Source organism: Lolium perenne, chromosome 6 (genome assembly GCF_019359855.2).
Source record: "Lolium perenne isolate Kyuss_39 chromosome 6, Kyuss_2.0, whole genome shotgun sequence".
NCBI lineage: Eukaryota > Viridiplantae > Streptophyta > Magnoliopsida > Poales > Poaceae > Lolium > Lolium perenne.
The window spans coordinates 67,850,848-67,995,026 of NC_067249.2; the positions used below are offsets into that span (position 1 = coordinate 67,850,848).

General features: G+C 44.3%; 3 protein-coding genes and 1 non-coding gene across 4 annotated transcripts; 2 read left to right on the top strand and 2 right to left on the bottom strand.

Moving 5' to 3' along the window:
• Positions 1-64,439: 64,439 nt before the first annotated feature.
• On the bottom strand, positions 64,440-64,528 carry TRNAM-CAU (transfer RNA methionine (anticodon CAU)). The gene is given in 2 exon segments: positions 64,440-64,475; positions 64,491-64,528. It is a non-coding gene; the product is annotated as a tRNA-Met (tRNA).
• Positions 64,529-70,752: 6,224 nt separating this feature from the next.
• Positions 70,753-71,401, bottom strand: LOC127307585 (histone H3.2). Its single transcript, XM_051338317.2, has one exon. The coding sequence runs from the start codon at positions 71,308-71,310 to the stop codon at positions 70,900-70,902; it is 411 nt and encodes a 136-aa protein (XP_051194277.1). The 5' UTR covers positions 71,311-71,401; the 3' UTR covers positions 70,753-70,899.
• Positions 71,402-72,346: 945 nt separating this feature from the next.
• Positions 72,347-75,036, top strand: LOC139832419 (uncharacterized). The gene is made up of 2 exons (XM_071822176.1): positions 72,347-73,882; positions 74,251-75,036. Exons 1-2 carry the CDS (start codon positions 72,347-72,349, stop codon positions 75,034-75,036), a joined length of 2,322 nt encoding a protein of 773 aa, XP_071678277.1.
• A 147-nt stretch (positions 75,037-75,183) lies between these two features.
• Positions 75,184-85,649, top strand: LOC139832420 (uncharacterized). The gene is made up of 3 exons (XM_071822177.1): positions 75,184-78,166; positions 84,476-84,814; positions 85,066-85,649. Exons 1-3 carry the CDS (start codon positions 75,184-75,186, stop codon positions 85,647-85,649), a joined length of 3,906 nt encoding a protein of 1,301 aa, XP_071678278.1.
• Positions 85,650-144,179: the final 58,530 nt, after the last annotated feature.

The following is a 144,179-nucleotide window of genomic DNA, read 5'->3' on the forward strand; positions in this document are numbered from 1 at the left end:
CTGGCGCGGGGGGGGGGGGGGGGGGGAGGGAATTCGGCGATGACCACTCTCCCTCCGCCGCGGCCTCCTCGGCCTCCTTCGGACACCATGGCTGCCACATGTGGTGGATCTGCTTGATTGCTCGCCGGTGGTTGGTCTAGAGGCGGTGGATTGCTCGTCAGCGGGGAGTGGAAGCGGCGGCTACGCGGATGGGGTTTGACCCGCATCGAGGTCTCCAACCAGGATATACAGCGGCATAGTGACGTTTTGACTTGCGGCTCAAAAAACTTATCCAGGCCAGACCACCAATACGGTGTATGGCCTGGCCAAAAAAACAGCGAAACCCCGCATATCATCCCAAACTTCTATATGCGGTGTCTGGTAGAGTTGCTCTAAGAATATGTAATGGCGCATATGGTGAAGGAAGTCCAATTCAAAGATCACGTGGCCATCTATGCTGAAAAAATTATAATCTGTTGTATCTTCCAATCGTAGATACCTCTGTAAACATATTACGATGCTCCACACGATTATTCTTATCATTAAAAACATTGTCATTTCTATTTCTATATAGTCAAAGCAACCAAATAACAGTAATCGTTTTTACTCAAATAAGTAGCTTAAATCTAGTTTCCACACCATTGAGCCAACTAGCGAAAATATTCGCAATGTTACGTGATGGGTATAAGGTATAACCTATATCGATGACTGGCCATATAGATCTAGCAAAAAAATCGGAAGAATAAGTGATTTATAGTATCATCATGACGAAAAAAAAGCATGTTTTATTTCCCTGTCAATTCCACTTTGCAGGGCTATCTTTGGTGAGAATTACCCCACGACAAAGATACCACGCAAAAAACCTTTGTTTTAAGTCGGATCTTCATTTTTCAAATTTTCTTAATGCTATCAAACTAACATCTCGAGTTGAATTAAAGTTCAGACTGAGAATTTACCACTCTCAAGGAGATTCCACCGAAATACATCAGAGCTCTGCGTCAAATGGACAACATTCAAACGCTGAAGCAAAGCATTCCAAGATGCTTGCGTAGGGCTAGTGAGATCTCTTCTGAACGACACATTTAGTGGAGAATTTTCTAACACCGCAACGAGCGTGTCGCTTTTGCGTCGTATAATATTGTATAATGCTAGATATTATTCTCGGAGTGTGGTAGTACCTAGCCATTTATCTTCCATTTATCTTCCGAGAACCTAATTTCAGATCCATCCATGATGGAGAATGCCCCGTATGAAAAGAAGAATATCTTCGTCACCATAAGACTAGCCCAGAAGTGTGAATCACCCGGGTTCCAGTAAACCTAGGACACCGCACTAGCGTCAACGTATTTTTTTTCAGGAGAGTTTGACATACCCCATCTTCAGAAACAGCTTGAAGATACATTTTCCAAGGAGAGCTCTATTTTTTACCTCAAGGTCATGAATCCTTAGCCCACATTGGTCCTTAGGCCGGCAAACCACATTACACTTAGCCATTCGATATATTTTTTCACTATCTCTTTGCCAAAATAATCTTCATCGGAAGTAATCCAATTGTTTTAAGATCCCTTTCAAAGTTGAAAGAATGATATCATATACATTACCATGTTGGTTAATACTGAGTTAATGATAACCAATTGTCCGATAATAAATCGGATGACCCAAATACCGAATAGGGAACTGGCCTTGTACGTAGCCAAATAATTCAGCATATAGATTGGCATCGTCTTTGGCCTTCTCAAAACAAAACAACTCACTCTTATGAAAGTTTATCTTTAGATGTGATAGTTGCTCAAACGTTGATAGAATTAACTTTAGTTTTCTTGCTTTTTCAATGTCATGTACTTTTTTAAAAAAATGGTAGGGGAAACCCCTATGATGATTTTGCTTTGTATAATAAGAACCTAAATTCACGTTCATGAGGACTTGAACCTGGGTGGATGAGTTGTATATCCACTCCCCTAACCAATTGAGGGGCTAGGCTCACTTATTTTTCGATGTCATGTTTCATAAATAGGATTGTATCATCAGCTTATTGAAGGATAGATAACCCACCATTGACTAGATGAGGGACTACTTATTCAATTTGGCCATCAGACTTTGCACGTTTAATCATGACAGTGAGCATATCAGCTACTATATTAAATAGCATTGTCAATAATGGATCGCGTTATCTTAGCCCCTTCTTAATCTGGAAGTATTTGCCAGTTTCATAATGTACTTTAATGGCTACACTACCTTCCAACACAAAGCTATGGATTAAAACACGCCACTGTTCAAAAAAAGTCTTTCATTCTGAGAGTATGTTGGAGGAAAGACAACTTAACTTCGTTGTAGGCTTTCTCAAAATAAAATTTTAAAATAACCACATTCAACTTTTTCCTATGTAGTGTCTGTGAACCGTTTCATGAAGGATAACCACCCTATCCAGAATATTACAGCCTTGCATAAAAGTAGTTTGAGATGGACGAACCACATGGTCAGGCACCGAGTTCATCCTAATAGTAGCAACCTTGGTGAAAATTTTAAAACTAACAAAGAAGACAGATAGGCCTATTGTTGAATCCTTTCTGCTTCATTAACCTTAGACACTAAAGTTATTTCACAAAAATTTAGGCGGAACAATTCTAGTTGTCCTCTATGCAGGAAGCTGAACAATTTTAGAAGATTCGATTTAATTACATCCTAGAAGTTCTAACATAACTCAATTGAGAGTCCACCGGGACTATGTGCTTTGTTATGTTCCATTTGGAAAACCACCTTTCTTACTTCATACTATGAATAAGGCGCAGTAAGTAGGTTATTTTCCTCCTCCGAAACCTGGGGGTGCCATCTGTTCAAGATTCATCCAAAGAGAAGTTCCCTTCTCCCGGTGCATCGAACAAAATCTTATAATAATTAGTAATATACGATTTAAGTTGCTTGTGGCCCTCAATCATACTCTCTTTTTGAATTAGAGATTGAATGAGTTTCTTCCTACATGTGCCATTGGCAACTCTATGGAAGTATCTCGTATTTGAATCCCCATCAAGAATAAATAAGAATTTTTAATGATGATACCATTTGAGATCCTCCTCACATAGAATTCGTGCTATATGCGCATTTGATAGGCTTTCAAACTCAGTTTTGTGCATGCATAGAGGACGAACTTCTGTAACCGCTTCAAGGTCGTGAATAATTGACGGTTGTCGCTTCTTCTCTTTGTTAAGTGAACTAGTTGTGTGTTGAGCCCAACCAACAAGGTGTTTGCATGTCGCGTACATTATTTATTCCACCTATGTATTGGGAAGTTCCAGCAACTAGTATTTCACATACCTTCTTGACCATGTCCTGAAAACCATCCCGGTGCAACCATCCAAGCTGAAGCTTGAAACTGTCCATGTGATCTAGGCAAACCGGTGGTCAATAATATAGGAGCATGATCTAACAGAGTCTCGATACATTGAAGAGCCCATATAGATACCATAGGAAATTTGGATTCCCAATCAGTATCTGTTAGAACACGGTATAGCTTCTCAAGTTCTCGTACGTAGCACTAGTACCGACCTGCTACTTAGAGACAGTTATAGTCCTTCATCCTCAGACGGTTCTGCTATCCGGCTCAAAGCCTCGGTCTCTACCAGCGTGCCATCCTGAGACGTTTCTCGTTCCGGCTCAAAGAACAACACCCTCAGATGGGCATTAATAACATCCGCCTCCAACATTCAGAGGCCCTGAGGCGGTTTCTTTTCCAGACCGGTTGCAACAATTCTGGGCCCTCAGACGGTTGCTATTATCTACCGTCTCAAAACATGTGCCATCCTGAGATGTTTATTAACCGTCTCAGCTTTGAGTAAATCTTGTGCGTTGAAGTTCACTTGGACGGTCATCATTACTTTAGAGAGTGCCTATGTTAGTTAGGGAAGTAGATGGAACATATCAGAGTAGTGTCTCTATTGTAATGTCGATGATTCTAACATAACATAACATAACATAGTTGTTATCTTTAGCTAGTGCCTAACATTATAAACATAGTTGTCACATGGGACATAGTAGTGCCCAACATTACCAACATAGTTGTCTCATAGTGCCCAACATAAAGCATATTTACATATTTAGTGTGCCACACTCCCCACAAAATAATAAAGCTAGTGCTTTTCTTGATAAGTCTATTCAGTGAATCTTCGCCACAAACAAGCCAATGCATTCCTCCCTTACTTCCACCCTCACAGCAACTAGTGAACCAATTATAAGTTGGTTCACGTTGCAGAAGTCGGTCCAGCCATTGTTGAAATATATCTCGTTAAGGTTTCCATGGCGGATTATATAATCCCCCTGACTAGGTGCATCCATGCATGCCATAGATCAGAAACCGATCTCTACCTGCGTGTGGGATCTTGTAACCATGTGCAAAGCTTGATGACATGACCTGAAATGAAGAATTAATTAAAACACATGAATTAGTAAACACCCAAGTAACACTCTCATAAAATGGTGGAGCTATAATAACTCAAAAGTTGTTGTTAGCTTGATAAATTCCATGGAGCACTGTAAAATAGTGTTGGAGTTCAGACAGATGGTAAAAGTGATCCTCATCAAGAAATCTCTGCATGTTTACTTCCTTCATTATCTCAAAAGTGATAGCACACATGTCTGGAATAGTAAAGAGATGCATATATGTGAAGAAACTCCTGTAAAAAACCTATTTGATGTTGGGATTCACGCCTGGCAAAGTCAGTCGTGTAAATTGCAATTAACAACATTAAAAGGATTTCAGAGCAATACATATACATATACATTTTGATTGGAAAGCACATACCGCCAGGAAGAAGTGAATTCTTTGATGTCACCATTAGGGGCATGATACGTCCCAAACGTATCTATAATTTCTTATGTTCCATGCTACTTTTATGATGATACTCACATGTTTTATACACATTATATGTCGTTATTATGCATTTTCCGGCACTAACCTATTGACGAGATGCCGAAGAGCCAGTTGCTGTTTTCTGCTGTTTTTGGTTTCAGAAATCCTAGTAAGGAAATATTCTCGGAATTGGACGAAATCAACGCCCAGGGGCCTATTTTTCCACGAAGCTTCCAGAAGACCGGAGGAGATAAGAAGTGGGGCCACGAGGCGCCGCCACAACAGGGCGGCGCGGCCCAGGTGCTGGCCACGCGGCCCTAGCGTGTGGGGCCCTCGTGTGGCCCCCTGACCTGCCCTTCCGCCTACTTAAAGCCTCCGTCGCGAAACCCCCAGTACCGAGAGCCACGATACGGAAAACCTTACAGAGACGCCGCCGCCGCCAATCCCATCTCGGGGGATTCAGGAGATCGCCTCCGGCACCCTGCCGGAGAGGGGAATCATCTCCCGGAGGTCTCTTCATCGCCATGATCGCCTCCGGATCGATGTGTGAGTAGTTCACCCCTGGACCATGGGTCCATAGCAGTAGCTAGATGGTCGTCTTCTCCTAATTGTGCTATCATGCTCGATCTTGTGAGCTGCCTATCATGATCAAGATCGTTTCTTTGTAATCCTACATGTTGTGTTTGTTGGGATCCGATGAATATTGAATACTATGTCAAAGTTGATTATCAATCTATCATATATGTTGTTTATGTTCTTGCATGCTCTCCGTTGCTAGTAGAGGCTCTGGCCAAGTTGATACTTGTGACTCCAAGAGGGAGTATTTATGATCGATAGTGGGTTCATGCCTCCATTAAATCTGGGACAGTGACAGAAAGTTCTAAGGTTGTGGATGTGCTGTTGCCACTAGGGATAAAACATCGATGCTTTGTCTAAGGATATTTGTGTTGATTACATTACGCACCATACTTAATGCAATTGTCTGTTGTTTACAACTTAATACTGGAGGGGGTTCGGATGATAACCTGAAGGTGGACTTTTTAGGCATAGATGCATGCTGGATGGCGGTCTATGTACTTTGTCGTAATGCCCTGATTAAATCTCATAGTACTCATCATGATATATGTATGTGCATTGTTATGCCTTCTTTATTTGTCAATTGCCCAACTGTAATTTATTCACCCAACATGCTATTTATCTTATGGGAGAGACACCTCTAGTGAACTGTGGACCCCGGTCTATTCTTTACATCTGAAATACAATCTACTGCAATACTTGTTCTTTACTGTTCTTCGCAAACAATCATCATCTTCCACACAATACGGTTAATCCTTTGTTCACAGCAAGCCGGTGAGATTGACAACCTCACTGTTACGTTGGGGCAAAGTACTTTGGTTGTGTTGTGCAGGTTCCACGTTGGCGCCGGAATCCCTGGTGTTGCGCCGCATTACATTCCGCCACCATCAACCTTCAACGTGCTTCTTGACTCCTACTGGTCCGATTAAACCTTGGTTTCTTACTGAGGGAAACTTGCTACTGTGCGCATCACACCTTCCTCTTGGGGTTCCCAACGGACGTGTCAACTACACGCATCAAGCAAATTTCTGGCGCCGTTGCCGGGGACCTGAAGAAAAGTTACACCACAAAGATTTCTATCTCCCACGCCAACTTCACGCCAGAAGCAAATTTCTGGCGCCGTTGCCGGGGAGATCAAGACACGCTGCAAGGGGAGTCTCCACAATCCAATCTCTTTACTTTGTTTTTGTCTTGCTTTATTTTATTTACTTTCTTGTTTGCTGCATTATATCAAAACACAAAAAAATTAGTTGCTAGCTTTACTTTATTTACTGTCTTGTTCTCCATATCAAAAAAAAACACAAAAAAATTACATTTACTTTATTTACTTTTTGTTTATTTCATCATGTTTCCTCCTAAGTACACTCTAAAAGACATACCGGTAGGCCGAGGGTATATAATTGGGAGAGATAATATAGAAGATTTTTTCACTCATGTTAGTACCACTGAAGATTTTGAAGATAGACACTTGGTAGAACTTGCTCCTACTTATGAAATTGCTGCTGCTTCTTTAGTTCACATGTTGGAAACTAAATTTGTTAATCTTAATCCTATAATTCAGCACATGTTTCTCACACTTGGTGATATGGAAGAAGGTGAAAAGAAAGATTTTGTTTTAGAAACCCTTCTTAAAGAATTTGGTGGTGTAGCAAGAGAGGCTAGAAAGGTCTTTATCAAATACAATATGCTTGGCTCTTATACCAATTTTGTTAGTATCCTTGAAAAAATAGATATGGAGAGAGTAAGGTACACTAATAATATTAATGATGGTGGGGAGATTAAGACAACAATACCTTGTAAGCTCCTGGGAATGAATGACGCTCTAGAAAATAACTATGGTTGGCTTGTTCCTGAAAATTTGTTTGACGAGAATAGCAAGCCTAAGAATAATGAAAAGGGAGCCTCTGAAACTCACATAGATAAGATAAAATGCATAGTTTAGAAAACTCCCAACACCTATGTTGATGCTTCATCTCTCGATAATATTTGATTCACACTTTCTGCGCCTAGCTGAAAGGCGTTAAAGAAAAGCGTTTATGGGAGACAACCCATGTTTTTACTACAGTATTTTATTTTATATTTGAGACTTGGAAGTTGTTTACTACTGTAGCAACCTCTCCTTATCTTTATTTTATTGCATTTTTGTGCCAAGTAAAGTCTTTGATAGTAAAGTCAATACTAGATTTGGATTACTGCGCAGGAACAGTTTTCTTTGCTGTCACGAATCTGGGCCTAATTCTCTGTAGGTAACCCAGAAAATTATGTCAATTTACGTGAGTGATCCCCAGATATGTACGCAACTTTCATTCAATTTGGGCATTTTCATCTGAGCAAGTCTGGTGCCACCTTAAAATTCATCTTTACGAACTGTTCTGTTTTGACAGATTCTGCCTTTTATTTCGCATTGCCTCTTTTGCTATGTTGGATGAATTTCTTTGTTCCATTAATGTCCAGTAGCTTTGTGCAATGTCCAGAAGTGTTAAGAATGATTATGTCACCTCTGAACATGTAAATTTTTATTGTGCACTAACCCTCTAATGAGTTGTTTCGAGTTTGGTGTGGAGGAAGTTTTCAAGGATCAAGAGAGGGAGATGATACAATATGATCAAGGAGAGTGAAAGCTCTAAGCTTGGGGATGCCCCGGTGGTTCACCCCTGCATATTTTAAGAAGACTCAAGCGTCTAAGCTTGGGGATGCCCAAGGCATCCCCTTCTTCATCGACAACATTATCAGGTTCCTCCCCTGAAACTATATTTTTATTCCATCACATCTTATGTGCTTTGCTTGGAGCGTCTGTTTGCTTTAGTTTTTGTTTTGTTTGAATAAAGTCGGATCCCACAATCCTTTATATTGGAGATATTACGCTCCGCTGTTTCATATGAACACATATGTTCTTAGCTTTATCTTTAATATTCATTGCGAAAGTTGAACTACCTCATTCATCGATATATGGTTGGAAACGGAAAATGCCGCATGTGGTAATTGGTATAATGTCTTGAATAATGTGATACTTGGCAATTGTTGTGCTCATATAGATCTTGTTTAAGCTCTTGCATCATGTACCTTGTACCCATTAATGAATAACTACATAGAGCTTGTTAAAATTTGGTTTGCATGATTGGTCTCTCTAAGTCTAGATATTTTCTGGTTGAGGTGTTTGAACAACAAGGAGACGATGTAAAGTCTTATAATGCTTACAATATGTTTATATGTGAGTCTTGCTGCACCATTTTATACTTGAGTTTGCTTCAAACAACCTTGCTAGCCTAGCCCTGTATTGAGAGGGAATCTTCTCGTGCATCCAAATCCTTGAGCCAATAACCATGCCATTTGTGTCCACCATACCTACCTACCACATGGTATTTCTCCGCCATTCCAAAGTACATTACTTGAGTGCTACCTTTAAAATTTCTATTCTTTACCTTTACAATATATAGCTCATGGGACAAAATAGCCTTAAAAACTATTGTGGTGAAAAATATGTACTTATGTGTCTTATTTCTTAGTAAGTTGCTTGTTGAGCGGTAACCATGTTTTCTGGGGACGCCATCAACTTTTTACCTTTGTTGAATATCATGTGAGTTGCTATGCATGTTCGTCTTGTCTGAAGTAAGGACGGTTTTCACAATCAAATGGTTTGAGTATGCATATTGTTAGAGAAGAACATTGGGCCGCTAACTAAAGCCATGAATCATGGTGGAAGTTTCAGTTTGGACATAAAACCTCAATCTCTTATGAGAATATTAACTGTTGTTGAATGCTTAAGCATTAAAAGAGGAGTTCATTATCTGTTGTCTATGTTGTCCCGGTATGGGTGTCTAAGTTGAGAATGATCAAAAGCGAGAAATCCAATGCGAACCTTCTCCTTAGACCCTTGTACAGGCGGCATAGAGGTACCCCTTTGTGACACTTGGTTGAAACATATGTCATGCAATGATAATCCGTGTTAATCCAAGCTAATTAGGACAAGGTGCGAGCACTATTAGTATACTATGCATGAGGCTTGCAACTTATAAGATGTCTTATACATAACTCATATGCTTTATTACTACCGTTGACAAAATTGTTTCTTGTTTTCAAAATAAAAGCTCTAGCACAAAAATAGTAATCAATGCTTCCCTCTGCGAAGGGCCTATCTTTTACTTTATTGTTGAGTCAGTCTACCTATTCTTTCTATCTTAGAAGCAAACACTTGTGTAAACTGTGTGCATTGATTTTTACATGTTTACCTATTGCACTTGTTATATTACTTTGTGTTGACAATTATCCATGAGATATACATGTTACAAGTTGAAAGCAACCGCTGAAACTTAAATCATCCGTGTTGTTTCAAAGCTTTCTACTAAGAACTTATTGCTTATGAGTTAACTGTTATGCAAGACTTATTGGTGCTTGTCTTGAAAGTACTATTCATGAAAAGTCTTTGTTATATGATTCATTTGTTTACTCATTATCTTCATCATTGCTTCGAATCGTTGCATTCATCTCATGTGCTTTACAATAGTATGATCAAGATTATGATAGCATGTCACTTCAGAAATTATCTTTGTTATCGTTTACCTACTCGAGGGCGAGTAGGAACTAAGCTTGGGGATGCTTGATACGTCCCAAACGTATCTATAATTTCTTATGTTCCATGCTACTTTTATGATGATACTCACATGTTTTATACACATTATATGTCGTTATTATGCATTTTCCGGCACTAACCTATTGACGAGATGCCGAAGAGCCAGTTGCGGTTTTCTGCTGTTTTTGGTTTCAGAAATCCTAGTAAGGAAATATTCTCGGAATTGGATGAAATCAACGCCCAGGGGCCTATTTTTCCACGAAGCTTCCAGAAGACCGGAGGAGATAAGAAGTGGGGCCACGAGGCGCCGCCACAACAGGGCGGCGCGGCCCAGGTGCTGGCCGCGCGGCCCTAGCGTGTGGGGCCCTCGTGTGGCCCCCTGACCTGCCCTTCCGCCTACTTAAAGCCTCCGTCGCGAAACCCCCAGTACCGAGAGCCACGATACGGAAAACCTTACAGAGACGCCGCCGCCGCCAATCCCATCTCGAGGGATTCAGGAGATCGCCTCTGGCACCCTGCCGGAGAGGGGAATCATCTCCCGGAGGTCTCTTCATCGCCATGATCGCCTCCGGATCGATGTGTGAGTAGTTCACCCCTGGACCATGGGTCCATAGCAGTAGCTAGATGGTCGTCTTCTCCTAATTGTGCTATCATGCTCGATCTTGTGAGCTGCCTATCATGATCAAGATCGTTTCTTTGTAATCCTACATGTTGTGTTTGTTGGGATCCGACAAATATTGAATACTATGTCAAGTTGATTATCAATCTATCATATATGTTGTTTATGTTCTTGTATGCTCTCCGTTGCTAGTAGAGGCTCTGGCCAAGTTGATACTTGCGACTCCAAGAGGGAGTATTTATGCTCGATAGTGGGTTCATGCCTCCATTAAATCTGGGACAGTGACAGAAAGTTCTAAGGTTGTGGATGTGCTGTTGCCACTAGGGATAAAACATCGATGCTTTGTCTAAGGATATTTGTGTTGATTACATTACGCACCATACTTAATGCAATTGTCTATTGTTTACAACTTAATACTGGAGGGGGTTCGGATGATAACCTGAAGGTGGACTTTTTAGGCATAGATGCATGCTGGATGGCGGTCTATGTACTTTGTCGTAATGCCCTGATTAAATCTCATAGTACTCATCATGATATATGTATGTGCATTGTTATGCCTTCTTTATTTGTCAATTGCCCAACTATAATTTGTTCACCCAACATGTTATTTATCTTATGGGAGAGACACCTCTAGTGAACTGTGGACCCCGGTCTATTCTTTACATCTGAAATACAATCTACTGCAATACTTGTTCTTTACTGTTCTTCGCAAACAATCATCATCTTCCACACAATACGGTTAATCCTTTGTTCACAGCAAGCCGGTGAGATTGACAACCTCACTCTTACGTTGGGGCAAAGTACTTTGGTTGTGTTGTGCAGGTTCCACGTTGGCGCCGGAATCCCTGGTGTTGCGTCGCATTACATTCCGCCACCATCAACCTTCAACGTGCTTCTTGACTCCTACTGGTCCGATTAAACCTTGGTTTCTTACTGAGGGAAACTTGCTACTGTGCGCATCACACCTTCCTCTTGGGGTTCCCAATGGACGTGTCAACTACACGCATCAGGGCACGTGCTGTCATTTTAAACACATGCTCAACTCTGTTCAAAAGCTCATCTTGTAGCACATCTTGTTGATCAGCTCTTTCCTCATCTTCATATTCCTCAACTCCTGCTCTGGCTTGTCTGATTAATGTGAAGGTCACAACATCATGGAGATCAATGTTGTGTGACCTACAGTAGGGATTCCAGAATGGTCCTCTTATGTATGTAGTATTTTCTCTCCTCACCCGGAAAAGCTCAAACATATGTCATGAGGACACAGCAGGTAGCAACTTATTGGCAACGTAGTTGACTCTTGCCTTGAAGTGACAAGGAATAGCATGAGAATTAAAAACATTGGGTAAATTGGGTTATCTTACAAATATTGGGTCAATTGTCCTAGTTCAGCAAATGTGATATTGGGAAGCCTTGGCTTTATTTTGCACTAACACATATAATAAATTTGGTTTCAAAGTTGGACTTGGCTTTCTAGGAACTCTTGCTATATTCTTTTCTAAAATATTGAAAATACTTATGGGTTATTTCTTAACAAATTCAGTTACTTATGCTATTTCTTAAAAAAATACCATTTCTTGATGAATAGAGATGATGACAAGGGTGAAAGTGCATGGAGCCCCCATGTGTGGTTTTGGTAATTAATGAGAATCCCTATGGACTAATGTTTGCATTGAGTTATATTTGTAGGTGTTGTCCATAGGAAATGCTTGAACCATATGTTGGCTTCAAGGTTGCAATAAGAAGAAGTTGATGAAGGATATCAAGTGTCAAGTATGTCTTGAAGATGAAGATGAAGTGAGCCCTCAAGTTACTTCAAGACATCAACATGAAGAAATGAAGTGCAAGTTCAAGATGAGCCAACTCGAAGAGATCATATGCTTGAAGCTTGCCATGAAGAAATGAAGTGCAAGTTTAAGATGAGCCAACTCGAAGAGATCATATGCTTGAAGCATGCTCTCCATAAAGTAAACGCTAGTTTTATTCCGCATTTGTTAAGCCCATCTCGTAAAAGTTTTAAACCGCCTATTCACCCCCCCCCCCTCTAGGCGACATCTGTGTGCTTTCAATTGGTATCAGAGTAAGGTCTCTCATTCTTAGGCTTCACCGCCTTGAGAGTAAAGATGCCGGCTAGAGGATTAGTGCATGATAACACTCTTATATTAGATGGCACAAATTATGATGTTTGGAAAATTTGCATGCTTAGTCATTTTCGGGACATTGACCCTCATATGGAGAAAATTGTAGATATAGGTTTTTCTCCTCCTATGGATTCACAAAATCTATCGTTAGAGGATGAGAAAAATTTATATCTCAATTCTCAATCTTCTTATGTTCTTATGAATGCTTTGAGAGATGTAGGTCTTTTTCCATACTTGCCTTTTTGGAGCGCTCATGAGTTATGGACAAAGATTCAAGATAAATATGATGTGTCCAATATTATTAAGGATGATTGTATTGCTTCCACTTCCGGCCGTGATGAGGTCTCATCTTCTTCCACTTCACCAATGTGTGGCAAGACACAAGGTAATGATATGGTGAGTGGTGATGAAAATTGCAATGTTGATTTTGAGCTTTCCATTAATGATTCTTCATCTCTATCTCATTGCAATGTTTCATCTACGGACTCAAACACATCTAGCACTAGAAATGATTTACATGCTTGTGTTGATAGTCCTTGCATATAATGTGTAACTTGCTTGAAAAAATCTAATGATGATATGCTTGCATTGTCTTGTGGCCATGATAAAAATGATTCTATTTCCTCTAGTTGTTGTGTGTCTAACAATGTAGAGGAAACCAAAGATTCTATTGGTCAAGACAAGATCTTGAAAGGAGCCTCAAGTAACTCCTCATCTTTATCTCACGGTCCTCATATATGCCTTATGGCCAAGGGTTCCACGGTACCTCCTACCATGGAACCTAATATGTCTCGTGGTGATAAGGATGAGGATGAATATGAAGAAGAGGATTGGGTTGTCTCTCTACGCGATAAGGGTAAGAGCGTATTCAAGGTTATTTGCAAAGATAAAATTGCTAGCACTCACTTCTTTGAAATCTTGACTACCTCTATTGAGAGCCAAAAACTTATTTGGATGCATGAGAACACCATTGATAAAAAGGGTGCTCTTGAACGAGAGTATGCCAATGATGTAGCATCCCTAAAGAATGATCTTGAAGAAGAACAAGAGACCATAGCCTCTCTTGAAGAGCAACTTGAAACCCTTGAAGTGTCTCAAAATGAAATAGTTTCTGAACTCACTAAGGAAAGAGACCATGCTAAAGCTCAAGTAAAAATGCTTAAAAAGGAAAATCCCAAAGTTGGTGTTGGTCATGATAAACTTGTTAAGGATCTAGATGATCTAGACAAGGCCCACAAGGTCTTGGAGAGCGAACACTCTATCCTCACCAAGTCCCATGAGCAACTTCAAGCTTCCTATTTAAAAGAGCATGCTATGTTACCCTCTCTTCTTAATATGTCTTGTGATGATGCTTGTGCTACTAACTCTACTTCTTGTGAAGCATCTATCTTGAAGGAGAATGTTGAGCTAAGGGCTCAACTTGAGTTGCTAACTAGAAATTATGGGAAATTGGAAGAAAATCATGGAAAGCTTTCTAGCTCCCATGAGGATCTTCTAGCTTCTCATGATAGGCTAAAGTTAGCTCATGAGGCTATCATATCAAAGGCAACACCTTGTGAGCCTCATGTGGATACTAGTACTACTACCCAAAATGCTATATTGCCTTGTGCTAGTCCTAGTAATTCATCCACTCATAGTATTGCTAAATCTTGTGATGAATTATCTTCCTTGCCTTGTTGCTCTAACAATGAAGGTTCTACTTCCTCTAGTACTTGTGTTGTTACTAACCATGTAGAGGAAATCAAAGAGCTCAAGGCCCAAGTCACTTCTTTGAAGACCAACTTGGTAAAGAGTCATGAAGGGAAATGCAAACTTGACACGATGTTAAGTGTGCAACAATCCCCCAATGACAAGAGTGGACTTGGATTCAAATCCAACAACAAGAACAAGTCCAAGAACAACAACAACAACAACAACAACAACAACAACAACAACAACAACAACAACAACAACAACAACAACAACAACAAGGGCCAAGTACAAGTCAAAGACCTGGCCAAGATTGTTTGCTTCAAGTGCAAAATTGAAGGGCACCATGTTAGATCTTGCCCTTTGAAGAAGAAGCAAAAAGGGAAGCGGCCTCAAGCTCAAACTCATATTCAACCTCAAGTTGGAGAAATTCCACTTCCCAAGAAGAATCAATCCAATGCTCCCATTGTGGAGAAATCTAGTGAGAAGAAGGAGAAGAAAAGAACTTGCTACATATGCCGTGAGAAGGGCCACATCTCCTCTTTTTGCACTATTGGTACCTCATCCAACTCTATCTCCATTGATGATGTTTATTCTCTTCGTAAGGATGATGGTGGCAATGTGTTTGCCAAATATGTTGGTGCTCAAAGTGGTGTCAACAAAAGAACCATTTGGGTTGCCAAGCCTATTGTGACTAACCTCTTAGGACCCAACTTAGTTGGGGACCAACAATCCAAAACTTGATCAATAGGTGCTTGTTGGAGGGCATTGGAGACTTGGCTACATCATGAAGAATTAAGGGATCTTCATCATTTATATTATCTCAAGCCAAGTCTTGGTTATCTTGCTTCTATCATATATTCAATGTTCCTCCTTGCGGTAACATGTGCTCAACTCATTTATATTGAAAGTTACTCGCCCCTTTGCATGTGTTAGTTTTGTTCCTAACATGTGTTTGTATATGTTGTGCATCCTACTTGTTTTTCTTGAGAAATCAAGTCTATGAATGTTAGGTTGCACACCATGTATTTGTGCTTGTGTTGGAGCCTCTTTGCATCTTGTTGTATCTTATATGGCTCTTATGAGAGATTAATGGACTATAACATTTTGGGGTAGTGATATGCCTTTAGGAATTTCACAATCCTAACAATGTGTGTACATGAGGAATATCACTTAGAATTGATATTTCAAGATTATCTAGTCTCTATGTGGTATGTCATCTTCATGAGAAATTCAAATTCTAATGTCCATTAATATCTCTAGTTGGATCTTATTTGCCTCTTGTGAAAATAAATTCCTTATCACATTATGGGGGAGTAACTTTGTGTATATTACAAGCCTATAAAATGTGAACATTTGAGGTTGTGTCACATAGAATTGATATTGTAAATTATCTCTCTCATATGTGGCAAGTTTGCTCAAACAAGTTCCAATTTTCTTAAATGGCTTCATTGCTAATATCTTTGTGGATCTTATTTGTGAAAGTTTTTCTTGGCATGGTTTTTCACAATGTGTCCCTCAATACATTTTTGGAAAAACCATGTGCTTCAAGTCGTACTATTAATTGCTTTGCATGTTGGTATGAATGTTATTAATTGCTTTGCATGTTGGTATGAATACTATTAATTGTTTTGCATGTTGGTACGAATACTATTAATTGCTTTGCATGTTGGTATGACTAATTGAACCTATCAAGAAACTCTCTTTGCATGATGGTTAACTCTTATATTTTACCATATGCTTTATTTGGTGTAAAAATGATCTTACATATACTTACAAACTACCACCGGGAAATATTTTCTAATACCTCTTGTCCTAGGACAATTGGCAATCTATTATTGGGTAGAAATTTATTGATCATATTTACATTGGCTCTTGTGTTTAAATTGTCTTATTTATTGCCATGAATGTGTTGTGCTTTGACTCCCATGTGTCTTCCTTGCATCTTATGGATCTAATTTGTCTATTCAAACTTTCTTAGCATTTTAGTAGATATAGGTAGCGTGATGATCCTAGTTTTGTGCATTTAGTATTCATATGCAAAATCCTAGATAATGCACTAATCTTGGGGGAGCTCTCCTATATTTGTTAGAATGCTTACATCTCTTGATCATTATCAAAAATTTGGTTTTGGGAGACATAAACTTTCTTTTTGGTACTTTGTGCCATCATAAAAAGTGTTGAGGGTTTGGTTTGTTTGTTAGAACCTTGCTCTCTTGGGAGTTGGTTATCTCATTCCTTTGTGTTTAGGTTTAATTAGCTTCTTATAATGAGATAATTCTTTGGAGTCAATCTTGGGTTGATTTGATTGTTTGATATAATTTGGACAACCATTGTCTCTTGATTTATTTGGTGTCTTGTTCAAATTATATCTTTCTTTGGTTCTTGAAAGTATTGTGCGTGCATCTTCAATATATGTCTATCTTATGGCATGTGTTACTTTCTTTGATCCAATATATAGGGTAAACTCCATCAAATCCTAATTTGGCTAAGATGTGCATGAAATTCAGTTTCATATCTATATGCACATAGTATTGTGGAGTTTGTCCTATATGTTGTAGTGTGTCTAACTACTTTGAACCCAATTAGTTTGGGGACCTTTTTGTATTTACCTTTGTGTTAGGTACAATGGATATGCATTGGATGCTTGTCTCACTCTTGGGGAGAAGTGGTGACTCAATGGTAACTTGAGGCAAGCTAGGATGGTCAACGAACACATATCTACTACATCCTCACCAATGCTATCTCGGTAACAAGTATCTTCTCATGCATATTTTTCTAGCATCCAACCATGTGGTTGCATCTTGGCATGAATCTCTTGATTTGCAAATGTTGTGCTTCTTGCTAAAATCTTAACGAAACCTCTTTATTGCGAATGTGAGTAATTTGAGATGAGCACATATGTTGGGAAGTATATAAAATCATGATCATGATTCACCCATCCCATCTATGCCTATCTAGCAATTTTATTGCATATCAATTCCTCAAGCCTCTCACATGTGCAATATCGATGAAAGTGCAAATTGAGTTATTTCTTTTAGTATCCTCGTTTGTGATACTTGTTGCCTTTCTCAAAGCATCCCAACTATCTTCTATCCCTTGTGGATATTTGTGATGTATTTTATGTGTTTATGGTTGAAGTTCATGAATGTACCATAAGATAAAATTGAGCCTTTGGCCATGCTATTAAGCAAAAATTCTTATTGGTATATTGCATGACTTTGTCTTGGATATCATGCTATATTTCTTGTGTATCTATTTTGTGTGTGCATGTTTCTTTGTGGATAAATATCTTTGTGATATTGCTCACTTAGAGAAACTTATACACATAAGAGATGATACATATCCATTCGATATCTTATTTATTTGTTGTGTGTTGATTGGTCATGCTAAGCAATATAATTCATTGAAGACTATGATGATGCTGTTTGCTCATCCTTGTAATAGTCTTATAATATGCTTTATCATGCCTTTCACATATCCTCTTGGTTGAGCCTTTTATTATGGTGCCTCTTACTTGTGGCTCAACCATTTGTTTGTTGCAAGTGTTAAGCTTAGTTTTCTATCTATGATCTATTGCAAATGTTTGTGTTTTAAATGGTAATGAGGGAGTGAGGATTCCATGTTATGCATATTGCATTCAAATGCAACATTTTAATTTATGCATGTACCTTGGGGAGCTTCCTCATTTTATTTAAGGCACTATTTTGTGGTGATCATTAGAGTTTGATTCACTTGGTATCTTTTGTTTTGAATGATATTATGGGAGTGATGATTCCATGTTTGTGCACTTTATACTCCAATGCAAATTGTCTAGTTTTGTGCACAAACCTTGGGGAGCTTCCTCATATTATTTAGAGCAATCTTCTTGATCTTATCATAATATCTATCTTTCTTTTGGTATCTTCTTTGTGGTTCATTTGGTTTCTTGCTTCATTTGTTGAAGCGTCTTGACTTTGTTATCTTTTTGCAATCTTTGATCCTATCTATAGTGTGATTCCTTCCGAATATTCATCATTGGATACGTGCATTTGATTCCACTCAAATTATGAGAAATGCACACGCTATGGAGGAACTCTCACTATATTGGCCTTCTAAATTTTTCACCCATTTCGGCAATTGGTGCCAATGGGGGAGAAGTTTGGAGGGTTTAAGGGAATTTGGTTATGTCTTTGCTTTGTGCTTAAGCATGTGCCTTTTTTGCAATTGCATCTTGTTGCTTTGCATAGTTGAATATTTAGAGGAAACTCCACTAGGCTTTGAATGCCAATATATGCAATGAAAGTCAAGATCATTCACACATGCATATATTATGGGGGAGTTTGCTCTATATATTCAACTTGTTTGTTACTTAAATTCCTTATATAAACCCTCTCAAAGAGATTGTCCTCAATTACCAAAATGGGGGAGATTGAAAGTGCATGGAGCCCCCATGTGTGGTTTTGGTAATTAATTACAATCCCTATGGACTAAAGTTTGCATTGAGTTATATTTGTAGGTGTTGTCCATAGGCAATGCTTGAACCATATGTTGGCTTCAAGGTTGCAATAAGAAGAAATTGATGAAGGATATCAAGTGTCAAGTATGTCTTGAAGATGAAGATGAAGTGAGCCCTCAAGTTACTTCAAGACATTGATGTCTACGGGTGCTTCTATTCTTGTAGACAGTGTTGGGCCTCCAAGAGCAGAGGTTTGTAGAACAGCAGCAAGTTTCCCTTAAGTGGATCACCCAAGGTTTATCGAACTCAGGGAGGAAGAGGTCAAAGATATCCCTCTCAAGCAACCCTGCAATCACGATACAAGAAGTCTCTTGTGTCCCCAACACACCTAATACACTTGTCAGATGTATAGGTGCACTAGTTCGGCGAAGAGATAGTGAAATACAAGTAATATGGATGTATATGAGTGGTAATAGCAATCTGAATAAAATATGGCAGCGAGTAAACATGCAACAGAACAGTAAATAAACGGAGTTTCAGTGCTTGGAAACAAGGCCTAGGGATCATACTTTCACTAGTGGACACTCTCAACATTGCAATCATAATGGGATATAAATAAGCACTTCACTATGCTATTCCGAATTACTCTCTGGCAAGATAACGAACTCTAATTCATCGTGTAGGCAAACCTTAAAGATGTATTCCCAAGTACTAATGAACACCCCACGCTATCACTTTGAGCATTCATAGGAGGTACTAACACACCACAATTTCAAAGAGACATCCAACTCAAATCATAACTCAGTGAATAAGTATTCTGTGAAATATAGCCTAAGAGACCCACACGGTGCACACACTGTCACCTTTACACACGTGGGACAAGGAGTCTCCGGAAATCACATAAGTAAAATCCAGTTGAATAGCATAACGACATCTAGATTACAAAGCTCATCATATGGATCTCAATCATGCAAAGCAACTCATGAGATCATTGTATTGAAGTACATGGGAGAGAGATTAACCACATACCTACAGGTACTGCCCTTAGCCTCGAGGGAGAACTACTCCCTCCTCATGGGAGACAGCAGCGTTGATGAAGATGGCGGTGGTGTCGATGGAGAAGCCTTCCAGGGGCACTTCCCCGTCCCGGCGGCGTGCCGGAACAGAGACTCCTGTCCCCCAGATCTTGGCTTCGCGATGGCGGCGGCTCTGGAAGGTTTCTCGTACCGTGGCTTTTTCGTGTCGAAGATTTAGGTCAGGACGGCTTTAATAGGCGAAGAGGCGGCCTCGGAGGAGCCAGGGGGTGGCCCCCCCATAGGCTGGCGCGCCCAGGGTCCAGGCCGCGCCGCCCTGTGGGGTGGGGCCCCCAGGGCTCCCCTCTGGTGCATCTCTGACTCTCTGGATGCTTCCGGGGAAAATAAGGTCTGATGCGTTGATTTCGTCCGATTCCGAGAATATTTCCTTACTAGGATTTCTGAAACCAAAAACAGCAGAAAACAGGAACTGGCACTTCGGCATCTCGTCAATAGGTTAGTTCCGGAAAATGCATCAAAATGATATAAAGTGTGAACAAAACATGTAGGTATTGTCATAAAACTAGCATGGAACATAAGAAATTATAGATATGTTTGAGACGTATCAAGCATCCCCGAGCTTAGTTCCTACTCGCCCTCGAGTAGGTAAACGATAACAATGATAATTTCTTAAGTGACATGCTACCAACATAATCTTGATCATACTATTGTAAAGCATATGAGATGAATGCAGCGATTCAAAGCAATGGTAAAGATGATGAGTAAACAAGTGAATCATATAGCAAAGATTTTTCATGAATAGTACTTTCAAGACAAGCATCAATAAGTCTTGCATAAGAGTTAACTCATAAGCAATAGATTCAAAGTAAAAGCATTGAAGCAACACAAAGGAAGATATAAGTTTCAGCAATTGCTTTCAACTTGTAACATGTATATCTCATGGATAATTGTCAACATAAAGCAATATAACAAGTGCAATAGGTAAACATGTAAGAATCAATGCACACAGTTGACACAAGTGTTTGCTTCTAAGATAGAAAGAAGTGGGTAAACTGACTCAACATAAAGTAGAAGAAAGGCCCTTCGCAGAGGGAAGCAGGGATTAAATCATGTGCTAGAGCTTTTCAAGTTTTGAAATCATATAGAGAACATAAAAGTAAAGTTTTGAGAGGTGTTTGTTGTTGTCAACGAATGGTAGCGGGTACTCTAACTACCTTATCAACCAGACTTTCAAGAGCGGTCATACGTCTCCGACGTATCGATAATTTCTTATGTTCCATGCCACATTATTGATGATATCTACATGTTTTATGCACACTTTATGTCATATTCGTGCATTTTCTGGAACTAACCTATTAACAAGATGCCGAAGTGCCAGTTGCTATTTTCTGCTGTTTTTGGTTTCAGAAATCCTAGTAAGGAAATATTTTCGGAATCGGACGAAATCAACACCGAAAGTCTTAGAATTCCCGGAAGCTTCCGGAACACCGAAGGAGAGTCGGAGGCGGGCAGCAGGGGACCCACACCATAAGGCGGCGCGGGTGGCCCCCTGGCCGCGCCAGCCTATGGTGTGGGGGCCCCAGCCGCCTCCTTGCGCCGCCTCTCCGCCTATATATTCGTCCCTGACCTAAAAACATCGGGGAGTTCGACGAAACCCACAGAAACCTTCCAGAGCCGCCGCCATCGCGAAGCCAAGATCTGGGGGATAGGAGTCTCTGTTCCGGCACGCCGCCGGAACGGGGAAGTGCCCCCGGAAGGCTTCTCCATCGACACCGCTGCCATCTCCACCGCCATCTTCATCAACGTTGCTGCTCCCATGAGGAGGGAGTAGTTCTCCATCGAGGCTCGGGGCTGTACCGGTAGCTATGTGGTTCATCTCTCTCCTATGTACTTCAATACAATAATCTCATGAGCTGCCTTACATGATTGAGATTCATATGATGGTGCTTGTAATCTAGATGTCGTTATGCTAGTCAAGTGAATTTTACTTATGTGATCTCCGGAGACTCCTTGTCCCACGTGTGTAAAGGTGACAGTGTGTGCACCGTGTGGGTCTCTTAGGCTATATTTCACAGAATACTTATTCACTGTTATGAATGGCATAGTGAAGTGCTTATTTATATCTCTTTATGATTGCAATATATTTTGTATCACAATTTATCTATGTGCTACCCTAGCAATGTTATTAAAGTAGTTTTATTCCTCCTGCACGGTGTAATGGTGACAGTGTGTGCATCCGTGTTAGTACTTGGTTTATGCTATGATTATGATCTCTTGTAGATTATGAAGTTAACTATTGCTATGATGGTATTGATGTGTATTATTCCTCCTACATAGCATGAAGGTGACAACAGTGCATGCTATGTTAGTACTTGGTTTAGTCGAATTGATCTTTCATGCACTCTAAGGTTATTTAAATATGAACATTGAATTGTGGAGCTTGTTAACTCCGGCATTGAGGATTCGTGTAATTCTACGCAATGTGTTCATCATCCAACAAGAGTGTAGAGTATGCATTTATCTATTCTGTTATGTGATCAATGTTGAGAGTGTCCACTAGTGAAAGTGTAATCCCTAGGCCTTGTTCCTAAATACTGCTATCGCTGCTTGTTTACTGTTTTACTGCGTTACTACTGCTGCAATACTACCACCATCAACTACACGCCAGCAAGCTATTTTCTGGCACCGTTGCTACTGCTCATACTTATTCATACCACCTGTATTTCACTATCTCTTCGCCGAACTAGTACACCTATTAGGTGTGTTGGGGACATAAGAGACTTCTTGCTTTGTGGTTGCAGGGTTGCATGAGAGGGATATCTTTGACCTCTTCCTCCCTGAGTTCGATAAACCTTGGGTGATCCACTTAAGGGAAAACTTGCTGCTGTTCTACAAACCTCTGCTCTTGGAGGCCCAACACTGTCTACAGGAAAAGGAGGGGGCGTAGACATCAAGCTATTTTCTGGCGCCGTTGCCGGGGAGGAAAGGTAAAAGATACTCACACTCCGGATCTCGGCTACTAAGCTATTTTTGCCGTTGTAAGTACTCGAAGCTATTTCCTTTAGATCCTGCAATTGCAACTTTTTGTTTCTTGTTTACACTAGTTTGGCATAATGGACAAGAATGAGCTTCTATTTCTATTTCCTGATTTAAAACATGGATTGTTTGATGCGAAAATTAAAAAACCTATGGAATCCTATTTGCATGCTGGTAGTAATATTAGTATGAACGCTTTGAACACCATTGTTGATAATGATATAGAAAGTTCTAAGCTTGGGGAAGCTGGTTTTCATGATCTTTTTAGTCCCCCAAGCATTGAGGAGAAAATTTTCTTTGATGATATTTTGCCTCCTATTTATGATAATGATATTGGTCTTTTAGTACCGCCTGTTATGGAGGATAAATTTGATTATGATTACAATATGCCTCCTATATTTGATAATGAGAATAATAATGATAGCTACTTTGTTGAATTTGCTCCCACTACAACTAATAAAATTGATTATGCTTATGTGGGGAGTAATGATACTTTTATGCATGTGAATAAGAATGCTTTATGTGATACTTATATTGTTGAGTTTGTTCATGATGCCTCTGAAAATTATTATGAGAGAGGAAAATATGGTTGTAGAAATTTTCATGTTACTAAAATGCCTCTCTATGTGCTGAAATTTTTGAAGCTATACTTGTTTTATCTTCCTATGCTTGTTACTTTGCTCTTCATGAACTTGTTCATTTACAAGATTCCTATGCATAGGAAGCATGTTAGACTTAAATATGTTTTGAATTTGCCTCTTGATGCTCTCTTTTTGCTTCAACTACTATTTCTTATGAGTGCATCATTAAAACTGCTGAGCCCATCTTAATGGCTATAAAGAAAGAACTTCTTGGGAGATAACCCATGTGTTATTTTGCTACAGTACTTTATTTTATATTTATGTCTTGGAAGTTGTTTACTACTGTAGCAACCTCTCCTTATCTTAGTTTTGTGTTTTGTTGTGCCAAGTAAAGTCTTTGATAGAAAAGTTCATACTAGATTTGGATTACTGCGCAGTTTCAGATTTCTTTGCTGTCACGAATCTGGGCAAAATTCTCTGTTGGTAACTCAGAAAATTATGCCAATTTACGTGAGTGATCCTCAGATATGTATGCAACTTTCATTCAATTTGGGCATTTTCATCTGAGCAAGTCTGGTGCCATTTTAAAATTCGTCTTTACGGACTGTTCTGTTTTGACAGATTCTGCCTTTTATTTCGCATTGCTTCTTTCGCTGTGTTGGGTGGATTTCTTTGTTCCATTACCTTCCAGTAGCTTTGGGCAATGTCCAGAAGTGTTAAGAATGATTGTGTCACCTCTGAACATGTGAGTTTTTGATTATGCACTAACCCTCTAATGAGTGTGCTTTGAGTTTGGTGTGGAGGAAGTTTTCAAGGGTCAAGAGAGGAGGATGATATACTATGATCAAGAAGAGTGAAGAGTCTAAGCTTGGGGATGCCCCGGTGGTTCATCCCTGCATATTTCAAGAAGACTCAAGCATCTAAGCTTGGGGATGCCCAAGGCACCCCCTTCTTCATCGACAACATTATCAAGTTCCTCCCCTGAAACTATATTTTTATTCCATCACATCTTATGTACTTTACTTGGAGCATCTGTTTGTTTTTGTTTTTGTTTGTGTTTGAATAAATTGGATTACATCATGCTTGTGTGGGAGAGAGACATGCTCCGCTGGTTCGTATGAACACATGTGTTCTTAGCTCATAATATTCATGGCGAAGTTTCCTCTTCGTTAAATTGTTATAAGGTTGGAATTGGAAAATGATACATGTAGTAATTGCTATAATGTCTTGGGTAATGTGATACTTGGCAATTGTTGTGCTCATGTTTAAGCTCTTGCATCATATACTTTGCACCCATTAATGAAGAAATACATAGAGCATGCTAAAATTTGGTTTGCATATTTGGTCTCTCTAAGGTCTAGATAATTTCTAGTATTGAGTTTGAACAACAAGGAAGACGGTGTAGAGTCTTATAATGTTTACAATATGTCTTTTATGTGAGTTTTGCTGCACCGGTTCATCCTTGTGTTTGTTTCAAATAACCTTGCTAGCCTAAACCTTGTATCGAGAGGGAATACTTCTCATGCATCCAAAATCCTTGAGCCAACCACTATGCCATTTGTGTCCACCATACCTACCTACTACATGGTATTTCTCCGCCATTCCAAAGTAAATTGCTTGAGTGCTACCTTTAAAATTCCATCATTCGCCTTTACAATATATAGCTCATGGGACAAATAGCTTAAAAACTATTGTGGTATTGAATATGTACTTATGCACTTTATCTCTTATTAAGTTGCTTGTTGTGCGATAACCATGTTTCTGGGGACGCCATCAACTATTCTTTGTTGAATATCATGTGAGTTGCTATGCATGTTCGTCTTGTCTGAAGTAAGAGAGATCTACCACCTTATGGTTAAGCATGCATATTGTTAGAGAAGAACATTGGGCCGCTAACTAAAGCCATGATCCATGGTGGAAGTTTCAGTTTTGGACAAAATCCTCAATCTCATATGAGAAAATTATTAATTGTTGTTACATGCTTATGCATAAAAGAGGAGTCCATTATCTGTTGTCTATGTTGTCCCGGTATGGATGTCTAAGTTGAGAATAATCAATAGCGAGAAATCCAATGCGAGCTTTCTCCTTAGACCTTTGTACAAAGTGGCATAGAGGTACCCCTTTGTGACACTTGGTTAAAACATGTGCATTGTGATGATCCGGTAGTCCAAGCTAATTAGGACAAGGTGCGGGCACTATTAGTATACTATGCATGAGGCTTGCAACTTGTAAGATATAATTTACATGATACATATGCTTTATTACTACCGTTGACAAAATTGTTTCATGTTTTCAAAATCAAAGCTCTAGCACAAATATAGCAATCGATGCTTTTCTCTTTGAAGGACCATTCTTTTACTTTTATTGTTGAGTCAGTTCACCTATTTCTCTCCATCTCAAGAAGCAAACACTTGTGTGAACTGTGCATTGATTCCTACATATTTGCATATTGCATTTGTTATATTGCTTTGCATTGACAATTGTCCATGAGATATACATGTTATAAGTTGAAAGCAACCGCTGAAACTTCATCTTCCTTTGTGTTGCTTCAATGCCTCTACTTTGAATTATTGCTTTATGAGTTAACTCTTATGCAAGACTTATTGATGCTTGTCTTTAAGTACTATTCATGAAAAGTCTTTGCTTTATGATTCAGTTGTTTACTCATGTCATTACCATTGTTTTGATCGCTGCATTCACTACATATGCTTTACAAATAGTATGATCAAGTTTATGATGGCATGTCACTCCAGAAATTATCTTTGTTATCGTTTACCTGCTCGGGACGAGCAAAAACTAAGCTTGGGGATGCTGATACGTCTCCGACGTATCGATATATAATTTCTTATGTTCCATGCCACATTATTGATGATATCTACATGTTTTATGCACACTTTATGTCATATTTGTGCATTTTCTGGAACTAACCTATTAACAAGATGCCGAAGTGCCAGTTGCTGTTTTCTGCTGTTTTTGGTTTCAGAAATCCTAGTAAGGAAATATTTTCGGAATCGGACGAAATCAACACCGAAAGTCTTAGAATTCCCGGAAGCTTCCGGAACACCGAAGGAGAGTCGGAGGCGGGCAGCAGGGGGCCCACACCATAAGGCGGCGCGGGTGGCCCCCTGGCCGCGCCAGCCTATGGTGTGGGGGCCCCAACCGCCTCCTTGCGCCGCCTCTCCGCCTATATATTCGTCCCTGACCTAAAAACATCGGGGAGTTCGACGAAACCCACAGAAACCTTCCAGAGCCGCCGCCATCGCGAAGCCAAGATCTGGGGGACAGGAGTCTCTGTTCCGGCACGCCGCCGGAACGGGGAAGTGCCCCCGGAAGGCTTCTCCATCGACACCGCTGCCATCTCCACCGCCATCTTCATCAACGCTGCTGCTCCCATGAGGAGGGAGTAGTTCTCCATCGAGGCTCGGGGCTGTACCGGTAGCTATGTGGTTCATCTCTCTCCTATGTACTTCAATACAATAATCTCATGAGCTGCCTTACATGATTGAGATTCATATGATGGTGCTTGTAATCTAGATGTCGTTATGCTAGTCAAGTGAATTTTACTTATGTGATCTCCGGAGACTCCTTGTCCCACGTGTGTAAAGGTGACAGTGTGTGCACCGTGTGGGTCTCTTAGGCTATATTTCACAGAATACTTATTCACTGTTATGAATGGCATAGTGAAGTGCTTATTTATATCTCTTTATGATTGCAATATGTTTTGTATCACAATTTATCTATGTGCTACTCTAGCAATGTTATTAAAGTAGTTTTATTCCTCCTGCACGGTGTAATGGTGACAGTGTGTGCATCCGTGTTAGTACTTGGTTTATGCTATGATTATGATCTCTTGTAGATTATGAAGTTAACTATTGCTATGATGGTATTGATGTGTATTATTCCTCCTACATAGCATGAAGGTGACAGTGTGCATGCTATGTTAGTACTTGGTTTAGTCGAATTGATCTTTCATGCACTCTAAGGTTATTTAAATATGAACATTGAATTGTGGAGCTTGTTAACTCCGGCATTGAGGATTCGTGTAATTCTACGCAATGTGTTCATCATCCAACAAGAGTGTAGAGTATGCATTTATCTATTCTGTTATGTGATCAATGTTGAGAGTGTCCACTAGTGAAAGTGTAATCCCTAGGCCTTGTTCCTAAATACTGCTATCGCTGCTTGTTTCTTGTTTCTTTGCGTTACTACTGCTGCAATACTACCACCATCAACTACACGCCAGCAAGCTATTTTCTGGCACCGTTGCTACTGCTCATACTTATTCATACCACCTGTATTTCACTATCTCTTCGCCGAACTAGTACACCTATTAGGTGTGTTGGGGACACAGGAGACTTCTTGCTTTGTGGTTGCAGGGTTGCATGAGAGGGATATCTTTGACCTCTTCCTCCCTGAGTTCGATAAACCTTGGGTGATCCACTTAAGGGAAAACTTGCTTCTGTTCTACAAACCTCTGCTCTTGGAGGCCCAACACTGTCTACAGGAAAAGGAGGGGGCGTAGACATCAAGCGGCTCCCATGAAGGACGTTATCTCTACCAGCAAGGTAGATCATCCCTCTTCTCTTTTGTTTACAGTTGTACTTTAGTTTAGTTTTTTATTTATTTATGGATGACACTCCTCCCAACCTTTGCTTTCTCAAGCCATGGCTAACCGAATCCTCGGGTGCCTTCCAACATTTCACATACCATGGAGAAGTGTCTATTTGCAAAATTAAGTTGCTTACTGATGAATCAGAGCAAAACATGTGAAGAGAATTATTAATGCAAGTTAATTAATTGGGGCTGGGAACCCCGCGCCAGCTCTTTTTGCAAAATTATTGGATAAGCGGATGAAGCCACTAGTCCATTGGTGAAAGTCTGTCCGAAGTAAATGACAAGATCGAAACATAAACACCACATACTTCCTCATGAGCTATAAAACATTGACACAAATAAGAGATAATAGCTTTTGAATTGTTTACAGGTAGCACATGAAGTATTTGCTTGGAATGGCAGAGAAATACCATGTAGTAGGTAGGTATGGTGGACACAAATGGCATAGTTTTTGGCTCAAGGTTTTGGATGCACGAGAAGAATTCCTCTCAATACAAGGCTAGGCTAGCAAGGTTGTTTGAAGCAAACTCAAGTATAAAACGGTGCAGCAAGACTCACATATGAACATATTGTAAGCATTATAAGACTTTACATCGTCTTCCTTGTTGTTCAAACACCTTAACCAGAAAATATCTAGACTTAGAGAGACCAATCATGCAAACCAAATTTTAACAAGCTCTATGTAGTTCTTCATTAATAAGTGCAAGGTACATGATGCAAGAGCTTAAACATGATCTATATGAGCACAACAATTGCCAAGTATCAATATTCAAGACATTATACCAATTACCACATGAAGCATTTTCTGTTTCCAACCATATAACAATGAACGAAGCAGTTTCAACCTTCGCCATGAACATTAAGAGTAAAGCTATGAACACATGTGTTCATACGCAACAGCGGAGCGTGTCTCTCTCCCACACAATCATGAATTTATTCAAACACAAACAAAAATAAACTCACACAGACGCTCCAAGTAAAGTACATAAGATGTGACCGAATAAAAATATAGTTTCAAGAGAAGAAACCTGATAAGTTGTCGATGAAGAAGGGGATGCCTTGGGCATCCCCAAGCTTAGACGCTTGGGTCTTCTTGAAATATGCAGGGATGAACCACGGGTGCATCCCCAAGCTTAGACTTTTCACTCTTCTTGATCATAGTATATCATCCTCCTCTCTTGACCCTTGAAAACTTCCTCCACACCAAACTCAAAACAAACTCATTAGAGGGTTAGTGCATAATCAAAAATTCACATGTTCAGAAGTGACACAATCATTCTTAACACTTCTGGACATTGCCCAAAGCTACTGGAAGTTAATGGAACAGAAATCCATCCAACACAGCAAAAGAGACAATGCAAAATAAAAGGCAGAATCTGTCAAAACAGAACAGTCCGTAAAGATGAATTTTTTAGAGGCACTGGACTTGCTCAGATGAAAATGCTCAAATTGAATGAAAGTTGCGTACATATCTGAGGATCACGCACCTAAATTGGCAGATTTTTCTGAGTTACCTACAGAGAACCCTGCTCAAATTCGTGACAGATAGAAATCTGTTTCTGCGCAGTAATCCAAATCTAGTATCAACCTTACTATCAAAGACTTTACTTGGCACAACAATGCAATAAAATAAAGATAAGGAGAGGTTGCTACAGTAGTAACAACTTCCAAGACACAACAAAACAGTAGCAAAATAAAGACATGGGTTATCTCCCAAGAAGTGCTTTCTTTATAGCCATTAAGATGGGCTCAGTAATTTCAATGATGCACTCCCAAGAAATAAGAGTTGAAGCAAAAGAGAGCATCAAAAAGCAAATTCAAAACACATTTAAGTCTAACATGCTTCCTATGCATAGGAATCTTGTAAATAAACAAGTTCATGAAGAGCAAAGTAACAAGCATAGGAAGATAAAACCAGTGTAACTTCAAAAATTTCAGCATATAGAGAGGTGTTTTAGTAACATGAAAATTTCTACAACCATATTTTCCTCTCTCATAATAACTTTCAGTGGCATCATGAACAAACTCAACAATATAAGTATCACATAAAGCATTCTTATTCACATGCATAAAAGTATCATTACTCTCCACATAAGCATAATCAATTTTATTAGTTGTAGTGGGAGCAAATTCAACAAAGTAGCTATCATTATTATTCTCATCATCAAATATAGGAGGTATAGTATCATCATAATAAACTTTATCCTCCATAGTAGGCGGCACCAGAAGACCACTATCATTATAATTATCATATATGGGAGGCATATCATAATCAACATAAACTTTCTCCTCAATACCCGGAGGGCTAAAGAGATCATTTTCATCAAAACCGACCTCCCCAAGCTTAGAATTTTCTATATCATTATCAACAATGGTGTTCAAAGCGTTCATACTAATATTACTACTAGCATGCAAATAAGGTTCCATAGGTTTTTTAATTTTCGCATTAAACCATTCATGTCTTGACTCAGGAAATAGTTTAAAAAGCTCACAGATGTTTTCCATTATGCCTTACTAGTGTTTAACAAGAAACAAAAAGATGCAATTGCAGGATCTAAAGGAAATAGCTTCGAGCACTTACAACGGCAACAGAAATAGTTACCTGGGACCGGAGTGTGAGTGCCTTTTACCTTTCCTCCCCGGCAACGGCGCCAGAAAAGTGCTTGATGTCTACGGGTGCTTCTATTCTTGTAGACAGTGTTGGACCTCCAAGAGCAGAGGTTTGTAGAACAGCAGCAAGTTTCCCTTAAGTGGATCACCCAAGGTTTATCGAACTCAGGGAGGAAGAGGTCAAAGATATCCCTCTCAAGCAACCCTGCAATCACGATACAAGAAGTCTCTTGTGTCCCCAACACACCTAATACACTTGTCAGATGTATAGGTGCACTAAATCGGCGAAGAGATAGTGAAATACAAGTAATATGGATGTATATGAGTGGTAATAGCAATCTGAATAAAATATGGCAGCGAGTAAACATGCAACAGAACAGTAAATAAACGGAGTTTCAGTGCTTGGAAACAAGGCCTAGGGATCATACTTTCACTAGTGGACACTCTCAACATTGCAATCATAATGGGATATAAATAAGCACTTCACTATGCTATTCCGAATTACTCTCTGGCAAGATAACGAACTCTAATTCATCGTGTAGGCAAACCTTAAAGATGTATTCCCAAGTACTAATGAACACCCCACGCTGTCACTTTGAGCATTCATAGGAGGTACTAACACGCCACAATTTCATAGAGACATCCAACTCAAATCATAACTCAGTGAATAAGTATTCTGTGAAATATAGCCTAAGAGACCCACACGGTGCACACACTGTCACCTTTACACACGTGGGACAAGGAGTCTCCGGAAATCACATAAGTAAAATCCACTTGAATAGCATAACGACATCTAGATTACAAAGCTCATCATATGGATCTCAATCATGCAAAGCAACTCATGAGATCATTGTATTGAAGTACATGGTTGAGAGATTAACCACATAGCTACCGGTACTGCCCTTAGCCTCGAGGGAGAACTACTCCCTCCTCGTGGGAGACATACTCCCTCCTCATGGGAGACGGCAGCGTTGATGAAGATGGCGGTGGTGTCGATGGAGAAGCCTTCCGGGGGCACTTCCCCGTCCCGGCGGCGTGTCGGAACAGAGACTCCTGTCCCCCCAGATCTTGGCTTCGCGATGGCGGCGGCTCTGGAAGGTTTCTCGTACCGTGGCTTTTTCGTGTCGAAGATTTAGGTCAGGACGGCTTTAATAGGCGAAGAGGCGGCCTCGGAGGAGCCAGGGGGTGGCCCCCCCATAGGCTGGCGCGCCCAGGGTCCAGGCCGCGCCGCCCTGTGGGGTGGGGCCCCCAGGGCTCCCCTCTGGTGCCTCTCTGACTCTCTGGATGCTTCCGGGGAAAATAAGGTCCGATGCGTTGATTTCGTCCGATTCCGAGAATATTTCCTTACTAGGATTTCTGAAACCAAAAACAGCAGAAAACATGAACTGGCACTTTGGCATCTCGTCAATAGGTTAGTTCCGGAAAACGCATCAAAACGATATAAAGTGTGAACAAAACATGTAGGTATTGTCATAAAACTAGCATGGAACATAAGAAATTATAGATACGTTTGAGACGTATCAGACATCAACATGAAGAACTGAAGTGCAAGTTCAAGATGAGCCAACTCGAAGAGATCATATGCTTGAAGCTTGCCATGAAGAAATGAAGTGCAAGTTTAAGATGAGCCAACTCGAAGAGATCATATGCTTGAAGCATGCTCTCCATATAGTGTTCATGGATATGTGAAGATGCGCCGAAGAAGAAGCTCTCCCATGATGGATTATGGGGGAGCAATCCACGAGACTTCGTCAAGCAAGCACAATCAAGAAAGGTGTTCCATCTTGTTGCGGTCAAGATCGTCATCATCAAGCTCAAGTGGAATGCTCAAGGTTAAGGTTTGCTCTTGATAGGGTTTCTTTCTCACCGGTCTCATGGTGTAGTTGGAGACCGGTTTATAGTTTAGTTGTCGTACTATCAAGAGGGCTCTCGAGTGAACTCGATCGTATCCTTCGGAGAGCTCAAACTTTTGCATCCTTGCATCATCTTTCTTGGTTGTTATTTGAATCTTATCCATATGGTGTTTTAGATCTTGTGCTTATTCTCATGACAATCTCTAGTTCATCGAAAACGGATTCCGCATGAATCACTTGTTGCGTTTTTGATATTGGAGTTTTTCTCGGTTTCTCGTATTGAGAGGTTTCACTATAAAATACATAGAAAAACCTACCCCACTTGTTCTTAAGCTTTTCACTCTTTGCGGGGTATCTCTTGTCATCTTCTTTACAACAAAATTGGTTTCACCTAAATGCGAGTTTCCTAACTCAAGTTGTTGCATTTTCCATATTGGAGGTTTTACCGGTTTGCTGTTTATAGATAGGTAAAACCTTTATCCATTTGTTTCTATCCTACTTTTCTGGACTATGATGTTTCTATGCATATTGTTGTAGACCTCGTTGTTGTGATTTCAACGAGCCCAAGATCATCGAAATCGGAGTCCGGATGCAAAAGTTATTAAGGTTTTCGTATCGGGTGTTTGGGCAGAAACTGGGGGGCCGGAACTGCCGCCGGGAACACCCCGGCACTGCCACCGGGAGCACCCCGGCACTGCCGGTGGCCAAGGCCGGCACTGCCGGCCACCCCTGCACTGCCGGTGGAACAAGGCCGGCACTGCTGGCCACCCCGGCACTGCCGGTGGCTCAAGGCCGGCACTGCCGGCCTGTCGCGATTTTGGCCCCAACGGGCAGAAATCTGAGACCCCTATTTAAGCCCTTCTTCCTCCTCTTTCTCCCCACTTCTTCTTCCTCCTTTTGCTCTCCACCATTGTTGACCTTGAGAGCTTCCCACATCCCTCTACTCCTCCAATGATTCTTGAATCCATTTGAGGGAAAAGGAAGAGGAGATCTAGATCTACAATTCTACCAATCAAATCCATCTCTTTGTGAGTGGAACTCTCTAGATCTTGATCTTGGTGTTCTTTGTGAATTCCTTTGTTCTTCCTCTCCTATTCCCCCAATAGCTTTTGTAGCTTTGTTGAAATTTGAGAGAGAAGGACTTGAGCATCTTTGTGGTGTTCGTGCTATTGCATTTGGTGCATCGGTTTGAGTTCTCCACGGTGATTCGTGGAGGTGAAAGCAAGAAAGTTGTTACTCTTGGGTTCTTGGAACCCTAGACGGATTCTAGGCCTTTGTGGCAATTTGTTGGGAGCCTCCAATTAAGTTGTGGATGTGTGCCCCAATCTTTGTGTAAGGCCCGGTTTCCGCCTCGAAGGAAATCCCTTAGTGGAACCGTGACCTAGGCCTTCGTGGCGAGGGTCACCGGAGATTTAGGTGAGGCGCCTTCGTGGCGCTCGGTGTGTGGTGTGAGTACCGCATCTTGGGGTGAGGCCTTTGTGGCGTTGGTGTGCATCGAGCAACCACACCTCAAGGTGAGCCTCTTGTGGCGTTCGGGAGCACTAAGCCACCGCACCTCTCCACCGGAGATTAGCACTCGCAAGAGTGTGAACTTCGGGATAAATCATCGTCTCCCGCGTGCCTCGGTTATCTCTATACCCGAGCTCTTTACTTATGCACTTTACCTTGTGATAGCCATCGTGCTTGAAGTTATATATATCTTGCTATCACATACTTGCTTGCATTGCTTAGAATAAGTTGTGGGTGCACATAGGTGAACCATAGTATATAGGTTTTGGGCTTGACAAAGTAAACACTAGTTTTATTCCGCATTTGTTAAGCCCATCTCGTAAAAGTTTTAAACCGCCTATTCACCCCCCCCCCCCCCCTCTAGGCGACATTTGTGTCCTTTCAAAGGGTGAATGGATGGTACAAATCGAAACTAACTTATATTGAAATGCTTTTACAGTGCTACTTGTATACTCCAGAAATCTTAAGAAATCCCCTAAGAGAGATACACATATGCGAAACTAACTTATATTAACTGAGACGTATGCTGTCAGTACTACTCTCATGATCTAGAATAAACCATTATTTTGTTGATTGAGGCTAAAAATAACTCACCAAAGCGTTCTGAAACTGTGCGGAGTTGATGACGATGTTGAACGATTCTGTATCCCTCTTTGAACGAAAGCAGTTCTCCTATGTCTAGTTGCAGACGTGACAGATCTCCATCGCTGAAATACAAGAAGAAGTTGAATCAAAAGAAGATTGAGAAGAAAAACAGAAAACATGAACTGAAAAAACCCTCTCTAAAATGGGGGAAATGCAGAGGAAAAAATATCTCAAATCAATGTGGGGAATAAACTATATTGAAGGAAATATAGAAGAACACTATACTTAAGAGGATGATTGGAGAAATCCGGAGAAAACCATGAGGATGAACTGGCAGAGGTTACCATAGTGTCGTCATCGCTGAAACTGGCGGGCATACATTTTCAGATTTGTCCCTAGGCGGTTGTTAATCAAGGCCATCTGTGAGATTCTCTTTGAGGCAGTTCACTTTAATAACCGGCTAAGATAGATATCTTACACGGTCGCCTTTATTATCCGTCTATGTTTCCCCCGCTTCTTTGAGGCGGCCACAGTTTACCAAGGTCTCTAAAAGTTTTAGAGACATTTCATCCTGGACGACCGTCTGAGGCTTTACAGCAGAGTCGGATTTTAATAATTTGGGACAAAACCATCTCACTTGGCAGTATCTAAGTAGCGAGTTTGTACTAGTGTAGGTTCAGGAAAACTATTTGCCCAAGTAAACTATCCTCCCACCGTTGGAATCTGTCTTAGATCCAAGTTGTCAATGACAACATTAAATAAGAAAGTCCAATGATTATCCTCTGCTCTTCTCGAAAAGGAAACCTCGGCAAATTGAAATCCCCCCAATAATCATCGGGTGTGGGTTATCTTTTGCTAGGTTAACCATCTCACGAAGAAAGTAGGCTTTAGACTCCTCTTGAACAGGCCCATACACGGTGACAACACCTCTAAAGTAGGCTTTAGCCTAATGATGTTGTCGGCCTTATTGTGGATACGGAGTTTAATGTGATACTTACTATACGAATTTGCCAACACCTCCATGGTGTCAATCCTAACATCGAGTAAAATTCCCCTAGAACAACCACAAGGTGGGAGAGAGAACCACACAAAGTCTATACCTCCCGAAAGTTTGTTTAATAGACTCCGCGTAAAATCTCGTCTACATGTTTCTGAAATAGCCAAAAAATCCAAATTATGATCCCGACAACAATCAGCAATGTGGTGGTATTTATCCAAGTCACCAAGGGCTCTGATATTTACAAACATGCCATTCATTGGGAAACAGTTGGGATTCTGGAAATTATAGCCCGTTTGCATGACTTTCTGTTAGAAGAGGATTTGGATTTCCGGTCGGATGCTTGTAGTTCATATAGTGAATAAATTTGTCCTCATCCAATCCTACTCCTGAAATCACACCCACAAGATGAGAGAGTACTTGACCATCTAATGTGTCAATCACTTCTTCCTCATGAAGGTATCTGGTATCCTACACGGTCAATGCTTTAGGAATACCGTGAGACAGTTTAAATCCATATGACTCAAGACTCTAGTCGAAAAGTTAATCTCCTTATCATTACTATCAAGTTTAATGTCTACGCTTTAACTTAGAAGAAATAACCGGAGATGAAAAAAAATGGAAAGACTTGGATGATGTGACTGTACGAGGCGAGTCAAGGTTAATTGTCGCTTTATGGCGCATAGCCTTCTTCAATGAATCTTCGTCTGTCGTGGTACCACCATCCATGGACGCTCCATACCTCCCACTCCACCGGACAGTTGTGACCCACTGATGAGTCCAAAAAGCAACATGTTTTCATTATGTAAACATGTACTTTTTGTCTCATTACATGCTCTATCTACCTTTGACTATCTCCTAAATGCTCGATTATAAGTATTGATTCATTTTCATGAGACATTTGCACTACTAGTACTTTTGCTATTATTTTATCAATTTTCCTTGTATTTTGTGTGTGTAGACGTTATGAACTTGTATGGACAAATCACGAGGAAATGAGCCAAAGTAAGGCAATATGGAGGAGTTACGGACACCAAGACTTATCCATTTCATGGGTGGAAAGGATTCAGTTTTCCATCAAAAGAAAATAAAATACAAGACCATGGTGTTGTTGCGGTCAAAACCCACCGGCGGGCAGTGATGGGCAACACAGTAGAGCCGGGAACAACTTAGGGCTGCGGCTGGCCCTGGTCCCTCCGAGCGACGGCCCGCAAAGCCTCTGGTACACACGTCCGATGCTGATGCAAGGGCGTGCCACCTGACCTATACCTGGTCAGGAAGGTGATGGAGATGCCTCGCTTAGTTTCCTGCATGGCATACACGTAAACATTAAATACGAGCCTCGATCGGCTCTCAGGTTATCCTGTGAATCGGCTCAAAGAGCCGATCCACCCATGATTTGTACGAGGTGCACGAATATATGGTGGTCCTGCTTGATCAAGATAAAGCTAAAACGATCTACGACGATTTAGGGTTTTCACCGCATAATCGGATCATCCTACTCACGATTGGGCCTCGCGGCCACGTACGGTGATCGTAAGCCGATCCTAGACAAGGCCTAAAAAACAACACGAGGTTGATCCCCGGAACATCCTGTCTAGGACTAGCAAACGACACCCTACGTGCCGCTGGATCCTCCAACCCTTTGTAAGGCCTAACTATTGCAGATATTAAACTAATCCTTGAAAAACAAGGAGCAACCGTAACGGATCGGATCTACTAAATAATGATCAAGCGGGGTGCCGTCCCCACACCTAAGGTAGGTGTGAGGGCGGCTAGATATGCAAGGGTTGCACTACGATAGCATATGATACGAAGAACAATGCTAACCCTAACATATCTAAGATAACTACGTTGCTCGCCATCAAAAAGGCTTCAGTACGAGCAACGCATGAACAACATAAAGCTTGTGCTGCCTAGATCGCAAGATGCGATCTAGGCAGCATGATGCTTACCGGTAGAAACCCTCGAGACGAAGGAGTTGGCGATGCGCCGAGATTGATTTGTGGTTGAACGTTGGTTGTTGTTTATTCCATAAACCCTAGATACATATTTATAGTCCAGGGGACTTTCTAACGTGGGAATAATCCCCAGCGTGCTAGCTAATCGATACGTAATCTACTATGTTACAGATACACGGGCCAACTAGCCCAAACTTTGCATAACAGGCCGATTCACGTATTTCTTCCATGTATATTCTTCAAATCCAATCTTGATCGCGGCCCACCTCTAAATCGGTCAAATCCTGGTGATAACACATGCCCCCCTGGTTTTGGTAATGATAATTTCAAAACCACTCTGTTTCTCCTTCGAGGGGTCATGTCGTGGCAGAGCAGAACCGTTGCAGTATCCTTCATCATGATGCCCTGTCTTCTCAGCTTCTCTGCAAAATTCGATAGCTTTAGCATCACCTCCTCGGAAACTGCAATGGCATTAAATCTCCACCAGGCTCCTCATTATTTAACCATGTCGATCGATTAGCCCACTTCATCTCCTTCCTCTGTTCTGGCCATCGGCACCAAAAAACCCTCTTCTCCTGTAGCAATGCCTTCCTCTTCCTCCGTCTCCTCCGGCCTCTCCCTCCAATCCTTCTCCTCGAGCGAGCCGGAGTGGAACTCCGATCATGTGCCAGAGGGCGACCTGCCTCTGACCGATGGGGAAGACGACCTCAGGTTCCTCATCGAAGGGGAGCTGATAGGCGAAAGCGAGGACGACCTCCATCCCTGGGTGAAACCCACCTCCTCCGACGGGAAGGGGGAAGAAGTAGAGGAAGAAGAAGAAAAAGAGGAGGGCGGCCCTTCCTCCCCCGCTAAGCTTCTGCCGGCAAAGCGTTTTCGCGCTTGGGCGGACAGCGAAGACGATGATGATGACGAGGAGGAAGAGGAGGAGGATGAATCTTCCTCCTCCATCGGGTACCCGCCGACAAAGCGCTTCCGCTCTTGGGCGGACAGCGAGGATGATGATGATGACGAGGAGGACGAAGCTCCGGCCGAGGGCTGGGGCAGCAGCGACGAGGAACTTCCTGGGAGCAGCGCCGACGTCCTCGACGACGGCGACGATGAGGACAGCGACGACTAGTAGGATAGGACTAGTAGTAGCAGTGCACTAGGCACCAGATCCCTCTTTTGAGAACCATCGGCTCTTTCCTGTAAAGTCGCTCCTTTGAATTAATGAAAATTGTTCTTCCAATTCATCTTTCAATTAATCCAATTTTAATCCTTCCGCTTGCCACACCAAGACCGATAGCAACGTATCGGATTTTCTTCCTTAGCCGCCCACGAAGCCGGACTCGGATATCGATTAGACCGTCAGTCAAGCACTTCTCAAATTCAGACTGCGATTTGATACCTGACCATGATATTTCGCAATCCTACAGCCGACGACTGTTCATCGGTTATTCTGAGAATCCAGTCTCCTCCCTTTTCTTGCCGCAACAGGACGGTCCAAACTCTGTAAAAGCCGACGGCTTCCCTTCCCGGCTTCTCTCCGTAGTTTTAGCAGTCTTCTTCTTCTGCAAACAGCTCACCGCTTTTCGGAGAAGGTTATGATGCAGGGTCAGCCGATGCAACTCCAAACGGCTCCCAGAGATAGAGCATCTACCAAGTTAGTTGCCCCCCGAGCCTTAATCAAGGCGAGAATATCAGCGGGGATGTATAGATCAAACAAAAAGGCTCTGACCTCAGGTAATCTGGCAATCCGAGATAGCCACCGTGAAGAGTCAGCCAAACTTGCCCCGATTGATCAGCTTTCTTCTACTGAACGCCGATGTTGTAGATGAAACACCACCAGCTTAATGAGAAAGAGGCTGCCCTGCATGCCTAACTGATATTACTGCTGAATTTGGCGCAAAGGGTTGCCGGTGACAAGGTATCAACTTGTCAATGCCTATGGATTATAGGCTAGGGTTTAGTTGGAAGTAGAGGGTAAGTAGATCTCGAAGGTTTCAGCCGAAAAGTACTCGACGATTATGAAAATTAGGGTTTGTAATAATGATTCGATGATCTTTTCGTCCCTCGACTCCCCCTTTATATAGGAGGTGGAGCTGAGGGATTCGTGCTGTACAAGTTACATAGTCCGGGACGGTTTCTAACTCATCCCGCCAGATTACAAATAACACTTCCTATTACAACTCTAGCTTTCCTTAATATATCTTGGGCTCCTGAATCTTCTTATTCTTCGGGTAGTGGGCCTTCAGTAAACCCCGGGTACTATCTTTGGCAGGCCCATTTGGGATGCCTATGTCAGTAGCCCCCGAGATTTTGCTTGAATCGTAGAGTCAGGGAAAATCTCCACTGTTTTATTTGTAATCGACAGCTTTAACTTTTCTATATTTCTTCACATAAAATTCTATATTGTACAGGGATAATGGTAGTTGGGGCTAGTTCATCTGACGGATCAGGTACTAGTTAACTGCTCTTGTGGCAAGCCGCAAAAACCTACTTCAAGATCACGTCCCTGGACATGACCTTGGGATACTGGTGTAAACTTCGACAGGTGCCGCTTAAGGTCTTACCATTCTGTCGAGTCCCAGTAAAATTTATCGGGTACCTAACGCGTCCGTTAGGATTTTTCTTCGTATCTACTGATACGGATAAAAGTAGCAGAGCGCATTCTTCGGTGATGCCACGCCCAGCAGAACGGATCTGGGGTCTTACCTTCGCAAATTTGCGGCATTCAGAAATTGATCGCAACTTTGGCGTTCTGAGAATATATTGTCGAGTGCTTTTCCGGCTGTTGGAATGGCACATTTTATCGAGTCAAATATGACTTATATTGCTCTCCCGATGGGAGTATATGTAGAGTTAATTATAACTCGAAATATACTCTTTTGCTCTTCTATTTTTCTTTTTTAATTTCATCGGGCACGCGAACAGCGTTCCCGATGGGAGTAGCCCCCGAGGCTACAGCCAAGAACTTGTGCTTGGTTGTAGACTCAACATTTTAGTACACCTTGTCGCTATATTGTCATTATTTCCCGATATGATCTTCTTTTTATCTCTCGGGTGCGCGAACAGCGCTCCCGATGGGAGTAGCCCCCGAGGCTACAGCCAAGGACTTGTGCTTGGTTGTAGGCTCCCCCAATTTCTATATTGCCATACTCGAAATTTTACTTTTGTCGAAGTAGCCCCCGAGCATTTGGGCAAAAACTTTTATTTGACCAAAGGCTCCCGAAGTATTCAAATAACTTCTCCTGTCGCCAATCTTCTTTTATTTTTCTTGTCGGCACGCTTCCCTTATTCAAATTCACTTCATCTCTGTTAATAATCGGGATTTTTCTGCCTTGTGGGTCCATTGTTTCCACCACGTTGACACATCGTGCAAGTGGGGGACACACGTCCTCCGCTTTTCCTGGCGCACATACGGTAACGCCTATCTCAGTAAAAATACCTTTTTACCCTTTATCTAGAAGATCTTTTTTGTACCACACGATTTCTTCATCCAACGGTGCATTGCTTCGCCCGATTCTTATATAAACCTTTCTTCAACCTTCGTTCACTCCTTCGCTCGCGCCGCACATCTATTCCTCTTTGCAAAAACTTCCCCTGCGCCCAACTCTCTTTGATCTTCCGCACGCACGAACATTGCTTTTCCAGTGCCGTTAATGCCACCGCGCACGCGACTCACTCGCCACAGCACTCCAGAATCCAAGATGGCCGCTGAAGACCTTGAGTGGGAGTGATCTAAAATCTCCAACCAAGATGTCAACACGCTGAAGAGGCTTGGCCTGATGAAGAAAGAGGACGCCATCCGCTTTCCCAGCGAAGAAAGCTATCCAAACCCTCCAATGGAGTACCGGGTTAGTTTCGTTGATCACCTCATTCGCGGCCTTTCTGCCCCTATTCACGATTTCCTCCGCGGCCTTCTTTTTGTTTATGGGATTCAACTGCACCAGTTGACCCCCAATTCCATCCTCCATATTTCCATTTTTATCACGCTGTGCGAATGCTTCCTTGGAATCCCTCCTAACTGGGTTCTGTGGAAACGCATTTTCTGCCTCCGCCGCAATGGCTCCCACAATGCCACCTATAACATAGGCGGCGTTGTTATCTGTGTCCGAACTGACGTTGATTACTTCGACGTCAAATTTTCTGATTCTGTCCAAGGGTGGCGCAAAAGGTGGCTCTATATACACGAAGAAAGTGCCAATTCTGTGGAACACAACATAATCCCTTTCGATGGAAGTGCCAAAATTCAACGCCGCCGCTCCTGGGATGCTGAAGCTTCCGAAGAAGAGAGAAAGGCGACAGAATCACTTATGTCTCGTATTCATCAGCTTCAAAATACTCGAGGCAAAGAACTGTCTGGTGTTCAAATCACTGCCTACTTCCTTAGGATTAGAGTGCAGCCTCTTCAGGCTCGCAAAAATCCCCTTTGGACGTATTCTGGTGAAAACGACGCTAATAGAATCTCCAGTGATCTTTCTGCAAAGGACTTGGAGAAGTTGATTCGAAGAGTTTCCCGCTTGGCCAAGAAGGATCCTATTCCCTCCTCTTGTCGCGTGGAACCATACAGCTCCGCCAATCCTCTCCCCGAGGTATTTTGTCTTCTCGAGTTTCTGTCTTGTTCCGAACTTTCTCTGCATCTCATTGTATTGATATCTCTCTAATTTTTCTTTTGTCGCTATTTTCTTGCAGAACCATCCTACTATGGCTTCCCTTCCTCCTCTTCCTGAGGATGGAGAAGTCAAAGAACAGGCTATCGTTGCCGAAGACACCCAAGGTTCTTCTATTCCTGAAAGTGAAGTCGCAGGTTCTCACAAATCTGCGGCTTCCCATGAAAAAGAAGTTGAATCTGAAGCCAGCGAATCGACGCAATCCCTTCCTCCTGCTGTTTCCCCAAGGAACAAAAGGAAAAGGAATAATGCCGAGGATTCTGGCACTTCTAAGGCTGAAAAAGTTGTTCCTTCTCATCCGAAGGCAGCTTATGATCCTTATATTGAATCCCTCGTCAGCTCGTAAGTCACCTTTATTTCTCCCTTTTTCTGTACTCGAGGAGTTTATCTTGTCTTGCTTTTTATGATGCCGATTTTTGATCAACAGTGATGACGAGGAAGAAGTACCAACTGTTGACGTGGCTCCTCGGACAAGTACGTCACATACTGTACTTGCCTCAGACACGCTAGTTGAAGGAGAAGAATCTTCGCCTCCTCAACAAAACGTCGTCACCACAACTCCGCCAGCAAGCCCCCTTGCTCCTTCACCAAAAAGGTCAAGGATTGAAACAATTGTTGAACCTGTTCCTCAATTGGGCAACTCGTCGACTCTGCTCTTAGATGATGTAAGTTTGTCGATATCTTTATTTCCTCTATTTTGCTTTTTCACGCCTTCACTATCTTTTTCATGCCGATGTTTCTCTTGCTGTGTTCTTCTTTAACAGCCTATGATCAAAGAGCTTCTCCGCATCGGATCCCAATTTATTGGGTATCGTGAGTATGCTAGCAGAGCCGAAGGTAATCAACTTTTATACTTGCCATTTTTTCTTGACTTTTTGCTCCTGTTGCTTGTCGCCATTTTTGATCTTTCTTCTTTCTTTTTATATCTCGACAGAGAAACTTGCAGAGGCCAACAAACGTGCTGACGCACTTGCTCAAAAACTTGAGCAGAGTGAGGCGGCTCGCAAGAAAGCCGAACTTGTTGCTAGCGAAGCCAAAACCGAGGCTGATGAAGCCAAAGCAAAAGCTGCTAGTGTCTAGGAACTGCAGAAAAGACTTGAGGATGCTGCATCTGCCTTAAACGAGCACAAAGCTGCACAAGCTTCTCGTGAACAGGGGATCCTCAAACGCCTGAAATCACAAAGTCGACGCACTCACAGTAATATTATTGATCCCTTCTATTTTTATGAGAACCGCTGTTTCTTGTTGGTGACCAACGTTTTGTTTCCTTGGCAGACCAAACAAACCAAGATTTTGATCTGGAGAATCCTGTCGATGACCCTCTCCTTGACGCACTTTCCTATCTGGAGCTTCATGGGTCCGAAATTCGTGAAGGCGTGGCAAATGCTAATGCATGTTTGTCGGCGCTGTTCCCCTACTTCTTCCCGAAGAAAGAGGAGCCCCCGACTTTCCTTACCCTTGCCAAGATGTTCAATTCACCAGAAGATCTTGGACTGAAGATGCGCCAAGAAAATATGAAGATTGCTGTCGAAGGCACTGTTGCTCTGGTTGCTGACAGCCAACAGACTGTTGATTGGACAAAAGTTGGCGACACCGATCAGATAGAGCAATCAAGGTGGAGGTCCCTGATTAAGGCAGCCAAGCCCAACATGAAGAAAATCTTGGCTTATCTCGGGATCAAACCAGCTTCGACTCCTAGCTCATCAAGGCCGGAGGTCTAGTTGCATGCCTCTTTGTTTTTCTTTCTCTGTTTCTTTTGCTCTTGTCGCCAAAGTAGTTATTTGGCGACACGTACTTCGTTAGCTCCATTGTAAGGCCTTTGTAATTATTCCGGAAGATTAATGAAGACTCTATTTTTTGCTTGTTGATTGATGTTGTCTTGTTTTATTATATTTCAGTTGGTATTTGATAACTATACTCCGTCTTCCGCTCCTTCCAATGTTTCGCCTTCTTCCTCTTGCTTGAAGAGAACTCTTGCTGATGCCACACCTGTCGAAGATTCTTTGCCACGAGAATTGGATGAACTTCGGCAGCAACTTCAGTATGCAAAGAAGCAAACTCTTGTGATGATGGAAAAATCTCGTAAGTCATCTGAAGCCGAAAAAGTTGCACTTCAACAAGCTCGCGAGGCCGTGGCTGTGAAGGAAATTGCTGCTTCCGAGGCTGAAAAGGCGACTACTCGAGAAAATTTCATGCTCGAGTTAATGAATGAAGCCAGTGCGGATATGTCGGGTATGCTTGTTTCATCCTCCGATATCTTTCGTCTTCATGCTATGTCTCTTAAAATTTTCTACTCCGTTGTTTCTAATAGGTTCCTTTGCTGATGCTGCTGCCGAGGAAGAGAGGGTAAATACTAGGACGAACCTCCTTGTTAACCTTTCCCTTGACCATGGTTCTTTGTTTTGGGCTACCCCGGAGAGGACCCGCCAGAATGTCAGATTTCAGGATCGCACCTCTCAAACTCGCGACTTCCTTGACTTCTGTACCAAGACCCTGTCTATGGTTTATAACTCCATGTTTCCTCGGAACGTTCAACCAAAAACTCTTCCTGAGTTAATGGAGAAATTTAAGGATGCCCATAGGATCCATGACTTTGTCAGAGCTCAACTGGTAGCTGGCGCCAGATTTGCCCTTATCATGCTTCAGATTTGCCACTCGAAACTTGACCTGACTCAAGTTGTTGCGAAAGTTCATGAGAAAGTAAGGCGCCGAAGAATTGGTGTTGACCGAATTAATACGAAGGTTTCGCCTATAGCCGAAGAAATGATTGAAGACCTTCTTCGGATGGATGCCGACTTTTTTGCAGATGGTCATTATGCTGATTTTCTTGGCGCTGCTCCTGAAGAGAACAGAATTACCCTTGATAACATATTGAATCATGACTGATTATTTTCCTTTGGTAAATAACTCTTTTTTGTAACCCATGATTGTGATTATATTGTGAAGCAATCATCAGATTTCTATTTTTGTATAGCCCCCGAGTGTTTCGGTGGCTGTTTTCTGTATTTGTGTGTCGCGAGGTTTTGAACCAAGGCGTTTATTCAATATGTAATTTTGCCGAGAATCGGCCTTCGGGCTTTTTGTTGAGTACTATTTTGTATCTTTATTGACTCGCGAGGTATTTTGATACCAAGGCGAAGTTTTTTTCTTTTTTCGAGGAACTATATTGAAATTCGTCGGGTCGGAGACTTTTTGAACGTGTCGATGAAGAAAAGTTATATTGACGCTATCTTTATTATATTGCAGCACCACGAGCCCGCCTCATTAAAAACCTTTCCCGTCCCCACTCGGTGCCCCGAAAAAGGAAAAGAGTGCGTCTGAAAACTCGTGGGCGTTTCAGTACATTGAAGTTTTACAAGGACTATATTTCGACTCTAGGCGTAGAACCGCCTGAGTTGCGCCACGTTCCAAGGGTTTTGCTCCTCCACCCCTGTCTTCTTGTCCTTTATCCTGTATGCTCCTCCTCCGATTACTTCCATGACAATGTAAGGGCCAAGCCATGGTGACTCGAGTTTTTCATGACTTTTTTGCGTGAGCCAAAGAACTAGGTCTCCCACCTGAAAAGATCTTGGCCGTAAACGTCGACTGTGGTAATTCTTCAAGTCCTGTTGGTATTTGGTTACCCTTGATAGTACTTCGTCTCGAGCTTCGTCGAGTGCATCGACGTCGTCTTCCAATGCTATCTTGGAAGTTTCTTCATTATATTACGTGACTACGGGGAGTCGTGCTCTATTTCTATTGGCGATCGCCTCTGCTCCATGGACCAGGAAAAACGGGGTCTCCTGTGTCGCCGTATTTGGTGTTGTTCGGATGCTCCACAACACACTTGGTAGTTCTTCTGGCCAGGTATGTCGAGCTTTTTCCAGTGGTCCTAACAGGCGTTTCTTGATGCCATTGTAGATAATGCCATTGGCTTTCTCGACTTGCCCATTGGTTTGAGGATGTGCAACTGACGCAAAGTGCAATTTGATACCCACTTCTTTGCAATAATCTTTGAATTCGTGGGATGTGAAGTTACTGCCATTGTCTGTGACGATGCTGTGGGGCACTCCAAATCTAAAAACGAGGCCTTTTATGAATTTTACTGCGGATGCTCCGTCTGGTGAATTTATCGGCTTTGCTTCTATCCACTTTGTAAATTTATCGACAGCTACTAGCATGTACTCCTTTCCTCCTGGCCAGGATTTGTGTAACTTGCCCACCATATCAAGTCCCCATTGGGCAAAAGGCCACGACAATGGTATTGGTGTTAGTTCTGCTGCTGGAGAGTGAGGTTTTGCGGCGAACCTTTGACACGCGTCGCACGTTCTTACTATTTCCTTGGCGTCCTCGATTGCTGTCAACCAGTAGAATCCTGCCCGAAAAACCTTGGCTGCAATAGCTCGACTACTTGCGTGGTGGCCACATATTCCTTCGTGTACATCCTTCAGAATTATTCTTCCTTCTTCGGGTGTGACACACCTTTGCAGGACGCCTGAAATACTTCGTTTGTACAATTCTCCTTTGACCACCGTGAAAGCTTTGGAGCGTCGAATTACTCGTCTTGCCTCGACTGGATCTTCGGGTATTTCTTTCCTGAGGATGTATGATATGTACGTCTACATCCATGGTATCTGTATCATCATGACCAGGTCCTGATCTTCTTCTTCTTCTTGCTCTTCCTTGGTAGCCCCCGAGGGCTTCTTCTCCTTCTTTTTTGATTTTGTCGATTTAGTAGATCTCTCTGTTATCTCTTCCCAAAATACACCCGGCGGAACTGCAAGGCATTGCGACCCGATGTTTGCAAGAACGTCAGCTTCGTCGTTGCTCAATCTACTAATATGATTTACTTCGCATCCATCGAACAACTTCTCAAGCTCGTTGTACACCTCCTTGTATGCCATCATGCTATCATTGACTGCGTCACATTGGTTCATAACTTGCTGAGCCACCAATTGTGAGTCGCCGAAAATTTTTAGTCGAGTTACACCGCAAGCTTTTGCCATCTTCATCCCATGTATGAGAGCTTCATATTCTGCTTCGTTATTGGATGCGTTAGGGAACGTCATCCGAAGGACGTATTTTAACTTGTCGCCTTCAGGTGATATAAGTACTACTCCTGCGCCAGCTCCTTCAAGTCTCTTGGACCCATCAAAGTTCATGGTCCATGTTCTCGACAAGTCTGGGGGTCCTGTGTTTTGCAGCTCCATCCACTCTGCGATGAAGTCTGGCAGAACTTGCGACTTGATTGCTTTTCTTTTTTCATACGTGATGTCCCGAGGGGAAAGTTCGATTCCCCAAAGGGAGACACGACCCGTAGCTTCTGGATTGTTTAGTATATTTGACAAGGGAGCTTCATTGACCACTATGATCGGGTGTGCCGAAAAATAGTGGCGCAATTTTCGTGCCGTTGTGAACACTCCATATGCTAGCTTTTGGTACTGAGGGTACCTTTGTTTTGAGGGTGATAAAACTTCGCTAATGAAATACACTGGCCTCTGTACTCCATGGATTTTTCCTTCTTCTTCTCTTTCAACGACTAGCACCGTGCTAACCACTTGAGGGGTGGCTGCAATATACAACAGGAGAGGTTCCTTTTCCTTCGGCGCCACCAAAATTGGTGGTGTCGAAATTGTGCGCTTCAAATCCTCGAAAGCTCTGTCGGCCTCTTCGTTCCACTGGAATTTATCTCCTTGTTTTATCAGAGCGTAAAATGGTAATGCTTTTTCTCCCAGCCTAGCGACGAATCTGCTCAAAGCTGCGACTCGCCCAGTTAGCTGCTGTATCTCTTTCAACTTTGTTGGCTTTCTCATTGTTACTATAGCTTGTATTTTGTCGGGATTTGCTTCAATCCCTCTTGCTGAAACTAAGAACCCCAGAAGTTCTCCTGCTGGGACTCCAAAAGAACACTTCGTCGGGTCCAGCTTGAGGCAGAATTTGTCGAGGTTGTCAAAAGTTTCCTTGAGATCCTCGATCAGCGTCGCCCCCTTTTTTGACGTTATGACGACATCATCGATGTATACTTGCACGTTTTTCCCAATCTGTGTCGCCAAACACTTCTGCATCATCCTCTGATATGTTGCTCCCGCATTTTTTAGACCGAAGGGCATTGTTCTGTAGCAAAACACGCCGTATGGTGTGATAAACGCGGTCTTTACTTCATCTTCTTCTTTCAATCTGATCTGATTATAACCAGAATATGCGTCCAGGAAGGAAAGACGTTCGCATCCAGCCGTGGAGTCGATAATTTGATCGATCCTCGGGAGGGGAAAGTGATCCTTTGGACAATGTTTATTGAGACACGTAAAGTCGACGCACATGCGAAGGACTGTCGTGTGTTTCTTCGGCACCATCACTGGGTTAGCTACCCATGTGGCTTCTGTGGATATCTCTTTGATAAAACCAGCATCCTTGAGTCGATTTATTTCTGATAACATAGATTTGCGGTTTGGTTCCGAAAAACGCCGCAAGGGTTGTTTGATTGGTCTCGCGAGAGGATCTAAGTTGAGGTGGTGCTCAGCAAGTTCCCTGGGTACTCCTGGCATGTCAGTTGGGCACCATGCGAAGATTTTCCAGTGCTCACGGAGGAACTTGACGAGCGCGCTTTCCTATGCGATATCCATATTTGTTGCAATGGATGTCGTCTTTTTCGGGTCTGTCGGGTGGATCTGCACCTCCTTAGAATTTTTCTCGGTATTGAAAGTTGATTCTTTATTTGGCCTTCCAACATCTGGCATCACTTCGTAGTCAGTCATACTTTTTGACGCCAAATACTCAGCTTGCATCCCGAAAGTTTCTGATAGTCGATGAAAATCCTTGTCGCACTTATCGGCTAGGGCGAAGCTTCCTTTCACTGTGATTGGTCCCTTTGGTCCAGGCAATCTCCACAACAGGTATGTATAATGTGGCACCGCCATAAATCTAGCATATGCTGGTCGTCCCAACAAAGCGTGGTACTGTGACGGAAAATCCACGACTTCAAATTCCAGCCTCTCGATTCTATAATTCTCTCGAGTTCCAAACTGAACGTCGAGATTGATCTTCCCCAATGGATAATTTGGCTTCTCCGGTGTGATACCGTGGAACCTTGTGTCTGTTGGCTTCAAGTTCGCTAAGGATATGTTCATCTTCCTCAATGTGTCTGCATACATGAGGTTTAAGCTGCTGCCGCCGTCTATGAACACTCGAGAGACATCAAATCCCGCAATAACTGCTGGCAGAATAAGTGCTGACTGCCCTGGTCGAGGAACTTGTTGCGGATGATCTGCTATGGTGAAACCAATATCTTGCCCTGACCAATTAAGATACTCTACAGTTGGTGGAGGCATTTTTTCTGCCATAAACACCTGTCGTGAAATTACTTTTTGAGCTCTATTTGACGGCCTTGCCTTCTGAATCATCGACACCGCTCCGTGAGAGTTGGGATCAACATAAGGTGGTGGTGGTGGTGCTGCCGCTATTCTGAGCTGATGTCGATTGTCTTCTGTAATCGCGGGAGGAGGTGGTAAGTGAATCTCGCTCCTGGGTTCTCGAGGATTTCTCTGTGCTGCCCGAGCGTTAGCGTGCTCTGCATACCTGAACATTGCCTGGAAATTGCGACAGTCTTTCTGCAGGTGTCCTGACTGTCTTTTACCGTTGCTGTCGATGAAAAAGTGCATCTGGCACGGCCCATTCATCATGTCTTCAGGGGACATGAAAGGCCTTGGGAACCTAGGCCCGCTGTTTTGCCTGCTGTTGCGAGAATCATCTCTGTTATCACCTCGCTGTTCACTGCTTCTCTGATAATCATCTCTGTTGTTTCCTCCTGTGTTTGTCCGAAAACCTGCCGAAATTTGCCCTGGAGCGTCATAATTCGGGTACTGCCGAGGAAATCGTCGCCTCGATTGATAGTTTCGACTACGGTCCTCCTCTGGGGACCTGTGCCGTTTGTTGTGGACAGCGTCTTCTCCATCTGCCCATTTGTTTGCTATCTCCATTAACGCGGATACTGTCTTTGGATTGGTCCTTCCCAAGTCCTCGACAAAATCTCCTCGCCTGACTCCTGCGACAAACGCATCTATTGCTCTTTCGTCAGATATATTTTCTGCCGAGTTTTTAATGATATTCCACCTTTGGATGTACTTTCTCATTGGCTCATCTGGCTTTTGTCGACATGCTCTCAATTCCTCTAACGACGCAGGTTTTTTGCACGTGGATCTGAAGTTCTTGACGAACACGTCCTCGAAACTTTCCCAGCTGTCGATAGATCCTGGAGTGAGTTTCTTTATCCAAGATCGTGCGGCTCCACTCAAATGCACTTGGATGCTTTGCATGGCTGTTGCCCTGGTTCCTCCTGTGAGCTTCACTGTCTCGAGATAATCAACTAGCCAATCCTCTAGATCTTGAAGGCCGTCGAACTTTTTGAAGTTATCGGGTAACTTGAATCCTGAGGGGACTCGAGTTTTTCGGACTCTCCTCGTGAAGCATGGCAAGCCGCACATATCTTCGTCGTTAGGTTCCGGAGATTGCCGATGATCCCTTCTGCTTTGCCGCGCTCTATCGACCCTTGCTTGTGCTGCCGTGTCTCTTGCTCCGCTTGGTCCTTCATGTGCTGCCGCCGTTGCTGCTGCAGGTCGTGGACTATTTTGCCTTGCCGCTCCCTCGGGAGGCGTTGATACGAACGCTGTCCCCATAGCTCCAACTCCTGCTATCGCCATATTGTATAGTGTTTCCCTTGGATCACCTGGAGGTGGTTTAGATGCGAGGATAAAAGCTTGTGTCGCCATATACCCAGCTTCTGGTGTCTTAGGGATAATGTTCCCTCTTGTATCTATTGACATAAAGGACATATCGAGGTTTTGAACCAAGTGCTCTCTTTCAGCTTCGGGTATGTGTTGTAACCTTGATCTTCCTCTATTCCGAGCCTCCCTGTGGCTATCACCCGAAGTTCTAGATTGTCGACTTAGATCTGCCCTTCTCCTGCTGGATGCAGAAGCTGCCTCCTTTCTCCTGTTTAACTCGGCTGTCTGTTTTTCCAATTCTCTGGCAGCTCGTGCTAGCCTATATTGATATGCTTGTAATTCCTCTGGTGTGGCCGTGGTAGCCATTGGTTCTGTACCATTCATAGCTCTCGCGGCTCTGTCCCATGCTGTTTGTGAAAGTTGAACTCTGTCTCGCGGCTCTGGTCCGACGTATTTGTTGCCCAGGCCTTGTCGCAGATTGGATGGATCGACATATGGATTTCCCAGATCGTCGAAAGCCTCAGATGTTTCCTCTTGATCCTCAATGGCATAAATCTGATGATATTTTGTATTCAGATCTATGTTGGGTTTGGTGACATCGTCGTTGAGATTGATGAAGACCTTGCCCACTGTGATGGATTTGTCGATGAAGTCGTAACTGTCGACACCGCTTGAGCCATCGCTTATATATGAGCCCGCAGATGACTCAAACGACATGTCGTTGAAGATCTTGGCGAGTTTCTCTCTTGTTCTGGTGCTGACGTAGCGTGTCGACGAAGTTTCTTCTTCTCCTGACTCGGTTGACGATGTATAGCTTGAAAAATCAGAATCGACCGCCGACGATCCCGGTGAAATCGGAATTTCGACACGATACGATCCTTCCTTCTCGACGCGAAAGTGAAACCTTCCGAACGTCATCTCCATGGGCTCCGCCAGATACGCATATGCATCCAAACGGGAGGGTGGGTGAGGAACAAAATCGACAAGACCAGCAGCGATCTGTTTACCTTGATCCATTGTGTTGCTTGCGGTTGATGATGTCGAAGACCTTGAACGTGCCATCGAGATCAGATCCTTACGCCTCTAATCCCCACAGACGGCGCCAATTGACAAGGTATCAACTTGTCAATGCCTATGGATTATAGGCTAGGGTTTAGTTGGAAGTAGAGGGTAAGTAGATCTCGAAGGTTTCAGCCGAAAAGTACTCGACGATTATGAAAATTAGGGTTTGTAATAATGATTCGATGATCTTTTCGTCCCTCGACTCCCCCTTTATATAGGAGGTGGAGCCGAGGGATTCGTGTTGTACAAGTTACATAGTCCGGGACGGTTTCTAACTCATCCCGCCAGATTACAAATAACACTTCCTATTACAACTCTAGCTTTCCTTAATATATCTTGGGCTCCTGAATCTTCTTATTCTTCGGGTAGTGGGCCTTCAGTAAACCCCGGGTACTATCTTTGGCAGGCCCATTTGGGATGCCTATGTCAGCCGGCTCATTGCAGCCGGGGCTGTTCTCATTGTACATCCCCTTCAAGGAAACAGAAGCTCTTGAAGCCGAACTGAAAACTATCTTGGCGAAAATCTGGGCCTTGAGCACATAGCCGGTAGGTCCTGTGTAAGGCTTTGTTCCTTAGTTCTAAAGTCGATGCCCTTGCATCGGCTGTATGTCATGATGCTGAATTTTTTTTTTACTGGCCGATTTTCTATCGGCCCCCAATGTTTCACTGCACACAGGTTCATCTGCACCTGTTCACATGTTTGGATGCCCCTCGAGCCGAATCTGCCAGGTGACTGCAGATATCGGCTTTGTGGTTAGCCAAGGCACTGTATTTGCACGTCGGCTCCGCTAGGATTCATGTTGACTCTCATCCGCCGACATGACAGCTGCCCAATAGATCAATGTTGAACGTAAGCAGAACCTGTGGTGAAGATAATTTTGGCTGATTGCTGAAAATCGGCCTCCATATTGATCGAAACGCTCAATGAAGGTTCTGTAATGTCCCTTCATAAATTTTTGGGGCTGATCACAAGGATCAGCCTCGCCATGTTTGCTCATTGCTTTGTTCTTGCTACATGGTCAGGCCAGTGGATAAGACCAGCTTAACCCTTCCCTTCGTCACGTCGATGCGCTCGCAGTCGTCCAAATTGATACCCGAGAGTGGCTCTTGGCCTGCTGCTTCCCACGCGTTCATGCCAGCCGTTGAAATTTCGGCTGAGTCATCGGCCTGGACGACCTCCACCTCATCTCCATCCCACTGTATTATGCATTGGTGCATCGTGGAGGGAATGCAACAGTTGGCATGGATCCAATCTCTTCCTAACAGAACAGCATAGGTGCTCTTGCTATCGACGATGAAGAACGTCGTAGGGATAGTTTTCCTTCCTACGGTCAGATCCACGTTCAGGACAACTTGTGCGTCAGATGCTTGGCCATTGAAATCACTCAATGTTACGTTGGTCTTGATCAGATCCGAGTTAGAGCGTCCCAACCGACGTAGCATAGAGTACGGCATAATGTTGACTGCCGCTCCGGTGTCCACCAGCATCTTATTGACAGGCCTCCCATTGATGTAACCTCGCAAGTACAGGGCCTTCAGATGTCTGTAGCTTCTTTCTCGTGGCTTCTCAAAGATAACCGGCCGTGGGCCGCAGTCAAGTTGTGCCACAGGTGCCTCGTCTAATCCTGGAGCACTGAACTCCGAAGGGAGGATGAACACCATGTTTGTGCCAGCCGATGTTTCATCATCGGCTTTCCTTTGCTTGGGGCGCCACTCCATTTTCTGTGGACGGCCCTCTTCATCCAGGGTTCGCTGAACTTTCGCAGCCAGATCAGGTCGCGCCTTCCTTAGCGTATGCAGGTATAACCTTTCGGCTTCCTCCAAGCCGCGCAATCGCTGAACCCTGCGCTTTTGGGAACGGCTGAGCCCGTCAGGGCACCACCTTGGACGGTGGTACCTGTCTTCTTCTTCTTCTCCCTCGTCTTCTGAATCCTCCAGATCTTCCAAACGAGGGGACTCAGCGCGTTTGCTTTGTGTTGGGAGAGGCCCTAGACGTTTGAACACGGACACGTTGGCTGCTTCCTTCTTCTTCTGGTTGCATTCTGGGCAATTGCCGACTGTGGGCAATCGGCTCATTCCTGAATCCCAGCAATGTCTGAAGAAGGAGCAGTCCCAATGCCTATCTTCGTCGCCTTGCTCCCTTGTCTTTTCCTTGGCACGGCGCTCGTGCTCCTCCTCATCGCGATCATGCCGACGATGTCTTCTGGCTTCCCTAGCCAGACGATCTCTTTCGTCCTCATTACTGGATCGTCGGCGTTGGTCATACTGACTCACATACTTGTTGAGGAGGTGATCAGAGAGGGGTCGCTGATATCTTTTGTTCTTCACTTCTCCCTCTGTGACGTAGCGCTTGCCATCATGACGAAGCCGATCGCGTGGAGCGGCCTCCTCTGTGTCCTTGCTATGAGAGCAGCTGCCCTCCATCCTTGCCAACGTGGTGTCCAAGTCCTACCATGTTGATGCTGAATGAGGATCCTGGCTGGCAACCTTCAGGGTAAGTGCAATCCACCATATTAACGGCGGGGAAGGGTTGGGTGTCGACCTTCATGGCGTACTGGTTGAATATCAGACGTCCTTGTTCTATCGCCATTTGGATCTGCTGACGCCACACCCTGCAGTCGTTGGTGGCATGGGAGAGCGAGTTATGCCATTTGCAGTATGGCTTTCCGTTCAGCTCTGTCATGGGGAATTTGAGACCTTCGGGTATCTTCAACTGCTTCTCCTTGAGCAGGAGGTCGAAAATTTGCTCAGTTTTGGTCACATCAAAATCAAAACCCCTGGGCGGACCTGGTGGCTTAACCCATTTGCAGGACACGGGGGTTGCCCCCCGAGTCCATTCAGCCACTGCTACCTCTTGATCTCCCGCAGAAACTTCGTCTTCCTCTGCCTCGACCAGGACTACTGCACGCTTGAATTTGTCCTGGTACAAGTCCGGGTGGCGCTGTTCATATGCCGACAGTTTCTGAACCATGTGCGCCAGTGAGGGGTAGTCTGCTTGGGAGGCCATGTCCTTGAGCGGTGCTGCGAGGCCCGCTACTGCCAACTCGACTGCTTCCTTTTCAGTCACACGAACCGAATAACATCGGTTCCTAAGATTCCTGAAGCGTTGGATGTATTCTGTCACAGTTTCTCCACGCTTCTGACGTATTTGTGCTAGATCGGCAAGGCCAAACTCGGAAGCCTCTGAGTGGTACTGCGTATGGAACTGTTCTTCCAACTGCTTCCAAGTCCGGATCGAGTCTGGTGGCAACGAGGTGTACCACCCGAAAGCCGATCACGTGAGGGACTGTGAGAAGAGCCTCACGCGTAGTGGATCCGACACTGAGGCCGTTCCTAACTGTGCCAAATATCGGCTCACATGCTCGATGGAGCTGGAACCATCTGATCCACTGAACTTGGAGAAATCAGGGAGCCGATATTTAGGTGGTAGCGGGATCAACTCGTACTCGTCGGGGTACGGCTTGGAATAGCCGATTGCCCTCCTTTTCGGCACCATGCCGAACTGGTCTCTCAGTATAGTACTGATCTGATCCGCTGTGCTGGCTGCAGGAGTTGAACTCTGAAGATTCGCCGGGGTGGCGTACTTAGCCATCCATGCTTGCTTTTCCAGCTCTGAGCCAACTGCAGGAGCTGAGCTCTGGAGGTTCGTCGGGGTGGCATATTTAGTTAGCCACGTCTGCTTCTCAAGATCTGTTGTTGACGTTCCTCCTGCTTTCCCAGAAGTCCCTGATGTCGCGGCCTGGTTTGTGAGCGCCCAGTTACCGCAGTCTGGCACGTATGTGCACATATACCCGTGAGGGATCTCCTTAGGCGCCTCATGCAAGAACTAGCAGTCACTAGGGTCACCACCGATCTTGTAGACGACGAATGCCGGTGAATTCGGCACTTCTGGTGCTGCCAACGCAAATGGCAGCGGTGGACGGGACTGGAGTGGCACCTCTCCTTGGTGTGTCCCGAGAGCTGGTCCTGACGGAGAGTACTGGTGTCTCATGATCTCCTGGATCACCCGGAGAGCGACGCGCTCCAAAGTGTTCACCAGGTTCTCAGAGTGGCGGTGCAGCGAGTGAGCCACCAAGTAGTTGATCTCCTGACGTAGGGACCTGGTGCGTTCTTCTGACGGGGCAGAGAGGTCTATCCCATCGAGTGCACCATTAGGCGAGAACCCCTTCCACCTGATGCCATGTGAACGGGTTCTGTGGAAAGAGCCGATGAGGTCGGCCTCGAGGATTGCTTTGACCTCGTCATACTTCTTCTTGAGCTCGTCGGTCAGCTCCTCGTACGTGACGGGAGTGCCGTCCGCCATCTCAGATGTAGATGGCGATGTGGTTGATGAAGAAGCTTGTCCCACCGGGCGTGCCAGAATGTGTTGCGGTCAAAACCCACCGGCGGGCAGCGACGGGCAACACAGTAGAGCCGGGAACAACTTAGGGCTGCGGCTGGCCCTGGTCCCTCCGAGCGACGGCCCGCAAAGCCTCTGGTACACACGTCCGATGCTGATGCAAGGGCGTGCCATCTAACCTATACCTGGTCAGGAAGGTGATGGAGATGTCTCGCTTAGTTTCCTGCATGGCATACACGTAAACATTAAATACGAGCCTCGATCGGCTCTCAGGTTATCCTGTGAATCGGCTCAAAGAGCCGATCCACCCATGATTCGTACGAGGTGCACGAATATATGGTGGTCCTGCTTGATCAAGATAAAGCTAAAACGATCTACGATGATTTAGGGTTTTCACCGCATAATCGGATCATCCTACTCACGATTGGGCCTCGCGGCCACGTACGGTGATCGTAAGCCGATCCTAGACAAGGCCTAAAAACCAACACGAGGTTGATCCCCGGAACATCCTGTCTAGGACTAGCAAACGACACCCTACGTGCCGCTGGATCCTCCAACCCTTTGTAAGGCCTAACTATTGCAGATATTAAACTAATCCTTAAAAAACAAGGAGCAACCGTAACGGATCGGATCTACTAAATAATGATCAAGCGGGGTGCCGCCCCCACACCTAAGGTAGGTGTGAGGGCGGCTAGATATGCAAGGGTTGCACTACGATAGCATATGATACGAAGAACAATGCTAACCCTAACATATCTAAGATAACTACGTTGCTCGCCATCAAAAAGGCTTCAGTACGAGCAACGCATGAACAACATAAAGCTTGTGCTGCCTAGATCGCAAGATGCGATCTAGGCAGCATGATGCTTACCGGTAGAAACCCTCGAGACGAAGGAGTTGGCGATGCGCCGAGATTGATTTGTGGTTGAACGTTGGTTGTTGTTTATTCCATAAACCCTAGATACATATTTATAGTCCAGGGGACTTTCTAACGTGGGAATAATCCCCACCGTGCACGAGACAAACTCTAGCTAATCGATATGTAATCTACTATGTTACAGATACACGGGCCAACTAGCCCAAACTTTGCATAACAGGCCGATTCACGTATTTCTTCCATGTATATTCTTCAAATCCAATCTTGATCGCGGCCCACCTCTAAATCGGTCAAATCCTGGTGATAACAGGTGTTGTAGTCCTCGTCCATACAAATCCAATGAGCCGAAAAACATCTCAATCGGAGTTCATATGAAGAAATGGCGCTCAAATTACCAAAATACTTAACAACCAGAGGTGACCGTACCGTACGGCCATACCACCCTCCGTCGGGACCGTTTCGTCAAACATAAAAACATTTGTGAATGCCCGAAGGCCACATCTGGTGCGGGGGTCCCCAGACGCGAAACCGACCTCCACGAGGTTAAAAAAGGAGAGCAAAACTCTAACCTCCACCAACATCATCTTCAACACTTCATTCCAGTCTTCATAGACGCCACACCTCCATCATGGCGGAGCCTTGCTGCCTTGACACCAAAATTTATTGATCAACCTTGAAGGAAGGCCAAGGAATTAGACCACCAAGGAGCCACCACTGGGGCATGGCTATGTGTTCCCGCCGCCAACAGCATCACCATTTCCATCGCTGCTGCTCTTTCTTCTTTCCCCACCATGGTATCCATGATGGGTTGTAATATTTCTTGAACCCCTTTATTAATGCAATGATTATTTGAGTACACGTGGACGGTATTGTGATCTAGAATCCTACAAGTATATGTTTATCCAATGTGTTTTCTATTCATGCTATCATCTTAGTGATTGGAGAAGTCAAATCCATTGGTGTAGTTGGAGACACCCAACTCCCGAGGCCACACATGATATAGATAGGTATTTTGTTGCGAATCATTTTAACCTAGTAGTGAAAGTCCAAATATTTTATGAGGAGCACATCTTGCCTAGGAGCACGGTTTTCCATAGAAATCAATGTGCTCCGATTTTTATGATCCTAATACTATCTTCTAAAGTTTTGTGGCATACAAGTAGAGGGAGTGGACAATTGAGTTTTCTTTGATTGTGGCATACTACGAGACAATGGTATGTGAGGGACCACCAATAAACTATAATCGTAACCCTAGTGATGCATCACCTATAGACCACATTGCTTGAGTATTTCATTGCATTAATTCCCTCTCGCTTGTTCACCGTCTTAAGTTCATTTTCAGTTTAATTTTATTTCTATCTTCACTTTATCTTGTTTTATTATTGCTCTTATTCACTTTCATGTCTTCCGAGATTATTATATTTGAAAAGATGAAGCTTGAAATGGAGGAGACAAGGGATAATAGTATTTCAAGTTTGATGAAGATGTATGACATTATAAAAGAATAGCTAAATTTATTGAATGAGTATTCATCCATGATATGTGCCTCTTACAGTCTTACCCATTACAATGTGAAGACTGCGGATCCAAAGATTACCTGAATTTTCAATGTGAGTATAACACTGATACCATACTAGCAACTTATAATAGTAGTGATAAATGACATGCTAGTATGGATCTTTTAGAGTTTGTGCTTTTTACCGGTGATGTGAGCTGCTAACCCGTATGCGAGATATAAAATAAAAAGATAAAGCACTTGATATGATGTATGGTGAAGTGCTCCCTGTATATTTTTGTTGCCAAGATTAATTCATGATAATGCATTGGTGAAAATTGTTCATGAGCGAACCTCAACCGCCGTGGAAGAACCTAATCTTTTGCATGACTCAAGGAAGGAAGAAGATACACTGCAATGATCTTACTACAACCGATGGTATGAATATGGTTTCTAGGTGGACTCAATTAGCTAGGTATGCCTCATTGTTTTGCGATTCATATCAAATATCATGTGACAATTGTATGGTTGATGGTCACTTTACTTTTCAATGCAATAAATCTCCTAAAGAACTCCTAGGTCCCACCCTAGAAAAAATAGTCTTAGATTACTGGTTTATAAAAGTGCCCATGATCTACTCGAAAATTTTAAAGAATATATAAAGAGTAGTGATAGAGAGTCTTTACAAGAAATATTTCAAAATTTGTCTGGTATCGTTGACTACTATGAAAAACATCTTAGTGATAATGCACTTGCGATAGAGAGTAAGGAACAGTGGAAAAAATTCGTTACCGAAGATAACCATTTGCAGAAGTCACAAGATAAAGAGAAGGAACACCCAGACTATGAAGTTTTCCTGACAATAATGGCCAAGGTAAAACTTCTAAAAGTTATCTATAAGTTCCTAACTCCCTCCCTCATTGCAGGATAAGCACCCATATCGAAGGACAACACTGAGCAGCAAGGTACCCTTATTCGTTTTAGCTATCTTATAAACACTCTAGCATATAATTCTTTGTAGTTTTTTGTGTTTTATCTTTATTTTCTTTTCTCAGCTGGGTGAATGAACTCCGTTCGTAGTACACCGAATCGATAGCTTTTATTTCGTCCGCTAGTTTTGCAGCGACTTGAACATTGTGCGAGGACATGTAAGGTATGGTCTCAGCCATGCAAAACCCTCTCCACTTGGTTGCTTCATTTCGACAAGCTTCAACAACAAGTGTCTCGTAAAACCTTCCAACTTGAACCGTTGTTATAAAAGTTGTAGTATAGCAGTAGTTTTCCACCTTAAGCGAGATCCCTTTCTTTTAAACTTTGGCACATAGGAGGGTTGCACACTCGTGTTCCGCTATTCATCTCACATGCACTTCATCCAAATCTAAGAGGGGCCACTCTTAGACTTAGTTTGTTCACTTGAGTGTGGTGTTTAGGTAGATGAACCTACCCTGCGAGACTGATGATTCCATCACTTGTGAGCCAATCCTTCGCACCTCAAAAAGAAAAGAAAATTTATAAAACTACAAAAGCACAAAAATCTTTGTTTTCCCTTCTAGTTTTTTTCCACCAGGTTCATGAGGAAGGATACCACCGAACCACAACAAGTAATATTCAATGAAGCAAAGGACCACAACAAGTAATGTCCACTGAAGGAGAGATATTTGTGCCTCAACGGTAAAAGTGTATCACACCCTCGCTTTAATCAAGCTAGGGGAGGTAACCACTTCTTACACTCTCTTTTGATAATTGCAGTTTCTCTTTTCTTTTGGTAATCTTCTTGAGTTTGGTTCTTGCAAATTTTTAAGCCGGGGGATGTAGAGTCTTGTGCAATGGTCTCTATCTCATAAAGTTTTCATGTAATCATGTATCCCACTGTTTTGAAATGCTTACTTAGATAAGTTCTGTTCATACTTAGGTAAGGGACACACTTGCTGCGACCATGCCAATAGTTAAAGGGTTAATTGGATTCATGCCATTGCAACTTTCTTGGAAAAATGCCATTACAAAAAGGAAAATGATTCTATCCCCCCGGGGGATCCGTCACTCGCGGCCTCCTGATCGATCGCCGTTGGATGTGTTCGCATCGCGCGTCCCCAGACTTCCACGTGGCCCGCGCGTGACCTCATCAACCTTATCTCCTCGTGTATCCTCACCCACACGCGACCAAATCCCACCCCCTCCTGAGCAGGCCGCCGTTGTCCTCGAACCCGACCGGCCAACACCACGCGCATCCGCCTTCGGATCCCACCGCCTCGAGCTGGCCGTCATCATCTTCGACCCCGGCCACCGTCATCCTCGATCCAGACCGCCGCTAGATCCCCTAGCGTCGGTGACGAGCGCGTCGACGCGAACGATTTCCGGCAGGGCGTCCCCGACAGCACAACGCCATTCTCATTGCAGCGCACGTCGAGCTCTGCCCTTGTGAGGAAGGGGCTGGGCCGGCGATCGGGGGAGGGAAGGGAGGCGGGTGTGCTGCTGGGGTGGCAATGGGGCTCTCGCGCTGGACTCCGCCGCCGCGTGCATGCGGCCCCCGCGCCGGACTCTGCCGACGCGTCCTTGGCGGGTTGCAGCCGCGAGGTGTGGCCATGGCTCTGTCTAGGACGCCGGCAATGCCTGGGTGTCGGGGGCTACAGGGAGGCTTGGAGGGTAGCGATCTCTGATGAGACCCAGGCGAGCGTCTGCTCCCACCCGTCCACAGGCCACTTCGGCTAGATCCACTATAATTGTAAAAAAATGGTGTATGCTTCGATAGTTTACCTTTTTTGCTATAATTGGTCCGTTGTTTTGCTACTTTAGTACGGAAATTGTGCTAGGATGTCTCCGGTGGATTTTTGCTACCATAGGCATAGGTCGTTGCTACTAGCAGCTTGTGGCGTTGCTATCCTGGCCGGACGGAGTTGCTTCAACCTCGGACGGCGTTGCTGCCGGCTGGAGGCGATGTCTCCGTTGATGTCTTAGAGGATTTGCAGCATATGAATAAAAAAATTTGCTACAATTTATTTGCGGTTTTGCTACATCTGCGTAATATGTTTGCTACGTGGTCTCCGGCGAGGTCTCCGGCGAGCCCAGCCTTTTTATTTTCTTTTCTGAACGAACTATTTTTTTGCTTCAGTCATTTGCTGCCGGGGATGATTTTTTGCTGCCGGGAGATGTTTTTTTGCTACATGCAAATCTAACCGTCAAAATGGTTGATCCGACGGCTGGGGACCCGGGGGCTGGGGAATCAGATCCCCCGGGGGACGCCCAGCAGTTTCCTTACAAAAACCAGATTTGGGAATATGCCACTCTTACTTCTTCATACCTCTATCTATGCCATTTTAGTTATTACAAAACCATATACGGGCAGTTATACTTTCCCTTATACTCATGTACGGACGCGTATAAAAGAATGAAGAAAAAAAGTGACGATCAATGCTTCGTTGACTCGGTAGCTTGAATCGCATCTAGAAAACGATGTGCGAGGTCTCGCTCTCGCCGCATGAACCCAGCCCCGCCTGCCTTGCCGCCGGCCAACCCCACCTCCCTTCAGCTCCCCTGAGTCACGCGCCTCTCACTAGGGCGCCGGCCGGGTGCCCCGCTGCTCTCCAGCCCGTCGGCCTGGTGCCCCGCCTCCGTTGCGAGTTCCAGCCGCCTCTTTTGCCAGGAAGCGCGCGCGGGACTCCTTCCGCCGCCGATGCACTGGTCCCGCGCGGCCTCCAGTTTCCTCTCATCGATTTGGTCCCCCACCGTCGGCGGACAGGTCCCATGCTGTCGTCGCCCTGCTTTAAGAACGCAGCAGGATGGCTTGCTATTGCTTCCTCGCGGGGGACGACGGCCACGCCCCCAGCATCAACCTGCTTGCCTCCTCTGACGGAGCCGGCCACAAGTACGCATAGCCGCCGCTTGGTCCTAGGATCGCTGCGATCCTCTGCAAACCACCCAACAGCGAGTCGGCGACGCTCGTGCCAGCACTACCGAAAGACCAAAGTGCTGCCGAAAGTTGGACGTGTGGGTAGTATGGTAAATATTGTACTAGTACACACCCAAATACATGTATATTTTGAAAAGTTATTCTCTTAAGTGCAGGAAATGGCATAGATAGAAGTATGGTAAAGTTGGAGTGGCATATCTCCAAGTCTAACTTTTGTAATGGCATTTCTCCAAACTGTGAAAGTTGCAATGGCATGAATCCAATTAACCCATAGTTAAACTAGTCCAACCAGACCAAACACATGCCTGATTCATAAAACAAAGAGTGAGCTCCAAAAATACAGGCTGATTCATTATTTTGTCTTCTAAGATAGAGAAAAAGACCGTGGAATAGATGCTTTTGAAAACTGTCGAAATGCACAATGTAACTGCAAGATAAAGCAACCTGTAAAATTTAAACCAGTGAAAACAAATATCATTTTAGTGTCTACACATAGAGCACCACTAATTAAGCATCATGTTCAGGGTCATAATTTAGTGAACTACCCATTTTAGAACTACCCATTTTAGAATAATATTTCTCTGAATCGTAGCATTAGGCAAGCTGCAAAACTAGGACTGGCAAACAAGTAAAATAGCGTCTAGATTATGAAGCCGATTCAGAGAATGGGTAAAGTTATTAATGGGTGCCAAAAAAGAATGGGAAAACGAAAAGGAGAAATCCGGTTCACAGAGCACTTATTGCAATTCTGGGTCTGAGAATTCAGGGTGCATTTCTAGACCGCACAATCAGATTATGAGCTTATTATACAAGCCAATTTAAAAAAAAAATCCTGACCATTCAGTTACACTCCAAGAGCTATGTCACTTGAGTTTGGAGCACAAAGCAGAGCACCAATAGTGAATAGCACGCGGTGTCAAGGCTCATGTTCCTTCTGGTGTGCCTCTCCACTGTCACTACTTATGGGACGGCAGCTAAAAACAAAAGTTGACAACTAATGTGGTGTGTCACAGATAAATATAGTCATGCAATTATATTGGATTGCATTGTGAGAAATTGGGTGAAGTACTAACACACTGTGGAAACTGAGAAGATGTCGGGTGACCACTAAACGAGCTGAAACTTCTTTGAAACAGTAAGTTTATTTCGAGCAAGCCTTGCATTAGAGAATCAAAGACCTACCCTACCAAAGGGCAGAAAAAACTGAAACCGTGAAGCAGTTTAGAGAATTCATTGAGCGAAAAAAAAAAGGTGACCAAGTTCAGGCATGCTCACTTCACCTGATGATTCAGTTTGGAGCACAAAGCAGAGCAGCAATAGTGAATAGCACGCAGTGTCAAGGCTCATGTTCCTTCTGGTGTGCCTCTCCACTGTCACTACTTATGGGACGGCAGCTAAAAACAAAAGTTGACAACTAATGTGGTGTGTCACAGATAAATATAGTCATGCAATTATATTGGATTGCATTGTGAGAAATTGGGTGAAGTACTAACACACTGTGGAAACTGAGAAGATGTCGGGTGACCACTAAACGAGCTGAAACTTCTTTGAAACAGTAAGTTTATTTCGAGCAAGCCTTGCATTAGAGAATCAAAGACCTACCCTACCAAAGGGCAGAAAAAACTGAAACCGTGAAGCAGTTTAGAGAATTCATTGAGCGAAAAAAAAAGGTGACCAAGTTCAGGCATGCTCACTTCACCTGATGATTCAGGTGGAGATGTGACGACCCAAGTTGTCACAGAGCGTTTCATCACTACGAGGCCACTATGGTTTTGGGGTGAGAGAGGCTCGAACTCTCGACCTCAGGATCACTCACGTTATAGCTATGAGACCTACGCGCTAGCCAACTGCGCCACCACCCCGTTGTGGTAAGAAAACGAAGCTACACCTATTGTCCAGAACAGCATTGATCCATACAAGTACACCAGATGAGTTCATTTAATGTGCCTGTGCTCTGACTGCTAAAATTTTCCAAATCTATGAAGATGGTATTTGTTTCTTCCCATTCAGTTCAACAGCCCTGAACAGCTGGAGGAGAGATTTAACACAACTATAGGAATAAGATAACTGAGTGTGTTGCTTTTGGATCTTAATTGCCACTGGAGTTGCTTCATACTGGCAAACGCATTAACAAACCATAGCAACTGTAACAGGTTAACACTGACATAGCTGACTGATGCCATTTCAGTTGTACTTCAGTAATTCAGAAACCGTAATCACTAACTCAAAGTTCGTCCATGGGCGATAGATTGATGGTAATTATGCAAACATTTCACGGATCAGGCAGATAGGCAGGCAGGAGAAGAATATTGAGCTAGGCAGGCAGAAGAAGACTATTGCGCGTGATGCCGCAGGTATCGTCAGTTGTCGTCAAGGATGATAGAGTAGACGATGTAGAAAATGAGGCCGAACACAACAGCCCATGCCGTACTATGAACCCACTTACCTAGAAGCCACGACAATCATCGACATCGCTGATCTGTACTCTGGGGGAGATGCAGCAAGTGACAGCAGGAGAACCAGCCAAGAAGTGTGGATGCAAATAGTTATCCAGGCACCGTAATTAAACATTGGTCCCAGAGGCAGTTGCCACACTTTGACGTAACAGAATTCTGTTGAGAAATTCGGCAGAGTCAGGCAAGTCCAACCAGGCCAATCGCTGCCAACTGGATTCAATCAAAGAACTCCAACAAACTAGACTCTTGGAGGAAGCAACAATCTTGTGTTTCTCAAAGAAAGCCATGCGAAGTTCAGCTAGTATTCCTTTACAGTACATACTAATTTTGGCACAAAATCGCTATGTGATATTGCGCTGTTACTCACAGCTCCACGCCTTGAAAGCATCACAAGTTATTCTTTACTCAAAATACCTCATCTGTGATTCCACATTGGCAGCTTGTATTTCCTTGATATCAGACTACCGAAGGAGATCAGTCTGTAGCATACGGATCGAGCACTCGTCATTCAGAAATAAGAATTAAGGTTTCCACTGGCCATGTGTTGGTCATTGTGTCTGACCACACCTGAAAATATGATCACTACCATTACCTAAAAATATGGTAACTTATGTAGTACTAAACTTTCGGGCAATCCATTGATAGGACCAATCGTGTATACAAGAAAACTCAGGTTCTACAAACCTCTTTTTCCAAACCTAATCCAAATTTGCATTGCTGGATGAATATCTTTGAAATCTTCCCTTCAACGAAGAGAGTAGATAATCTGGTTCGTTGAAATTAAACATTATCACCGTTGATTTTTAACTAAATAATTGTAAATGAACTTAATCAAATTCAAGTAGAAGTTAAACTGAATTCAACTTTGGTATCTGGCGGCTGAAGCATCTGACACTAAGGTTTTACACTAGAGTTCACCACTGCACATGTTACTTGTCCATCCGGATCTGAGCAATGCCCAGGAGTAATGCCATGGGAAATCTCCTCAAACTCCTATCAACAAACCCACTGTAGAACAGATCTTCTATGCTATGCAGTCCTCAGCATTCTGTCATTACAAAAAATATTTAGTCCAATACAGCTATGAGTCTATGAGCCAAGCATTTGAAATTTGGTACTGAGGCTACAAGATGATTTGTTAGTGAGAACAGCCAAATGAGAAGTAAAGCTAAGCAATAATTATTTAGCAATCCATTAGGAAAACTCAGATCTGACAGGAAATGCAGGAAATTAAGTTTGTCAAGTTGAAATTATCAACGAACACTTCAGCAAAAAATTTGGTACTGAGGCTACAAGATGATTTGTTAGTGAGAACAGCCAAATGAGAAGTAAAGCTAAGCAATAATTATTTAGCAATCCATTAGGAAAACTCAGATCTGACAGGAAATACAGGAAATTAAGTTTGTCAAGTTGAAATTATCAACGAACACTTCAGCAAAAAATTTGGTACTGAGGCTACAAGATGATTTGTTAGTGAGAACAGCCAAATGAGAAGTAAAGCTAAGCAATAATTATTTAGCAATCCATTAGGAAAACTCAGATCTGACAGGAAATGCAGGAAATTAAGTTTGTCAAGTTGAAATTATCAACGAACACTTCAGCAAAAAAAAAAGTGATCAAGTTCAGACATGCTCACTTCACCTGATGCTTCAGGTGGAGATGTGATGACCCAAGTTATCACAGAGCGTTTCATCACTACAGTGATCACATATGGGTTTGGGGTGAGAGAGGCTCGAACTCTCGACCTCAGGATCACTCACGTTTAGCTATGAGACCTACGCGCTAGCCAACTGCGCCACAACCCCGTTGTGCTATGGAAACGAAACAATGCTTCTTGTTCGAAGCAGCAGCGATCCATACAAGTACGCCAATTCATTGTGTGTGCCTCTGATGTGACTGTTAAGGTTTTCCAAATCTGTGAAGATGGTATTTGTTTCTTCCCATTCAGTTAAACAGAACGCCCTGAACAGCTGGATGGGAGATTTAACACAACTATAGAAAAAGGTAATTAGGTGTGATGCTTTCGAATCTTCATTACCACTGAAGTTGCTTCATACTGGCATCACAAGCCATAACAACTGCAACAGTTTAACACAGACGTAGCTAACTGGTGCCATTTCAGTTGTACTTCGGTAATTCAGAAAAAGTAATCACTAACTCAACGTTCATCCATACATGATAGATTGATGGTAATTATGTAAACATTTCACGGATCAAGGCAGAAGAAGAGGAATATGGAGTGTGGTACCGCGGAATCACCATTGTCCTCAAGGATAGAGTAGACGATGTAGAAGATGAGGCCAAACGCAACAGCAGGATCCACCCCCAGCAGGTTGTTGCTCAGCCTAGTGCCGTCGAGCCACTTACCTAGAACCCACGGCGGTTATCCCCATCGCTGATCTGTACTCTGGGGAGATGCAGCAAGTAACAGCAGGAGAGGCAGCCAACTGAAGTGTGGAAGCCAATAGTTTGGGTATATATCAAGGCACCGTAATTAAACATTGGTCCCATAGGCACTTGCCACCTTTGAGGTAACAGATCTCTGTTGAGAAATTCGGCAGAGTCAAGCAAGTACAACTAGGCCAATCACAGCCAACTGGATTCAATCAAAGAACTCCAACAAAGTAGACTCTTGGAGGAAGAAAAAATCTTGTGTTTCTCAAAGAAAGCCATGCCAGGTTTAGCTAGTATTCCTTTACACAAAATCGCTATGTGATATTACGCTCCTACACACAGCTCCACACTTTGAAAGCAACATGTTATTCTTTACTCTACATAACTCATTTGTGATTCCACATTGGCAGCTTGTATTTCCTGGAGATCAGTCTGTAGCATATGATGGCATAACTGCTACAACAGTGGTGGCTTTTAACGGTATCCTCTGAAGCCCGAGAACTTCGCCATAAATCTTCCTTTTCTTCAGGTTTGTATGGCAGCGGGCATGGGCATCGAAGTACCAAACACTCCTGGTTCATTCCATTGAGAAAGTGGTTAGCCAGGCATTTCACCTTCACAAAAGATGACAAGATTACAGTAAGAGATTCTGTCTAAGGATAGAATTATGGAGTTTCATCTCCCTCTGTCAGGCAGAGGGTATGATGAGCTATTGCTTCTAAATTCCTGGTTGGAGAATGTAACTATTTTGCATGAAAGGAATGATGAGTGGAAGTGTTCCTGGGCCCCTATACAACAGCTAAATACTATTCTTCACTCCATGAATCTGTGGTGGTCTGTCCAGTGTACAAATGGATATGGAAAAGCAGATGTATCATGAAGATTAAAATGTTTGCCTGGCTTATGTTAAGTGGCAGAGTGAATGCAAGAGATATGCTGCATAGGAGGCACTGGAAGGTCACTGAAGACAGGCATTGTGTGCTATGTCTGGGGGTTCATGAAGATAATGATCATCTCTTCTTCTCTTTGCAATTTCAATGTACAAATTTGGAATTATCTTCAGACTGATTGGAGTGTTGTTGGGGATTCGCACTAGACTGCAGTATATGCAAGAAGACAGTTCAGCCAGCCATTTTTCACATAAATGGTCATGCCTCTTGTTGGAATATCTGGAAGATCAGGAATGGGTTCATTTTTTAGCATCGCAAACCTATGTTTGTGGCCTGGAGCTGTAACTTTATCTATGATGTGTCTCTTCATGCACATAGAATGGAGCCTGTACATAGAGACACGCTCCTGGCTTGGATAGATAGGCTAGTTTAAGTCTCTGGTTTGTATTTCTTACTCTTTACCTTTAGCTCTTGTACAACTTGTAAATAGTTGGTTTGGGTGTTTTAGTAAAAGAAAGGCTGTGGGGCTTTTGCCTCACAGCACATAGTAGGGGGAAAAAAACACTCCTGGTTCAGAAACAAGAATTAAGACTAGATTGTTCCACTGGCTATGTGTTGGTCATTGTGTCTGACCACACCTGAAAATATGATCACTACCATTACCTAAAAATATTTTAACTTTAAACTTACATTACAGGCAATCCATTGATAGGACCAATGGTATATAGAAGAAAACTCATGTCCTACATACCTCTTTTTGCCCAACCTAATCCAAATTTGCATTGCTAGATGAATATCTTTGAAATCTTCCCTGCAAAGAAGAGAGTAGATAATCTGGTTTGTTGAAATTAGCTCTTAAACAAAATCACCGTTGGTTTTGAACTAAACAATTGCAAATAAACATAATCAAATTCAAGTAGAAGCTACCTCAACCTCAATTTTCGTATGTAGTCTGGCAGCTGGAGCATCTGCCAGTAAGGTTTTACACTAGAGTTCACCCCTGAAGATGTTGCTTGTCCATCTGGATCTGAGCAATGCCCAGGAGCAATGCCATGGGAAATTTGTCAAACTCCCATCAACAAACTCGCTGTAGAACAGTATGCCCAGGAGCAATGCCACGGGAAATCTCCCCAAACTCCTATCAGCAAATTAACTGTAGAACAGATCTTCTATGATATGTAGTCCTCAGCATTTTATCATTACAAACAGATTTTATCCAATACGGCTATGAGCCTATGAGACAAACATTTGAAAAAAAATAGTGAGGTTACAAGATGATTTGTTACCGTGGATAGCCAAATAAGAGCAAAGCAAACCAGTAATTATTTAGCAATCCATTAGGAAAACTCAGAGCTGACAGGAAATGTAGGAATTTAAGTTTGACAAGTTGGAATTATCAACAAACACTTCATTATAAATTGATTAAGTACTACCCAGTAAAAAAAGATAAATATCTAAATGATTAGGTGACAAATGAGAAATAAGAAACAAGAATGATCTGATAAATACAGCAACCTGAAGACCGTAGTCTAATTTGAAGCCCATAGCAGCTTCAGGAATATGCAGATTGTGAGCATGGAACAGATTGAACCGAACCATATAAACGAAAATAGTTTGGATTCCATGACACGAAATATAATTCATATAAGAGACAGAGCGAAAACATCAGGCTGAAACCTAAGGAATGTTCAAAACATGTTTTGCTCCCTCCAAGAGTTGCCAAAACGTTTTTTGTTTCCCCTTAGCTTACTTACAATGTGTGTCTGAATTTAAAAAAAAAGGGCATACTGAATGGTTTGATAAATACAACAACATGAAATGGTTAAGTCAAGATGATAAGAACAAATCATTTATAGGATTCAGGAGTATACAACAAGTGGGCAGGGAACAGACTGAAGTGAACCAAATTTCAGTAGGAAAAATGACAGCCATGACATCAATAGGCTGTCATCCATGCAATTTTGAAATGTTCGTCAGCAGGGATCTAATGTGAGAGGTTAACAACACCATTTGCTGAATAAGAGAAACAGCAGACAATTGTTCTGAGCAACATTTGGCTAACTCTCATAGATTATGATAACAAGACGGTACCATCAGATACTGCCGCGTCCAACAACAGGCTAACACGATGCAACAACAGGAACACATGGTCTAAGAGCACAGCAGGGAACAGACTGAAGGTAACCATATTATACAAGAAAATGCTCAGATTCCGGGGGAGCAAATATAGATCAGAATAAATGACAAAGCCAGAACATCACTGTACAGATATCCAAGCAATTTCGAAACGTTCTTCAGCAGAGATCTAACAAGAACCATTTGCTGAATAAGAGAAACGGCAGACAATTGTTCTTAACAACATTTTGCTAACTTCTCATAGATGATGATGATGATAACAAGATGGTACCATCAGATACTACCACATCGAACAACAGGCTAACACGACGCAACTAACACAGATCTACACCTCAAGACGAGACGCTACAAAGCGGCCTAGGCCCTCTCGCCCCTGATGCGGCGTGCGAGCTGGATGTCCTTGGGCATGATGGTGACGCGCTTGGCGTGGATGGCGCAGAGGTTGGTGTCCTCGAAGAGGCCGACGAGGTAGGCCTCGGCGGCCTCCTGGAGCGCGGAGACGGCGGAGCTCTGGAAGCGGAGGTCGGTCTTGAAGTCCTGCGCGATCTCGCGGACGAGGCGCTGGAAGGGGAGCTTGCGGATGAGCAGCTCCGTGCTCTTCTGGTACTTGCGGATCTCGCGGAGGGCGACGGTGCCGGGGCGGAAGCGGTGGGGCTTCTTCACGCCGCCGGTGGCCGGGGCGGACTTGCGCGCCGCCTTGGTGGCCAGCTGCTTGCGCGGCGCCTTGCCGCCGGTGGACTTCCTCGCCGTCTGCTTCGTGCGGGCCATCGGGATGGGAGGAAGGGGAGGCTAGGGTTTGCTGAGTGCTGGAGCGGGGCGAGGAAGCTGAGCTGTTGGTGGGATTTGGGGATTGGAATGAGGATGAGGAAGAAGGGAAGGGTGTGGGGGATTTTAAGGAGAGGAGGAGCGGCCCGGTGGGCGCGCGTTCTGCGAAAAAATTGTATTTTCGGCGCTTTGCTTTTGGGAGGGGAAGAAAGGGAGTTTGGGGCGTTCGATTCGAGAGGTGTGGACGGTGAGGATTCGGTTTCAAGTGAGTCACGCGGATCGTCGAGAGTGATCCGTGGCGCGGGGTTTCTGCGTTCTGAGTGGCTGCTTGCAGCTGCGTGTAACCATGCCATTACGGCAGTCCAGGATCTTCTCTTGGTAGTTGGGTTCGAGCTTGCAGAAAAATAGTTTACGCCTGCCCGATTTCTATTTCGTGCCGGGGCACTGTGCTGTCTTACGCGGTGCCCACATCTTAGCTTCGTCCGATCTCCATCTAGCGGTTTATATGAAGAGATGGGTGAGTTGGGTCCGCCAAAATGTGCCAGAGCGAGTGAAAGGCAAGCCTACCCACGGTGTTAACTTGCCATCCCAACAAATCTGCTAGCAGCCCATTCGAGTTCCGCTTGGAAACAAGAAGCTCTTCTTTATTTTCGTTTTTTTTTGCCCAAGATAAGCCCATTTTCCAAATCTCTTTCGTCATGTGTCAAACTCTACTTTCCCGTGGCAGATGGCTTCATGTTTAGCTACGTGTCCTAGGGTTAGGTCGGGTGATAACGCAGGCGACTGCGTTGCCGCCTCCCCCATGGCCGGGAGCATCCAGGGTTTGAGTAAGATGATGGGTTTAGGAAGGGATTCAGAGAGTTTGCAATCTGATGTCCGTGATGAATACGTTTCTGATCGGAGTAAAAGTGGAGTCCGGATGGATCACAACAGGAGCGGAGGTCTTATAAGGCGTGCGCCGCCAAGAGACCCCAAGATACGATCTACTTTTTTCACGAACCCTCTTTTTGATCCAGGATCGCAACCCTCGGCTTTAGCGATGGCGTCTGCTCACAGTGGGGGCGATCAAGGGGGATCCGGTGAGGATCCTACCCGCCCGAAGCTGCGCAGTGGTCGTACGTTGTTGCTGGAGGGGAACAAGACGATCTCAGATGGATACGTTGTGGAAGAAGTGAGTTCGAGCAACTGGCATGCGCCGGCCCGGGAAGGACTAGGCGCAGATGAGGAGGATCTGCTGGTAGGAGAAGTTGACATGGAGGATGACGCCTTTGTGGAGGAGGAACCTGATGAAGTTCCGGCACCTTCGCCGGCGCCATGGAGACTGATGGCGAGGTATTTGGGCCAGACGTCACCATCAGCTGAAACTCTGAAAGTGCACTTTACAAAGGTCTGGATGTTACGCATAGGTGCGACGTTTGCGCCGATCAAACCAAAGTGGTTTATCATCACTCTCAATTCAGAGGGAGACTACAACCATGTTGTGAAGGGAGGGCCATGGATTCACCTGGGGAACGCCTTGTTGGTTCAACCACTGAAGGGAACAGAAAGACCGTCAGCAACCGATCTCACTACACTGCCGATATGGGTGCATATGTACGATGTGCCATGGGATAAGCAGAATGAAGCCAATGGGAGGAAGTGGGGCAGTAAGCTGGGGAAGGTAGTCGCAGTGGATGCAGATAAATCAAAGTACAGGGATTTTCTCCGTGTGCGCATTGAGATTCCAATAAATAAAAGGCTTCAGACAAGGATCACAACGGGGGTTAGAGACAGGCCGGAAACGCACTCGACATACATCCTGAGGTATGAGCGTGTGCCTTATTTTTGTTTCTGGTGTGGTTTTGTGGGACACAATGACACTGTCTGTGAGAAGAAGAGGTTAGGAATACCATCACTTGGATATGATGAAAATTTGAGGTGCTCACCTATGCGTAAGTATGAGTACAGGCCAGCAGTTGCCCCGCCTGCAGTTCCGCCTTTGGCAAAGCGAGGACTTGACTTTTCATCAAGTGGAGATAATTCTGAAACCCTGGGTATTCCAAAGGTACGTGTGAAAAAGCCTGCTTACAAGCATGAGGAGGTCCTGGTGCCACAACCAGTGGATGCGCAGGATGGCTTTGAGCGAACTGAGAGGGAAGGTGAACCCGGAGCTGAGTGTGATCTTGCTATCTTATTGCATGCACTACGGGTGCAGTACCCAGCAGAATCACTGACGTCAATCCGTGAACGGCTTTACCAACAGAGAGAGTTGTTTCAACAATCCCAGAAAGATATACTGCCATCGCTAGAACACAACAAGCAACCTGAGGTTCCGCAGGTGTTTGTAGTCCACCCTCTAGCTATGCAACAGGGGCCATTCCCACCGGGCAGTGCAGATATGATACCGGCATTACGTGGACTCAGCTCTTGGGTTCCATCGGAAAGCAGCGCTGACTCAGGAATGCCGGAGGTTTCGTCGGTATTAGGAAAGAGGATGGCCAGTGAGACAGAGGAGGAAGCAGAGTCTGCAGCTAACAGTCGTGCCATGGTTCTACACGATAATGGGGATGCCGGGAATGCTCAGAAAAGAGGAAGGGTAAGGCAAGCCGAAAGGACAAATACGGAGGCTGAGGCAATGGAGGGTGTTGAGTTTTTGGAGGCAACCAGCCACGGGGCCGCTGGTCAACTGACGGGTTCGCATGGAGCGACCCGTCAGGGACAATGAATTGCTTCAGTTTGAACTGTCGGGGTGCGGGGAACAAACCGACAGTTCGCGACATCATCGGCCTTTCCAGGTCGGTAGATGCCAAGATTGTTTTCCTCTGTGAGACAAGGCAGAAAGCGGAGAAGATGAAAAGTTTGCGAGGTAGACTTGGGCTTAAGGGTTTTGTTGGGATGGATAGTGAAGGAAGAAGTGGGGGCCTGGCTCTGTTTTGGCATGAGCATCTTGTTGTTGATATTCAGGAAGTTACTGATAGATATATTGACCTGCACATCCAACTGTCTCAGTCTGATCCTCCCTGGCGCCTAACGTGTGTGTATGGAGAACCAAAAGTAGAAAACAAACACCTAATGTGGGACAAGCTCCGTGCGCTTAAACCCCGATCAGACCACCCTTGGTGTGTTCTTGGCGACTTTAACGAAGCTATGTGGGGATTTGAACACTTCTCTGCAACTCCACGGTCAGAAAGTCAGATGAGGAACTTCAGGGAAGCCTTGGAATTATGTGAACTCGTTGATTTAGGATTCTCAGGCCAAGCATTCACGTATGACAATAAGCGAAGTGGGAGAGCAAATGTCCAGGTGAGGCTAGATCGTGCTGTGGCTTGCAATTTGTGGCGTAATATCTTCGCTGAAGCAAAAGTGATACATAAGGTAACACCTTGCTCAGATCATTGCGCGGTCGTCCTAGAGTGTGTGCCGGAACCAGAGATAAAGCCAAGACCAGCTAGGCGATATTACGAGGTTATGTGGGAACGTGATCCCAGCCTACCAGAGAGGGTGGCGACTGCTTGGGAAGAGGCCGGAGCGAAACACACATTGGGTGACATTCAGATTGGTCTGGGGAGTGTCATGGGACGGTTGCAACAATGGAGTAAAACCAAATTCGGTGCAGTTAACCGAGAGCTAGAAAAGGCTAGAAATAAACTTGCTGAACTTATGAATATGAATGCAGATAGAATGGAAATCAGAGAAGTCACAGATAAGATGAATGAACTACTTTATCGAGAGGAGATGATGTGGATGTAGCGATCTAGAATTGCTTGGCTTCGGGAAGGCGATCGTAACACAAAGTTTTTTCATAGTAAGGCAGTTTGGCGAGCGCGGAAAAATAAAATTAAAAGGTTGCAAGATGATGATGGTAATTGGCAAACAGAGCAGGGAAGTATGGGACGTATGGCCACAGCTTACTTTAAGAACCTGTTTACTGCTGATCCGGGTCTGGTAGCTGATCCTATCTTAGGTTTGTTTGAGGAGAAAATCACACCAGACATGAATGAGAAACTTTGCTCAGAATTCTCGGACAAAGAAATTTCAGATGCACTCTTTCAGATTGGTCCCCTGAAGGCGCCAGGCCCTGATGGCTTCCCGGCTCGGTTCTTTCAGCGGAACTGGGGCGCTCTAAAGGAGGAGATTATTGCAGGTGTGAAAAATTTCTTTCAGACCGGGGTCATGCCAGCAGGAGTTAATGACACGACCATTGTTCTAATTCCCAAAATGGATGATCCTGAAAATCTAACTCATTTTAGGCCCATCAGCTTGTGTAACGTGATTTATAAAGTGGTTTCTAAGTGTCTTGTAAACAGATTGCGACCATTACTGGATGACATTATCTCAGAGGCTCAGAGTGCGTTTGTTCCGGGACGGTTAATCACGGACAATGCCATGCTTGCTTTTGAGTGCATTCATCATATTCAACAGGAGAAAGATCCAGAGAAGAGTTTTTGTGCGTACAAGCTAGACCTCTCAAAGGCGTATGATCGGGTAGATTGGGTTTTCTTGGAGCGAATGATGCTAAAGTTGGGTTTTGCTCACCAATGGGTACATTGGATAATGCGGTGTGTGACCTCGGTGAGATATTCAGTCAAACTTAATGGAACCCTTCTGGAATCGTTTGCACCGTCGCGTGGACTACGGCAAGGCGACCCTCTCTCCCCCTTTTTATTCCTCTTTGTTGCTGATGGTCTGGCAGCTCTTCTGAAACAGGGCATGAACTCAGGTATGGTGGAGCCAATCAAGGTGTGTCGAAGAGCTCCTGGTGTTTCACACCTTCTTTTTGCGGATGACACATTGCTATTCTTCAAAGCAGACCCCCATCAGGCTCAACATGTGAGCGAGATTATCGATACTTATGCATCTGCCACAGGCCAGCTGATTAATCGAGCCAAGTGCTCCATTCTGTTTGGACCAAGATGTCCCCCGGTGACATGTACATCAGTTAGACAAATCCTACAAGTACAACCTGAAGATTTCGAGGACAAATACCTAGGCTTACCTACACCTCAAGGCAGAATGCACAAAGGACGTTTTCAAAACCTGCAGGCGAGATTGCTGAAAAGGATGTTAGTATGGGGTGATGGCATCCCTTCTCAGGCAGGTAAAGAAGCTCTGATCAAATCCATTGCCCAGGCGATTCCAACATATATCATGAGTGTTTTTAAATTGCCAATGGCAGTCTGTGATGATCTCATGCGCATGGTAAGGAACTACTGGTGGGGCTCGAGCCAGGCTAAACGGAAGACTCACTGGATCTCTTGGGATAAAATTACCATGTCTAAGGATCATGGAGGTCTCGGCTTCAGGAATGTGAGAGTTTTCAATCAAGCTCTCCTAGCGCGTCAGGCGTGGCGCTTGTTAACTAACCCAAATAGCCTGTGTGCAAGAGTTTTGAAAGCCAAATACTACCCTAATGGTGTCTTGCAGGATACTGTCTTCTCGGCCAATGCCTCTCCGACATGGCAAGGTGTCCAACATGGTTTGGAGCTGCTAAAGAAGGGCCTGGTCTGGCGTGTGGGTAACGGAGAGCAGATTCGTGTGTGGAGAGATCCGTGGCTTCCCAGACCACATTCTTACAGGCCCATATCAGAACCAGGTGATTGCCGTCTACGTCGCGTCTCGGCTTTCATCTCTGAACATGGGTCCTGGAATATGCAGCTGGTACGTAAACATTTTGTGCAGGCTGATGTTGAGGTCATCGAACAAATCAAGCTCAGCCCGCGGCGATCTGTGGACGTGCTGGCTTGGGCGCCATCACCATCGGGTGTGTTCTCCGTCAAGAGTGCGTATTGGCTCGGCATGGATGAGCTGAGCCGGCCTTCTCAAGGCGCCACGAGCAGGGCACCGAATGGCCGAAGGGCCATTTGGAAGGCACTTTGGGGGTGCCCTGCCCCCCCTAAGGTACGCATCTTTGGATGGAAACTAGCTACAAATTCTTTAGCTACCTGGGAGAATAAGAAAAAGAGGAATATGGAGATAACTGATACATGTGTTATTTGTGGGATGGAATGCGAGAGCACATTTCACACATTTTGCAGATGCCCTATGGCAAGGAACCTATGGCAAGCAATGAAGGAGGTCTGGCCACTACCATCGCTCACTGTTCTCACTTCCTCGGACAGTGAGTGGCTCCTGCACTTACTGGATGGGCGGGCAGAGACGGTGCGGGTGATGATTCTAATGACCCTATGGCGCATCTGGTACTGCCGGAATGAAGTGGTTCACCTTAAACCTGCGCCGCCTATTGAGGTGTCTAAGGGGTTCTTGTGCAGCTACTTACAATCAATCATGTCGATCAAGCATTTTCCTGAAGCTGACCCAGCGAAAGGAAAGACACAAGTTTTCTGCGATGGTAATGTTGATAACATGGCAACGAAGAAGGCCAAGATCGTCGTACCGCAGAGACCATGGAGGAAACCCCCGGAGGGACATGTGAAACTGAACGTCGATGGTTCGTTTTGTTCAAAATCTGGAACAGGAGGTTGCGGAGTAATTCTAAGAAATGACGGAGGGGCTGTTATCGTTTCAGCCAGTAGCTACCTGCCTTCCTGCATGTGTCCGCTTGAAGCTGAACTAGAGGCATGCCGACAAGGTCTGGCTTTGGCTCTGGACTGGTCCAATCTTCCTTGCTTGGTAGAAATGGACTGTTGCGAGGCTGTGAAGATGATCCGCTCAGGTGAACTTGATCGTTCGCCATTCGCAGGCTTAGTCCAAGAGATCAAGCACCTGATGGCTGCTTTGCATAGTGGGTCAATCGCCACTATTGGTCGTGAGCAGAACCTTGTAAGCCATTTGTTGGCAAATTTAGGCCGTACTAGTTCTAGATCTCAGGTCTGGCCTGGATCAGGCCCTGAGCTTGTGCTGGCTCAATGCCACACCGACTGTTTCCAAGTTGAGTGATTAATATATTTCCCATTCGCAAAAAAAAAGATAAGCCCATTTTCCAGAGTGACTTCTGTCCAATCGGTGTAGCATCGGGCTCAGAGACTATGCGCTCGCAAAAGACTGAATTGGCCTGCGAATGGTTCCATAGGAGTTTTCGCCCGCCCCTGAATAAGCAGTAAGGCGTGGGCGCGTTGGAACGATCCCGCTTTGAAAGCTCAACCTCGGAGGAGCCACGTGCGTGTCCGGCCAACTGTGCACGTAGCCAGGGTGTAACCCCACATACTGGTCTTCTTCTCGGGCGGTCATCGTAATCCCCATCATTAGTTTCGTCCAATTCCAGGCGGCGGTGGTGTGGATCCCACGGCGCCCAGGCCGGCGCCCCAACCTCCGCCGGCGACTACCCGTCCAGTCCCGGCGCACGACCTCCGCCAGGCACGTGCAAGATGGAGACGGTGTTTTAGATTCTCAGGGAGACATTCCCCCCGGTTCCATTTCATGCCGAAAAGAAACCAATGTCATCAGTTTTACAGAAATAAAACGCACCCAGAACCCCCTGCTAACACTTTGTAGCCTAAACAGCAAACTAGTTCAGAAACAAACGACATCAACTCCTCCAGGAGCGACCGAACCGACCAAGAACCAGCTCAGCGCAAACAAAAGCGCACCCACAAAAGCTACCAACCAGCTTCTTACAAACAGTAAACAACTAAACTAGCAAGGAAAACATCAACTACTGCAACCCAAAAGGCAGCACCCTCCTGCTCTTTTCCTGGCGTTTTGCTCACAGCACCACATGCACCGAGGCTTCCTCTTCCGGATGTTCCTTCAGGAAATCGAGCGAAGCTCTCCCGCCATGTGACAGCTTGGAAGCAGGAGCCCAGGAAGTGATCCAGTCGAAAGAGGAACACTTCAGGTTTGTGCCAGCCTCAACGGAGCTTTGATTCTTCTCACCAGCAACTCCATGAACAAATCCACCTCCTTCCACACCTGATCCTTGAAAGGAACTTTCCAATTCCTTAGGTATGCCAAGATCACACTCCACACCTGCTTTAAGTTCAACCAAGTAAGTCTATTAAACACTAAACTATTCCTAGAATTCCAAATCCCCCAAAGAACAGCAGAAGAAATGAAATTAAACTGCAGAAATTTCTTATTACACAGCCACCTACTAGCTATGTCTAAGTATTTATCCACCCTATATCTAAACACCTCCTCCACTAGACTCCATATCTGTTTTGCCACCAGACAATCAAAAAAGAGATGATGAACACTTTCAAACTCTTTACAGAAAGAGCATTCCATAGGTTTTGGAATACCTCTCCTCCTCAGATTATCCCTAGTCATGATTTTATTTTGTGACAACAGCCACAGGAAAATCTGGATTCTTGGAGGAATTTTTAAATCCCAAACAGCAGGTAAGTAAATTGGGGTCACACCTCTAAAATTAACTATAACATACATAGACTTTGAAGAATAAACCCCATTTGTTTCATAGGACCAGATCAACTGATCCTCATCTTCACTAAAAACTATAGTCTCAGCAATAGCTAACACTTCTTGCCATTGAGACATCATGTCATCCGAGAAGGTTCTCCTAAAATCACATCTCAAATTTGTACCATCCCAAATATCCCTAACAGTTTTAGTTTGCTGATTACACACAAAGTAAATGTCCCAAAATTGAGTAGCTAGGTTAGAATTACCAAACCAAATGTCCTCCCAAAACCTCACACTCCTACCATTCCCTATTTTCCACTTATAGCCAAACCTAACAGCCTCTGCAGCTCCCATTACCCCTTTCCAGAAGGTAGAAGGGTGAGCATCATGGCAGCAGAGGATGTTTGGATCCCTAGTATTATACTTACTATCAATAATCTTCCTCCATAAAGTTCCTTCCCCTTGTATGTATCTTTTAATCCAAGACCCTAGAAGGCACAAATTTAAGTCTTGCAGGTTGGGAATACCCATGCCACCAAACTCTTTTTTCATACATACAGACTGCCAATTAGCTAAATGGATTTTATTATTTCCTTCCTCATCATTCCACATACAATTAGCCAATTGTCGTGGTATCGTCACGGCATATGCCATAGGGTGGCTAATCGAAGTGGTTCCTGAGGGATCTCACGGCGGTATCCGGATGCGGGTATGGGCACGAGCGACACGGCGACGTACCCAGGTTCGAGGCCCTCCGATGGAGGTAAAACCTCTACTCCTGCTATGAGTGTATATGATGATCACACAATACAATGGTGCTCCTAGAGCTGTGTTCGGCTGCTCCTGAGAGGCTAAGGGAGACGATGGTCTCTCTCACAGGGCAGCTCTGTAGGTGGGTGAAAGCAATGAATGATCGATCCCCTGCACGAGAGGGGGTAGTGCAGCTTATATAGGCACCGGCACTTTACATATAAGACCCTATAGTTTACTGGCCGGCTGGGCCGGCTTCGGCTTCGGCTTCCGCTCCTTCCCGAGGCTGTGACGTCAGGAGTGGTTGAGGCATCGTGGCCTGTCCCATCCGGCTGCCACGGTCAGCGGTATGGAGGAGGTGTCCCTATCACCGTCAGCCACTGTAGGCAGTACGGATCGTCGTAAGCCCTGACGGCCTGTCCGGCGCGTGGCACTGTTGCTCCACAGTGCCCCGCGCTTTACGGAAGATGGAGTCAGCGTGGACTTTGGGAACCCGGATCACCTACCCGGTTCCTTCCAGTGCAAGACTCGCCAGCCTCGAGTCGGTCTGAGGTACAAACCCCAGTCGGATATGGCTTGTAGAAGCCGGCCCAACTACAGCATTGGTGGCCGTAGCCAGGCCGACTAGGACCTAGAGCCAGCCGGCTTCCAGACCAGCCGGCCACGGCGCCAGCCGGCTGCTCCTCAGCCGGCCTTTGCCGCGAGCCGGCCAGTGGCCAGCCGGCTGCTCCGCGTCCATTGCCCTATCCGGGGTCTTCCCCCCGACATTAGCCCCGAAGGCGGCAAGGTCCTGCGTTTAGAAGGACCTAGGCAGGTTTTCCTGGCTTCTCGAATATATTAGACGGCACTTGGAGGGGCCGACTGAGAATTTCCATTCAGCCGGCTGCGCCCTCATCCGGCTCGTTCCTGCCGGCTGCTTCTAGCCGGCCGCTTTTTATACTTGTACAGTTTTTGCTTTCTCGCAAGATCTGATGGCGCCTCCGCCTTGCTGATGAATTTTGGCTCGAGTGGAACTTCTTGTCCGGCTCCGGCTCGCTGCGCGCCGGAGTCTCCGCCGCCTCGGGTCCTGCGCCCGACTTGACCGGCCTGACGCCAGGGCTCTGCCGCCGGTTCGTCTGGTCACATCAATGTCCCTCCGGATCCGGTGCGGTAGTGGGCGACGTGGTGTGGCCGTTTCTGGTAACGGTAGCGGTCGTGGGAGGAATTACGGCGCAGTAAATCCGGGGACGTGGCCCACGTCGGCCACTTGGAGGCCAACCGCCCGCCGCGGTCGGCTATAAATGCCGCGGGGGCGGTATCGAGGCGGCACTTGCCCCTTTCTTCCTCCTCGCGCTCCTGCCTCGCTCCTTCTCTTCACTCGAGCTCTTTGCCGCTCCGACGCCATTCCTCTTCCGTTCTTCTGGCGAACCTCAGCGAGCGGTCGCCCCGACGATCCTCCGCCGAGCTACCGCCGCAAACCCGCCAATCCGGCGCCACGGGGCCACGCGCATCGACGGCGCGCACTTCTCCACCGCGATCTCCTCCGGCGAGGAGCGGCTCTTCTTCGCCCTTCCGCCTCTCTTGGACCTCCTCTTCTTCTTCGTCCTCGATGGCTCAGCCGAGCGGCTCCTGGAAGGGTTCCTATATGCAGGACGACGACATTGCCCGGCTCGTGCGCCTCCGCCGCATCCCGGCGGGGGTGATTACCAGGGCGCCGGGCGCGGAGGAGGAGCCTCGGCCGGAGCCCGGCGAACGCGTGGTCTTCGGCGCGCATCTCGACCGCGGGTTGGGTCTGCCGGCTTCCAACTTCTTCCGCCGGTTCCTCGATCACTTCGGCCTGCAGCCGCACCACCTGCCGGCCAATGCCATGATCCTCCTCAGCTGCTACGTGGCCTTCATGGAAGGCTACGCCGGCTTGTGGCCGGACGTGGAGTTTTGGAGCCGGCTCTTCTACATCAAGGCGCAGACGACCGAAGGCCGCCTGAGGACCTGCGGCGCCGCCTCCATCTATCCCCGTACGGGTACGTCCTTCCCGCGGATTCCGACTGTCGATTCTGTAAAGAATTGGCAGATGTCTTTCTTTTATGTGCGGAACGAGAGCCCGGCCTTCGACCGGCTCAACCTGCCGGAATTCAACCCGGCTCCACCAGTCAGCCGGACCAACTGGGGCTACAACCCCAAGTCCTCGGACCCGGACGCGGAGGTGAACCTCCTGTGGGACTTCCTGGGCGAGTGTGTCACGGGGGGCCGGCTGAGTGCCGAGGACCTCCTCTGCACCTACATCTCGCGCCGGGTCATACCGCTCCAGTGGCGCGTCCACAAGATCGGCCACATGTCCGGCCGGCTCGACCCGACACGGACGTCGAAGTTGGAGCTCTCCAAGTCTCAGGTGGCTCACCGGGTGAACAACATCACCAAGGCCAACATGCCGGACAACTGGGACTGGGGGCTGGCACCTTACGATCGGGAGCAGCCGCCTGAACTGGTAAGTTTGATGTTTTTCCGTCTTCCGACTTGCGGCAGCATGGCCGACTCGATATTTATCTTGTCTTGTTTTCAGCTTTTCACCCGCCAAGGCATCGAGGATGGTGACTTGGCGACGAAGGTCTGGACGCCGGATCACGTTGACCCGGCTGACTTAGCCGGCGACCAAGCTGGCGACGACGATCTGCCGGTGGCGCAGGATCAGGGCGGCCAGGGGGAGCATAACCCGCCGCCTTCGCCTGAGCATGGGCAGGAGCAGGAGCAGGAGCAGCTGCAGGCGGAGCCGGCCCAATCCGGCACGGGGCCCATCCCGGCGGTGCCTCTGCGCGCGGCGCCGCCTACGAGCACGGCGACTTCTGCGCCGAAGGGGAGGAAGCGGGCCGGCGTCGGGTCCACGGCCGCCGGAGGCGAGGGCCAAGAAACAGCGCGGCCGGCGCCAAGAAGGTCCCGGAGAAAGCCGGGTGAGTTCTTTTTCCTCTGTTGTTTGATTCCTTTTCTTTCCTTCCTCTCTGTATTTATCTTTTCTTGCTTGTTCGACTAGGGCCGCGATTAAGTTTACCCAGGGAGGCGGCTCTCGGCAGGCTCCTCTCGTCACGTCGCCGCTTCAGCGGCAAAGGAGGGAGCCAACCCCGCAACCTTCAGCACGCGCGCGCACGCCGCCGGCTGCTAACGTGCCGCCTGCGGCCACGCCACCTTCTGCGGGGGCGTCTTCTTCTGCCGCGCCTTCTGCGGCGCCTGGCGGCGGAGACCAGGGTCAGTCGGTGCGCCGGCCGACCTTAGACGACATGTTTCCGCGCCGCGCCCCGTTTGTGGAGCGGGCAGCCGGAGCTGGCAGGGGCATGCCATCTGCGGCGAGCTGGAGCTGGTGGGGCTGCGCCGCCTTCGGCCGGAGTCGGCGGGCCCGCGCCCAACGTCGTGGTGCGGAGAGTTCTCCGAAAGGAGCGCCTCAGCGCCGGATGCGACGGCTCCCACCGGGCCGATCGCCGACCGCGCCGCCTCCGGCCGGAGCCGACGAGGAGGGAGCCGACCGGGAAGGAGCCGGCGAGGGGAGCCGGCGCGCTCAAAGGACGCCGACTCCGGGCTCTGGTGAGGACGAGGGCCCGCCGGGCCCAACCGAGGGCCTTCACGTGGCCAAGGGGGCCCGGCTGCTGCATGTGCCGTGCGCCTCGACTCCAGCCTTGGCTCGGCTGGCACCATGGAGGCTACGTGGCATACGGCGGATTCTTGCGAGGTGTTCAACCGGGAGGGGCAGCCTGGTACGGCGCCCATGAAGATGGTCTTCTCCGGCTACCGGGCCGGCCTTAAGAACAAGGCCGCCGAGGCCCTTGCCCAGCTAGCAACGCTGGAGGATGCTGACAAGGTAGGTGTCTTCTTGTTTTTGCAATTTTGTTATTATCCTGGTAGCCCTCCGAGGCATGGTCCGGCTGCTTGGAGCCGGTCCGGGTTTCGTCTGGATATCTGATTGTTTCTTTCAGGCGGTTACGGAGCGACGCACCGTCTTGTACAACAAGGTGGTGACTAGCTACCACAAGGCCAAGATCGAGCGAGCCGGCTTGGCTCGCGAGCTGGAGGCTGTCAAGGGTGAGGCTTTCTCTTCTTTGCCTTTACTCTTTTTACGCTTCTGTTTTACTGACGGCTTGTTTTTGCCGGCTTGCAGCTGAGGCCGCCCGGGTCCCGCAGCTTGAGTCGGACCTCCGAGTTGCCCGCGCTCAATGCGCCACAAGTGAGGAGGCGAACCGGGCTGCTGCCGCCAAGCTGAAGGTGGCTGACGGGGAGCTGAAACGGCTGCGCCTTCTTGAGGCTAACCATCTCAAGGAACTTGCCGCCCTCAAGAAGGAACAGGAGGAAAAGCTGGAGGGTCTGAGCAAGCGGTTGGAGGAGGTGGAACGGCAACGGCTTTCGCTCCAGCAAGAGGTGACCACCAAGTCCAACGAGCTGTCGGCCACCGCCAAGCGGTGGTTGGGGGAACTTAGCGCGCTCGACCGCGGCTTGGCGGGTGAGTCTTTTGTCTTATGCCTTCCCCTTTGCCGGCTTTCGGCCGTCGGCTGCCGGCTTAGGTTGGCAACCGGCGGCAGAAACTTGATTTTTTCGATATCTCCGTCTTCGGGCTGGGGGCAGTTGGTTCTTGCCGGCTGTCGCCAGGCTTTCTTTAGAGCTTTGGAATCTCCATCTTCAGGCTGGGGGCAGTCGGATCTTGCCGGCTTATTTCGGCTTTGATGGCTTCTGACATGCTTTTCTTCTTTGCAGCGGCCTTCCCTGAGGCGCAGGAGGAGGCGTTAGCGGCTGTTGGCAGGGCGCGGGAGGATCGCCGGCAGGCCACTGGGGAGCAGAGCTCCGACTGCTTCACCATGGACGACTATCTGGCGTCCATCGCCGCCCGCGTGGAGCCGGTCACCAAGCTTGGCTGGGAGCTGCGGAAGGCGGCGGAGGAGCTGATCCGACTGCTGTGGCCGACGGAGACGCTGCCAGAAGATCTCTCCAATCTCATCGCTTGGCTGGACAGGGCTCCCGACCGCTTCTTGGACTGGAAGGAGTCGGCCACGCGCGCCGGAGCCGATATGGCGCTATCTTTTGTGCTCTCCTGGTATAACGAGGTTAGCCTCGACCAGTTGGAGTTCCGGCGCGCCGACGTGGAGGACAAGCTCCCGGTGGAGAACAAGACTGCTCGGCTTGCCCGTGCCTGCGCCATTGCCGACTTCGTCGACAAGTCCATCTTCATTGCGGACCCGAATCCGCCGTCTGACGACGAGGAGGAGGCGGCTGAGGACGAGGAGGCGGACGACGTGCCCGAGGATGACCCGGCGGCCGGCTCGCGATGCACCGGCGCTTAGCTTTTACCTGTTTCCTTATGCTTTTGCCAAGACAATTCGTTAAATCCCCGGGATGCCGGGTGCATATGTAAGACAATGTTATTATCCTTTTATTAAGGCACGCTTTAATGTGTTTGTTAATCATCTGTGTACCGAGTTGCTTTCTTTCGACTCGTTCGCTTTTTCCCATCCGCCCCACTCTTTGGCTGTGCCCTTGCCGGTCGTACGTCCGACTTGCGATCCGTCGCCGGATCAAGAGCGGGCCGCTGGGTGAGGCCGACAGTATTTCAGTCGAACGAGCTGAATTCGGCAATCCGGCACTTTTATGAAAAGTTGCAAGTCAACTCGCTTTTACTCTTTCCCTTAGTCGTTTTTCGCGTACCGGCTCCCTAGGCCTTACTCCCGCCCAGGACAGCCGGGTTGCGGTCTGCAGTAGCTGGATCGGAAGCCGGCTGTCGGAAACCGGATCACGTTCTGCGAGCCGACTGCGTGAGAGGGTTCAAGCCAATTGGCGAAACAAGGTAAAGTACGCGAAAAACTTGTCGGAAACAGCGCTCTTGGCGCAAGCTTTTTCATAACTCACAAAAGGGATACAAGGGATACATACATTCCTGCTCTCATGTGTAAAATGGGCGGAGTAACTTTGACATTCCAGGGACGTTTAGTCTCCTCGTCAGCCTTGTCCGGCTTGTTTTTCTCAGCCTCTTGGGCATCTATGAGATAGTAGGAATCATTGCCTACTGCCTTGCTCACGATGAAGGGACCCTCCCATGGGGATGATAGTTTATGCTGTCCGGCTGTCCTCTGGATCAGCCGGAGCACTAGGTCTCCTTCTCGGAATGCTAAGGGCTGGACCTTCCGGCTGTGATAGCGTCGGAGGCTTTGCTGGTAGATAGTAGATCTAGACTCAGCCAGCAGCCGGGCCTCTTCGACCAGGTCAACTCCATCTTCGCGAGCTTCTTTGGCTTCGGCTTCGTGTAGAGCTTGATCCTTGGCGCGTCATGCTCGATATCAGTCGGCAAGACGGCTTCGGCCCCGTATACGAGGAAAAATGGTGTGAAGCCGACTGAGCGGTTTGTCGTTGTGCGCAGGCTCCACAGCACATTGGGCAGTTCTTCAATCCAGCAGCCAGCTGCTCGCTCGAGCGGCTCCACCAGCCGGGGCCGGATGCCGGCTAGGACTAAGCCGTTAGCCTTTTCCACTTGTCCGTTGGACTCTGGGGGTGCCACAGAAGATAGGGCCATCCGGATCCCCAGTTCCCCGCAATAGCGAGAGAAGATGCCTTGGGAGAAGTTGGTGCCGTTGTCGGTGATGATGGTGTGGGGGTAGCCGAATCTCACAATGATTTCCTTGAGGATTGTGACGGCTGTGGACCCGTCCGGTTTCTTGATTGGCTTGGCTTCGATCCACTTGGTGAATTTGTCAATCATCACCAAGAGGTGTGTCATGCCGCCTCGCGCTGTTCTGAATGGGCCTACCATATCCAAGCCCCATACGGCAAATGGCCATGTGATGGGGATGGTTTTCAAGGCGGAAGCCGGCTGGTGTCTACGCTTTGCGAAGCCGACAGCCGTTGCACTTCTTCACCAAATCTTCTGCGTCTACGAGCGCGATCGGCCGATAAAAACCGTGCTGGAAGGCTTTGGCCACTATGGCTCTGGATGAGGCGTGATGTCCGCACTCTCCTTGATGGATTTCCGTAGGAGTTCAATCCCTTCAGCCGGCTCGACGCACCGCTGGAACACCCCACTTACGCTGCGTTTGTACAGCTGGTGGTTGATGATGGTATAGGCCTTGGCCCTTCTCTCAATCTGCCTGGCCTGGACTCTATCATCGAGCGGCACACCGTCGGTGAGGTAGGAGAGGAATTCTTGTGCCCATGAAGGTACGCATCTTATCTCGAATACGCTGACCAACAGGGCCTCCTGCGTGGGAGCTTCCGGATTCGACTGCATGGTCGCCGGGTTCGGCTTGCTAGCCGGCGGGTTCGGCTTGCTAGCCCCGAGTTTGGCGATGAAGCCCCGGGTTGGACCGAGAAGTCCGGGTTCGGCATGCTAGCCGGCGGGTTTGGCTTGTTAGCCTGACTTGGGCGATGAAGCCCCCGGGTTTGGCTGAGCAGCCCCCGGGTCAGCCGGCACGAATATTGAATCCGAGTCCGGTGACGGTATGATGGACGGCTTCTTGAGAACCGCCAAGGCGACACCCGGCGGAATGGCTTGCCGGGTTGAGCCAATCTTGGACAAGGCATCAGCCGCTTCGTTGTTTGCTCGTGGCACATGGTGGAATTCGCAGCCGTCGAAGAAGCCGGATAACTGCTGGACATGGAAGCGGTATGAGGCCATGTTGGCGTCCTTCGCGTCCCAGTCGCCCGATGCTTGCTGTATGACCAAGTCGGAGTCGCCGAAGCAGAGTATGCGACGCACGCCAATCTCCTTGGCCAGCTTCAGCCCATGAATGAGCGCTTCGTACTCCGCCACATTGTTGGAGGCGGCGAAGTGGATCTGCAGGACGTAGTCCAGCCGGTCTCCCTTGGGAGAGGTGATGACGATGCCGGCTCCCAAGCCGTTGCGCATCTTCGAGCCGTCGAAGTGCATCTTCCAATGCGTGGAATCCGGCACAGGCGGCAGTCTGCATCTCAGCCCGGGCCGACGAAGAAGTCCGCGAGGATCTGCGACTTGATGGCTGTGCGTGGCTCGTAGAGGATGGTGTGGGCGGCTAGCTCCAGGCCCACTTGGCAACCCGGCCGTTCGCATCCTTGCTGCCTATGATTTCTGCCAAGGGCGCTGTGGCAACCACCCTGATGGGGTGCTCTTGGAAGTAGTGCTTGAGCTTCTTGGCCGCCATGTAGACGCCGTAGGTGACCTTCTGGTAGTGGGGGTAATTTTGCTTCGACTGGGAGAGCACTTTGCTAAGGTAGTAAACTGGGCGCTGAACCAGCTGCTCCCTGTTGCCGGCTTCTCTGCGCTCCACCACCAGGACAACGCTAACCACTCGATTGGTGGCTGCGATGTACAACAACATCGGCTCCATTGAACCCGGCGTTGCAAGGATTGGCGCGGTTGAGAGCACGCGCTTCAAGTCACGGAAGGCCTCATCCGCCTGCGGTGACCAGACGAATTTGTCCGCCTTCTGCATGAGGTGATACTGAGGCAGTGCCTTCTCCCCAGCCCGGTGACGAAGCGGCTCAAGGAGGCCAGCAGCCAGCAAACTTACCGGACGTCCTTGAGGCACTGCGGCAGTTCCATCTTCTCCAGGGCACTGATCTTGTCCGGGTTGGCTTCGATCCCTCGCTGAGAGACGAGGTAGCCAAGGAGCTGGCCAGACGGCACGCCGAATGTGCACTTGGCCGGGTTGAGCTTCATCCGGAATCTTCTCAAATTGGTGAAGGTTTCTCTCAGGTCATCAAGGAGGGTAGTCATCTCCTTGGTCTTTACAACGACATCATCCACATATGCGTGAACGTTTCTGCCGATTTGGTCCTGCAAGCATTTTTGCATGCACCTTTGGTAGGTGGCGCCTGCATTTTTCAAGCCGAACGGCATAGTCGTGTAGCTTGATAAGCCCCGTGCGGGGTAATGAACGAAGTCTTTATTTGATCAGCCGGATTCAAAGGAATGCGGTGGTAGCCTGAATAGGCATCTAGGAAAGACAACAGTTCACGGCCCGGCGATCGAGTCTATGACTTGATCTATGCGCGGCGGGGAAGGGATCCTTCGGGCACGCCTTGTTCAGGCTGGTGTAGTCGATACACATGCGCCAGGAGCCGTTCTTCTTCAAAACCAGGACCGGGTTCGCCAACCAGTCCGGGTGCAGCACTTCCATGATGAAGCCGGCAGCTAGGAGCCGGGCGATTTCTTCACCGATGGCCTTCCTTCGTTCTTCGGCGAAGCGCCTGAGAGGCTGCTTCACCGGCTTGGCTTCAGGCCGGACGTGGAGGTGGTGCTCAGCCAACTCCCTCGGCACACCCGGCATGTCTCTTGGAGTCCATGCGAAGATGTCCCGATTCTCACGGAGGAAGCTGGTGAGCTCGCTTTCCTATTTCTTGTTCAAGCCGGCACCGATGGTGACGAACTTGTCCGGCTGCGCCGGGTCCAGCAGGATCTTCTTCGTGTTGTCGGCCGGCTGGAAGTGAGTCGTCCCAGCCGGGTTGCCCGCAGCCGGCATGTCTGTCTGCGCGGCTTTGGCGAGGGCGACGGCGTCGTGGATGAGCTGCTTCTCGGTGGCGATGACCAGCGTCTGGGCCATCTTGGAGCTCTGCGTGGCGCAGTCCATGGAGCGGCGATAATCGCCGGCTACGGTAATGACCCCCTTGGGGCCAGGCAGCTTCATCTTCAGGTACCCATAGTGGGGCACCGCCATGAACTTGGTCAGGGCCGGCCTGCCCAGGAGCGCGTGGTAGGGACTCACGAGGTCCACCACCTCGAACTCGATTCTCTCGGTGCGGAAGTGGTCCGGCTTCCCGAACATCACCTCCAGCGTGATCCGGCCGATCGGCTGGCAGCAATGGCCTGGCACGATGCCATGGAAGACGGTGGGGGTGGGGCGCAACTCGGCCTCTTGGATGCCCAGCTTGCGGGCGGTGTCGCGGTAGAGGATGTTGATGCTGCTGCCGCCGTCGATGAGGACGCGCGAGAAACGCACGCTGCGCCGGGTTGTGCCAATGGTGGGGTCGAGGACCATGGCGTAGCTGCCCGGCTTTGGCAGGACAGCCGGTGTGTCGCGGCGATCAAAAGTGATGGCCTGCTCTGACCAGTTTCGTCTTCGGGGACCGGCGGTATGACCGCGTTGACTTCGAGGGAACGGCGCTCTTGGCTCGTCCTGTCCTCGGGCTCGGAGGTGAAGATGATGTAGGTGGCGTCTTCGGCCAGATATCGGCCGGCATGGTGCACTTGGTTAGCCTCGTGGTGCTCGAGGTTGGCGTTCTCTGCGCCGGCTTGGCCACCCGGCCCGCCGGCTGGTGGAGGCGGGGGGGAGGCGGGAGGGGTTCACCGCTTGTCAGCCGCTTCATGAAGTGGCAGTCGCGGGTGGTGTGGTTGGAGGGGTTCTTGCCGCTGTGGTACTTGCACGGCGAGTCGAGCATCTGCTCGAAGGTGTACTTCGGCTTCCACTGCCGGTCTTGCTTCTGGCGGCGGCTGCCGCACTGCGCGTTGTCTGCCACGGCGGCCACGTGGCGGAGCCGTGCCGGCGGTCCGGCTGGTCGTTGTGACGCTTGCCGCGGCAGGTGTCCCGCCGGCTGCCGGGCGAGGCGCCCCCGGCCGGCTTGTTGTTGTCCCTTCTGGTGGGGGCCGGCGAAACGTCAGCCGGCGCCTTGCCGGCTTCCTCAGCCAGCGCGTACTTGTCGGCGATGGCCATCAAGGCGGCCATCGACTTGGGGTCACTGTGGCGCAACTTGTGCCACAGCATGGTGTTGGGCCGACAGCCTCCCATGAAGAAGCTGATGGCCTGGATCTCGTGCACGCCCTCACAGGAGTTGCGCATCTCGCACCAGCGCGTCAGGTACGCGCGATCCGTCTCGTCGGGGCCCTGCTTGCACATCTCAAGCTGTTGAGGGCGACCCGGCCGGCGATAGGTGCCGGTGAAGTTGCTGATGAAGGCCGCTTCGAAGTCGAGCCAGCCGTTTATGCTGACGGCTGGCAGGTTGTTGAGCCATGTGCGGGCGGAGCCGACCAGCATCAGGGGGGAGTAGCGCACGGCCCAGCGCTTGTTGCCTTTGGCGATGCCGACTGCGGTGGAGTAGTCCTGCAGCCAGTCCTCCGGCTTGGCGGTGCCGTCGTACTTGGGGGTGTCACGGGGGAGCGTGAAGCCTTCGAGCGTGGGCTCGTTGGCGATGCGGGGCCCGAAGCACTTTGGGCCGGCTGGAGCTTCTTCTTCCGCAATACGGGATTCGACCAGCCGGTCGAGGCGATCTCGGGCGTCGGCGGGCTCAATGCGCGGGCCCAGCCGGGAGTGTGCCGGCTGGCGCGCGCCGCTTGCTTCTGGAGCCGCCCGGTGATGACGGCGGGGCCCGGAGTCTTGCTCCTGGTTCTGGCTTGGAGGGGGCCGGCTGCGGCTGCTGCCGCTCGGCTGATGGCTTGGCCGGCCCGAGCTGTGCGTGGCCCGGGAATCAGGGCGCCGGCTTGGTGCTGGGGAGGATGACTCGGCCGTGTCCCTGGCGCCTTCCTGTCGTTGCTGCAGCTCCACGAGCGTGAGAAGCTCTGGGGGCATTGACATACCTGGGGTCGGCGATCTGCCTGTTGGCTGCGTTGAGCAGCTCAGTCACCCGCCTAGTCTGGCGGCGTAACTCTTCGCCCTGAAGGCGGTTCAGCTCTTCTGCGGCGGCTTCTGCCGCGCGCACGTTCTTGTCGGGGGTGTTGTAGACGGGGAGCTCCGCGGACGGAGCCGGCGAAGGAGCGCCGTCGCGGGCGATCTCAGCACCAAGGTCGCGGCCCCTGCGGCGGCTGTGGCCGGCTCGGCTTGGCTCGTCGCCGCCTGGAGTGAGGCCGTGGGCGCGGTTGTACTCGCGCTGGGTGATCTCCATCTGGCGCTTAGCAGCAGCCAGTTCTTCGGTTTGCTTGAGGAGGAGCTGGCGGTGCGCCTCCAAGTCCGCCTCGATGGCGGTGGGGTCGGCACCAGGCGTGAGCGGGGTGCTCAGCTTTGCCCAGACTTCGTCCAGCCGGGACGGTGGCGGTGGCGCTTTCGGGCCCGAGCCGGAGGCGTTGGGGTCGATGTTGCGCTCCAGGTTGGGGCCGCGCATGCGCGGGTTCTTGGTGGGGAGCTCGTCGCCAGCCATCATGACTTGCACGACAGCGGGGCTGGCGGGAGCGCTGCTGCCGGCTCGCGGAGGAGGGCTAGCGCAGCGCAGCACCTGCCGCGGGTAGCGCGGCGGTGCGACGGTGGCGACGTAGACGTCGAAGCCGCCGAAGGAGATGACGCTGCCGCCGGCCGGAAGGGTCGGTCAGCGAAGCAGCCAGCGTTGTCGGCGACGCGGTCGAGGGAGCCGAATCTCCAGATCAAGCACGAAGCGACTCGCTCGCCGGTGGTGGTGGTGAGGCCCGTCCGGATGAAGACACCGGCCGAGGATGCTGAAGGCCCCACGGTGGGCGCCAAATGTCGTGGTATCGTCACGGCATATGCCATAGGGTGGCTAATCGAAGTGGTTCCTGAGGGATCTCACGGCGGTATCCGGATGCGGGTATGGGCACGAGCGACACGGCGACGTACCCAGGTTTGAGGCCCTCCGATGGAGGTAAAACCTCTACTCCTGCTATGAGTGTATATGATGATCACACAATACAATGGTGCTCCTAGAGCTGTGTTCGGCTGCTCCTGAGAGGCTAAGGGAGACGATGGTCTCTCTCACAGGGCAGCTCTGTAGGTGGGTGAAAGCAATGAATGATCGATCCCCTGCACGAGAGGGGGTAGTGCGGCTTATATAGGCACCGGCACTTTACATATAAGACCCTATAGTTCTTGGCCGGCTGGGCCGGCTTCGCTTCCGCTCCTTCCCGAGGCTGTGACGTCGGGAGTGGTTGAGGCATCGTGGCCTGTCCCATCCGGCTGCCACGGTCGGCGGTATGGAGGAGGTGTCCCTGTCGCCGTCGCCCACGCGTAGGCGTGACGGATCGTCGTAAGCCACGACGGCCTGTCCGGCGCGTGGCACCGTTGCTCCACGGTGCCCCGCGCTTTACGGAAGATGGAGTCAGCGTGGACTTTGGGAACCCGGATCACCTACCCGGTTCCTTCCAGTGCAAGACTCGCCAGCCTCGAGTCGGTCTGAGGTACAAACCCCAGTCGGATATGGCTTGTAGAAGCCGGCCCAACTACAGCATTGGTGGCCGTAGCCAGGCCGACTAGGACCTAGAGCCAGCCGGCTTCCAGACCAGCCGGCCACGGCGCCAGCCGGCTGCTCCTCAGCCGGCCTTTGCCGCGAGCCGGCCAGTGGCCAGCCGGCTGCTCCGCGTCCATTGCCCTATCCGGGGTCTTCCCCCCGACACCAATTGAGTATTAATCAATTTTAGAGCCCATTTAGGAAACTTAAAGAAAGAAAGCAAATAAATAGGAATACTAGCTAATACTGATCTAACTAGCTCCCTTTTGGCTGCAGAGGACAACAACTTCCCCCTCCAACCAGCTAATCTACTCAAGAGAGAATCAATTAAAGGTTGTAAATCCTCCCTTTTTAATTTCTCATAGTGCAAAGGAATTCCTAAGTACTTAATTGGGAAGGATCCCAAAACACACCCAAAAGTTTCCAGGAAAGAAGTACATTCCTCTACCTCCACATTAATAGGAATCAACTCACTCTTATGATAGTTAATACGCATACCAGATATTTGTTCAAAACAAGTCAAGATCCACTTCAGATTAGTTGCAATCCTATTATTTTTCTCTAAGAAAAGTAAGGTATCATCAGCATATTGCAAGCAAACAACTCCACCAGGAACAAATTCAGGACACAGACCCCTAACCAATCCCTCATTGCCCCCTTTGATGAGCATTTTTGAGAACACATCTACTACAAAATTAAAAAGACCAGGAGACAGGGGATCTCCCTGTCTTAAGCCTTTACCAGTAAGGAAAAAATTACTTTCAACCTCATTATTTTTGACAACCACTGATACTACATAAGTTTACTGTCTAATCAACCTAATCCAGAAAGGACTAAAACCCCTAAGATGCAAGATCTCATAAAGGAAATCTAGATTAACCCTGTCATATGCCTTTTCATAATCAATTTTAAAGACAAACCCCTCTTTCTTCCTCCTATGAACCTCATGCACAATTTCATGTGCAGTAACCACACTCTCTAAAATATATCTGCCTTTGATAAAAGCAGATTGATTATAAGAAATTAACCTCCCTATTACTTTAGCCAATCTATTTGTTAAGACTTTACAGAAGATCTTGAAGCTACAATTCAAGAGACTTATAGGCCTAAACTTCCTCATAGTCCTAGCATCATTTTCTTTTGGGATCAGAGTAATCATAGCAAAATTTAGTCTAAAGATATCCAACTTATCTTCAAACCAAGCATCAAATAAATTCATCAAATCTTGTGCAATAATATCCCAGTACTTCTGGTAAAAGAAAAAGGATAAGCCATCGTGTCCGGGTGCACCATCAGCATAAGACCCAAAAACAGCCTCCTTCACCTCATCTAAAGTAAAACGACTCCCTAACATCTCATTTTCCTCTATAGTTACCTTTTCTTCAGGAAGGAAAAAATTATCTAACAACCTAATGTCAGGTCTATCTTCAGCACCAAACAAATCCTTATAATAGTGTTTAGCTATCTCTAACATATCTTTAGTTGCAGTGACAGGACCATCAGGCCCATCTAACACAGCAATCATTTTCTTCCTTCTCCTTTGATTAGCTAAAGCATGGAAATAAGCAGTATTCCTATCTCCTTCACATATATCTTTATCTCTGGAACGCTGCTTAGCTTTAATCTCCTCAATGAGCCAAAAAGAACTTAGCTCCTCAAGGATAAGATTAAATCTTTCAGCTTCCCCATCTGACAGCTCTTGAGATTCAGCTTTAATATCTAGTCTATCATATTCCTCCATAAGGTTTTTCTTTTTCTTCCTAATTTCAGCATCAATATTTGCACTCCGCCCTTTAGCAGAACACCTAAAGCACCTAACCTTAGATTGCCAAACATCCAAAGGATTATTGCTAAAAACCTGGATAGACCAAGCTTTAACAACCACCTCTCTAAAATCCACTCTAGTGCTCCACCATTTCTCAAATTTAAAGCTACTCTTCCTAGGCACCACATTTTCCCCAGAATCCCAGAAAATGGGAGTATGATCACTACCTAATCTAGGTAAAGCTCTTGCATTTCCTAAAGGAAACAGAGCCTCAAAACCAGTAGTACAAAAAATCCTATCAATTCTACTCATAATTCTATTACTTTGATTATTACTCCAAGTAAAGGATCTACTAGCTAGACCAATTTCCACTAGGGCCCACAAATCAATCCAAGCATTGAATTTATCGGCCCATTTATAATCTATCACTCCATTACTTTTATCACACTGTGACCTAACCAGATTGAAGTCCCCTCCAATCGTAGCAGGCCCATCCCAACCTAAGCACAACTCATGTAACTCTGAAATAAAAGCATCTTTACCCTCTTCATAAGGAGAGCCATAAACTGTGGTAAGCCTAATTATCACACCAGTACTTTTAACCCTAACAACTGTACTAACAGAGAAGGTTCTAATATCCCAAGAAATTATCTCAAAGACATCACTATTAACCCCAACTAAGATCCCACCAGCTGAACCAACTGCAGGACTAAAATTCCACTCAAAGTTTCTATTTCCTAGAAGATTTTTCAAGAAAGATCTAGAGAACTTCTCCTTTTTTGTTTCCTGAAAGCCAATATAATCAACTTTCAGAGGTATGACAGTGTCCTCTAAACACTTCTTCCTACCAGGGGCAGTGATCCCTCTAATGTTAAAAAAGGAAATTAACATTGCACTCTCTTCCTAGGGTGCTTGCCCCGTGATTTCCTAATGACCTCTATCCATTTTTCACCTTCATCCTCATAATCATCTACATCTTGCCCATTATAAGCAACAGGAGTTGTTACACCTCTTCTCACCCTAGAATCTAGAGGAGAACCATTGTAACTTTTTCCATCTATGATCTCTAAATCTACCTTATCAATGGAAGCTAAAGGAGATCCATGAATGTTATTCTCACTAAGGATCTCACTATCAACTACCACACTCCTATTATGAACCACCTTGTTCACTGGACACCTAGACTGAGGAGACCCATGAGTATTATTCTCCCTAGGGATCTCAATATCTATTACCACATTCCCATTATGAGACACACTACTCACTTTGGACACCTAGACTGATCAGCTGAACTTCCTCTTTTTCACAACTACCACTAACAATGAAATATCAACACCTACATTCCTAGCTAGAGATTCAAGATAATCAACATCTAAAGACTGAAAAGCATTAGAATGCATTATACCTTTCATCTTTTTGTTTGGCTCTTCTAGGTTATTCTTCTTCTTGTACTCAATGGCCTTCTTCATCACATTCATTGACCTATCAACCCTGGAACTCTGTCTTGTAGCCTGAACAGGACCCCAGGTTTTCTTCTTCTTTGTCTTCTTCTGTTGGTCAGAATCCACCACTCCTACTATATCAGGCCTCTCAAAGCTAGGCATAATATCCTCTGGAAGAGTACACTCCAAGCCTTCATTCATCTCTCCACTGCCTAGATCAATCCCATCCTTGCAAGTTAAGCTTCCCTGATCTTCCAAAAGGAAGTTTTGTATCTCTTCACTCACCACCTCATCAATCTTGTTGGGCCCACTCCTCCAGATGAATCTTCCTTCCTCATCTACCTCACCATTCTTGAGCAGCAAATCATACACTTCTTCTCCACTAACATATTCTTTCACCTCACCACCATCAGAAACCAGCCTCCTTCCTACAGAGCCAGAACTAACTGCATTAGTATTCACCACCACAAAATTTGTAGAGTTCCCTGCAGCACTGCCTCTGTCTGTATCCATCCCATCCTGTCTTTCACTGTTTTGCTCCTCATTTTCATGCTCATCATTCCCATCAGATGGTGGGGGTGGTGGTGGGACAGGTGGATCATCTGCTACCCCAGTAGCAGGTTCACCCTCAACCTCAAACAGCAGCTGATGAAATTTCCCTTGGAAATGAAAGAGCCTACCAGCAGGAATCTTGGTAGCATCCCTGCATTTTATCTTCACCCTTACCACCTCAGCACAATCCTTGAACACACTCATCCAGTCAACTTCTTCAAGGATACCACACACAGATACAACTTGAGCTATTATGTTCCACTCACACCATGGAGGCTGCAGACCATGTATCTTCATCCATGTCACCTGCATCACTGCCACAGGGTCTGGATCATCATCCCAAGCCTCAACTTTGACCCATACTCCAGGCTTTGTCAGTCCAAACCTAGGGTACCCAATCACCTGGTCCACTGGAAGATGTGGAGGGAACTTCACCAGGTATGACCATTGGGTAAGTTCTCTGATCTGCCATGGCCAGTTTGTCCTATAGATCCCTGCAAACTCCTTTGCTAGCTCAGCTTTAGATATATTCCCCTCTTCTATCAGCACCAGCCCACAATTCTTGGTAGTGGTCACAGGATTTACAACTACCTCAGGAATCTCAATATGGAAGAAACCCAAGCCATTAGCTGCACTTCCAATATATTTGGCCACTTGAGGAGGTCTTTTGATGACAGGGCAACCTTCCACACCATGATTAGTAGCCTTGCAAATGAAGCAAAAGGCTTTCTTGTCACAAGATTGCTTGAAGTGTCCAGGCTCACCACATCCCAGACAGATAGTGTCTACATAAGACATCTGATTTGGAATCACCTGAACTTCACCTCCTCCACCATTCTTCTTCTTCTGCATCTGCTTTGCCAACCCACTCTTAGCTTTAGCACCATTATCTTCCACATGACCTTGAGAACTCTGTGGATTTTCTTCAGCACTGGGAGCAATCCATTGGTTGGACTGAAATCCAAACTGCTGAGGGTTGAACTGGGGGTAAGGACCTTGAAAGGCCCAGGGAGGAGGCATGCCACCAGGAACAAAACCATAGGACTGTGGAGGAAATTGAGGATATGGACCTTGATTCTGCTGAAAGGGTTGCTGTTGTTGCTGAGGACCCTGCTGAAATTGATTGCTGTTGAATTGCTGTCGATTCCAATTGTCACCTCTTCCCCCTCCAGATCCCCTTCCTCTGTTTCTTCCTCCACGCCCTCTGTCAGCCATGATCACCACCTCAGACTCCAGGTCAATGAGTTCAACCTCTTCAACCCCCAGATAGCATAAGCTCGGTCTCTCTGGTGGTAATGGCGGCGGAGGAGGGGAGCACCGAACCCTAGAGCGTGGTGGGCTTATATATGGAGCCACCCTTGTGGTAGGGTTGTCTAGATGCTTGGGAATATCCCACAGCTGTCCAAAAAGCACTTCCAGCTCCTTATCCTCCATGTCTACGACCGGCACATGGTCTTCACCATCTTTTGACCTGGTCCACGACGCCATGGACGAGCTCCTGGAACCCACCAACACCTCCTTCTCCTTTCCGCTCCCGCCAAAACCAAGCGCAACTGCTCCAATCAAGTCTCTGTACTTTCGAGCACCTCTGGCGTCCTGTTCAGCAACCGATTGTGTTGCCGTAGAATCATCATAGCCAACGCCGCCTTCAGCTCCGTTACAGCAAGCCCCAGCGGAAATGGCCTCCTGTTCCACCTCGGAGGAAGCAGCGCAAAAGCTTTCTCCCTCGCCAAAACGAACAGAGAATGCTGGTCGCTCACCTCTAAGCTCTGTTCCGACCTCCCATTCTCCTCTGCTCGCAGACTCTGAGCGGTGTCCTGCAACTCTAGATCTCGATGATAGACCTCCTGCACCTGCACAGCTCTCGGACCAGGCTTCCGCCCCTGAACTGGCGCCTGGAGCGCCATTACCGCTCCGAAGACGAACTTGGTCTCCGGCTCCACCTGTTCCTTCGGACTCCGCTGCCGCTCCGAGGTAGGCGAGCTCGGGACCAACGGCGATTGGCCCAAACGAGCCCACGCAGAAGCTGAAGCCGCTGCTCCCAGGTGAAGTAGCTCGGTCCTCCGCTGAATCCCTGAGCGCCGACCTCGACCCCGCCATTGCCGATCCAGCTTCCGCACTCGCAACGCCTTCGCGAGCTCCCATCTCCCCTTCCTCGCCTCCCGCACCAGACCGCCACCACCACGATCGCTCCCCCGCCTCCGCTCCGTCCTCATCCGTGCAGATCGCCAGCGTCAGCCTTCGATTCGCCTTGGATTGCGGTAGGAACCTAGCTATGGGCGGCGAGTTCGGTGTGAGTGACTGTGGAGTTTGGGGGAAGGCAAGTGGCAAGGGCAGGCTCTCGCGCGACGCGTGGAGAGGCAAACGCCGCGCCCCTGGCCCGCCATGGACGCGAATCGAGGAGATCCCGCCATGAACAGGACCTTGGGTCGGACTCGTGGTGGAGTCGCCGAGGAGTCGCGAGAGCAACGCCATCCGCTCTGAACTAAGGGTTAGCGCCTGCACATATAGCGATCAGATGCATTGTACCTGCCCTAAAATAAAAGGAACGGGAGATAGTGGTTGGTGATTTCTTTTTCCTGTGATGGAGACGGTGTGGATCCCATGACACCCATCTGGCCCCGATGCCTTGTCCGCCGCCGGCAACTACCCGCCGGCCTGCTTCCTTGCAGCGGATCTGGACCACGACGGCCAGATCAGCGGGAGGCCATCACATTCTTCAACGCCTCCAGGCTCCTGCAGCCTGTGCTATTCTAGGTACTAATAGTAGATCTGATCGATTTGGGCAGGGCTTGTAATTTTAAGAGCTAGCAATAGCACTTCTCTGTAACCACACTCCACGCTGCAGCAATTAATCTCGTCAAGCTCATCACGCGTTCTCCCGACTACTAGTGAGTTCTTGTCTCAGCTAGTAACTTTTTGGGATGTACCTTTTTTCAGTTCTGGCTGTAATATTGTAACTAAGAAAAGTAATTTTTCTCCAACTTCTGGCTGTAGTTTTTTGTAACTAGATGTATTTCCTTCGTCTTTTTTACATCCAGTTTGATGAATGGCTCAAGGTGTTTTTTTTCAATTCTAGATGAAACTTTATGCATCTGGATGTAATTTTTAACATTTTTCTACATCTAGAATTTTTAATGGATCAATGTGCAGGATACAAATATCTTTTTTGATCCCAGGTTTGGTGCACCGGATGTAACTTTTTATCTTTTTATTACATCCATGGCTGCAATTTTTACATCCTCAATTTAGATTATAAACTAGCTGGTGTTTATTAACGATGATTTGAATTTGTGTATTAAATTCTATTTTTTACATGCCAATACGCGTTCTTAACTAGAGGTAGAAAAAATGGAGATGGGATGTGCATTTTTTTTTCTGGCGTGAATTTGCAACGTGATGTAGTATTTCTTTCACACGATCGGTCTCGCATTTTTATCGTCAACTTGTGACGGAGCCGTGAATGAAAAGGCCTTCTTTTGCATGTGCTGTGTTTCACGTCCGGATAAAGCCGGCATCCCGTGTGTCATCAGAACTTTCTATTTTTAGAAAGTCACAGATGTGGGACCAATTTATTTCTATTTTTGGGTGGGGCACTCCCTAAAGCAAACCGGTGCTATAGCACTGTGTAGAAACGTCTTACGCCTGACCTCCACGTCTTGAGCACCTGACGTCTAGGCCCCCTCAAGTCTCAACAAAGAAAAGCTTGTACTACTTTGTACAGATGCTCCTATCTATATTTGAAATATAAGTACTTTACAAAAGAAAAGAAAAAAAAAACTCATGCGCAACCAGACACGCTCAATTCTTAGTATTGAAAATATGGGTAATTTATCATGAGATTTAATCCAAACAATCAGTGGACAAAACATGGTCGTAACAACAAAAGATTAAACTAGCATGCGAACTAGTAGAGCGTATGAACGTAGCATATCTATATTGAATGTCATAGCAAGAAACTCAAGCAAAATCTCAAATACAAGGAGGAGGAACACGGTGCAGAGGGGGGTGAGGGCATTCACGTTGTCGGTGTTGTATCCCATGTCGTCAAAGAGGTTGTCAATGTCAGGAAAAGAATTCATCGTTGGAAATCAGTCGTTGACGTTCATTACGTTATCTCCCCTCTCCCGTACATGATCAAAAGAGCCGGGGTTCCATAGGCCTACTTTCCCGTCAAACAATACAAGTCGACGAACAGGATGGGGAAGACTCGAGCAGTGGCACGATGCTCTAGAACCAAGTGGCATGCGCATAGGTTGTGTTGCGGCGCGTCCCTCTAGAGAGGAGCGACCTCTCTTTTATAGGCACGATGAAGTGGTGAGACATGACCACTAACAGTTCAGACAAAGCTGAACGGGCAAATGTGTGTATTCACAAACTAATCGTACGCAAGGCATATGTGCTCCCTCGTCTCGTCTCAATCCATGAAACACGAGTGCGACACGATGAGGCGAGACATGCGGCGAAGGAGGAGTGTGTGTGTAGGGGCTCACATATATAGACACTACTAGGGAAACAGCTGTAGATCCAGGGTTATCACCGGTGTACCACTTATTTAGTGCTCTTGCGATAACAAGATACCGCCGGCGTACCTATATTTTTTGTGTGCCGGTGATAAGCGTTGGCGTGTTTACAGACGGTGCAGCCACATACCGCCGGCGTACCAAAATACGGGTACGCCTGCGATAGATGATCTATTCCTGGCATACAAATATTGTGGTACGCCAAGGGCAGTGGATGTGTGTATTGTCTCGGCCAAATCCACTTTCTCTCACTTTCATTCCTTGTTTCATGCTGCACCTAACCTACCATGCACACCACCACACACCTACCACGCACACACCACGACCACACACTCTCGATCCCCTGTCGCCGCCTCCTACCTCCCCGCCCTCTCTCCTTATTTTAGGTAACTGTAGCTAAACTTATTTTACATGTTATAATGATACAAAGGTGTGATAAAACTTAATAGTACATGAAAGCATATGGCGGACACCACAAAACATATATCGGTATCTTGCATCTGAAATAAGGTGGTAACATAAACAGGGCTCCTATCTCTTCCACTTTCATAGTATTTCAAACATCAAGAGCAAACTTAATCACATAATTTTGAACAAAATCGCCACATAAAGACCAACCATCTAATGAGCTTATTACATCATCTATTTCTTTTATATCATTTTCATCCTCCCATATATTAGATACAATTGTTCCACATGGAGGACTACTAGGAAATAAAGTATCTTCATCATTTTCAATAGTATAATAAGGGGGTTTAGTAGGAATTTGTGCATTACTTGTTATGAATATAAGGTGGGTAGCGACTCCATTCTTCCTCCACTTATTCTTCTTTATCCTCCGTGTTTTGTTCTTCATTGGCACTATCAAAATGATTTATTGCATTCAAAGCATTAGTACCAAGAGGAATATTCAATATTTTAACATATATAATAAATAAATCTTTGATATCATTGGAAACCATTTTTTACTTTTTATCTTTTCATTTTTCTATGGGTTTTATATTTATAAGTTAGTTTCTGAAAATAAAGGTAAATGCAATGCAAACAAGAATAGAAGCTTAGCGCTACGCTCCCTGACAACGGTGATGACCCACAAGTATAGGGGATCGCAACAGTCTTCGAGGGAAGTAAAACCCAAATTTATTGATTCGACGCAAGGGGAGCAAAAGAATATTTATAAGCTTTAACAGATGAGTTGTCAATTCACCTGCACATGGAAATAGACTTGCTCGCAACAGTTTATCAGTAGTAACAGTTTTATAGCAGTGGTAGTAGTGAAGTAACAGCAGTAATGAAATAAAAAACAGCAGTAGCGATGATTGCAGTAGACAACATGATTAAAATATTATAGGCACAGTATGGATGAACGGGCGTTGCATTAATGATATAGTTCATATAATAGCAAGACGTGGGCATTGCAAGTAATAATGATAAAAGCAACCTAGTATAAAATAACCATAGGTGTGTGTTCCTATTTTGTCGTGTGTGCTCGCAATGAGAAACTTGAACGACATCTTTTGTTCTACCAGCCCGTTGCAGCGGGTCCTCAAGGGAAACTACTGTCTGTTTTTAGGGTCGAAGGCTTAATATAGTCGGGAGGAGAGGTCGAGGGGGTGGTCGAGGCGGACATACCACCCCTAGGCGCTGCCAAGCCTGGCCCGCGCCTAGGGAAGGTGTGGACCCCTCGTGTCCCCCCTCCGTCTCGTCTTCTGGCCCCGTGAGTCTTCGGGTGAAATATGGATTCTGCGATCTTTTCCGGGAATTTTCCTGAAAGTTAGATTTCTGCAAAAAAAAACAAGACATCGGAGCAATTCTGCTGAAAACAGCGCTAGTCCGTGTTAGTTGCATTCAAAACACACAAAATAAAGGGCAAACAACAGCAAAAGTGTTCGGGAAAGTAGATAGGTTTTGGACGTATCAACTCCCCCCAATCTTAGCTTATTGCTTGTCCTCAAGCAATTTAGTGACAACTAAGTGCGATAAAAGACTTTCACGAACCTATTTGCTTCATATGATGTATATATTCTCACTACATGATCAAATACTTTTGCAATTCATGATAGGAAGTATGTAACTAAGGCTACTCAATAGTTATGCAAACTATGAAAAGATACCAACATAATAATAAGCAACATGAAACATAAGTATCTGTAAGGTTGCAATGCTTATAATATGATATGATAAAGTGGTATATCGCTTGCCCTTATTTGTGGAGCAAAACATAAATGCCAGGACACCTATGAAGTTCAAGAGAAGACTAGAAGTAAAAATATTGAAAGATTCAAGCATCGATCACAATTATACCACAATTAATCTTATTCTGGGACAAGCACATTAAACTAAGAATGAAAGCTATGCTTTCGAGAAGGTGCTCAAAAAAAGGATGGTGACTCAACATAAAAAGTAAAAGATTGGCCATACGCAGAGGGAATCAAGACTACTCATGTGCTAGAAATTTTCATTTCAAATGCAATAGGAGTGTTGAAAATATACATTTTGTATGCATTTCTATGTCAACGACTGGAAATAAGTGATTTGTCATCCTTTCATATAGTGACCTCAAAAGCGGCTCCCATGTAGTTCTCCAATGCACACCATTATTTAGGATCTCTCCAGTACATAATGTGTGGAGCAGTGTTTGTTTATTTGTTTATTTTATATTTTATATGGGATGGGCACCCGGTTGCCTTGCTCTTTTTGCAATATTATGGACCAGCACATTATGCATGCTAGTCACGGTATGAAGTCATGAAAGCACAATAAAGCACTCAATACTTCCTCATGAGCTAAAACAAAACACAAAACATGTGCTAATTTTGAAGGTTTAAAGGTAGCACGCAAGCAATTCACTTTAGAGTGACAGTGAAATATCACATATAGATATATATGGTGGACACAATTAGCACTTTAGTTTTGGTGGTTGGATGCACGAGTAGAGCTCATACTCAGTACAAGTGAGATAGACTGGAAAGCGACAATCAAGAAACCAGTAACTGTCATAATCATGCTTGCAACAGAAGAAATTAACGGAAGCATAAAAGTAATACAAGAACTCCGAGGCAAGATAAATCAGCAAGGCTTAAATGACTTTCGTTTAGTCTTATGCATGCTTGAGCATGTGCCAAGTTGATTCAGATGAAACATTTAGAAGAGGATACCACAATGTCATACCGTTATGTGAATAGATCGAGCAATGCAAGTAAACATCTATATGACATATTACGTACTATTAGTAAATCGGAACTAATCATGAGAGAGAGAAAACAACTAAACATCATTAAGTAGCACACACCTTACACAAACAAACTAAGCATGTCCACATAGAGTATATGTACAAAAAAGAAAACAAATAGAGTTCATACCAGTCTCTCACCATATCTCGAATTGTCATGACCGTCATTATTGCTCTTTACTTGTGTGGATTGAATAATATAAAATGATAACCAAGCTTCAATGAAGTCAGGGGAGACCGTTGAACCCTGCAGAAACTTTACAAAACCAAAGAAGAACAGCAAATATTTATAAGTTTTTTAATTTTTAATCAACACACAAAGCAAAATCTTTTTGGATTTTAGAATAGCAAACCATAAAGAGAAAATGAAACAAACTAAAGAAGAAAATGAAGAGAAACAACAGAAATGTTTTTTTTCATTTTTATGTTTTGGAAAGTAGAAACAAAAGCAAGAACAACAAAAGAAATAAAACTAACATAGATACGCTGCAACTAGTGGTAGGAATCTGCCAACACAGAACAGCATGCAAAGATCGATTTTTTTTGAAAATGTTCTGTAGCTCAAATCGAAAAGTGCTTAACTAACGAAAGTTAGATAACAACCTGGGGCATATGGTCAAAAATTGGCAGCTCAAAATTCCGTTCTGTCTGGGAATACGAATGTTTACGGTGATAGCATAGAATCTGTTTTTGGACAGCAACTTCCCCAATTCTCACCTCCTTCCTATTAGAGGCTATCCTTGTTATAAAAATGAAATAAATAAGCTAAGGAGACGTTATTACAGTAGGTCACTAGTAAAAACTTCCAAGATTCAATAAAAGAGAAATTACATAAATAAACTAAACAAAAACGACAGAAAGCGAAACATGGATATACAAAGTTCCGACAGAATATGATGTATCGATGAGTGAGATGTCGGTATACCTCCCCCAAGCTTAGGATTTTGGCCTAAGTGGAGATCAATCACAGGAGGGCCAAGAGGTTTTGCCTCCATAATACGACGAATAAGCACCCTCGTCCTGATATGAACTCGAGGACGCCTCGGTGTAGTGTGTGGTGTAGTCATAAGTGGCCGCCTCCTCCTCCTGGTGCTGCCTGTGGAATCCAAGCAGATGCAGCTGCTCGTCCAACTCCTCCTTCGAACGCGACCATGGCAACTTGTGAACACTAAACAAACCAGCATGTGGCATGGGAACCTCCCTTTCATCTCCATCAGTAAATAACATTCTATATACCATACCTCCTGCACAATAGTTAGCGGTAAAAAATTGATGGTATTTCATAGTAGCAAGATCGAGTCTCTGCGGTGCCAACAACACATCATTTGGATCAATAGGAAGATCGAAATCAGCTATAATATGTGCAAAAATCATTCCCCCATAGATTGGTCCTTTAGCAGATAAGCGACGAGCAATAAGAGCACCAAGGTTGTACTTAGTACTGTTATTGAGTGCAGTAACTAGAAAAGCCAAGTGATAGTTAGAAATATTGCTACTATTTTCCCTACCAATAATACTAGTGGCAAGGTAATAAGTAAAGTATCGAATATCTGAGAGTTGAATGTTCCTTATCTTGCCACGTTGGCTTTCCGGTCATCATCATTTGTCACCCCTCGGTAGAGCTCCAACAAATCAGTAGGAGTGTCTTTGATCCTCTTTGTTGACCCAAACATAGGAATAGCTATGATATCACAAAATATCGACAAGGGCAAAGTAACAGACATATCATAGATTTTAAATGCAACATATGGCTTGTAGGCAGTGTTATGGAAGGAAAAACTCTCAACAAAAGGTCTTAGTGAGCAAAGCATATTGTTCACTCTCATCGTTCATGTAAGTAGTCAAGCCAACACAAGGGAAAATGGATGTATGTGCTTCTCCATCATACCTCTCACCAATGTCCGGTGCAATAAGATCTTCATTATAGGATTGCCTAAATTGAGTAGATGATCTCGAAGACCTTCTTGCCCTTGGTGCTTATCTCTCAAAGATTTCTCCATAGGTGTGGTTGTCCATCCTTCTTCTCTGATTTTTTTTAACAAACCCCATAAAAAATGATTTTAAGACAAACAAATGAAGGAGAACACTTATAGAGACTTACAAGAGGACTAAACATGCATCAAAACAACTTATCTAAGCATAATACAAGCATGCAAGCTCACTTAACATGTCATCTACAGTAGCAAAATACTCAAGATATACTCCACCAAACAAAATTCTACTTGGATAATCGAAGGAGTCACATACCGGAGAGCAAAAGCTTCAAATTTCAGCAGGAAATATGGGTTGAGCAAGGAGATCGAAAATTCACGAGGAGTAACAACAAGAACACGGGTTTGAGCAATGGTGGTGTGTTTTTCGGGTGAGAGAGTCAAATGGCAGAGGAGGGAGCAAGTGGAGGGCCAGGGGGCACACCTGGCCTTGGCGCGGCCATGGTGTCCCCCGCGCTACCACAAGGTGTGGTCGGCCAGTGGGTCCCCATGGGTTTCCCCAGGTGCCTCTCTGCCCCTTTTCATGCGTAGCTTTTTGTATGTGTTTTTTGAATTTTTTCGAAAAACTTTATTTTGGGCAATTTTCAGAATTTGAATAATGATTCTAACATAGGAAAATAATTATGAAATGATGAAAAACAAATTCAAAACCAAATCTACATCAGCTCTAAGACATTCTAATATGAAATTAATAAGTGGTGCATAGGTGAAAACATAGTTTCGTTCATTCAAAATTACTTTGCTAACAAGGTTGATGAAGTCTTGTTGCCAAAACAATTTTATATGAAACAAAACTTTGCATTTCACTGAATGATTATGTTACTTCAATCTTGACAGGCATAGTCCCAATAATGACAATATCATTCTCTTTCTTTGGCATTGGCAAAGGTAAATGAAATTTCCCAATTTGGATGGTCTCAATGTTAATAATTGAATTTAGACCATATTTCCTATCAATCTTCTTGGGAAAATAAATAGTGTGCTCTTTTTTATCAACATTGAAAGTTACTTTTCCTTGGTTGCAATCAATAATAGCCCCTGCAGTGTTAAGAAAAGGTCTCCCAAGAATAATAGACATATTATCATCTTCAGGCATTTCCAGCACAACAAAGTCAGTTAATATCATACAATTATGAGAAACTTGAACAGGAACATCCTCACATATACCAGCATGAATAGTAGTAGAATTATCAGCCATTTGCAAGGATATATCAGTTGGTATTAATGTTTCTAGGTCAAGTCTCTTATAGAGAGAAAAAAGCATAACACTAACTCCTGCTCACAAGTCACATAAAGAATTTCTAACATAACTAGTTTTGATGGAGCATGGAATAGTGGGTATACCTGGATCACCAAGCTTCTTTGGAACCTTACCATTAAAAGAATAATTAGCGAGCATAGTGGAGATTTCCTCATTTGAATCTTCTTTTTATTAGAGACAATATCTTTCATATACTTTGAATAAGGATATAATTTAATAGCATCAGTCAAAGGGATTTGCAAAAACAAAGGTTCCATCCATTCACATAATTTGTTATAGTGCTCTTCCTCCTTCGATTTATGTTTCTTATCAGGGAAAGGCATTGATTTTTGCACCCAAGGTTCTCTCTCACTACCATGTTTATTAGCAATGAAGTCTTCCTTAGTGCACTTTGTATCTTTAGTATGCATTTCAGGTTCCTCTTTGATTTCTTCTTTATCGGAAGCATCATTTTTGTCATTACCATTTTCAGTTTCATCATCAAAGATAGATATACTATAAGGATCTTTATCAGGTTCAGAGGATTCAACAACAGTTTTATGTTTCTTCTTCTTTTTCTTAGACTTAGTCCTAGTATCATCAACTCGTTGAGAATCTTGCTCAATTCTCTTTGGATGTCCTTTTAGATATAAAGGATCCTGAGTAGAAAACACCACTTCTAATTCTTATTTCATACGAATGTTTTTCCCTGGAAGCATTAAGTAGAAAAACTTTTTGCAGTTTAGTGAGCTGATCAATTTGAGTTTGAACCATATGGAAATGTTTAACAAGCATTTTAACATCATTAGAGGTTCTTTCCACGATATCATGCAAATTATTGATAGCTCTAGAATTTTCCATTAGGTGATTTTCGACTCTCTTATTAAAATTATATTGCTTAACAATATAATTATCAAATTCATCTAAGCATTGATCAGGAGGTTTGGAGTAGGGAATATTTCTACTATCAAAGCGTTGTAGAGAGTGTACCTCAATAGCGGAAGACTGAGGGATTGGCTTACATAATTCTTCTATAGGTGGTAGATTCTTCACATCTTCAGATTTAATACCCTTCTCCTTAAGAGATTTATTGGCTTCCCTCATCACTTCATCATTTAATTCAAACATTCCCCTTTTCTTTGGTGTTGGTGTTGGCTCCGGTGTAGTCCAATCATCATATTTTTTGCTTATTTTGGACAATAATTCTTGAGCTTCAGCAGAATTTTTTTTTTTTGAAAACACAACCATCACTACTATCTAGGTATGTCCTAGATTCAATAGTTAGTCCATTATAAAAAATATCAAGGAGCTCATTTTTAGCTAATGGATGTTTAGGTAGTGTTCTAATTAAAGAACAAAATCTTGCCCAAGATTCAGGCAATTTCTCTGCTTCTACCTGCACAAAGTCAAAGATTTTCTGCAAAGCGGCATGTTGGGCACTAGCAGGGAAATATTTATGAAAGAAGGCATTAACCAAATAAATAGGACTATCAATAGATCCAGGAGACAAATTATCATACCAAATTTTAGTTGCTCCTTTCAGAGAGAAAGGGAATTTTTTAGTGACAAAGTAAGTGTGTATATTAATATCATTGGAGAATAAATTGCTAAAAGTAGAGAGTTCATTCATATGTTTCATAGAACTTTTATTTTCAGTACACAGAAAGGTTCTTTCTCAACAATAGATATGTAAGATAAATCCAGAGAGAAATCATAATCCTTATCTCTAATAATTATGGGAGATGTGGTAAACTTAGAATCAGGAGACAATTTATATCTAATAGCTCCTCTTGCCAGAAGACTTTTAATAGAACTTCCATCTCTAGTAGCATGACATTCTTCAATGAAATCATCATCAAGTTCAGTATAAGTTTCATCAAGATCATAACAGGCGTAATAATATTTTTAGCATTTTCAATTTGTTTAGCTCTAGCAATTGTAGTATCTAGGAAAGGACCTAATGAACCACTCTTATCAACCACAGTAGAAGCATCATCAAAATCATCAGGAGCATTATCATATTCAGCAGAAGTAGCAGCATCTGCAGCATGTGTATGTGGTGGAATAAGAAGCTTACTCATAACAGATGGTGAATCAAGAGCAACAAAGGTGTTCAGAGTTGTACCTCTTCTTGTAGTGGATGACAATATAGGGAACTTTGATTTAGGAGCTTTCCCCATAATAAATAAATTGCAGAAAACAATATCACCTTCGAGTGGGCTTGTAAATAAAGCTATGCTCCACGGCAACGGTGCCAGAAAATAGTCTTGATGACCCACAAGTATATGGGATCGCAACAGTCTTCGAGGGAAGTAAAATCCAAATTTATTGATTCAACACAAGGGGAACCAAAGAATATTTATAAGCTTTAACAAATGAGTTATCAATTCACCTACACCTGGAAATAGACTTGCTCGCAACAGTTTATCAGTAGTAACAATTTTATAGCAGTGGTAGTAGTGAAGTAATAGCAGTGATGAAATAAAAACAGTAGTAGCGATGATTGCAGTAGACAACCTGATTAAAATACTGCAGGCACAGGGATGGATGAACGGGTGTTGCATGAATGAGATAGTTCATATAATAGCAAGACGTGGGCATTGCAAGTAATAACGATAAAAACATCCTAGTATAAAATAACCATAGGCGTGTGTTCCTATTTAGTCGTGCGTGCTCGCAATGAAAAACTTGCACGATATCTTTTGTCCTACCAGCCCATTGCAACGGGTCCTCAAGGGAAACTACTGGTAATTAAGGTTCTCCTTTTAATAGAGTACCAGAGCAAAGCATTAACACTCCGTGAACACACGTGATCCTCACATCAAAGCCATTCCCTCCGGTTGTCCCAATTATATATTGTCACTTTGGGGCCTCGGGTTCCGGACAACGATATGTGTATACAATTTGCAGGTATGATCAAAAACAATAATTATCCTCATGAATCAATGACATGTTCATGTTTGAGATCATGGCACTCGGGCCAAAGTGACAAGCATTAAGCATAACAAATTGCAACAATGTCAAAAATAGTAACAACAGATACTAGGCACTATGCCCATAACACTCTTATAGCAATTACATGAACAATCTCAACCAATCCCTACCAGTCCCTACAGCCTACAACAGGGAATTACTCACACATGGATGGGAGAATCATGGATGGTTGATGGAGAGGCATCGGTGATGGCGATGATCTCCTCCAATTCCCCGTCTCGGTAGGGTGCCAGAACGGAGTTTCTGGTTCCCGGATTGGGTTTCTGGTCGCGGCGGAGCAGCGAAACTCTTTTTGGAAAAACGTCAAACCCTCGTCTGTTTTTAGGGTCGAAGGCTTAATATAGTCGGGGGGAGAGGTCGAGGGGGTGGCCGAGGCGGCCAGACAACCCCTAGGCGCGACCAAGCCTAGCCTGCGCCTAGGGCAGGTGTAGGCCCCTCGTGGCCCCCCTCCGTCTCATCTTATGGCCCCGTGAGTCTTCGGGTGAAACATGGATTTTGCGATATTTTCCGGGAATTTTCATGAAAGTTGGATTTCTGCACAAAAACGAGACACCGGAGCAATTCTGCTGAAAACAACGTTAGTCTGTGTTAGTTGCATTCAAAACACACGAAATAGAGGGCAAACAACATCAAAAGTGTTCAGGAAAGTAGATACGTTTTGGACGTATCAACTCCCCCCAAGCTTAGCTTATTGCTTGTACTCAAGCAATTCAGTGACAACTGAGTGCGATAAAAGAACTTTCACGAACCTATTTGCTTCATATGATGTATATATTCTCACTACATGATCATGTACTTAGGCAATTCATGATAAGAAATATGCAACTAAGGCTACTCAATAGTTATGCAAGCTATGAAAAGATACCAATACAATAATAAGCAACATGAAACATAAGTATCTGTAAGATTGCAATGCTCATAATATGATATGATAAAATGGTATCTCGCTTGCCCTTATTTGTGGAGCAAAACAAAAATTCCATGGCACCTCTGAAGTTCAAGACACTACAAGAATAGTTGCCATGGCCGACGAAGTTGAAGTCGCGCCGTGGTTGCTGGTGTACCATGGCCGACGATTTTTGGTCCCTCCGTGGTGCATGTCAAAACTTTTTTTTCTCGTTTTTGAGGCCACCTAGCCCGACGAAAGCGGCCAAAACGTCGCGTATGGTGGCCCGGGACGTGGTGCATCTCGAAATCTCGGGTTCGCCGGCCGAGTCAACGCAAATCCGCACCACCGAGGGATGTAGGGCCCAGATGGCAGCCTCTCTGGCATTGTTTTTTTTCTAGATCGCGCCATCTCGTTCAACGTTCTCCGATCGAGCCGTTTAAGATGCAGGATCATGGGTCCCGCATGTCATCCTCTATGAACCAAAATTCTTTCTATTCTTGGATTTTTTTGACCCCCTGATTTCTGGCTACTTCCTTTTTCTTTTGATCCCTTGCTGCCTTGGAAACGTTGAGACCGCTGCTGCTAAATGGGACCCGCATGTCATCCTCTATGTGCAATCAACTTTCTTTTATTGGAGTTTTTTTGGCACCTCAAATTTGGTCACTTGCCTTTTTCTTTCGATCCCCTGCCGCCTCTCAAAGGGTGATACCGCTGCTGCTAACTGGGACCCGCATGTCATTCTCTAAGTACTATAAAACTTTCTTTTCTTGAATTATTTTTGGCACCTCATATTTGGTCACTTACCTTTTTCTTTCGATCCCCTGCCGCCTCTCAAACGGTGATACCGCTGCTGCTAAATGGGACCCGCATGTCATCCTCTATGTACTATAAAACTTTATTTTCTTGAATTATTTTTGGCTCCTCATATTTTTTCACTTGCCTTTTTCTTTCGATCCCCTGCCGCCTCTCAAATGGTGATACCGCTGCTGCTAAATGGGACCCGCATGTCATCCTCTATGTACTATAAAACTTTCTTTTCTTGAATTATTTTTGGCTCCTCATATTTTTTCACTTGCCTTTTTCTTTCGATCCCCTGCCGCCTCTCACACGGTGATACCGCTCTTGCTAAATGGGACCCGCATGTCATCCTCTATGTACTATAAAACTTTCTTTTCTTGAATTATTTTTGGCTCTGATATTTTTTCACTTGCCTTTTTCTTTCGATCTCATGCCACGTTTGAAACGTTGAGGAACCTGAGGCTCATGGGACCCGCATGTCATCCTCTATGTACTATAAAAGTTCATTTTCTTGGTTTTTTTTCACCCTCTGATTTTTGGCAATTTCTTTTTTCTTTTGATCCCCTGCCGCCTCTCAAACGGTGATACCACTGCTGCTAAATGGGACCCGCATGTCATCCTCTATGTACTATAAAACTTTCTTTTCTTGAATTATTTTTGGCTCCTCATATTTGGTCACTTGCCTTTTTCTTTCGATCTCATGCCACGTTTGAAACGTTGAGGAACCTGCTGGCTCATGGGACCCGCATGTCATCCTCTATGTGCTATAAAAGTTTATTTTCTTTATTTTTTTTTCACCCTCTGATTTTTGGCTATTTCCTTTTTCTTTTGATCCCCTGCCGCCTTGGAAACGTTGGGTAAGCTGCTGACTCATGGGACCCGCATGTCATCCTCTATGTACAATCAACTTTCTTTTTCTTTTGATCTCAAGCCGCATTTGAAACGTTGAGACCGCTGCTGCTAAATGGGACCCGCATGTCATCCTCTACGTACAATAAAGTTTCTTTTCTTGGATTATCTTTGGCTCCTGATATTTTGTCACTTGCCTTTTTCTTTCGATCTCATGCCGCCTTTGAAACGTTGAGTAAGCTGCTGGCTCATGGGTCCCGCATGTCATCCTCTACGAACAATAAAAGTTTCCTTTCTTGGAGTTATTTTTTACCCCTAATTTCTGACTATTTGCCTTTTTCTTTTGATCTACTGCCCCCTCTGAAACGATGAGGACGTTGTTGGCAGGTCGGTCCCACATGTCATCCTCTATGAACAATAAAAGTTTCCTTTGATGGATTTATTTTGAACCCCTAATTAATTTCTGGATATTTCCCCTGCCGCCTTGGAATCGTTGAGGATGTTACTGCCTCATGGGTCCCGCATGTCATCCTCTCAGAACGGTAAATGTTTATTTTCTTGGATTTTGTTGACCAAACGATTTTTGGCTTATTTTTTCTTTCGATCACGTGCAGCCTTTAAAACGTTGAGGACGCTGCTGGCTCATGGGTCCCACATGTCAACCTCTATGAACAATAAACACTGGGGATGCTGCTGCCTCATGGGTCCCGCATGTCATCCTCTCAGAACGAAAATGTTTCTTTTCTTGGATTTTTTACCAACAGATTTATGGTTTATTTTTTCTTTCCATCCCCTGCCGCCTTTAAAACGTTGACGACGTTGTTGGCTCATGGGTCCCTGAAGTCAGCCTCCCCGTACAAGAAACATATGATATCTTGATTATTTTGCAGACAATAAACAATGTATTGCGCTCTGAGCTATTTCAAACGGATAATTAAATCTTTATTTTTACATAAACAAACTTATATGTTGAATCTCCTTGTTTTTTTGTCTTTGCGAAGCATAGGACTTTCCTGTTTTTTTAGAAAATTCGGAACTTTCCTGTTTTGGAGTGGGCTGAAATTGTACGAGTCAAAAGGCCAAGCAGGATAGTTCGAAGGTCCAGATGTCCAGATGCAGCCCAATTGAAATCTTTCTTCTTTGATTTTTTTCACCCCCTGATTTCTGGCTACTTCATTTTTCTTTTGGTTCTGTGCCACCTTGGAAACGTTGAGACCGCTGCTGCAAAATGGGACCCGCATGTCATCCTCTACGTACAATAAAATTTCTTTTCTTGGATTATTTTTGGCTCCTGATATTTGGTCACTTGCCTTTTTCTTTCGATCCCGTGCAGCCTCTCAAACGGTGATACCGCTGCTGCTAATTGAGACCCGCATGTCATCCTCTATGTACAATCAAGTTTCTTTTCTTGAATTATTTTTGGCTCCTGATATTTGGTCACTTGCCTTTTTCTTTCGATCTCATGCCACGTTTGAAACGTTGAGGAACCTGCTGGCTCATGGGACCCGCATGTCATCCTCTATGTACTATAAATGTTCATTTTCTTTGTTTTTTTCACCCTCTGATTTTTGGCTATTTCCTTTTTCTTTTGATCCCCTGCTGCCTTGGAAACGTTGAGTAAGCTGCTAGCTCATGGGACCCGCATGTCATCCTCTATGTCCATCAACTTTATTTTCTTGGATTTTTTTGACCCCCTAATTTCTGGCTACTTTCTTTTTCTTTTGATCTCAAGCCGCATTTGAAACGTTGGGACCGCTGCTGCAAAATGGGACCCGCATGTCATCCTCTATGTAAATAAAGTTTCTTTTCTTGGATTATCTTGGGCTCCTGATATTTTGTCACTTGCCTTTTTCTTTCGATCTCATGCCGCATTTGAAAACGTTAAGTAAGCTGCTGGCTCATGGGTCCCGCATGTCATCCTCTACGAACAATAAAAGTTTCCTTTCTTGGAGTTATTTTTTACCCCTAATTTCTGGCTATTTGCCTTTGTCTTTTGATCTCCTGCCCCCTTTGAAACGATGAGGACGCTGTTGGCAGGTCGGTCCCACATGTCATCCTCTATGAACAATAAAACTTTCCTTTGATGGATTTATTTTGAACCCCTAATTAATTTCTGGCTATTTCCTTTTTTTTTTTCTTTGATCCCCTGCCGCCTTGGAAACGTTGAGGATGCTGCTGCCTCATCGGTCCCGCATGTCATCCTCTCGAACGATAAATGTTTTCTTTTCTTGGATTTTTTACCAAGCGATATTTGGTTTATTTTTATTTTCGATCCCCCGCCGCCTTTGAAACGTTGACGATGGCGGCTCATGGGTCCCCGATGTCAGCCTCCCCGTACAAGAAACATGTGATATCTTGATTATTTTGCAGACAATAAACAGTGTATTTCGCTCTGAGCTATTGCAAACGGATAAATTAAATCTTTATTTTTACAACTTATATCTTGAATCTCCTTGTTTTTTGTTTTAGCGAAGCATAGGACTTTCCTGTTTTTTTTTTTGAGAAAAATCCGAACTTTCATGTTCTGGAGTGGGCTGAAATTGTACGAGTCAAAAGGCCCAGAAGGATAGTTCGAAGGCCCAGATGTCCAGGTGCAGCCCAATTGAAATCTTTCTTTTCTTGGATTTTTTTCACCCCACGATTTACGGCTACTTCATTTTTCTTTTGGTCTGTGCCGCCTTGGAAACGTTGAGACCGGCTCTTGCAAAATGGGACCCGCATGTCATCCTCTATGTACAATAAAGTTTCTTTTCTTGGATTATTTTTGGCTCCTGATATTTGGTCACTTGCCTTTTTCTTTCGATCTCATGCCACGTTTGAAACGTTGAGGAATCTGCTGACTCATGGGACCCGCATGTCATCCTCTATGTACAATAAATGTTTGATTTCTTGGATTTTTTTCACCCTCTGATTTTTGGCTATTTCCTTTTTCTTTTGATCCCCTGCCGCCTTTGAAACGTTTAGTAAGCTGGCTCATAGGTCCCACATGTCACTGTATGAACGATAAAGCTTTCCTTTCTTGGAGTTTTTTTGACCCCTAATTTACGGCTACTTTCATTTTCTTTTGATCTCAAGCCGCATTTGAAACGTTGGGACCACTTGCGCACAATGGGACCCGCATGTCATCCTCTATGTACAATCAAGTTTCTTTTTTTGGATTATTTTTGGCTCCTGATATTTGGTCACTTGCCTTTTTCTTTCGATCTCATGCCACGTTTGAAACGTTGAGGAACCTGCTGGCTCATGGGACCCACATGTCATCCTCTATGTACTACAAAAGTTTATTTTCTAGGGGTTTTTTTCACTCTCTGATTTTTGGCTATTTCCTTTTTCTTTTGATCCCCTGCCGCCTTGGAAACGTTGAGTAAGCTGCTAACTCGTGGGACCCGCATGTCATCCTCTATGTACAATCAATTTTCTTTTCTTGGAGTTTTTTTTACCCCCTAATTTCTGGCTACTTTCTTTTTCTTTTGATCTCAAGCCGCATTTGAAACGTTGGGACAGCATGTCATCCTATATGTACAATAAAAGTTTCTTTTCTTGGATTATTTTTCACCCTTTGATTTTTGGTCACTTGCCTTTTTCTTTCGATCTCATGCCGCCCTTGAAAACGTTGAGGAACCTGCTGGCCCATGGGACCCGCATGTCATCCTCTATGTACTACAAAAGTTTCTTTTCTTGGATTTTTTTCACCCTGTGATCTTTGGCTATTTCCATTTTCTTTTGATCCCCTGCCGCCTTGGAAACGTTGAGTAAGTCAATCGATGGGACCCGCATGTCATCCTCTATGTACAATCAAGTCTCTTTTCTTGGATTTTTTTTACCCTCTTATTTTTGTCCACTTGCCTTTTTCTTTCGATCTCATGCAGCCTCTGAAACGTTGAGGAAGCTGCTGGCTCATGGGACCCACATGTCATCCTCTATACTATAAAAGTTTCTTTTCTTGGATTTTTTTTCACCCTCTTATTTTTGGCTATTTCCTTTTTCTTTTGATCTCCTGCGGCCTTTGAAACGATGAGGACGCTGCTGGCAGGTCGGTCCCACATGTCATCCTCTATGAAGAATAAAAGTTTCCTTTTTGGATTTATTTTTGACCCCTAATTTCTGGCTATTTGCCTTTTTCTTCTGATCCCTGCCGACTTCGAAATGATGAGGATGCGGTGTGAGATCGGTCCCACATGTCAGCCTCTATGAACTATAAATGTTTCCTTTGTAGGATTTATTTTTTACCCCTATTTTTGGGCTACTTGCCTTTTTCTTTGAAACGTTGAGGACGCTACTGTCTCATGGGTCCCACATGGCATCCTCTGTGAACGATAAACCTTCATTTCTTGTTAACAACAGGTTTATCAGTATTATTTTCGCAGACTAATACAAGCTCTTTCGCTCCAAGATCTTGCAAGTTAATAGAATAAATCATGGAATTATTAGGATATGTTTTAAATTTCAAATCCACTTTATGAATTTTTGAAAATACCGTGATCTATGTGGGTATGGAGCGATCAAGGATTTTCATATTGGCCATGAGCAGTTTCAAAAATTGCAACCCAATAATTCAAAATAAATACAAACAACTTTTATGTAGAATCTCCGTGTTTTTGTTTTTTGCCAATCATAGGATCTGTGGTTCTTTAGAAAAGGGCCAACATTGCATGAGCAGAAAGGCCCATTTGTAGTTATTGGGCTTCGACAGCCGGAGCAAGTAGGCCTATAGCAAATACCTTGTAGATGGCCGTTGGAACCCAAAAGTATTTGTTGCCTAGACTTAGATGCCAAACTCAGCCTTATTGACATGAACCTTGCTATGCACACGACAATTTCAGTCCGATCCGTGTACGAAACACAAGATCCAACCCTTCGTGTGAGGAAGCAGGTGGCAGCACACCTCCAGATGCTCAATCGTACATACGCATATCATATAGGAGTTGTCGTATGTACATCAGTTCCGTATTGACATGTTTTTTTCTTTGGTTCACATGCGGGTCCGCACGAGTCACCTAGGTCGCACATCTACTTCCTTGCTCGTAGTTGATGCATGTTCGGTTTGGGGATGGGGTGGAACCGAACACACCCCCGTGCCAGTGGATGTACTTTACCCTTTATCGGCGAAAAAAATAGGAATGGTCCTCTCATGAGTATGATCAACAAGAGGTGGCTATATTATAAAGGACGTACACACATTGTAATTATAGTGCTGAAATAAAGTCAATCCTAAAACAACCATGCATGGGTTATAATATGAAGGCAACACGAAATACAAAAGCAGGGCAGTGTTCAAATAAACTGATTCAAACTAGTACATACTAAAAACAGTGTACTACTTCTCAACACTTCAAGCATAATAAAAAAGTGTCACTGTTTTTTAAAGGTAACACCGAACGGGCAATGTTTAAAGCAGGCTTAAACCACATAGCCGCTTGTCGGACACTATCCCAACCATCCTTGGGAAGGCTGATAACTCCCACAGTCTCACCTTCATCACATTTGGAGGTTGCAGCGCAAAATTTTAGGGTATTGATTATAACGAATATCCCGGTATCTTTGTGTAGACGCAGTTTTTCCTCATGAATGGAACCAATGTGCCATCGGGAGCTTTGGATTCACGCTTCTTCAGGTTGGCAATGATTGGGTAATTGAGTCCGAGGAACAGAGAGTGGTCGCCGAGGCTGTTAACTTGCCTCCAAAGAAAGTCCACACGTGCGGTAGATAAGGGATCCAGCTCAAAGACGTAGGTGGCAACGGAGGATACTGCCGTAGCTGAAGCCCATTAGCAGCATAGGGAATGTCGGAGGTAGTTCAGCATTGGCAATCCCAATCTTGTTTCTTGTAAGGATGATCATCAATCGCTTGCCATCGGCAGATGGAGCGAGGAACCACGCGTCTGGCGATCATCCACCACCGGTGGCGGGATTACAAACGGGAGCATCGGGTTTTACGCAATATTAGAAATGGAGACGAATAGGGTGTTACGGCAACCATATTCAAACAGCAGCATTGTTCATCGTTCATGCTCACGGTATAAATACGACTATGTAAGCTAAGGACATTGGTCATTCATGTGTTCAAATCGAGTGTCCAATATATCGGTTATCTTGCATCCATCCCACGAAACTAGTCTAAACTTCGCCAAAACTAGACACTAGTTAGTGTACACACGATTATATACTACCTCTGTCCCAGAAAGTGTACGAGATTTGTCCAAATTCAGATGTATCTAGACGGTGAAAGCATATAGATACATTCAAATTTTGACAAATATATATCATCTTAAGTTTAAGTCCTGTGCTGTAGTTAATTCCCTTTGTCTTAAGTGATCTATTAGAGAGCTTCCCTGTGACCACCCGAAGGGTAAGAAATGTTTAACTGTATAAGTGGATTGCCTAGACCTTTCCATCAGTTCGGACTTTTAGTTGCGTTGGCTAGTCCATGAAGCTTGACATGGTGTCAGAGCCAGGGTCTCGAGTTCGAGTCCTAGCTTTCGCAATTTATCCTAAAATTGTTGTTGCCCCCTCGGAGTCCACGTATATGCCTCTTGAGCTATACCTCTGAGTCTTTCCACATGTTGACTTGTCTCCCATCACACGTGAGGGGGGGTGTTGAATTGTATAAGTGGATTGCCGCCCTTGCGATCAATTCGGACTTTTGGTTGTGTTGGTAGTGCATGAAGCTTGACAAGAAAGAAATGCTCTTTGTAGCTAACCCCAAGTCTGGTAACATTTGCAAAATAGGTATCAGATGCAGCTATCCATTCAGTAGAAGAATTTGCATTTTAGAGTTGAAGGTTCATAATCTCTTCTCTACTATTGATAGTAAAGGGTACACATGGTATTTGTTTACCTCATTTTCGCGTTCTAAAAAAGGTACACTATATGGTTGTGCTAAGTTAAACTGATTTAAGTCTGTTCAAGTTTATCGAAAATTATACTACCCACATCTAAAACATCAATATAGGTTCATATATTACAAAAGATATTTAGATTTTCTTTTCTCGAACACATGCCTAGTCGTGCATCATTATATATTAGAGCATACAGGGTTGTAGCAAGGCTACGAAAAACTGAGAAAGCAAAAAGAAAGAACTATACAGGGGACTAGAGGCAGCTAACTTTGTTAGGTCTGCAGGTGCTAAATCTTATATATATATGAGGTTGTTGATATTAATCGTAAACTTACTCAAACTTAAATATCATTGAATTAGGAAAAAGATAACCTGAGTTATTTTGAATGAGGGGATGTCACAATCACTAATGAAAGATAATTGTGGGAAACTGAAATCTATTCAAGAAAATGGGAGAAAAAATGTATCAAAAACAAAATTAATTATACCATTCTGCAGATTGTTCACCGATATAAACAAAGAACTGTTTGATCTGCATGTAGGTACATCCAATCAAGGCTTTTTCCCCGATCTCTAGAAAATATAAGCTACGCATGTAATTACAAACGATTTTCTTCTATTTTTCTGTTTCTATGTTAACATTTGAGATACTTGTTAATTACATCCATATTCTGCAGTTGCATAGAGTTACTAATTCAGGAATGCATTCACATACGGAGTATACTATGTTTGCTGATGACTGACTAGTACTAATTCATTGCAAGCAACGGTTCATTCATATTCAGATAAAGGATGTGATCGTTAAGTCATATACTTATGAAAGTCCTTATGCATCTCTACGATGCGGATGGCGAGGTCTCTCGTCCTCCTTTTGGAGGCAAAATCAATTAGTTATATATGAAACAATGGGTGTAAAAGGTTATCAAAAAGGGTGCCTTCATAGTGCCACGTTATCTTTTGAGATCTTGGTTAATTACACCCATATTCTGCGATGGCGTAGAGTTACTAATTCAGGAATGCAATCACATCTTGAGCATACTATGTTTGTTGGTGACTAATTAGTACTACTAATTCATTGCAAGCAACGGTTCATTCATATTCAGCAAAAGGGGGTGTGATCATTAAGTCATATAAGAAAGGTAAAATATAAACAAGGTAGTTCATGAATAACTTCATTGGTTAAGGCAGTGTATCATGCAATGCAACATAAGGACTGAAAAAATACCATTTGCGGTGTCCCAGAAGTACGTGGAGCCGTCAGTTTCGTCCACCGCAAAAACGTGGCCACGGAGTTCAATGGCATCACAGTAATTTGGATAATCAGGTGCAGGTGTAAGGGCCTCCAGCATTCTCCAGTCGCCACCCCCTTCAAGGTAGAAAATCGTTTTGTCGAACAAGGCGATGAGCTTGTAATCTGCGTACCTCCCACCTTTTGTGGGCACTTGGCAGATTACAATCTTCAACAAATAAATTGCTGGACCCCAGTTAAAAGAGTATGCAGGTCGATATGAAACAATACTATGATGAATCTTCGAATCAGGTAGGGATGGAAGGGGGATATGTCGCTCGGTGTAGACGTTCACGAGGCACCACTCATGATGATCGGCGGCGGCGATCCAGTCGCCGTTCGCGCCAAGCCATTTTCCGTCGTGCATGAACGGCGGGGGCGACGAACGGCGAGGATGGTCGAGGGCACCAGGTCGTACACGGTATCATGCGAGACGAGATCTGTCGCCGGTCCCGGTGTTCACCGAACCAATAAGCGCGGCGGCATCGGCGAGGCAGGGTTCATCCCAATGGTGCATCTTACCTTCATCCTTGCTGATCATGTCGTAGAGCTCCCTGGAACATGCAGCAAGTCGGACGGTGTAGGTAACGTCCAGATGCGCAGCGATGAGGTCGATGTTGTCGCCGGTGAGAGCCTCCAAGTGGCCGTCCCCGCCGCCCGGCAAAGCCTAGAATAATCCATCACGTGAAGATGGATTTAGGTGGATGGCGGATGCAAGCTGCGCTTGGGGTTTTCGGAGGAGAGGGGGAGCGCTATGGAAGGAACGATGCGGCGCGCGGCCGGCCGGGGTAAGGAGAGAAAGGTATACGGAGTAGTACTAGTGATGCGGCGTGGTGGGGATCGAGATCCTGCGCGTGCGCGTGATTCTGGGAGGGTGAAGAAGAAGATTTTTTATTTTTTTGTAACGGGGTGAAGAAGAAGATGATAGACATGCAAGGGGCAAAAACTAGGTAGTACTCTAGGCTGCTGCTGCGATGAGGCGCCGATTTGTTGTTGGTAGACTAGCACGCCACCCATCTATAAATTTGCGACGACGTTTGGTGCGGTGATGTCTCGTCACATCGGGTTGACCAGAGAGGGCTTTTTTTACAGTTTCCATTTCGATATATTTTTCGCCAATAATCGTAGTTCTCTACATGCCGAGAGACACGTACCTTAACACGTGGGCAGCATGCAACCGCGCGAGCACCAAAATGGAATGAGAAATGTTTTAGAGCAGAACTTCATTTTCAATGCCTTTCCTAGCTTGGTTTGGAAACCGGACAGAGCTTCAGTGACTTGATGCTTCCAAGATACATTGTGACTATGTCCCACCATCTACCATCCATTTGAGATCCAACGTTCCAAACTATCTCTTATTTCGAAGCTAAAAAAGAAAAACTATTCAGAAAATTTTGAAAAAAAATCCAGTAATATGTAGATTCCTTGTTTTAATATCTATGAATATTTCATCCCATTCGGATGACTAGCTTGTGATTAAATAGATTCTTACGTACTCGAGCACTAGTTTAAACTAAATATATATTTGCTCACAAACCTATGATTCAAATCGAATGAAACTTCACCAAAATATAAATCGAAATATGCATGATTCTTGGAAGTTTTTCAAAATTTTCATGGTCCATGGGGTCTTCCAAAGTGCAAGCTTTTTTTTTCTTGGTTGGTACTTCAAAACCGAGTTTGGATGGTGGCAAGACTTGCACAAAGAGGATGTCAAAATTTTGGCCTTTGTGAACTTTGCAATCAACATCAAGTGTCGGACTCTCGAGAAAAAAATATGAGTTGGCGCCCACCTTTCTTTCAACCGTTGGTTCTCAATCCGAGGGTGGTCCAACTAGCTAACAAAATTGGCTTGGTATTCATGGTCTTGAACCAACGATTTGGCATGGCTTTCAATCGGTATGAGAGGTGATGTATGGAGGTGATTCATACGAGAGGGCAATAAAGAAATATTTTGTCATCCTCGCAAAGCTAGTCTATTTGGAAAGAAATGAATAATTGGTTTTTCGCAACATTGCATGATACTAATTCATGATACTATGCATTGAAGGTGTTGTATCATAGACTAGTATCAGTCTACGATACTTCCCATTGTGACTAGTCTAAGTGCTTTTGCACCATGAACACTAGCTATGCACAGACCTCAAAAAACACTTCTCCATCATTCTACTATTCACACTTTCTTTTTCTAATAGAACTATGTACCATTGTTTTTAATATAATCTTGTGTCGAGAGTATATATTTCTAAAATAGTCATTTATGTTTCGCATAAGCTCAAAGAGGGGTACTTACTTATGAGAGATATCTTTCAACTAATACGTTGTAGGAGTACTTTAATTATGTGAGCTATAGTGTGAAATGCTTACTAGAATGAGTATAAAAGGTGTTTGATAACATTACAGGCCACACGCCCAGTGTAGCCTGCATTGTAGGAGCATTACATCAATTTAACAACTACAGAGGAGTAGCCTAGGTAGAGATAACAGGCAAAGGAAATAGTTCAACAGATAGTACAACACAACTACGGAAAGGGAGTAGCCTAGGTAGAGATAAACATGCAAATGAAATAGTTCAACATATACAAATCTTGCATTACAACACGAGTATTACATAAAGTACATCAGCCCTTCTTTCTGGACCTGTGACGCGAAGGCAGGTTCCATTGCCGGGTGTTGGCGAAGCTTGGGATGAGCCACAACGGAACCTGCCGCCATGTCCATCTAATGTTGGTTTGGAAACCAACAGTACAGTCTTTAGAATTCAAACTGAAGCGGCAAATTTCTGGAGAAGGAGGATATGCAAGGCCTACTGCATGGTGCGATGTGTAAACAGAGTTGCTTCTCGCCATATTTGGACGGTCATGTTCTGCCCCATCTTCTACTGGAATGATAATCGGATAGTTCACTCCAAGGAAGAGAGAATATGATCCAAGGGAAATAATCCTCCTCCATGGCCTCGGTGGCATCAATCGACCGGGTGTCCATGCTGTACACCTCGCAGCCAAGTAAACCCTTACCATACCCGCGAATAGTGCGACCATGACGACCCTCGTGAGGTAGCGGCAGCGGGTAAATTCCGAACCAGTCCAGTATAATCCCGCCCGTCGAACGCCTGGTATGGACCAGAAAAAGTCTAGAACCATCAGGAGATCGTGCTAACCACCAGGAGCCAAGATTGTACCGACCTTGTTCATCAAGTTCTGGCGGAATAGGTGCCGTGCTGATCAACAAAGGACCTTGCAAAGGAAAGCACAGCTTGAAGTTAGTTCAGCAAAACTTGATTAGTTCATTACATACATGAATAATGATGTAGCTAAAATACTTCCTCCGATCCAAATTAATTGACTCAACTGGATGTGTCTAGCTAGATATGCACAAATTAATTGACTCAAGTTTGTCTAGCTAGATGCACTGGCTAGACAAAGCTGAGTCAATTTGATTTGGATCGGAGGGAGTACTTTATTTTGACTCAAAGGCATATCGCTGCTGATTTTGATTGAATATAGAGGGGGAAAGGTACAGGCATGACACGAAAACTGCACAACAAAAAGAAAAAGGCTAAAGCTAAATCTGAAACTAGCAGGTAATAGCGAAAACACATCATATGAGATGAGAAAAATTACCCCAAGAAAGTTGATTCCATGCATAAACTTCGCTGTCCGAGTTCTGACAAATACAATACCCTTGTGGATGATTGCATCGGAGTAGCTGTACGCTAAGAACTGGTTGTCAAGAACTATCCATCTGCTAGAAGCACAGTGAAGGACTGCAATTGCCGCGTTGAAGATGGCAAGAACAGAGAAACTAGTATAATTTGAAGCAGCTGTTGGAACTCGGCAAATAGCTATCTTCAGCAGTTGAAGATGTTGATCATTAGACTCGAACACAAGTTTATCCGGGGTGGATTTAAACTCACTTATTGGTGGTAGAGGAATCCGGCGACCAGTGTACACATTGACAAGCTCCCAATTCCAGGGGAAGCCAAGAAGGGCGATCCAATCTCCATTCGCGCTTTGCCCACATGCCCGTACCACCATCCGGAATCACGGCATCGGAAGAGATCTGTCCAGCGGCATCGGTTGGCACAAGGTACCCTTGCGATCTTTTGCATCATCTTGCTTGTCCTTCTGCGCACCTGCTGCTTGAACTTGTGGACGCGGGAGAAGGGATTGTGCGCGGGCGGTACCTCTTTGGTGAGTATGAAGAACACAGGGCATGCCAAACGGCTGAGATGCGAGCAGAGCTACACTTTGTGTTGCTGAATCATGATAAAACTTGCATGAACCGACGAGGCTCGCGGCGGTGATGACATCGCATCGGGATGCGATTTCTTCAAGGGGGCCATCAGGAAACACCCAAGAACTGCCACTCTCATTGATCGATCTCGCCATTGGAAGGATGCGGTCAAGTGGGTGTGGGGGTGTGGGAGTGGAACGCTGGCGTTTGGGTATGAGGTATTGGAGGACGGTGCGGCGGCAGCTGGTAGAGCGATATGGATAAAAGTCCACAACTCCTACTAGTACCATCAAACAGGTGGCTCGAGATGATCCGAAAAAGGCATGGCGGCGGTGGTGCAGGGGCTGCTGGTGTAGGCGGGGTCGCCAGAGAAGATGGAGATGAAGAAGACGGAGAAGCAGGCAAAAAAAACAATTTGAATTGAAATCAATAATACGAGTACTACGGGCGTGCCTTCTCTCTCTGGTCTCTGCTGCACTACCTTTTTGTCGTGAAGGCGTGTGACCCGAGAAGAAGCTAATGTACTGTATACTGTCCTTGCACGCCGTGGAGCTGTATTTTGTCTCATCAAATCAGCTCTGGACAGTTTCAGCAGAGAAAAGATCCTTTGCCATCATCATGATATATTACCACGGGCCCATGGCAGTGCACATTCATCTTGTACTACCAAATACTGTACTGCTCTATATGTTGCACAAACCACCACTTGGACATTTTTTTTGCAGTTTCCACCATGTGGTGGTCTAATCTGTTGCAAATTTCACCACTTGGTTATCTAATCAGCTAGTTAGTCATGTTGATAGCAAAATCGACAAGTGGGTTCAACATGTCAATGCTCCAATTAATGTTTTAGAAAAAATAAATTTTTCAAAATTCATACTTCTTTTATTTAGCTATTTAAAATTCTTATTCATTTATTTCAACAAATATTGTGCGGTCTTGAATTTTTTTCAAACAAATATTATGGCATCGGGTTCGGGACTCCTGAAAAGGACTGGCCGTGGTACGGGAACCCGAAATGATGCCCACAACATGGTCGAAAGTGGCAAGGAACCCGCCGAGGTGGATGAACTCGGGAAACCTTGGTAGAGGTAGGGATCTTGAGGAGGCCATTAGGTAGCCTACCCCCCAATAAGCGTATGAACGAAAAAAATTCACATAAGTAGTAGCTATTATTAAAATTTCACAAATATTACGCGCTTTTGAATATTTCAAAAGTATTGTGGCGTCACGCTGGCCTTGCCCAAATTTTACCTTTCAGGCTGGATGTCACGAGCATGATCACTCAACCAACCGGGTCCAAACATATATATACAATTGGCCTCCTCGAGCCTACACCGACCAGATTGTCGCTGAAACTGGATCATATAGTTTCTATTGGATTGATGTCCTAAGGAAATATTCCAACAACAGAAGTTGTTTGTTCGTTGTATTATATTCCTTTGGAATCTTGTTGGGCTTGTTTGGTTCGAAGAAAATTCATAGAAATTTTGTGGGATTCAAATCTCAGTGGCTCCTTTGATTCTTGAATACATGATAATTCATACTAATTCACGTGTTTTTTGTGTAGCACTACAACCAAAGAACATGCAATTCAAATTTGTGTGATTTCTCTCATATAGGATTAATTCAACATGCAATCATATTCAATTCCTACATTATTTCTATTTTAACATTTTGTACACATCATGCATGCGACCCAAACAATGCGTACATGGTGGGGGGTTGTTTCGTTGCAAAAGCAGTTGGTCACACCACAAACAAACATGCAACAATTAATCTAAATTCACGTGGTTTCCCCGCGATGCAACCAAACAATATTCGATGAAACTAAGCATGGCATAAACATATACAATACACACCATACATTTTGGCTGCTTTGATTATTCGCAAGATTTTCAAAGTGCGGGAATATGAAAATTATATGATTAGAGAGTGATGATCATCTCCAAATATATAGGATTGAGAAACAACGGTATTTGGATCCAATAACATTTGATTGCGTGTGAAAACCAAAAGAAATACTAGTAGTAACATACGGTTACACAATGAAGGATTTTTTGTTTTTGTATAAAAATGTATTGTCAATGAATTCTGAAAATTGCAATCCTATGAATTAAACAATCAGAAATCGTGTCAGACTAATTCCTACGTTTCGAGATTCTAGTACGGAGTATGATTTCTTTGAAGGGGCGCAGAGGGTCGTGGGTAGCAATGTCTAGTCCATGTCTTGTCTGTATACACTGTACTTACGTCAGACTAGTGTTGCTCATGAAGTCTTAATCTGACGTACTCTGAAGCTAGATGCATCACCGTTTCCAGTCTCTGTCCTCGTTTTTTCGGCAAAATAGACAGAAATAACCCAAAGTCGAAAAGATTGGGAAAAACAAACTTTCGACATACTAGCAAGATTGGGTTATTTTTGTCCAAATTCTCTTTTTTTCTCTTGGCTTCCCTACCCTTGAATCCATGTCACTTACGTGTGTTGCCCATGCATGCGTCATGTCCCAGACTTCAGTGAGCACAAGTGACGTGCTGTACGTACGCAAACTCCCAGCGATCTTCTTTGTCAAGAGAAGACGCATCAAGATTCAAGACCCGATCGCATTTCTTGCTTTCAGCCTGGGGTCCTCCATGTAAAAGTTAGGGATTTAGATGTAATTTCATGTTTATTTTGTGTCTTTGTTGTAAACTGTTGATTTTTTATGTCCATTTGAATCTTGGTCAAATCCTAGGTTTGACCTAGATTTAAACAAGTTTAAAACATGAAAATGAAAAAGTAAGCCTGGATCCTCCTTAGTCAATCCAAAATGAAGCTTTTGGGAGGTTTTTGAAATTTTCATGTTTAAAACCCAAAACCACTTCTTTTCATGCTAGACTTCATAAGACATAGTTTAGGGATAGGGGTAGATACATGATTTGTCTGGTTTCAGTATGTCTAGAGCTTGTTTATCCACTTGAATGCTTACTATATGACATAAGAAGACTATGTGCTATGGTTTTTCATTTATCTAATTTTTTTGAATTTTATGCCCATTTGAATCTTGGTCAAATCCCAGGTTTGACCAGGTTTTAAACAAGTTTAAAACTTGAAAATGAAAAGGTGTAAGCATGGATCCTTCGTAGTCACTCTAAAATGAAGCTTTTGGGAGGTTCTCGAAATTTCCATGCATGCTTGAAACTCAAAACCACTTTTCTTCATGCTTGACTTCATAAGACAGAGTTTAATTAGGGTTAGGGGTAGATACACGATTTTTCTGGTTTGAATATGTCTAGACCTTGTTTATCAACTTGAATGTTTACTATATGACATAATTAAGAAGGCTATGTACGTGCTTTGGTTTTTCATTCTTTAGATTTTTGTCTGAATTTTTATGCCCATTTGAATCTTGGTCAAATCCTAGGTTTGACCAAGATTTAAATAAGTTTAAAACATGAAAATGAAAAGATAAGCATCGATCCTTCTTACTCGCTCTAAAATGAAGCTTTTGGTAGGTTTTTGAAATTTCCATGTTTGAAACCCAAAACCACTTCTCTTCATGCTTGACTTCATAAGACGAAATTTAGGGTCGATAGGGGGTAGATACATGATTTGTCTGGTTTGAATATGTCTAGACCTTGTTTATGAACTTGAATGCTTACTATATGACATAAGAAGACTATGTGCTTTGGTTTTTTTTATTTTTTTATTTTATGCCCATTTTAATATTGGTCAAATCCTAGGTTTGACCAAGATTTAAACAAGTTTAAAACATGAAAATGAAAAGGTAAGCCTGGATCCTTCTTAGTCACTCTAAAATGAAGCTTTTGGGAGGTTTTTGAAATTTCCATGTTTGAAACCAAAAACCACTTCTCTTCATGCTTGACTTCATAAGACAGAGTTTAGGGTTAGGGGTAGATACATGATTTGTCTTATTTGAATATGTACAGACCTTGTTTGTCAACTTTTGAATGCTTACTATATATATGTGACATAAGAAGACTATGTGCTTTTGTTTTTCATTTTTCTGATTTTTTTAATTTTATGCCCATTTAAATCTTGGTCAAATCCTGGTTTGACAATGATTTAAACAAGTTTAAAATATGAAAATGAAAAGGTAAGCATTGATCCTTCTTAGTCACTCTAAAATGAAGCTTTTGGTAGGTTTTTGAAATTGCCATATTTGAAACCCAAAACCACTTCTCTTCATGCTTGACTACATAAGACAAAGTTTAGGGTTAGGGAGTAGATACATGATTTTTCTTGTTTTGAATATGTCTAGACCTTGTTTATCAACTTTAATGCTACTATATGACATAAGAAAACTATGTGCTTTGGTTTTTCATTTTTCTGATATTTTTTGGAATTTTGATGCACATTTGAATCTTGGTCAAATCCTAGGTTTGACCAAGATTTAAACAAGTATATATAGAACATGAAAATGAAAAGGGAAGCATGTATCCTTCTTAATTAGTCACCCTAAAATGAAGTTTTTGGGAGGTTTTTGAAATTTCCATGTTTGAAACCTAAAACCACTTATCTTCATGCTTGACTTCGTCATAAGACAGAGTTTAGGGGTTAGGGGGTAGATACATGATTTGTCTAGCTAGTTTGAATATGTCTAGACCTTGTTTATCAACTTTAATGCTTAATATATGACATATAAGAAGACTATGTGCGCTTTGGTTTTTCATTTTTCGGTTTTTTTAATTTTATGCCCATTTGAATCTTGGTCAAATCCTAGATTTGACCAAGATTTAAACAAGTTTAAAACATGGAAATGAAAAGGTAAGCATCGATCCTTCTTAGTCGCTCTAAAATGAAGCTGAATTTTGGAAGGTTTTTGAAATTTCCATGTTTGAAACCCAAAACCACTTCTCTTCATGCTTGACTTCATAAGACGAAGTTTAGGGTCGATAGGGGGTAGATACATGATTTGTCTTGTTTGAATATGTCTAGACCTTGTTTATCAACTTGAATGCTTACTATATGACATAAGAGGACTATGTGCATTGGTATTTCATTTTTTGATTTTTATGCCCATTTGAGAATCTTGGTAAAATCCTAGGTTTGTTGAGCAAGATTTAAACAAGTTTAACATGTGAAAATGATAAGGTAATTAAGTCTGGATCTTTCTCTTAGTAACTCTAAAATGGTTTGAATATGGTTTGAATATGTCTAGACCTTGTTTATCAACTTTAATGCTTACTATATGACATAAGAAGACTATGTGCTTTGGTTTTTCATTTTTCTGTTTTTTTTTGAATTTTCTGCCAATTTTGTTTGACCAAGATTTAGACAAGTTTTACACGTGAAAGCGAATAAGTAAGCCTGGATCCTTCTTAGTCACTCCAAAATGTACCAATTGATAGGTGCATTAACTTTGCTTCATGGAAAAAATAATGTCATGTAAATGAGTTAACTTGGATTTCCTACCCTTGAATCCATAGGAAACTTTGTTCTAATGCACTATAATAATCAACCGAGCTTTTACACCAGCAGGTCTATCACTTACGTGTGGTGCCCATGCGTGAGGTCCCACACTTCAGTGAGCACAAGTCACGTGCAATAGGTACGCAAACTCCCAGCCATTTTCTTTGTCAAGAGAAGACGCATCAGGATGCGTATTGGAAGTCTGTGGGTCCTTCTGGATCCTTCGGTTGTCCCTCTCACAAAAAAAACAAATCTCTCTCATTCTCGGCCTCGCTCGACTCGCTCGCTCGCTCGCACCTCCTGCTCACTGACAAACCCTGCACAAAAGTCAACATCATCACCCGAAAAAGGGGAGACACCATAATTCTCTCCCTTCTTCTCTCCTTCCGAGTGATCCCTCTTCCTCCGAGTTTCACTCGACGGGCAAACACACATGTGATGCATAGTAATAATAAAAAGGTAGAAAAATCGACCTACGAATCTATAATTAAATAGGTTAAACTAGGGTTTTGCCCAGTACTACAGATCAAGGTTCAAAAAATCCAACTACGGGGTTCGAACAACCCCATTTCTAATCCAAGATTTTTCGACCTCATCCAATGGCCTCAAACTATAGGCCGGGTTAGCATCTAGTGCAGTATGTGTGAGAATGTATGCACTATGTGTGCTATAACTTGTGTGTCTTTCAAATTTGAACCAAATTTGAATAAGTTTGAAATATTTGAAATGGGGCTTTTGGCTTAAACGTTTGAAACCCAAAACGACTTCTCCTCATGCTAGACTTCATAAGACCGAGTTTAGGGTTAGGGGGTAGATACATGATTTGTCCGGTTTGAATATGTCTAAACCTTGTTTATCAACTTGAATGCTTACTATATGACATAAGAAGACCATGTGCTTTTGTTTTTCATTTTTCTATTTTTTAAGAATTTTATGCACATTTGATTCTGGTCAAATCCTAGGTTCAACCAAGATTTAAACAAGTTTCAAGCATGAAAATGAAAACGTAAGCCAAGATCCTTCTTAATTAGTCACTCTAAAATATATGAAGCTTTTGGGACGTACTTGAAATTTCCATGTTTGAAACCCAAAACCAATTCTCTTCATGACTGACTTCATAAGACAGAGTTTAGGGTTAGGGGTAGATATACACATGATTTTTCTGGTTTGAATATGTCTAGACCTTGTTTATCAACTTGAGTGTTTACTATATGACATAATTAAGAAGGCTATGTGCTTTGGTTTTTCATTCTTTAGATTTTTTGTCTGAATTTTTATGCCCATTTGAATCTTGGTCAAATCCTAGGTTTGACCAAGATTTAAATAAGTTTAAAACATGGAAATGAAAAGGTAAGCATCGATCCTTCTTAGTCGCTCTAAAATGAAGCTGAATTTTGGGAGGTTTTTGAAATTTCCATGTTTGAAACCCAAAACCACTTCTCTTCATGCTTGACTTCATAAGACGAAGTTTAGGGTCGATAGGGGGTAGATACATGATTTGTCTTGTTTGAATATGTCTAGACGTTGTTTATCAACTTGAATGCTTACTATATGACATAAGAGGACTATGTGCATTGGTATTTCATTTTTTGATTTTTATGCCCATTTGAGAATCTTGGTAAAATCCTAGGTTTGTTGAGCAAGATTTAAACAAGTTTAACATGTGAAAATGATAAGGTAATTAAGTCTGGATCTTTCTCTTAGTAACTCTAAAATGAAGCTTTTGGGAGGTTCTTGAATTTACCATGTTTGAAACCCAAAACCACCGTACTTCTGTTCATGCTTGACTTCATAAGACAGAGTTTAGGGTTAGGGGTAGATACATGATTTTTCTGGTTTGAATATGTCTAGACCATGTTTATCAATTTGAATGCTTACTATATGACATAACAAGGCTATGTGATTTGGTTTTTCATTCTTTCGATTTTTTCTGAATTTTTATTCCCATTTGAATCTTGGTCAAATCCTAGGTTCGACCAAGATTTAAACAAGTTTAAAACATGACAATGAAAAGGTAATTAATCATGGATCCTTCTTAATTAACCAGCCAGTCTAATTAAAATGAAGCTTTTTGGGAGGTTTTTGAAATTTCCATGTTTGAAACCCAAAACCACACTTCTCTGCTTCATGCTTGACTTCATATATAATTAAGACAAAGTTTAGGGTTAGGGGGTACATGATTTGTCTGGTTTGAATATGTCTAGACCTTGTTTATGAACTTGAATGCTTACTATATGACATAAGAAGACTATGTGCTTTGTTTTTTTTTATTTTTTTTTATTTTATGCCCATTTGAATATTGGTCAAATCCTAGGTTTGACCAAGATTTAAACAAGTTTAAAACATGAAAATAAAAAGGTAAGCCTGGATCCTTCTTAACTAGTCATTCTAAAATGAAGCTTTAATTTTGGGAGGTTTTTGAAATTTCCATGTTTGAAACCAAAAACCACTTCTCTTCATGCTTGACTTCATAAGACAGAGTTTATGGTTTTAGAGGGGTAGATACATGATTTGTCTTATTTGAATATGTCTAGCTAGACCTTGTTTATCAACTTTTGAATGCTTACTATTGAAAGTGCATGGAGCCCCCATGTGTGGTTTTGGTAATTAATGACAATCCCTATGGACTAATGTTTGCATTGAGTTATATTTGTAGGAGTTGTCCATAGGCAATTCTTGAACCATATGTTGGCTTCAAGGTTGCAATAAGAAGAATTTGATGAAAGATATCAAGTGTCAAGTATGTCTTGAAGATGAAGATGAAGTGAGCCCTCAAGTTACTTCAAGACATCAACATGATGAAGAATGAAGAAATGAAGTGCAAGTTCAAGATGAGCCAACTCGAAGAGATCATAAGCTTGAAGCTTGCCATGGATAAATGAAGTGCTAGTTCAAGATGAGCCATATTGAAGAGATCCTTTGATTGACTCTTGCCATCCATGGTGATCATGGATATGTGAAGTTGCGCCAAAGAAGAAGCTCTCCCATGGTGGTTTATGGGGGAGCAATCTACAAGACTTCGTCAAGCAAGCACAAGCAAGAAAGGCGTTCCATCTTGTTGCGGTCAAGATCGTCATCATCGAGCTCAAGTGGAATGCGCAAGTATAAGGTTTGCTCTTGATAGGGTTTCTTTCTCACCGGTCGCATAGTGTAGTTGGAGACCGGTTTATAGTTTAGTTGCCGTACTATCAAGAGGGCTCTCGAGTGAGTAACTCGATCGTATCCTTCGGAGAGCTCAAACCTTTGCATCGTTACATCATCTTTCTTGGTTGTTATTTGTATCTTATCCATATGGTGTTTTAGAGCTTGTGCTTATTCTCATGACAAGCTCTAGTTCATCGAAAACGGATTCCGCATGAATCACTTGTTGCGTTTTCGATATTGGAGTTTTTCTCGGTTTCTCGTATTGAGAGGTTTCACTCTAAAATACATAGAAAAACCTACCCCACTTGTTATTAAGCTTTTCACTCTTTTTGGGTACCTCTTGTCATCTTCTTTACAACAAAATTGGTTTCACCTAAATCCGAGTTTCCTAACTCAAGTTGTTGCATTTTCGAGGTTGGAGTTTTTACCGGTTTGCTGTTTATAGATAGGTAAAACCTTTATCCATTTGTTTCTATCCTACCTTACTGGACTATGATGGTTCCACGCATGATCTTGTAGAGCTTTTTACTAGCTTCGAAACGAGCCCAAGATCATCAAAATCGGAGTCCGGATGCAAATGTTATTGAAGTTTTCGTGAAGCAGTTTTTTGGCCGAAAGTTGGCCGGAAGTTCCGGTGACCGGAACTTCCGCCCTACTTCCGGTGAACTTCCGGAAATGACGAATCTGCACGCAGAAACTATACTGTAAGCATTCCGGGGACGCCCGACTTCACCCGGAAGTTGGCCGGTACTTCCGGGGGGCGGAAGTTCCGCCCCAAATGACCGGAAGTTCCGGTTTTGACGAGTTTTGTGCATAACGGGCAGATTTCTCTTGCCCTATTTAAGGGGGTCTTCTTCCCCAAAGTTTCCCAACCGTTTGAGCTCGTTTTTGCCCCCATTGTTGACCTTCTTTGAGCTTGCTATCTCCCTCTCCCTCCCATGAATCTTGCATCTATTTGAGAGATAGATAGAGGAGATCTAGATCTACATCTTCACCAATCAAATCCCTCTCTTTGTGAGGGGAATCCACTAGATCTAGATCTTGGAGAAATTTGGTGTTCCTCCTCCTATTTGTTCTTCCTCTCTTATTCCCCCAATAGCTTTTGTAGCTTTGTTGGAATTTGAGAGAGAAGGACTTGAGCATCTTTGTGCTGTTCTTGCCATTGCATTTGGTGCATCGGTTTGAGTTCTCCATGGTGATTCATGGAAGTGAAAGCAAGAAAGTTGTTACTCTTGGGTTCTTGGAACCCTAGACGGATTTGAGGCCTTTGTGGCGATTTCTTGGGAGCCTCCAATTAAGTTGTGGATGCGTGCCCCAAGCTTTGTGTAAGGCCCGGTTTCCGCCTCGAAGGAAATCCCTTAGTGGAACCGTGACCTAGGCCTTTGTGGCGAGGGTCACTGGAGATTTAGGTGAAGCGCCTTCATGGCGTTCGGTGTGTGGTGTGAGTACCGCATCTTGGGGTGAGGCCTTTGTGGCGTTGGTGTGCATCGAGCAACCACACCTCAAGGTGAGCCTCTTGTGGCGTTCGGGAGCACTAAGCAACCGCACCTCTCCACCGGAGATTAGCACTCGCAAGAGTGTGAACTCCGGGATAAATAATCGTCTCCCGCGTGCCTCGGTTATCTCTATACCCGAGCTCTTTACTTATGCACGTTACCTTGTGATAGCCATCGTGCTTGAAGTTATATATATCTTGCTATCACATACTTGCTTGTATTGCTTAGCATAAGTTGTTGGTGCACATAGGTGAACCATTGCTTAGAATAAGTTGTTGGTGCACATAGGTGAACAATAGTATATAGGCTTTGGGCTTGACAAAGTAAACACTAGTTTTATTCCGCATTTGTTAAGCACATCTCGTAAAAGTTTTAAATCGCCTATTCACCCCCCCTCTAGGCGACATCCGTGTCCTTTCAATTGGTATCAGAGCAAGGTCTCTCATTCTTAGGCTTCACCGCCTTGAGAGTAAAGATGTCGGTTAGGGGATTAGATCACAATAACTTGTTTATATTTGATGGCACAAACTATGATCTATGGAAAATTTATGTGCTTAATATTTTGCGGGGTATTTCCCCGAACATGGAGCAAATTCTTGACATGGGTTTTTCTTCTCCTAAGGATCCCCAAAATTTATCTTATGAGGAGAAGAAAAACTCTTGTCTCGATGCTCTTGCTTCTCATGTGTTTTCCATTGTTGTGAGCAATGTAGTTACTTCTTCAATCATGCCTTTTGGGAGCGCTCATGAATTATGGACAAAGCTTCAAGACAAATATGATGTGTCCAATATTATTGAGGATGATTGTATTGCTTCCACTTTCGGCCGTGATGAGTTCTCATCTTCATCCACTTCACCAAAGTGTGGTAAGACACAAGGTAATGATATGGTGAGTGGTGATGAAAATTGCAATGTTGATATTGAGCTTACTATTGATGATTCTTCATCTCTATCTCATTGCAATGGTTCATCTTTGGACTTAAAGACATCTAGCACTAGAAATGATTTACATGATTGTGTTGATAGTCCTTGCATATCATGTGTAAATTGCTTGAATAAATCTAATGATGATATGCTTGCTTTGTCTTGTGGCCATGATAAAAATGCTTCTATTTCCTCTAGTTGTTGTGTGACTAACATTGTAGAGGAAACCAAAGATTCTATTGGTCAAGACAAGATCTTGAAAGGAGCCTCAAGTAACTCCTCATCTTTATCTCACGGTCCTCATATATGCCTTATGGCCAAGGGTTCCACGGTACCTCCTACCATGGAACCTAATATGTCTCGTGGTGATAAGGATGAGGATGAATATGAAGAAGAGGATTGGGTTGTCTCTCTACGCGATAAGGGTGAGAGCGTATTCAAGGTTATTTGCAAAGATAAAATTGCTAGCACTCAGTTCTTTGAAATCTTGACTACCGCTATTGAGAGCCAAAAACTTATTTGGATGCATGAGAACACCATTGATAAAAAGGGTGCTCTTAAACGAGAGTATGCCAATGGTGTAGCATCCCTAAAGAATGACCTTGAAGAAGAACAAGAGACCATAGCCTCTCTTGAAGAGCAACTTGAAACCCTTGAAGTGTCTCAAAATGAAATAGTTTCTAAACTCACTAAGGAAAGAGACCATGCTAAAGCTCAAGTAAAAATTCTTAAAAAAGAAAATCCCAAAGTTGGTGTTGGTCATGATAAACTTGTTAAGGATCTAGATGATCTAGACAAGGCCCACAAGGTCTTGGAGAGCGAACACTCTATCCTCACCAAGTCCCATGAGCAACTTCAAGCTTCCTATTTAAAAGATCATGCTATGTTACCCTCTCTTCTTAATATGTCTTGTGATGATGCTTGTGCTACTAACTCTACTTCTTGTGAAGCATCTATCTTGAAGGAGAATGTTGAGCTAAGGGCTCAACTTGAATTGCTAACTAGCAATTATGGGAAATTGGAAGAAAATCATGGAAAGCTTTCTAGCTCCCATGAGGATCTTCTAGCCTCCCATGATAGGCTAAAGTTAGCTCATGAGGCTATCATATCAAAGGCAACACCTTGTGAGCCTCATGTGGATACTAGCACTACTACCCAAAAAGCTATATTGCCATGTGCTAGTCCTAGTAATTCATCCACTCATAGTATTGCTAAATCTTGTGATGAATTATCTTCCTTGCCTTGTTGCTCTAACAATGAAGGTTCTACTTCCTCTAGTACTTGTGTTGTTACTAACCATGTAGAGGAAATCAAAGAGCTCAAGGCCCAAGTCACTTCTTTGAAGACCGACTTGGTAAAGAGTCATGAAGGGAAATTCAAACTTGACACGATGTTAAGTGTGCAACAATCCCCCAATGACAAGAGTGGACTTGGATTCAAATCCTACAACAAGAACAATAACAACAACAAGAAGAAGGGCCAAGTACAAGTCAAAGACCCGGCCAAGATTGTTTGCTTCAAGTGCAAAATTGAAGGGCACCATGTTAGATCTTGCCCTTTGAAGAATAAGCAAAAAGTGAAGCGGCCTCAAGTTCAAACTCATATTCAACCTCAAGTTGAAGAAATGCCACTTCCCAAGAAGAACCAAGCCAATGCTCCCATTGTGGGGAAATCTAGTGAGAAGAAGGAGAAGAAAAGAACTTGCTACATATGTCGCGAGAAGGGCCACATCTCCTCCTTTTGCACTATTGGTACCTCATCCAACTCTATCACCATTGATGATGTTTATTCTATTCATAAGGATGAGGGTGGCAATGTGTTTTCCAAATATGTTGGTGCTCAAAGTGGTGTCAAGAAAAGAACCATTTGGGTTGCCAAGCCTATTGTGACTAACCTCTTAGGACCCAACTTAGTTGGGGACCAACAACCCAAAACTTGATCAATAGGTGATTGTTGGAGGGCATTGGAGACTTGGCTACATCATGAAGAATTAAGGGATCTTCATCATTTATATTATATCAAGCCAAGTCTTTTGATTATCTTGCTACTATCATATATCCAATGTTCCTCCTTGCGGTAACATCTTCTCAACTCATTTATATTGAAAGTTACTCGCCCCTTTGCATGTGTTAGTTTTGTTCCTAACATGTGTTTGTATATGTTGTGCTTTCTAATTGTTTTGCTTGAGAAATCAAGTATATGCATGTTGGGTTGCACACCATGTATTTGTGTTTGTGTTGGAGCCTCTTTGCATCTTGTTGTATCTTATATGGCTCTTATGAGCGATTAATGGACAATTCCATTTTGGGGGAGTGATATTCCTTTGGGAATTTCATGATCCTAAACAATGTGTGTACATGAGGAATATCACTTAGAATTGATATTGCGAGATTATCTAGTCGCTATGTGGTATGTCATCTTCATGAGAAATTCAAATTCTAATGTCCATTAATATATCTACTTGGATCTTATTTACTTCTTGTGAAAATAAATTCCTTATCACATTATGGGGGAGTAATAAGCTTTGTGCATATTACAAGCCTAGAAAATGTGAACATTTGAGGTTGTGTCACATAGAATTGATACCGTAAATTATCTCTCTCCTATGTGGCATGTTTGCTCAAACAAGCTCCATTTTGCTTAAATAGCTTCATTGCTAATATCTTTGTGGATCTTATTTGTGAAAGTTTTTCTTGGCATCGTTTTTCACAACGTGTCTCTCTATACATTTTTGGAAAACCATGTGCTTAAAGTCATACTATTAATTGCTTTGCATGTTGGTATGAATACTATTAATTGCTTTGCATGTTGGTATGAATACTATTAATTGCTTTGCATGTTGGTATGACTAAATGAAGCTATCAAGAAACTATCTTTGCATGATGGTTAACTCTTACCTTTTTACCATATGCTTTATTCGTTGTAAATATGATCTCATGTATACTTACAAACTTCCACCGGGAAATATTTCCCAATACCTCTTGTCCTAGGACAAGTGGTAATAAGTTATGAGGTAGATATTTATTGATCATATCTACATTGGCTCTTGTGTTTAAATTGCCTTATTTATTGCCATGAATTTGTTGTGCTTTGACTCCCATGTGTCTTCCTTGCATCTTATGGATCTAATTTGTCTATTCAAACTTTCTTAGCATTTTTAGTAGATATAGGTAGCGTGATGATCCTAGTTTTGTGCATTTTGTATCCATATTCTAAATCCTAGATAATGCACTAATCTTGGGGAAGCTCTCCTATATTTGTTATAATGCTTAAACTTCTCTTGATCATTATCAAAAATTTGGTTTTGGGAGACATAAATTTTCTTTTTGGTACTTTGTGCCATCATAAAAAGTTTCGAGGGTTTGGTTTATTTGTTGGAACCTTGCTCTCTTGGGAGTTGGTTATCTCATTCCTTTGAGTTTAGGTTTAATTAGCTTCTTATAATGAGATAATTCTTTGGAGTCAATCTTGTGTTGATTTGATTCTTTGATATAATTTGGGCAACCATTGTCTCTTGATTTATTTGGTGTTTTGTCCAAATTGTATCTTCCTTTGGTTCTTGAAAGTATTGTGCATGCATATTTAATATATGTATATCTTATGGCATGTGTTACTTTATTTGATCCAACATATAGGGTAAACTCCATCAAATCCTAATTTGGCTAAGATGTGCATGAAATTCAATTTCATATCTATATGCACATAGAATTGTGGAGTTTGTCCTATATGTTGTAGTGTGTCTAACTACTTAGGACCCAATTAGTTTGGGGACCTTTTTGTACTTACCTTTGTGTTAGGTACAATGGATATGCATTGGATGCTTGTCTCACTCTTGGGAATAAGTGGTGACTCAATGGTAACTTGAGGCAAGCTAGGATGGTCAACGAACACATATCTACTACATCCACACCAATGTTATCTCGGTAACAAGTATCTTATCATGCATATTTTTCTAGCATCCAACCATGTGGTTGCATCTTGGCATGAATCTCTTGATTTGCAAATGTTGTGCTTCTTGCAAAAGTCTTAATGAAACCTCTTTATTGTGAATGTGAGTAATTTGAGATGAGTGCATTTGTTGGGAAGTATTTTAAATCATGCTCATGATGATTCATCCATCCCAACTATGCCTATCTAGCAATTTTATTGCATATCAATTCCTCAAGGCTCTCACATGTGCAATATAGATGAAAGTGCAAATTTAGTTACTTCTTTTGGTATCCTCGTTTGTGATACTTGTTGCCTTTCTCAAATGCATCCCAACTATCGTCTATCCCTTGTTGATATTTGTGATGTATTTTAGTTGTTTGTGGTTGAAATTCATGAATGTACAATAAGATAAAATTGAGCCTTTGGCCATGCTATTAAGCAAAAATTCTTATTGGTATATTGCATGACTTCGTCTTGGATATCATACTATATTTCTTGCGTATCTATTTTGTGTGTGCATGTTTCTTTGTGGATAAATATCTTTGTGATATTGCCCACTTAGAGAAACTTATACACATAAGAGATGATACATCTCCTTTTGATATCTTATTTATTTATTGCGTGTTGATTGGTCATGCTAAGCAATATAATTCATTGAAGACTATGATGATGCTTTTTGCTCATCCTTGTAATAGTCTTATAATATGCTTTATCATGCCAATCACATATCCTCTTGGTTGAGCCTTTTTATTATGGTGCCTCTTACTTGTTGCTCAACTATTTGTTTGTTGCAAGTGTTAAGCTTATTTTTCTATCTATGATCTATTGCAAATGTTTGTTTTTTAAATGGTAATGAGGGAGTGAGGATTCCATGTTATGCATATTGTATTCAAATGCAACATTTTAATTTATGCATGTACCTTGGGGAGCTTCCTCATTTGATTTAGAGCACTATCTTTTGGTGATCATTAGAGTTTGATTCACTTGGTATCTTTTGTTTTTTTAATGATATTACGGGAGTGATGATTCCATGTTTGTGCACTTTATACTCCAATGCAAATTGTCTAGTTTTGTGCACAAACCTTGGGGAGCTGATACGTCTCCAACGTATCGATAATTTCTTATGTTCCATGCCACATTATTGATGTTATCTACATGTTTTATGCACACTTTATGTCATATTCGTGCATTTTCTGGAACTAACCTATTAACAAGATGCCGAAGTGCCAGTTGCTGTTTTCTGCTGTTTTTGGTTTCAGAAATCCTAGTAACGAAATATTCTCGGAATTGGACGAAATCAACGCCCAGGGTCCTATTTTGCCACGAAGCTTCCAGAAGTCCGAAGGAGAGACGAAGAGGGGCCACGAGGGGGCCACACCCTAGGGCGGCGCGGCCCCCCTTGGCCGCGCGGCCCTGTGGTGTGGGGCCCTCGTGCCGCCTCTTGACCTGCCCTTCCGCCTACAAATAGCCTCCGTTGCGAAACCCCCAGTACCGAGAGCCACGATATGGAAAACCTTACTGAGACGCCGCCGCCGCCGATCCCATCTCGGGGGATCCAGGAGATCGCCTCCGGCACCCTGCCGGAGAGGGGATTCATCTCCCGGAGGACTCTACGCCGCCATGGTCGCCTCCAGAGTGATGTGTGAGTAGTCTACCCCTGGACTATGGGTCCATAGCAGTAGCTAGATGGTTGTCTTCTCCCCATTGTGCTATCATTGTCGGATCTTGTGAGCTGCCTAACATGATCAAGATCATCTATCTGTAATTCTATATGTTGCGTTTGTTGGGATCCGAGGAATAGAGAATACTTGTTATGTTGATTATCAAAGTTATATCTATGTGTTGTTTATGATCTTGCATGCTCTCCGTTACTAGTAGATGCTCTGGCCAAGTAGATGCTTGTAACTCCAAGAGGGAGTATTTATGCTCGATAGTGGGTTCATGCCTGCATTGACACAGGGACAAAGGATGAAAGTTCTAAGGTTGTGTTGTGCTGTTGCCACTAGGGATAAAACATTGATGCTATGTCTAAGGATGTAGTTGTTGATTACATTACGCACCATACTTAATGCAATTGTCTGTTGCTTTGCAACTTAATACTGGAGGGGGTTCGGATGATAACCTGAAGGTGGACTTTTTAGGCATAGATGCAGTTGGATGGCGGTCTATGTACTTTGTCGTAATGCCCAATTAAATCTCACTATAGTCATCATGATATGTATGTGCATGGTCATGCCCTCTTTATTTGTCAATTGCCCAACTGTAATTTGTTCACCCAACATGCTGTTTATCTTATGGGAGAGACACCTCTAGTGAACTGTGGACCCCGGTCCAATTCTCTTTACTGAAATACAATCTACTGCAATACTTGTTCTACTGTTTTCTGCAAACAATCATCTTCCACACAATACGGTTAATCCTTTGTTACAGCAAGCCGGTGAGATTGACAACCTCACTGTTTCGTTGGGGCAAAGTACTTTGGTTGTGTTGTGCAGGTTCCACGTTGGCGCCGGAATCTCTGGTGTTGCGCCGCACTAAATCCCGCCGCCATCAACCTTCAACGTGCTTCTTGGCTCCTACTGGTTCGATAACCTTGGTTTCATACTGAGGGAAACTTGCCGCTGTACGCATCACACCTTCCTCTTGGGGTTCCCAACGGACGCGTGTTGAACGCGTATCAAGCAGCTTTTTCTGGCGCTGTTGCCGGGGAGATCAAGACACGCTGCAAGGGGAGTCTCCACTTCCCAATCTCTTTACTTTGTTTTTGTCTTGCTTTATTTTATTTACTACTTTGTTTGCTGCACTCTATATCAAAAACACAAAAAAATTAGTTACTTGTTTACTTTACTTAATATCATGCATGTTTTTATTTCACTAGTTAAGCATAATGGAAAACAACAAAAATATGAGAGATCTTTATGAACTTTATCTTGAATTAGGACATGATGTGTTTGAAGAGAGAATTAAAAAAACCCATGGAACTTTATATGCATGCTAATTGGAATGTTATTACTATGAATGCTTTGAACACCATTGTTGCTAATGCTATGGAAAATTCTAAGCTTGGGGAAGCTGGCTCTGATGAGCATGAACTTTTTAGTCCCCCAAGCATGGAGGAGAAAATTTACTTTGATGACACTTTGCCTCCCATTTATGATGATAGTGGTATTTTGGTGCCACCTACTATTGAGGATAAAGTT

Excerpts from the sequence above, each read along its gene's own strand:
- LOC127307585 (XM_051338317.2), bottom strand. The coding sequence starts at position 71,310 with ATGGCCCGCACGAAGCAGACGGCGAGGAAGTCCACCGGCGGCAAGGCG.
- LOC139832419 (XM_071822176.1), top strand. The coding sequence starts at position 72,347 with ATGGCGTCTGCTCACAGTGGGGGCGATCAAGGGGGATCCGGTGAGGAT. Across the intron at positions 73,883-74,250 it reads ATGCTCAGAAAAGAGGAAGG|GAAGTTACTGATAGATATAT; the intron begins GTAAGGCAAGCC and ends GTTGATATTCAG.
- LOC139832420 (XM_071822177.1), top strand. The coding sequence starts at position 75,184 with ATGGCCACAGCTTACTTTAAGAACCTGTTTACTGCTGATCCGGGTCTG. Across the intron at positions 78,167-84,475 it reads GGCTCAATGCCACACCGACT|CTGAGGCCGCCCGGGTCCCG; the intron begins GTTTCCAAGTTG and ends GCCGGCTTGCAG. Across the intron at positions 84,815-85,065 it reads GCTCGACCGCGGCTTGGCGG|CGGCCTTCCCTGAGGCGCAG; the intron begins GTGAGTCTTTTG and ends TCTTCTTTGCAG.